A 121,896-nucleotide genomic window follows, 5' to 3' on the forward strand; every position below is an offset into this window, starting at 1 on the left:
AGTTAGCCTGCCTTTCCAGACATTCATCAGTCTCCTCCTGCCGATCCCCTGTACTTCATCTGCCTCCGAAAAGGCTTCTTGGTACCTTTGCAGTTTATGTCTGTAACACAGGCAATACCTTCTCATCTCACTTCCTGTTTGTCCCTGCTCCCACCCCCTCTTCCTCTAAACCCTGCTGGGCTCTCCCTCTCTGCATAAGCTTGGACCACTTGCCAAGCTCTCCTGGTCCTCAGCTTTCTCCTCTCAAAGATGGATAACAACATTGATCATGCGGCACTTTTTGAGGAGGTAGAGAAGATACTTCAGGTAAAGAGCTCAACGCTATACTCAGAGCAGTAAATACTCAAGTGTTAACTCCTTTTCTACGCAGCCTCCCTCTCCACCAAACCAACTGGATCCAGAGATGGGAGCAAAATAATGAAAAATAGGAGGAAGGTTGAAATGCTGTTTGGTGGGGATGGATCCAGGCTCCTCTTGCAACATCATGATATGAAAGTTAACTCATGGAGACCCATTCCATTCTCTTGGCTGGAAAGAGATCATAGGTTCCTTGGAGGAGAGGTTCTCAAGGGAAGCTATTAGAGAAGAAATTTCAGAGAGGTTTTAAAATCCCAGTGCTCTGGCACACGCCCCAGGATCTGACTCAGTTGGCCCGGGATGGGCCAAGTGTTGACAGATGTTTAGAATATTGTGGAATATTGTAAAGGTTTGGAATATTGTGTTAAATGGGGAATGGAAGGGACAGAGGCAGGGAAGGTCTTATCCTACGTAGCAGGGGCCCCTTCTAAGAGTTCAGTTACTTTGCTCTGATGGTCCTCTGTAGGCCTCTTCCTGTGGTCACTGCAGTTGTTCCAGGGGAAAATCCAGTGCCCCCCCAGTGGTCCCGATAAAGCCCAGGTGGCAGGTGGGTAAGTTGGGGAGTGAAGCACTGGTCTCTCATGTCCCTTAGTTCCCCAAGTCCTTCCCGTCCTTCAAAGAGGAGAGCTGGGACAGTGCTGTATCCAATACAGACTTGCAGTTGTCTCTTACAGACTCAAACAGCCAAGCGCTGATTTTCCAGTATGTACAAACTTTGAAACACCCACTCCCACTGATATCACAACCCTCAAATCCTCATGCATACATACAAATGTGGTCAAAGGCAGGTTCACCGAAACATACGTATTTTCAAATATGTCAAGAACTGTGAATAGTCTGAGATTTTCTCCTACTTGCCAGCAAGAGATTTCCCTGCCACAGTGTCATGGATGCTGGTAGAAAACAAAATTCCTGGATTAGGCATGAAGGACGGTTTATTTCTAACAGCAATCTCAGTCGCCAGAGTATCGGCATTTTGGTGCCAGGTCTCTGAGTTGTCATTTCTATAGGGTGACATGAGAAGAACTCAGTGACACCTGCATCACCAACCCCTTACGATGGCAGTGTTTTCCTTAGTCACAGGACCGGGGCTGCTTGAACAAGACGCGAAGCCTGGATCAGAGGGATGTAGGGATGCTCTTACCTGACACGCATCAGTTTCTCGGACCAGTCAGCCACTGCATTGCAGTTGGCCACATATGTATTTGCACCAAGACTTCTTGACTAGCTTTTCTTTTTCCTGACTGCCTCTTTTTTCCCCATTCTGCCTTTTCCCCCCTCATTCAAAAAAGAAACAAACTCTTCCTCTTCTTTTCCATAGCCTTCCAAAAACCCCCCAGATTTTTAATCACACCATTTACCAGAAGTTTCTATATCATACCATCAGCTTTCTGGTGCGTTCCCCGGCCGAGATTTCTTTTTAGGTCATCATGCTGGGCTAGTTCCACTCTTTCTCCCACCCCACACCTTCCTCTTTTGTAGATTCCTTTTTCATTTTGCTTGTAGAACACCCTCAAACAACCTTTTCTGAAAGGCTATTTAGTTGACAGTCTCTGTAGTTACAAGATAAAAGGCTCAAAATCACTTTCCCTATGAACCCTTTGGCTTCTAACTGTCTGAGCTGTTGCTATGAATTCTGTGGATAATCTGATCCTCTTTCTTGGCAAGTGATCTGTTTTCCCCTCTCTGGAAGATAAGATCTTATCATCAGCCTTCTCAAATTTCATAAGGATATTCCAGGACATTCTGCCTTTCAGACCAAATACCTATGTCTTCAAACTAGGTCATTTTTTCCTGACCTCAAAACCTGCACGATTGGTTTTCTCTTTCTGGAATTCTCATAGAAGAGGGTGGATCCCTGGCAGACCTCTGATGGAGAGTGGCTGCTGACCTCCTCTGAGCCACTCTTAGGTTGTGGCTTCCTTGCTCTGGCTTATCTTTCAGTTCAGTATAACCTTCTTCCCATTTTCCAGAAAGTCAGTACAGTCTCTTGCCACTGATGAACTCTTGGCCATGTGGCCGGGGATGTCCACGGTTGTATGTTTCTACAGGAATTTCAGGGGATGGAAAGGGAGGGATAAAGCTGTATTTGGTCTAACATCTGGAATGGGAAGTTCTTCTCTGGAAGGCTTCAGGTCCCTCTGAGCAAGGCTGAGAAGGATCAGGGGAGGCAGGGAGAGTGCTGGGCATGATTCCCAGGCCTGACTAGCTTTCTGTGACTGAGGGAGTGGCCATGGGCTCTCACTCAGCTCAAGAATGTAGAACATACCTGGGGCCAGATGCCAAGATGGTGATAGGAAGGAAGGAGGGTCCATGAGAATGGGAGGAAAGAGAGCTACCTAGGTGGGCTGGAGAAGCCTTGAGAGGGGCAAGTGGGGCCCCAGGCCTTTGTGGGCAGCCTTGGGGTGACCTGGCTCTGTTTCTGCCTTACCCTCAGGTCTGCAAGACTGAGGCCACCAAGCAGCTAGCTGGCAACTCACAGAGCATCTTCCTCTCCCTTCTAGACTCAGAACATCCCCTGGACTGAGGTTAACTTTTGAGGGTCCACTTGGACCTCAGTTGATGTGTCTGCATCCATGTGGTTTAGTTTAGCCGGTTAGTTTCCTCTGGACACTAGGCATCAGTGGCAGGGCGGGGCGGGATGTGGTAGGGTTGGCAGTGTGTGTGGAGGGGAGACTAGGAGATCATTCTGAAGTGTGGGACCCTTTGTGAGGGAGACAAATAGGAGAAGGAATGGAAATGGAGGACTCTGGGCAGTGAAGGTCAAGGGGAGATGGGGCAAGACAATGGAAGAGGCCACCAAGTGGAGAAAAGACAGCTTGGGGTTCCCAGGAGGCTGCACCTGCTGGTACCGCCTGCCCCTCCTGTCTGACCACCTGGTGGCTTTGTGCCTCAGTTTCCCATCTATTTGCTCCTTACTGAGTTTCTTTGAGGTCAGTGGGCATCCATCAGTCCCAGCTCAGGTGAGAGGCAGGTGACTGCCTGGGACCAGAGACTCAGAACTGCCCAGCTGTCCAGAAGCACTGAGTAAGGGGACGCAGCAGGCCCTGGGCTGGCACTACGGGGGTAGGGGAAATAGAGGACCCTGCATCCTGCCTTCGGGGAGCCAATAGCAAGTGGGGAGGAACAGAGCCCAGTTGAGAAACTTGGTTGACTTCCAACTTGAAAGAACATTGCCCTGACCAACAAGGGAGCTGGAGCCAGGCAGCCCCAGGGATGGGCCCCTTGGGCTTGGTAGGAAGAGGAAGTCAGGGGACTCAGAGGCCACAGGTGAGTGGGTGGCTGATGAGCCTGCATTACAGCCTGAGTTCCAAGGGCAGCCCCAGGGCTTGTGACAAGTATGAGAGAGCTGAGGCATGCATGGGCTGCAGAAAGGCTCAAGTTCATGGCATTGAACCACGACCCTGCTTCAGCACAAACCCAGCTGGAAGCATGACATAGGATGGGTCTGGATGCTTGGGGACTCTCACTTGCATCCACTCGCACGTGAAGAAAGGAGCCAGGAGCACCGGAAGCAGACTTGTTAGCTCCCTAAGTCTCAGTTGGAGCCCCGGAGCTCCTCTAGTCTGACCTGCTTGTTCAACCAACGTGGGAACCAGAGCCCAAAGGCGGAGGCCAGGTCTTTCCTCCACAGAGCACCCTGGGCATCTGGTAAAACCCCAGTTCCCCTCAGGGTCAGGTCAGAAATCTTTCCCTTTGGGATCCAACCTAATCCTCTAGGCAGGTCAGAGTCGTACCCCCTCAATCCCCCAGCTCCAAAAGTCCAGAGCAAAACCCCACTATCAGCTTCTAAGCTTCTCCAGCTGGGCCTGGGGTCCTGTTCTCCTGGTCTCTTGGGGCTCAGGAGGCTCAGAGGTCTAGTGGGGGAAGAGAAGAAGGAATGGCGTTGTCCCCGGGCCCCTCTAGTTCTAGGCCCCACCCAGGCCCCCTCATCAGCCCTCAGCCTTTCTCGTCCTGCCTAGGGGTACCCATTCCTGGCCTCCCCGTCGCCTGAGCTGTGCAATATTTCCTATTTTTAAACTGCAAAAATGTTCCTAAAATGTTCCAAGACATCCTGGAGGTTGTTCTGGGGAAGGAGAAATGTCAGACTCCGAGTCTGAATTCACAATGGTGTGGGCACTGGGGTGACTTGCCAACTTGCCCTTGAAGCGGCACTGTACCTGTTCCCACCTGGTAGCTTGAAGGCCAGATCCCACATGTTTGGCATCTTAAGTTGACGCAGCCAGATTGGCCCTGGGGGTCAGTTTTGTAAACTCTAAGCATGGTCCAGAAAGATTAAATGGGAAAGGTGGCTCCAGGGCCCCCAGAAGCTCCCAGAGTTTAGGCCCACCCAGCTATATGGTGGTTAATTTTATATGTCAACTGGAGAGGTGTTTTAGGATGAGATTAACATTTGAATAGGCTTTTGAGAAAAGCCAATAGCCCTCTGTAATGCGGGTGGGCCTTATGCAATCATTGGAAGGCCTGAATAGAACAAAAAGCCCAGCCTCCCCTGAGTAAGGCGGAATTCTGCCAGGAGGTCTTCTGGGCATTAGCTTTGCTGGATCTTCAGCCTGCTGACCTGTTAGAGAGAAACAATGACTGAAACTGCCCATCCTGCCTGGCCAGGCTCCATGGTAACCGCTTGCATGAGTTCTTTTATGACAGCAGGTCCTGGTAAGGAATATGCAACTATTCCAACAAGAATTCAGGAAAGGTCAAAAGGAGACGCCAGGTATCCTACCACCTCTCCAAATCCTCCTCGCTGGAATCTATTTTGACTGAGCAATGCTTGCGCCACCTGGAAGGACCAAGAGTCAGAATGATTGGCCAGACAACCCAGAAACTAATCCATCACTATAAAACCCAAGAGCAGTCCTCGGTTCCCTTACCCCTCTGCTCCCCGCCCAGGCGTCCCTTCCCAATAACGTCTCTTCCCTTGTCAACATGTGTGTCTCCTCAGACAATTCATTTCCGAGTGTTAGACAAGAGGCCTCTCTTGGACCCTGGAAGAGGTTTCCCTTCCTTCAGCCAGACCCACACTGCAGATTGGGATTTTCCAGTCTCTGTAATTTTGTGAGACAATTCTTTGCAATAAATCTCTCCACATACATGTTTATTGCAGACCAAATGTGTCCCCCCAAATCCACATGTTGAAACCCGAACTCCCCAGTGTGATGGTATTAGGAGGTAGGACTTTGGGAGGTTAACTGGGGTTAATCAGGCCTTGAGGACAGGGCTGTCCCCAGCCTTTGACTCTGCTGGCCTGCTGATCTTGGACAGCCAGACTCCAGAACCATGAGACGCAAATTTTTGTTGTTCAACCCATCCAGTCTGTGGTTTTTTCCTATGACGTCCTGAGCTAACATAACATCTTCTCAGTTCTGTTTCTCTGGAGAACCCTGATGAATTCAATCCCATTGGTGGGCAGCAAGTGGCAGAACCTGGGGTGGCCCCTAGGCCTGGGGAGCAGCCTTCTCCACCTTGGCCCAGCGTGGGGTCTGCTGGCGCAACCCACTTCCTTCCTCACTCCAGCCAAGAGCCCTGTGGGAAAGGGCAGGCCAGAAGCAGCTGGTGGGGGGGGGGGGGGGTCCTCCAAGAGGGCTGTGAGGTGGGGAGGGGCCTGGATGCTGTGGGAATAACAAGAATAGTGTGTTTTGATGTTAATCAAATGCCTTGACCTCCATTGTGTTTACTGTGAGGCAGGCAGGAAAGAAACTACACCACACCCATTTGTCAGAGGAGAAAACCAAGGCTCAGAGAGGGGAAGAGACTCGTTTAAGGTCACAGAGCAGAGTATACTGAAGTCAGAATGAGAGCCTGGCCTCTGGGCCAGCACAGAGCAGGCACTGGCTCCATGAGTACACAGCTTTGCACAGTGGCAGTATCATAGCTAATGAGGTGTATCCAAAGCGTGATTATTGCTCATTGAAAACTTTATCTGATACACTTGCACAGAGTAAATGCACAATGGACAAAAAAGCAATAAATAAATGGGCCTCACAGCTCAGGGCATGACTACAGTAGGAGGTCAGCAAATATGTATTGAAATCAGCAAAAGAGGCCCTGAAGCCTAGTCCATGATGTCACAATGTCCCCACTGACTTCCTCCATCACACACACACATAGGAGCATCTCTCTAGAACACTTACAAAGCTTTGAAGAGGTTCTGTTTTGTCCTGGTCAAATAGCCCTGCCCTGGGCACCAAGTCCCTCACTCAAAATGGATACTCCCAGGACCCTTGCCCACTCCCTGCAACACCTCACTCCCCTCCACTCTCTAATCACCTCCCTGCAACACACACAGCTCTGGCTAGAAACACCAGGACTCTCCCCTTCTCCTCACAGCCGCACTATGGAACCTTCTCAACTTCCCACTGCCGTTTCAAAAAGTGCTGATCCTTGTCAGCTGTATTAATGAATCACAGCCCAGGAGGCGCCAACCCTCCTAAAAATATCTGAGAACCCTCAGTGCAGAGAGAGTCTGTGAAGGCGGGTGCGCCCTGATGGAGCCACCCTGCCTGTCCCTGTCCCCTGGCCACCCCTCACACCTATATCTCCCCACAGCCCCATCCCCACCTGCTCTGAGCTCCCAAATCCTGAATGGGTTGGTGCAGAGCCAGGTATCTCCGAGAGAGCCTTCAGTCCTCTCCGACATTATAGATGGGGAAATTGAGGCTCAGAAGTGGGAAAGGCAAGAGACCCCCTGGTTCCCGGTGAGGGGGTTCTCTGCAGATTCTGCGTCTGTGTCAGCAGCAAGCTAAGGGAAGGCAGGAAGGAGGCTTTCTGTCCAGAGCTCTGGCTGAGCTGGGCTGGCCCTGAACGAGCCCTGGTCTGATGGGACCACAGCTGCCCACCCCATAGATACAATAAAAAGCTCCTTCAGGTAAAAGCAGTTTCCCAGGGACAGGAGAGCGAGAGGGGAGGTCATACAGGGTGCCCAGGCTGTGGTGGAGTTGCCCTCTTACAGCAGATTTATGCTTTTCAAGCAGGGAGACTGGGAATGACTCCGAAGACGGAGAGCATCTTCATCTGGAGAGCATCTTTCTGGAGAGCAAGCTCCAGAAAGAAGTGAGTCCAGTCCTTTGAAATTCCTGCACAGGAGCCTTCCTGGTGTTCACTTCCACCCCCACCCATCTTAGAATCCTCCAGGTCTCCCCAGCCACCTCAGCTTCGTTTTCGCCAAGGGTGGTCGCAGCAGCACCTGGGAGGCTGTTGGAAGGCAGACCCCCAGGCCCCAGGCCAGATCAGCTGGATCAGATCCCCAAGTGGCTCCTAGGCTCCTCGGAGTGTGAGAAGCACTGGCCTGTGAACCACTTAGCATCAGGTCACATCCCTCGGTGACACCTGTGATTAGTTGCACATAAACAATATTAGTTAGCTGCTGGGAGGGAGGCAGGGAGGACTTTAATAGAAGAGGGAGGATGCCTGAGATAGCAAATCCATGTGAAAAGTGGAAACTGCTAGGACTTCCCTGGTGGTTCAGTGGCTAATACTCTGGGCTTCCAGTGCTGGCGTTCCGGGTTTGATCCCTGGTCAGGGAACTAAATCCCACACGTGGCAACTAAGACTCAGTGCAGCTAAGTAAATAAATAGATTAAAAAACAAAAGTGGAGATTGCTGTTCAGCTCCTTTGGAGGAACAAGATTCATGGAATGACTGAATCTGGGAAAATAAAGGATGAGAGGCTTTTGCCCTCTTCCTAAGGCCAGAGCTCCTCTGCAGTCTCCCCAGCGGCTGCTTTCCAGTCCCAGCCTGAGCTCCTACCATGATGGGGAGCTCACCACCTCTTAGGCAGGCCGTTGCGGGGTGGACATGGAGCCGACTCACCTCCATGGCCCCAGCTGGCCTGCTCTCCAGACCTTGGTCCCCTCAGGGCTGTCAGTAACTAGGTCTGTCCCTCCTTTGATCCTCGACACCCTACCACTTTATTCTCTTGTTCCAGAAATAGTCTTTCTATTTGTGGTGGAGAGTCACTTTATGGGTCTCTTTTCACTGAGTGCAGAGGTGTTGAGGAGGCCTCTATCCAGGCAGAACTTCTGCTGTAAGGATTCGCTGAGGTAGCCTCACTTCACGCCTGACACTAGCCATCAGACGAGGGAGGGGGCAGCAGGCAGGATTGGTGGAGTCAGGGGCCTAGGGAGGTGTCGCCTCCAAGGGCCTTTCTAAGCCGCAGACACTGGTGCTGCTCGGTGAGGAGAGAGGTTCTCAGGACGCTGAGTGGTTGCCGAACATCACCCCTTATACTGGCAGGGCCATGGGAACCTCAGGGCACCGGAGGAGGGAGTCCCAAGGAGCCTGGTGGGGGACAGCGGGTGTGCACTCGAGGGGGGCCCACCACTCTGGCTCCTCCCTGCTTTTCCATGGGGCTCCAGCCTGGCATCCTGGTCTCAGCCACCTTCTAGGCTGAGTTTATTCTCCCCTTCATCAGCACCGAGGCCTAGTATCTCATCAAGTGATGCTCTTGTTAGGATCCAAGCTACAAACGGGGTCACCGTCAGTTCTAGCCCCCTCCTCCCTCCCTCTCGTCTCCTCTGTGCCACTCATGGATTTCTGTGAATCCTGGAATTCTGGCGGCAGTGAAACTGCTGGTACAGAGCCCAGGTCATTGTTCTGGTCCTACCTTGTGGGTGACTCACTTTGGGAACTCAGGCAGGTTCGGATTCCCCCCTGAACCTTTGCCCCATCTACAATGACAACCTCTACACACAGCGGTCCCCAACCTTTCTGTCAGCAGGGCCAGGTTCGTGGCAGACAAGTGTTTCATGGATGAGAGGTGGGGGGGGGGGGGGGGGGGATGGTTTCGGGATGATTCAAGTGCATAGCATTTATTGTGCAATTTATTTCTAATCTAATGCCACTGCTGATATGACAGCGGGTACCGATCTGTGGCCCAGAGGCTGGGGTCCTCTGCTCTACAGGCCCTCAGAACTGGATTACTCTAGACCTGTGTTGACAAACAGAAGTCACTAGGCATGTTTGGCTATTTATATTTAAGTTGATGAGAGTTAAATAGAATAAAAAACTCAGCTCCTCAATCACATGAGCCACGTTTCAAACACTCAGTCGTCACCAGTGGCAGTTCTATTGGACAGTACAGGTTTAGAATGTCTCCGTCTTCACAGAAAGTTCTCACAGACAGCGCTGTTCCACCATTGAGTGAATCGGAATGAGTCTGGGAACCAACTGGGCTCTGGTTACAGTGCAAAGTCTGACTCAGGCTGGTGGTGGGACAGGCTCTATGCCTCTCACAAGCTCCCCAGTGCTGCTGCTGCTGCTGCTACTCTGAGGCTGTGAGCCATACTTGGAGGAGCAGAGATCTAAACTGCTTAGCCTGGATATGGGGCCAGCATCACTTGGCAGCATCTTAGTAATACAGAATTTTGGGCCCGGCCCCAAACCTCCTGAATCAGAAGCTCTGGGGTGGGGGTGCGAGGGGGAGAGGTGCCGGGCCCAAGAGTCAGCATTTTCACGGGCCGTCCAGTTGGCTCACACGCACATTTGAGTCTGAGACTCCTGAGTCCATCTGGGTTCCACAAAATAGTTGCTGTAGTGCGTTATCACTTCTCTCTTGAAGCACGTCCTGCTAGGTCCAAACTTGCTACCCCATGCAAAGACAGGGAGCCTGGGATCACTTGCATCAAAGCTGTACCCTGCTCGTTGGGGGCTCAGGTGGAGAGGAACAGCAGCAGCAGGCCCAGCCTCAGACCGTGGCCTTGTCCTGAGGTCACTTGGCAACTGAACTCCAGGGAGCCGTCCACTCTCACATCTTCCCACCAGCAGACCCAGCGTTCCCTGTGGGAAGATACACGGGCACAGTATCTGGTCAATGACAGGCACTCACTTCTGAGCCTGCACGCCAGGCGGAGGGCAGGCCTTTCCCCAGACCTGGGTCTCCTAGAGGCCTAAGACAGTGAGGCCCAGTGCAGAGGCAGCTGCAGCTGCCTGCTCGGTGTCAGCTGTGACCAGGGATTAAAGCAGGGGCAGGGCTATGCCCAGCTCAGGATTCCAAACCTGGCAGCCTGCAAATACTGCCTGCGTGCCCACTTGTGGCCCACTACTCTGTGGAGTCCTCCCCTGGCCTGCAGCCTGCTTTCACCCCCACCATGGCGGCTCCTCCACCGGACTGACTAGACATTTCCAAGGCCACTACTTCCTGCCACTCCTGTCTACTCGCCATAGGGTTGGGGGATGCTCCGAGCACCCTGGCCCCTCCCCAAAATTACTGATCTTGACTAAGTGGGCCTCCCTGCCACATACCACAGCTTGAACCATGGGTGCCGAGGAGACTCCGTCTGGGGCTTGATCCTGGTAGATATTGCAGCCTGAAACACACCTGAAAAGGGCAACCGTGGACACCTGTCCCCTTCCCCAGGGGACCCACCATGCTCCAGAGGACCTCCCCACCCCTAGCACAGGGGCACGTCTAATACAAGCGGGGGTTGTCCCACTGGAAGGTGAATGCGGAACCTTGGAGCCGGCCCCACCTCCATGGAGCAGGACCTTCTGGGGACAAGGCATGGCCACCAAGCAGGCCAAGACAGGAAGGGCTTTGTCACTCCTCTCAGGATATAAAGGGAGAAGTGCAGTCAGAGAGAGCCAGAGACCTGCTGGAGGCCTCACACAGTGAGCCTTGCCGAGCCAGGGCTTTTGGCCTGAGGCGCCCTCTGCCCTGCTGGCCAAGGCTTCTGCGGAAACACTCGGGCCGGCCTTCTGTGATGGAGGCTCTGAGCTGGCTCCTTCGCTGGCAATGCTGCTGGGGGTGGTGGTTCTGAGAATCCTCTTTTATTACTGAAGGAAGTGTAACTCGCTGAGGTCAGGTAGCTAGCAAATGCTTCTGTTGCCCCTCCAGGATCCCCCCAGGGCTGGACGTGGCCAGCTTTTTTCCCAGGACAGGGGCCCTCGGCATCTTCCAGTCCACGCTCAGCAGCTCTGCCCCATGCTGCCACTGACTGGGAGCACCCTCCTCAGGGAGGCCTTCCCGTGGTGGCCAGAGTCATGCTCCCAGGGACTGGCTGCAGCTGTTTTCCTGTGACGGTCACGCGCCCCCTCCACCTCTGTGGTCCCCCGCTTCCCCCTGCACCTGTGCGGGGCTCTCAGAGTCACAGACAGCGCCCTGGCTGACCTCCTTGCCTGAACCCCCTCCTCCCTCTCCCGGCCTCTGAACTGCCCACGTGGGCCAGGGCAGGAGAGCCCCCAGCTCTCTGCGTATCTGTCCCTGCTGCCTGAGAGCTCTCTGAGTCATGAGGAGCCACCCGACTGCAGCCCTTGGTCCAGGAAGAGGAGATGGTTGGACCCCCCAAGCATACCAGTGCCAGGTAGGGGCACCCCTCCCAGGTCTCCCTTTCCTCCTCCTGGGGCGGGGGGTCCTCTCCTCACTGCCCATCCACCCCATGAGCCCTCAAGGATAGGGACTGAGTTTCTCCTGCTCTGTCCCCTTCTTGGAATCTCCTGACTCCATGGAATTCACATTTGTTGGGTGCTTGCTTGTGCCAAAAACCATCCAGGCACCGTCACATAGATTCACTTCATTCTTTCAATGGCTGTCTGGTGAGTGTTATTGGGTTTCCCCAGTGGCTCAGCTGGTAAAGAACCTGCCCGCCAGTGCAGGAGATGCAAGAGATGTGGGTTCGATTCCTGGGTCAGGAAGATCCCCTGGAGAAGGAAATGGCAACCCACTCCAGTATTCTTGCCTGGAAAATTGCATGGGCAAAAGGCGCCTGGCAGGCTATAGTCTAAGGCACGACTGAGCACACAGACACAAGTACAGGTGAGTGTTATTAGCCCATTTACAGTTGACAAAACTAAGATTGGAGAGCTGACATCACTGGGAGAAGGCCACCACCTTAGTAAATGCCGGCACTAGGATTCAGACCAATGTGGGCCATCCCTGGGCTCAAGTTCTCTCCACAGGCCAAGCTGCAGGCCATGTAAGCTGCAGTTTCTGGGCCCTGTGAAGAAAGGCCTGTCAGGGACTGCATGCCTGCGGAGCGACAGGAGGGCTCCAGCCCCAGGGACCTCTCCCCCACCCCCCACCCTCTCCCCAGCTGGTCCATCAGGCCAGACAGTGGGGCCTGAGGATGTCAGGCAGTGCTGGCAGCCAAACAAGGGGTCGCAGTCAGTCAGACACTTCCTCACTGCACAAAGCCCCACTTCCCTCCAGACAGAGGACCCCAGAGAATGCTTGGAATGTCGCTGGGGCCAGACAGCCTCCTGCAGATGCCGAGAGGCTGGCTTTGTGCTCAGTTTGCCAGGGCAACTGACCCCAAGTTAGAAAGGTCACTCCCTGACCTGTGACCCTGCCCTCTCACCTCACAGCAGGGGGAGGTAGTGGAGAGAGGGAGGGGTGAGCTGGGCCTCCTTCCAGTGGCTCTTCCACACCACTGGGATGGTGTCTCAAGTTTGCAGTAGCTTCAGGAAAGAGACCCAAGAGGCCTCCTCCAAGAGGCCTTCTTGGCTGCTCTAAAGCTTAGGCCACAGTCTAGCCTGAGACTTGAGGACCCCAGGGCCACCTTGCACAGGCACAGGCAGAGCTGGGCCCGTGGCTGGGAAACAGTGGGCCTTCGCTATGGTAAGTGGAGTTAGGAGACTGGTGGTCAGCAGTGGCATGGCTGGTGGGGTTCTTGGTAGGCTTGGAGTCAGGGCCCAGCCCGGGGCAGCCGAATGAGTAGATATGAGAAGGAGGGAAGCGGGGACTATGTCCACCCAACCCCAAAATCCAGAGAAACATTTTCAGCTTGCTTGTGACTCACTCTTCCTCAGCAGAAAACTGTTTTTTCCTTCAAAATCACAGACTTCCACCTTCAGACAGTAACGTGTTCTCAGGAAGTTACATATGTTATTTTTCTGTGCAGGCTGCTGGGGGTAGTATTTGTTTTACAAACGGTTTACTGTAATAAGGCCTGGGAGCCACACTTCCCCTCAGACCAGGCTGATCTCTAAATAAGGTGATCAGATTGGCCAAATAAAAATACGGGACACCCAGGCAAATCAGAAGAAGAACAAATCATTGTTTTAATCTAAGTACATCTCACACAATAGTTGGGACAGACTTACACTTTAAAAAATAAAATTTTTATATGTCTGAAATGTAGATTTAACCTGTATTTTGTTGGTGATGGACAGGGAGGCCTGGTGTGCTGCGATTCATGGGGTCGCAAAGAGTCAGACACGACTGAGCGACTGAACTGAACTGAACCCTGTCCTCAAGTTCATGGACCAGGCCACTCCTGGCTACCATCCCCAAGGGCTCCTGAGGTCCCTCCTGACTCCATTGGCGCTAGAAAGGGTCTGCTGTCTCCTGATCACTGACCCTGCTCTGGCTGTGTCTCTGGAAAAGGGCACTGGGCCCTCAAGTCACAAGCCAGACTGTGACTCAGCTTTAGAGCAGCCAAGAGGCCAAACCCCATTCAGGCCTTAAACCTTGTTCCACATCTGCCCCTCCTTCCATCAAATTCCTGGGAAGACTGACAGGTGCAGGGAGTTCTCCGGACCTCTCTGAGGTCAGGACCCTCAATCTGGTCTTGGAGGAGATCTCACCAGGCCACAACACCTGCTCAGGGCTTTTTGGCCTCAACCTGAGGGGAGGCAAGCTGAAAGTTGGCCCTTTACAAGAGTGCCTGCCCCGGAACCCCACCCTGGATCCATCCCTCACCCACCTTCCCTGGCTACCAACTCCTCCAGGAGTTTGACACTCCAGGACCTGACCTCTCACCCCAGCTCCTGCAGTGTGTGAAGGGGGAGTTTTCTCCCTCCTTTTCTGGCTGAGACACCTGAACCTGGAGTCCTGCTTCCATTTTAAAGCATTGCATCATGACCCCTGAGAAAGAAAGTATTCTTTCCAACTTTATGGGTCCCTAGGGGCTTTCCTGGCGGCTCAGACAGTAAAGAATCTGCCTACAATGCGGGAGACCTGGGTTTGATCCTTGAATTGGGAAGATCCCCTGGAGGAGGGCATGGCAGCCTACTCTAGCATTGTTGCCTGGAGAATCCCCATGGACAGAGAAGCCTGGCAGGCTACAGTCCATTGGGCTGCATAGAGTTGGACACGACTGAGCAACTAAGCATAGCACAGCATAGCACAGGGGCTTCCCAGGTGGTGTAGGGGTAAAGAATCCACCTGCAATGCAGGAGAGGCAGGTTCTGTCCCTGGGCAGGGAAGATACTCTGGAGAAGGAAAAGAAGGAAATGGCAACTCACTTCAGCATTCTTGCCTGGGCAATCCCGTGGACATAGGAGCCTGGTGGGCTATGGCCTATGGGGTTGAAAAGAGTCAGACACAACTTATCTACTAAACAGCAACAACAACATGGAGCCCTAGAGCAGGTGAGACATGCTTCTTCCATTCACCACCTCTGAAAGATCCCATGCTAGGTTCACTCATTGAGAAACATTCCCAAGGCACCTACTCTCAGCCTGGCCTAGCTCGGTCTGGATAGGTGAAAACACAGAAGTTCCACTGATCCTCAGAAGCTTGGGATGGTGGGAGAGAGATGGGTACATGTCTCATCACCTTGCAGTGTTTCTAGGCTTGAGGGGAGTGGGGTGTGGGGTGTGGGGACTGCCCAGGCTGAGAGAGCAGGGCAGGCTTCTCAGAGGAGGCAGTGCTGAACTGAGTCCCAAGAGTGGGAAGATTCTGCTGGGAAGGAGAAGAGAAATGAAGTTTCAGAAAGACGAGCAGATGGACAAAGGCCTAGAGGCTTGGAAGCCATGTGGGTCTTTGAGCTGGAGCGGTTCATGGGAAGTCAGGCCAAGGAGGGCAGTAGAGCAGGTGATGTAAGGCCTCTGGTGCCAGCTGGAGCTTGGATTTCATCCGACAGAGACCCAGGAGGGCGGAATTCCGGGGAGACCAGAGCTCACCCGTGCTCACAGGGGCAGGGAGGCCACTGGGGAAGATCCAGATTCCTTCTCCTTCTCCCCTTCTGCAGCCCAGCCTGCATGCGACAGGAGCTCCGTGTCTGCTAAGTCAACATGGATCAGGACAGATGGGAATCTCAGCCCCTTAGCAAAGAAAGTGACGAAAAACTAAGGCCTGACTTGAGATAGCGGTTCCTCAGCCCTTCACACCGGACGCCCCTTCTACGGGCTGTGCCCCTGGTCTCAGGCCTTCCCTTTCCCCTGCTCCCTCAGTGTTTGTCCACCTCTGGGCCTGGACCCCTCCCCTCCTGGAGCCCTGGATCACCCTGCACTTCCAGACGCCAGGAGCCTGAGGTCTGCCCAGCAGCCCGGCTCCAGTTCGCCTCTTTTCCTGCCGAGCGCTCCCCGCATTGTTCACCTTTGTGTCCTTTTTCCTGTGCTTGAGCGTTCCAACTTTATTGCCCTGGTTCTCTCCAGGGGTCATTCTGCTAAACTGAAACTGGTGCCATGGATTAGAAGAAACAGAGCCCCTCGGCCCCCTAGGACCTCCTCCTGGTGGAGGAGACAGGCCAGCAGAGACCCTTGTGCCCTGTTTCCTCCCCTCCCGGGCCCTCGTTCTGGCCCACAAGGACACCACGATCCTGCCCTGGGTCCACGTTCACCACGGCTTCCTGAGGGAGTCTTTTTTTCGGAAGCCAGTCCGCACGGAGGGGGTTGTGGGGGGGACCTCCCTGGGGGGTCTGGGACCGATCTGTTCGTCTTCTCCTCAGGCAGGCCAGGGCAGCTGAGAACAGGATCTCAGGTCCCAGTGTGCCTGCCCTGTGACCTTCTCATCTTACCAGCAAGGAATCAGGGCTCTGAGGGGTTAAGCCATCTCCCGAAGTCACAGAGCTGATAAGAGCCAGGCCTGGGACTCGGGACTTCCAGTTTCACACCAGTGCTCTTTCTTCTCTCTGCCAATTGGTCCTGAGCCCGTTTCTTGAAGCGGGGGCACACAGGCCCCGGAGGGAGAGGCCTGGGAAGCCTGGCTCAGGCCTGGCTCTGCAACCAGCTTATTATGTGGTTCCCGTCAGGCCCTTTCCCCCGTCAGGCCCTTTCCCAGCTCAGCGACCTCCTTCCAGCTCAGCACTCCAAGGTTTCCCGGTTGGGGCCACTTTCTTCTGATAAGTCTTTCTTTGGCCAAACTCTAGTCAGGTTCTTCTGGACTCCCCTCTCAACTAGGTCCTGGCTTTTGGGCTTCCATGTTCACCCAATTTTAGTAAGAATCTTGCTAAGTCAGTTTAGCCAGCATCTGTCATCCTCGATGTCTGATCACCCTCAATATCTGATGGGGTTCCTCATCTCTCGACAGCCCACAGCTGGTGTGTGGTCACCCAGATCTGCCTCCAACAAGCATCCTGTTAGGTAAGTTTAGCCAGAACCCCATTATCCCTGATGCTTTCTCTTAGGAATTTTCTACCCCCTGTCACCTCTTGCTTCTTAGCTATAAATTCCTGCTTTTCCTTATATTTGCAGTTGAGCTCAATCTCTCTCTCCCATCACAAAACCCCACCTCAGTGAAGGTCCCCTGAGTAAAATCTGCCTTGCATGCATGCGTGCCAAGTTGCTTCAGTTGTGTCTGACTCTGTGTGACTCTACGGACTATAACCTGCCAGGCTCCTCTGTCCACAGATTTCTCCAGGCAAGAAGACTGGAGTGGGCTGCGTGCCCTCCTCCAGTGGATCTTCCTGACCCAGGGGTAGAATCAAAGTCTCCTACATTGGCAGAAAGGTTCTTTACCACTAGCACCGTCTGGGAAGCCCAAAGTCTGTCTTATCATTTTTGAACAAGTGTTGCAGTAATTGTTTCTTTAACATCTCTGTTCCCATCAAAACCCCCTCCCACGGCTCCCTGCCATCCCTGACTCATGCCATAAGGCTACATAAACTCCTGATTCAGTTCTTGGTATAGCCCTAAGAGTTTGAAATTATCTCCCCAACCGTCTTCCACCGCAGGCCTGTAATTTATAATTCTTAAGTTTATTACAAAGATGGGCAGTATGAAGTTGAGGGAAAAAAAATCAAGGACCTTGTCCTCCCCCAACCTGAGTTCTGATTTTGATTCCATCCTTAACAGCTGTGAGATCTGGGTCAGGTCACTAAAGCTCTTGGAGCCTCAGTGTCCTCATCTGTAAAATGGTCAGCATTCTTGAGGATTAAATGAAACAATGAGGATAAGTACCTGGAGCATAGAAGATTTTCAATAAATGGCACAAATGATTATAACCTTCACAAGCTCTCTCCCTCCCATTTCCAGTGGGGAAACTAGAGCCCCGGGATCAGTTCCCAGGCTGCCCTACTCAGGGGACATGGGCCCTGCCCAGGAGTCTGTGGACAGGCACAGGTAGCCACTGCTCTGAGACTGTAGCACTGCCCCCTGCACTTCTAACTGCTCCCTGCCATGCCCAAGAAGAAATATGTGCCTATGCAGCCAGCCTGTCACTCAACATATCCATGACCCTCCAGCCCTCAGGGCTAGGACCCACTAGTAGCCAACCTAGCATAAGGAAAGTGGTAGGCAAAATATGTTCCCCCAAAGATATCAGGTCCTAGAACCTGGGTCACCATAGTGGGTTGAACAGTATCTCAAAAAGATGTATTCAAGCCCTAACCCCTGGTACCTGGGAATGTGACCTTATATGGAAATCATTTATTTGCAGACGTAGTTAAAGATCTCAAGATGAGATCGTCCTGGATGTAGGGTCGGAAAAGGAAATGGCAACCCACTCAAGTTTTCTTGCCTAGGAAATCCCATGGATAGAGGAACCTGGTGAGCTACAGTCCATGGGGTCGCAAAGAGTTGGACACGACTGAGCCACTGAACGCTCAAGCACACACGTAGGGTGGACGCAAGTCCAAGGACTGGTGTCATAAGAAAAAGGAGGAAATTGCACAGGGGAGAAGCCCATGTGAAAACAGGCAGAGGTTAGAGAGATGCTGCCACCAGCCAAGGAACACTAGGAGCCACAGAAGCTGGAAGAGGCAAGGAGGGGGTCTCCTCTAGAACCCCTGCAGGGAGTATGGCCTGGTTGACACCTTGATGTTGGAGTTCTGACCTTGAACTGCAGGAGAATAACTTTCCATTAACTTTAGCTACCATGTGTCTGGTAATTTGCTGTGGCAGCCCTAGGAAGCTAATGCAGTTACCTAGTTTGGAAAGAAGGTCTGGCAGGTGGGATTGAGTCAAGGATCTTGAGGTGGAGAGATGACCCTGGATTGCCATGCAAGCCCTCAACACAGTTGCGTGTAGGTGGAGAAAGAGGGAGGCCTGACACAGAGGAGAAGGTGATGTGAAGATGGAGCAGAGAGAGTTTTGAGGGTGACTGGCCTGGAAGATTCGAGGCATGCAGCTGCCCCCAGAAGCTGGGAGAGGAAAGGAATAGATTCTCCCCCAGAGCATCCAGAGAACGTAGGAGCCTGATAGCCAGCTTAATACCCAGTGACACTGAGACTTCTGGTCCTCAGAACTCTGAGAGAGTAAATTTCTATTGTTTTTTTAATATTCATTTATTATTTTATTTTATTTGCTGCATCATTTGGGATCTTAGTTCCCTGACCAGGGATGGAATCCGTGTCCCTGCAGTGGTAGCGAGGAACCTTAACCAATAGTCCACCAGAGAAGTCCCAAATTTCTATTGTTTTAAACCATCCAGTTTGTGGTAATTGGTTCAGTTGCTCAGTCATGTCCGACTCTTTGCAACCGCTATGGACTGTTGCCCACCAGGCTCCTCTGTCCATGAGGTTCTCCAGGCAAGAATACTGGAGTAGGTAGCCATTCCCTTCTCCAGGGGATCTTCCCGACCCAAGGATTGAACCTGTGTCTCCTGCACTGGTGGGTGGATTCTTTACCACGGAACCACCTGGGAAGACCTCGTGATTGGTCAGAGTGAGCATAAGAGACGAATACTGAGCAGCACAGCAGAGGCCCCATCGGGTTCCTCTCCTCAGGGCCTTATCCCATTCAGGCCTGTCTCAGAGGCAGCAGCAACTCGTTTGCCTTTCTCTAATCCCTCCCCTCCCAAACCCCAAACAGAAGACGGGCCCCATCCCAAAGCCTCCCTCCTCTGGGGCTGGATTCCTAGTGTTTATAGGTGAACATGCGAATCCCTCTCTCCAACCCCAGTTCCTGAAGTTTAGTGGGAAACTGGGAGGTCAGGCCCCTGAGGTGGGGCTACGATATGTGGCAAGGGGCAGTTTGCCAGCTTAGACACTTGCAAGAGAGGAAACCCTCCCTCAGGTGCGGCCAGCCTTTGCCCCTGGACTTCTGCCAGCCCGGGTACAACAGGAGCCAGGCCCTGGGGTCCCGAGAAGAAGAGTCCCAGGGTGTCCGGGGTCCTGTCTGGTCTCCCACTGGGGGAAGCACCAACCTCATCCTTCCCACCGAAAAACTCTCCTCTTCAGCCTTGGGACTCCCCACCCCCACCCAACGCACCTTGGGTCTCTCTAGGAAGTGTGCTTTGTAATTGCTCTTCTCAGCTGGTGCGCTGGTGCCTGCATGCTCAGTCATGTCTGACTCTTTGCGACCCCCTGGACTGTCGCCCACCAGTCTCCACTGTCCATGCAATTTCCCAGGCAAGAATACTGCAATGGGTGGTCATTTCTTTCTCCAGGGAATCTTCCCGACCCAGGGATCGAAATCACATCTCCTGCATTGGCAGGTGGATTCTTTACCACTGAGCCACCAGGGAAGCCAGGGTGACCCCAAACCCCAGAATCATTCATTTTAATCCTGAGACCCACATCACTAAGAAAGTTTTGAACTGCCATTTTATAGATTGGAAACCTAAGGTTTAGAGGTTCCCTCAAGAGGACTAGGGCCAGGTAGACCTTCTGAGCCCTTGTTTCCCGAAGCTCAACCAGTTCAACAACTCCGTGTTGTCAAGTCCTAAGGAGCTAATGGGTTCCCCTTCCTGTTCTGTTCTTGGCTTGAGTTATTTTCCCTTTTCTGGTCTGCAAGGAACAAAAACAAGTAATTTTCTCATAAAAATAATAAAGAACAAAACCCAGATTCCAGAGAGCCTCCAGTTAGAGCCAGTAACTTCAGGCTTCTCAGGGGACCCAGTGCTCCTGCCCGGGTCAGCACAAGCTGAGCCAAGGCTCTGTTGCTGCGTGTCAGCCTGGCTCATGGCTGAGTTTTCCAGGAGATGAAATGCAAGCAGGAAGACCAAGGCCAGAAATCAAAGCATGTTGGACGTCTGATGCTCTCTTGAATGCCACGGAGAATGCAAAGCCAGCTCCTTCCTGCGCATGTTGCCCTCAAAAATCCAGAGAAATACCATGTTCACAGCAGGAAAAACAATTGCACTGATGAATTGTGCTTCTGCTCATGCCTCAGTTCTCCAGACTTCTGCGTGCCTTCCCGCGACACCACCTGCCAGATGGAAGTGCGGTCACACACAGTTCCTCCATGCAAACTGCAAGGCTTGTGAAACTCCAGCAAGTCTGTTAGAATCCCATTTCCTAAATGGCCATAATCAAAGAACAAGCTCTTAGTTTTCTAGCAGTGAGCTTTGGAAATAGATGAGTATGCAAAAATCACAGTTTATGAGTTCAGCCAGATTTTTCTTTTTCTGCTAAAAATATCAGTCTGCTTAAAGCTTACAGTGTTGGAAGAGACAGAACCCACTGCTAATTATCTATGAGCAATTCATCTGTTGCTACCTTCTTCTCCCCAGCCCTGCAAAGGGCCCTAGGCTGGGTGAGTAGGGCTGAATTGGCCTTGGAGATGAACTATGAGAGGCCTCATTCCCGGGGTACCAGCAGGAAGATATGTGAGTACTGCCCAGCTAAGAAATACGTGGCTACTGAGAAGGAGCATGGCCAATCTGGGTGCATGGAGGATGATGGCCTGGCCAGCTCCCTTCAGCTGGCTCTTGCCTTCATGTAGTGGTACTTGAGGACAGGCAGTGTCTGGCAGGGCGGGCCTCCTGGTCACCTCACAGAAGAATCTACTTCCTAATTCAGTGTACTCCACATTGGGAAGCTCAAGGGAACCAGGTAAGACCCTTTAGTCAGTGCTGCCCCTGGTACCCCCAAGATGGACTGAAAAGAAGCTGTGACATTGGGTTCAAGTCCCAGCTCAGTGTTTATTAACCCCGGTGAAGTCACGGGGCCCCTTGGAATCTCGATCCCCTCATCTCTGAAATGGGATGTTCGGGTCGTGCTGGCCTTGCTTGGGTTTTGGCCAGAGTTAAAGGAGAACACGGAGGGGTTGGTGGTTGTTATTACTGGCATGAAAGGAGCTATCTCCCAGCTCATTAATGTGGAAAATGAAAACGTCCGCATGCCTAAGGACAAAGGCCCCGCCGGCCCTTTCCGCATTCCCTCCCCACCCCCATATTGTTGGGAGTTTGTTTTGGTTTTTCTGGAACTTCCAGAACAATGGGTTCTGGGGGTTGGTTCTGCAGCTATTCACACTCCCAGGGGATGCATTTATGGAGCTGAGGCCACATTCCAAGGATAAGGGGTCTGCAGGGATGTTTACCCAGCTCAGTCTTACAGCCTGGAGAGGCTGTGCTGGGGGCAGGAAACCCAGAGACACTCCCATGTCAGCCCCACAGCTGCGGGCCCGAGTCCAGAGCCTCGTGGGCCGATTTGATCCATCAGCTGGCTGGAAGGCAGAAAGGCCAAGAGGTGACCTCTTCTCCTCCTCCTCCAGGTCTAACATCCGGGAAGCTGTTTGGCTTCAACACACAGGCTCCCCTGCTCCTCAGCCACACTCTGCTCCCACCTCGAAGTTCCCCAAAGGTTGTGAGATCCTATTTCAGTATCCCTGGATGCCCCATGCCAGTGCCAGGTGAGGAGTGGTGCATGGAGGGAAAAAACAAGGTGTGCCTCCTCCTTCTGCTGCTCTTCAGACCTGAGTTTCCAGATAACTACATGATTTGTCCAGAGTCCTGGAGTCCACAGGCCCTTGTTCTTCCACATGGTGCCTTGGTCCGTGACTCCTCTGTATCCTGAATGCCACCTCCTCCCTCACTCAGGGAGCACAGGAACAGCTGAGGATTTAATTTAAGGTGTGAGTGGCTGTCAGGCCCCTGATACTCAAGCCCAAGGAGAGGCTGCTCAGATAGATAACTGTTTCCAAAAAGGGATGCCCAAGAATTCCTGACGAGCTGCTTGGGAGGGGACCGAAACCCATCTTTTACCATCTTCTTTCTGGCCAGGCTTCTCTCCCTCCATCTTTGCTCATGTTTTTCCTTCTACTGGACTCTGCTGGTTCCTCACCTCTTCTTCTGTCTCAGAGAGACAGCCAGAGCCTCACCTCCTCCAGGAAGACCTCCCAATGAAGACCCTTCTGCTGCTGGAATCACACACAGGCATCCCACTTTCCATGCTTCATATGGGACCTCCCTGAGCCCCAGGCCTGTTTCTAGAGACTCTGATACTTCTCGAGTGTATTTTCTCAAGATAAGAAGTCTTATCATAAGACTTCTCAAGTCTTATCACCTTGTCTCTAAAGTGGGGACACAACTTTGTAGTGTTGTCAAATGCCCAGAACATAAGAGGTGCCAGCAATTATTGCCCTTCCCAGATATTCTGCAGGAGAGGGAGGCTTGAACAGGGTCCTCAGTGTGAGCCCAGTGCAGTTCAGTTCAGTTGCTGAGTTGTGTCTGACTCTTTGCGACCCCATGAACCGCAGCACACCAGGCCTCCCTGTCCATCACCAACTCCCAGAGTCCACCCAAACCCATGTCCATTGAGTCAGTGATGCCATCCAACCATCTCATCCTCTGTCGTCCCCTTCTCCTCCTGCCCTCAATCTTTCCCTGCATCAGGGTCTTTTCAAATGAGTCAGCTCTTCATATCAGGTGGCCAAAAGTATTGGAGTTTCAGCTTCAACATTAATTCTTCCAATGAACACCTAGGACCAACCTCCTTTAGGATGAACTGGTTGAATCTCCTTGCAGTCCAAGGGACTCTCAAGAGTCTTCTCCAACACCACAGTTCAAAAGCATCAATTCTTCAATGTTTGGCTTTCTTTATAGTTCAACTCTCACATCCATACATGACTACTGGAAAAACCATAGCCTTGACTAGACAGAGCTTTGTTGACAAAGTAATGTCTCTGCTTTTAAATATGCTGTTTAGGTTGGTCATAAATTTCCTTCCAAGGAGTAAGCATCTTTTAATTTCATGGCTGCAATCACCATCCACAGTGATTTTGGAGCCCCCCAAAATAAAGTCTGCCACTGTTTCCCCATCTATTTGCCTTGAAGTGAAGGGACCAGATGGCATGATCTTAGTTTTCTGAATGTTGAGCTTTAAGCCAACCTTTTCACTTTCCTTTTTCACTTTCATCAAGATGCTCTTTAGTTCGTCTTCACTTTCTGCCATAAGGGTGGTGTGAGCCCAGGGCACACGTCATAATTCAGGCATTTTCTATTCTATGGTAGAATGGATACTGGCCCCATCACCGAGTCTATACTGTTTCTTGGACCTTTCCTGCCTTCTGGGAAGCAGGACTCATCACCAGTAGGACAAAGCAGGCTGAAGTTTCTGTTTCTGTTCTGTGTAAAACAGCTGCTCTCTAAGAACCAAAAAACATCCGGTCACATCATTTTGTCCAGTGGAAAACATAGCCTGGGGTCGGAATTTCCACCACGAAAATTTCCCCTCAGGATGTAGAGAATGGGTGACTCCCGGGAATCCCCTACACCAGTTTGTTCGGGGTCCACAGTCTCTTGACACCCTCTTTGGCCTGAAGCTCTGTCTCCAGATCTGGACAGTCCTGGGGAAGTCCAGGCCTGGACTCATGCATCATGCAAGGGTCCCCAGAGGTCCCAGTCCTGTGCAACACCAGTGCCAGAGAATGTTACACCCAGAGTCCATGTCCAGCCAGGCTGTGATCAGTCTGACTGTGGGGGCCTGTTTAGACAAACGAGAGTGCTGCCTACAGGAGGTGCTCATAGTGATGTGAGTTAGACCACGGCCCTAAAGACCCTAAGGAATAATCAAACCCACAGGAGTACCGACAAGGGCAAAATCATGGAGGCTATGTTGACCAGAGAGGGTTACACGGGGGTGGCTGAGAGCTGAGCCAGGCTGTGGAGGTGGCGGAGATTCGGAGGGCCAGGCAGGAGGGGAGGAAAGACCGGACAGGCGGAGAGTCAGCTGAGGAGGCCCAGATGTGGAATTGAGCTGGGAGGGGGTTGGGGGCACACAGAGGCTCAGAGCGAGGGAGTTAGGGAGGCCAGATGGGCAAAATGGGACTGCAAGTGGGCAGCAGGGGCTAGGAGGGGGTCTGGGGCTCCTTCTGAAAGTGGAATGGCATCTGGAAGAAAGCTGGGCTTGGGGACTGCTGTCCTGACTGTTCGTGAGGCCAGCTGACAGGGTGAGGCTGCAGAGAGGGCAGGGTATCCTGAGCAGAGAGGGCAGGAACCCCACAAATCGCAGGTGGGATGAAGCAGGTTTGCTGACCGACTCCAAAGGGACTGAGCTGGGCTGAGAAGCCACTGGGGCCCAACAGGAGCAGGGACTTCAGAAAGGGGAACACGTCTGGCACAGGAGAGAATGTCAGCCCGGTATGAGACCTCTGAGGTCATTGCACGCATTCCTCCCCTGAATGCTCGCCTAAGGGAATGCCCTCTTGGCCAATCGAGGGTGTCACAAAGTGCCCACTGCCAACCCAGGTGAGAGGCCCTGCGGTCATCCACAAACATTCTGGAGCACACACCGTGTGCCAAGAGCTGTGATAAGTATTAGAGAAAGAACAAAAGCAGCATTCCTTTAGAGTTGTTGTACACTCAGCTTTCGGAAGGAAAGAGCCACTGAGGGGGTCTGCAGGGGGTCCTCCACTGGGACATGGGTGGCCCAGTGTGGCTAAGGATATGGCCTCTGGGGAAATGAAGAATTGAGGACACTGTAAATTGATGCTTTTTAAATATTGGTTCAATATGTGTGTGGTGGGGAGGGGCTGAGAGCAGAGTGGGAGGAAGGAAGAAAGGGAAGCAGAGCAGAGAGACCAGAGGCCTGAGGAATCTACCCCTGTCACCTGCCAGGGCCAAGCATGATTCATGGGGGCTTCCCCAGGCGTCTTGTCCAAGGCTTCCTCCAAACCACAGGCAGGGATTACCCTAAGAGAAGTTCTCATCTGGGCAGTCTTCTCGTCTTGCATATTTCCTGTAACATATCAGCAGTTTTACTATTATTATTATTTGGTCATGCCGCACAGCTTATGAGATCTTAGTTCCCTGACTGGGAATTGAACCCGGGCGCTAGGCAGTGAAAGCGCTGAGTCCTAACCTCTGGACCACCAGGGAATTCCCCTATCAGTGGTTTTAATACAGCAGCCATGGACAGAGGAGGCCTGGGGAGGAAGGCCCTTCAGGCTGAAGGAGGGCCCCCCTGGAAGTGTCAAGGCACCTCTCCATGGCGGGGTGGTAGATGGAGAAGCAGAGACAGGCGGGAGATGAAGGTCGGTGGAGGCCTGTGCGGAGGCTGATTTCAGACTGTGCTTTTTGACCTTATAGAGCATGCAAGCAGAAGAGGGCAGTGAGAAGGGTATTGTCAAAGCAACAGTCCCCAGCACTGGGGCTGAAGAGGGTATAACACAGGCCAGTAACATTCATGCTGACCACGTCAGAACCGCCAACAGGGCCTCTCTCGTCAAATCCCTCCCATGTGACTCTTCACCTCTCCTCACAGGTGGGTGTTTTTGCGGCTGGAGGTGATCGTGGGTTTGAACGGCCATGGTAATGTGCCCAGTTTCTCATGATGATCTACCAGGCTGGGAGCCTCTGACACGGAACCGTCAGTGCTGTGTCACTTCCCCTTAGGTAACTTGCTGGTCCCTGGCCAGGGGCACAGGAAGCAGGCTCAGGCACAGTGCTCCCGGATCTGGGACTGCAGGGCAGGGCGGAGGCGGAGGCGGCCCACTGAGAACCGCTCCTGGTGCCCAGTGCCTGCAGGCCCACCTGTGGCCCCTCGACGGCTCCGGGGCTTGACGGGTGCAGAGGGGCCTCTGCCTCCGAGGTTCCTGGGCTCCGCACACCTCTCCCCTGGGCTCTGCAGGCCTGGACTTCCCATCCCTACAGTGTTTCTCTCTGGGCTGGGCTCTGAGCAACTGCTCACCATGGTAACCAACCAGATGTGGAACCCGCAATGACATCATTCTTGGGCCTTGGACTGGCTGGGACGGTTCTTTCCCTGGAGGCCTGGCAGGTGCCACCCACCACCTGCACCTGGAGAGAAGAGGTGAGTGTTCCAGGGAACCCGTTGAGGCCCTGAACCTCTGGGAAGCGAACCAGAAGACGAACCAAACCAGAGTAACAAGCCTCTTCAAGGCTGTGAGGAAATGAAGGTTAGAAAGGATACCACATCTCTGAGGGCAGCCATGAGCCAGGTGGCTGGGCCAGGTAAACTCAAGTGTGCCCTCCATAGCCTACAGGCTGTACCACCATCCCCACCTGAGGAGGAATCAGAGGCTTATAAAGGTAGAGTAACTCCTTCCAGGCCACAGTCAGTGGGCGTGTGGATGTGTGATCCTGGAGCCATGCTTTGTACAACTAGTGGGGTGTACTTTAAACAACAATGTCAAAGTTCCAATCACTGAAATGGCCTCAGTCTCACACGGCTTTTTGTTTTGGAAATCTCTGTCGAATGCAGCCAAGTGGAAAGTCCAGGCCTTGTCCCCTCCAGAGCCTCGCAGGCTAAGCCAGGTTTGGTGATCACCCCAGCCCAGGGCTTCCTGCCGGGCCCAGGTCAGCCATAACCGGAATGTTCCTAACGCATTTGTCTGGACCCTATTCCTGGAGTCCAGGAAACTCCACAGGACACAGCTGAGCCTGGGCAGCTCCAAACATGTATTGCGTTGGAGAGAACCAAACGGGGGTTTCCCTGGGCTCCGTGAGCACAGGGTGCTGGCTGGCTCCCTCAGCTCAGCACGCACCCCCACCTCAGGAACCCCTCAAGGCCGGGGACCTGGGCTCAGAGCCATTAGTGGGCGGCGAGCTTCCAGGGACTGTCCAGTGACAGGGCTTCCCCAGAATGTGATCTTCCTCGATGACATCATCTGCCATTTCAGGCAGGGTCAGGGCACCTCTGGAACAACAAAGCTAGCGCAGGACGCATCCCGCGTGACTCATCGGAGGGCCACCCCCCAGGGGGCTTCCGGCCCTCAGGAGAAACCAGACACACAGGGCCATTGTTTGCTTCCAAAGCACCCCCGCTGGCCCTGCAGTCTCAATGGGGTCATTTATGTTTGCCCCCCGGTTCTCTGTGACTGTAGTTTCTTCTGGCGGTTGGGGGTCCACCGGGCTGCCTGGGCCCCCGCAAGAGGAGAAAACTCTGTATCTAGTCACCCACCTACCATCCCATAAAAATGCTTCTGTTACAGGACCGGGGCTAGGCCTGGAAGGCAGACCTCCTCTCTCTCCTTTCTGGCTTAACAAAAGCAAGTAAAAAGGGTGTGGACCAAGCAGGAGAGACAGCTAAAGATCTGTTTCTATTCTAATCCCTCCAGATCCTCATCTAGGGCAGAAACACCCTGATTCCACACCCACGCTCTACCTGGAATGTGGCCCAGGCTCGGGGAAATAGACCTGGGGGGCTGGAGTAGGAGGTTCAGGGTGTGGTGGCCTGAGCTGGGCAGAGCTGGTGGTGCTGAGCAGCTGCCCCTGGGTTTGGACCCAGCTCCAGGCTCTTACAAACCTCAAGGGGAAAAAAGCAAATTTTTCTCGGATTCCTTTTCTGAGAGGAATCGTGGGATAAAAAAGATAATTCACAGGAAGGGAAACCCAAATGACTAAGAAGTTCACAAAGAGGTTGTTAACCTCACTGGTTGTCAGAGAAATGCAAATTAAAACAGTGAGATGCGATTTTACACCCGGGAGATTGGTGAAAATCACCAGGACAGAGACTGTCAAGTGCTGAGGGTATGGGGAAGAGGGAGCTGCTGGTGGGAGTGAACCCCAGGTGGGTGAGTGGTGGGTTTTTATTGAGAATCGTTATGCAGATTCAATACACACAGACCATGCTAACGGGAACCCTGCTCCTGCTGAGCTCAGCCAAAGTGTACAACCAGGCCCCAGGATGCCACGCCGAGGGCCCATCCCCGGGGAAGTGTCCCCCACATGCACCCATGGCCACACTCTTCCTCTCTGTGCAGGCTTGCTTCAGCCGAACCTGAAAACCAGGCCTTACGGAGAGTCTTCACCCCAGCCCAGCCCAGAGCTGGCTCACTGTCCAGCCACCAATTCTGGCCCAATGGGGGTTTGAAATCAGGACTCTGACCCTCAAGAAGGCAAGACACCCCACTCCCTTTCTGTGCTCCAGTCTGACATCCTAACCATCCCACCTGACTATCAGTATTAGTTTTCTATGGTTGTATAAAAAAATCAGCACAGACTCAGCGACTTGAAACAACACTTCTTTATCATTTCATCTCAGGGGTCTGTGTATGGCTTAGCTGGATCCTTTGCTCAGAGTCTCGTAAGACTGTAATGTTATGAGTGCTGGGCAGTGCTCTCATCTGGAGGCTCAACAGGGGAAGAATCTGTTTCTGAGTTTGTGCACTTGCTGGCTGCTGTGGGATGGGGACCCAGCTCTCTTACTGACAGTCAGCTGGGGGCCACTCCCTGATCACAGCAGCTGCTGGTGGTTCCTTGCCAGGGAAACTTGATCAACACAGTCACTTACTCCATCTGTCCGGCATGGAGAGGCTCTTGGCACAGGAAGGATCCAGCTCCTCTTTTAAGGGCTTTCGTCTGATTAGCCAGTGAAAGTCACTCAGTTGTGTCTGACTTTTTGCAACCCCATGAACTATATAGTCCATGGAATTCTCCAGGACAGAATACTGGAGTGGGTAGACTTTCCCTCTCTAAGGAATTTTCCCTTTCCAGGGGATCTTCCCAATCCAGGGATCAAACCCAGGTCTCCTGCATTGCAGGTAGATTCTTTACCAGCTGAGCCACAAAGGAAGCCAGGGCCATACAGAATGATCTCTGCTTTGGTCTGTCTAGTCAAGGCTATGGTTTTTCCAGTAGTCACATATGGATGTGAGAGTTGGACTATAAAGAAAGCCGAGCGCAGAAGAATTGATGCTTTTGAACTGTGGTGTTGGAGAAGACTCTTGAGAGTCCCTTGGACTGCAAGGAGATCCAACCAGTCCTTCCTAAAGGAGGTTGGTCCTGGGTATTATTGGAAGGACTGATGTTGAAGCTGAAACTCCAATACTTTGGCCACCTGATGCGAAGAGCTGATTCATTTGAAAAGACCCTGATGCAGGGAAAGATTGAGGGCAGGAGGAGAAGGGGACGACAGAGGATGAGATGGTTGGACGGCATCACTGACTCAACGGACATGGGTTTGGATGGACTCCGGGAGTTGGTAATGGACAGGGAGGCCTGGTGTTCTGCAGTTCATGGGGTCGCAAAGAGTCGGACACAGCTCAGCAACTGAACTGACTGATTAACTCAAATTCATCTGATGGGATCTTAATGACACCTGCAAAATCCCTTCACCTTTGCTATATTTTGTGGTTTTTCCAGTAGTCATGTATGGATGTAAGAGCTAGACCGTGAAGAAGGCTGAGCACCAAAGAATTGATGCTCTCTAATTGTGGTGCTAGAGAAGACTCTTGAGAGTTCCTTGGACAGCAGGAAGATCGAACCAGTCAATCCTAAAGGAAATCAACCCCGAATACTCATTGGAAGAACTAATGCTAAGCTGAAACTCCAGTACTTTGGCCACTTGATGTGAAGAGCTGATGCATTGGAAAAGACCCTGATGCTGGGAAAGATTGAGGGCAGGAGGAAAAGGGGGCAACAGAGGATGAGATGGTTGGATGGCATCACCAACTCGATGGACACAAATTTGAGCAAACTCTGGGAGATGGTAAAGGACAGAGAAGCCTGGTGTGCTGCAGTCCATGGGGCTGAGAAGAGTTGGACATGATGTAGCAACTGAACAATGAACAACAGTTTGGTGGACAAACCGTATAGTGAGCCTCATGATTCCCTGCCCTGTGTTCAGGCCACAGTTCCCTGCCCTTGGGTGAAGGTGGGCCCTGTGACTTGCTTCTACCTCATAGAATATGGCAAAGGTGAAGGGATTTTGCAGGTGTCATTATCACCCTGAATCAGCTGAATCTGAGTTAATCAAAGCAGAGATCACCACACAGAACGCCAAACTGGCAGACTGCCTTCTTGAAGGGGGAAGCCTTGGGCAGCACAGAACAGCCTGGGAGACACAGCCTTTCCAGGTGGGTCAGGGAGGGTCCAAACCTTCGGAGGGAGGGCCCAGAGGGATGGTGCCTGGAGAGAGGTCTGGCCTCTCAGGCAGCTTAAATAAGTAGGGTGGGGTGTGGGCCACAGGCAAGGATGTTCTCTTCGGATACCCTGGAATGGTCCCTAAATTTCTCCACTTTCAGCTGAGAGGGTCCCAGAGGTGGGCCCCTCTGCCCTTCACATGTCAGCCTCTTACATCATAGCTTCTTTTTCTGTTCCTGCCATCTTTGCCATCAGGGGATGCCCACCCACTGCTCTACTCAGCTTTTGCAGGAGGAGGAGGTCAGTTAAGGGGTGATTAGGAGGGCACTGTGTGTCCCCACAGAGGGACAGTGGGAAGGCTGTCACTGGGCAGACGTGACCTCAGTCTGCCGGCTCAGCTCTTTCTGCCCCAGGGAGGAACTCTGTCCAACAGAAACAAACCCCCACCATGCAGGGTCTCTCCTCCCTCTGCTGGGTCCAGGCCAGGCAGAAACCCTCTCTGCAGGGTCACAATCTCCAGCACCTCTGCCCTGGCCTGGGAGCTCATGCTTGGGGCATCTGTGCCCTCTTGAGAGACCAGGCACAAGGAACTAGTGGCCTGGCAGAGTCTGAGTCCTGAATCTGATCCTGCCCTGTTCTTCCACCCACCTCCTTGTCCAGTCCTTGAGAACCTCCGCTTGCCCTGCTTCTGCACCCTGGCTACCTTTGATCCCTCTGTGCCTGCCAAGCTATGGGCTGCATAGGGTTACCTGCTCACTCCAACCAGACTGGGGAAGGGGGGCCCAGCCTTGTGCAGCTCACCAGACCCTGGGCCTGGGCCTGGGCCTGGGCCTGGGCCTGCCTCAATGCCCTCTCACATTCTGGCCTGCCTATTACCCTCAGCCTCACCTGAAAGTTCCCAGGGCCAGCTCCTCTCCCCAAAACCAAGACCCTCAGTCACCCCCAGCCTCTGCTCATTCCCTAAGCAAGCAAGATTTTTAGAGCAAGGCTTATGCAGTCTTGTGGATACTCTCTGAGCTATTCTGAGCCCTGCCCTCTCACACCCCAGGCCTTGGCACAGGCTAATTCATTGCATTTAACCTTTATACACAAACCGTAGAAGCCCAGCTCTGGCTAGCTTACCGAGAAAATGGTGTTATGGAAGGATATTAGACAGCTCGGCTTCCCAGGTAGCTCAGGGGTAAAGAATTCAGCTGACAAGCAGGAGACTGGGTCCCATCTTGTGTTGGGAAGATCCCCTGGAGAAGGAAATGGCAACCCACTCCAGTATTCTTGCCTGGGAAATCTCAGAGCAGCCTGGCGGGCTACAGTCCATGGGGTCACAAAGAATCAGACATGAATCAATAGTAGTAGCAGCATTAGATGGCTCACTGGATTATCAGGAAGGCTGGAGAACCAGGCTGGGGACAGGCAGGGACCAGGGGGTGAGCACAGCTCGGGAGTGCAGGGCCTCTCATCCTGGACAGACACTGCTGGAGCCTCCTGTCCTTCCAGCCTCTCTCTGAAGCCTTGCATCACTCCCTCCAGAGTCAGAACCCCAGGGAGAAGCATTAACTGGTCAAGCAGGAGTCCCAACCATTACTCTGGCCAAAGGATGAGGAGCAGACGGCAGCCTTCCATCATCTTCCGTGCTGGGAGGAGGCTGAGCCCGCGGGAGCCCACCCCCCCAGAGGAAGGATGTGGGCGACACAGCCTTGGGTTAGCTCCCCATTCTGGGGGTCACGACCTGGGGGCCCTGTGGTGGCAGCACGCACTAGACCATTCCTTAGCGATCAGCAGCCCCCTGACCTGTTTCAGGACAGCTAGAAGGCAGGTCCCTCTTTGGAACTGGGAGGGCATTTTCCCACTTTTCCATTTATGGTGGTGGTGAGTGACTTTGCCTTGTGTTGTCCCAGAACAATACCACCAACCCCCCCCTCAAGTTGCCCAGGTCTCTGCTTCAGGCGAAAGGTGCTGTGTCTCTGATCTGTGTTCCATTACTTGGGATTTCTGACTTTTTCTATATTTGGTACCTGGCTCACAGACTTAGGCTTAACCAGTGTTTAGCTCCTCCAACAAATGGCCACGCTCAGACCACTACAGGAGGGATTTCTTCTGTGATTTTAGGAACTTCCCCGGGACTTCCCTGGTGGTCCAGTGGTTACTCTGCGCTCTCAGTGTCAGGGGGCCCAGGTCGGGGAACTGGATCCCACATGCCACAGCTGAGATGGGGTGCAGCAAAATAAATAAATGTGTGGGTTTTTTTTTTTTTTTAAAGAGAGCGATTCCCCAGTAACTTGCTTGATGGCACTGAATAAGGGCACAGAATTGTGTCCCCAGAGAAGCCCGGCCGCAGGAGGGGTCAGGCTGGGGTTGAGTAACCTAGAGCTGCACCTCCTGGTTGTCGTGCTTGATAGTGGCCAGCATCTCGGAAGGCCGTGCTGGGATGGTGAGGACTCTCCCAGCCCAAGAGAGACTGTCCTCTGAGTCCTAGACCTAGAGGGATCTCTTCTCTTCCACAGGTCAAGGGATGCACCTGGGAAGGACTGGGGTGCCTGTCCTTGCCTCTCACTGCTGCTGACTCAGCCTGTTTGCTCCAGCCGTCTGAGCCCTGAACCTGAAGATGCTATGGGGTCCCTGAGCACTCCTTCCACCCCTGCGTCACCACTCCCAACACCACAAGGCTCTGGGGTTGAAGCAGGGATGAGGTGGAGAGCAGAGCCGGGAAGCTGCAGCTGTAAGGGCTTGTTCCCTTAGAGCCTGTCCAGCTCAGAAGACTCGGAGGAGCAGAGACCCTCCAGGGCTTCTTTGCTTAGCCAGTTAGCTGCCCACCTTAGGATGAGGAATTTGCACCCCCTAGAGAGGGGATCAGATTGCACATTCCTGAGTCCTGAGTCACGGCTGCTCTGGTTCAGGAATGCGTTTACGCGGAGGGCCTAAGAGGGACTGCACAGGCCAGTGTGTCTGTTCACTCCATATCCGGCTGGCCTGGGGACGGGGGCTGAGGGGTCTCTCAGGGATGAAGGGGGCAAGGCTGTGACCTCCGGAGCCACTGTGATGACGCTCTTCGTGGGCCCCAGAGGCCCAGAGGCGGGGAGGGCTGGACTCGGGCTGGAGCTGAAGCCTTTGCCTTGTCCAGCACTGGCTTCAACTTGATCCCATGGGACGAGAGCGGAGAGGGCCCAGTCCAAGCAGAGCCTCCCCTGCGGTGACACTGGGAAAGGAACTTGCTCCCCCCACTGCCCACCCCCACCCCCACCCCCATCTCCTTCCGCAAAGGACACCCTCTCAGAGGGTGCTGAGGGCTTGGTGAGACCCTGGCTTCCGCCTCAGAGGAGTGGCTGTGAGTCTCTGCCCCTCACCCTTTGCCTCCTCCCCACCCAGGGCTCTCTTTTTCTGCCTCTGACGTGTGCGAGAGCCCCCCACACACTTCAGCATCACTGCTGTTACTGAACTTGTCTGGTGTCTTTCAGGGGGACTCTGAAGACCTCCTGGTCCTTTATGTCTCAGTGCAGAAAGAATTCAGTGAGGGACAAAGTGATAGACAAGAAGTGATTTATTAGAATAGGATGTTTGCGGGGCTTACAAGTGAGTGGGCGAGGGGGTGCCATGCCCCCTAGAATTTACTGGGCTATAGTTTTATAATCAAAGGAAAAGTAGGGGGTGGGGAGAAAAGATCTTTGTCTTTCTTGAGTAGATGTCATGCTTCCATCCTCAGCTCCTCCTCCAGGTTGAGCAGGGGAGTTTTCTTATCCCTACAGGGTAAAGCTAGGTTCACAAACTATTCTTTTGTGTGTGTGAATGAATGAGTGTGTGTGCAGAGAGCATGTCCTAGGGATCATTAACTTACTGAGCTCACTGGGCAGGATATGGGTCTCATGCCACCATTGATTTATTGTTTGGGGGGGCATGTCTCGTGCTTCTGTTTAGTGGTTTTGTTGCTAAGCAAGCCTACTTGGTTAGAGAAGGAAATAGCAACCCACTCCAGAATTCTTGCCTGGAGAATCCCATGGACAGAGGAGCCTGGCGGGCTACAGTCTACAGGGTCGCAAGAGTTGGGCATGACAGAGTGACTAAGCACACACGTACACATAAAAACCTACTTGGTATTGTGGTTAAGCAAACTTGCTTCTTGGGTAATCATTAACTTACAGGGGCCTCCCATATTTTTTCTACTTACAGTTCACTAGTGGGATTAGCTATTTAATCACTTACTTTGTCCCTTTACCCTGTCCCTATCACCATCATATGCAAGCAAGCCCTGTGCTACGCTCTTTACAGTGTGGCCATATGCCCTAGTTTGCCTGGGGCTGTCCTGGGACACTCCACAATTATTTATAATGGCTCCTTTCACTCTCAGAGGTAATCTAGTCTAGAAGATAACTACATGTTTGCCCTAACTTTATAGGTATTTTATTTAATTCCCCAAATGCCCTACAAAGTGGGGAGCTGCTAATAGCCCCATATTACGATGCAGAATCTAAAGGCTCAGAGAAGATAAGTAACCTGTCCAAGGTCACACAGTTAGAAGTGGCAGACCCAGAAACTGTTAGCAACTCACCTCTTGACTTCAAAGCCCTCTGCTTAGCCACCACACCGAACTTCCTTTCCTAAAATCTATTGATGCTTTGAGCGACTGACAATCTGGTATCTCTGAATAGCAGAGAAATAACAGTGAAGCCCTGGAGTTTATCTCGACTCTCTTCCCAGCCCCACACTTTGGCCATCTCTGCCACATTGTTCCCTTTTGACAAGGTCTTGTGGACAGATCTGGTTTGCTCCTTGATAGTGGCAGCTTCATTATCATCAGATGAGCAAGCATCATTGAGCCACCTGTGCCCCGACGATGCACAAGGTACAATCAGCTAATCTTCACACCGACCCTGCAAGTTGAATGTCACAGATTTCCTTCCGCAGAAGGAAAACTCCTCAAGGTGATACAGCTGGGAGGAGCCAGAGCAGGGGCTAGAATTTGGGATCCTGGCTTTGAGCTGAGGGAACTCTCCATGGTATGCCATTTGGGTGCTCACACTGCAGAAGCAAGCAGTAGGTTGCCGTTTGGCTACATGGGCATATGGTTCCAGTGGGTCCATGGCAGAGAGATGGTTAAGCTACGTGTTGGGACCCACAGACCGTCAAGGTCCCGAGGCGTCTGGCTGCCAAGAAGCCAGGACCATCTTGCCCAAAAGCACAGGAATAAGTCCTTTGAATTCGTCTGACCATACACAGTTGGTCTTTGCTTGTAGAGGAATTGATGCCTTCGAACTATGGTGCTGGAGAAGACTCTTGAGAGTCTCTTGGACTGCAAGGAGATCAGATCAGTCCATCCTAAAAGAAATCAGCCCTGAATATTCATTGGAAGGACTGATGCTGAAGCTGAAACCTCAATGCTTTGGCCATCTGATTCAAAGAACTCATTGGAAAAGACCCTGATGTTGGGAAAGATTGAAGGCAGGAGGAGAAGGGGATGACAGAGGATGATGGCTGGATGGCATCACTGACTCAATGGACATGAGTTTGAGCAGAATCCACCTGCAATTCAGGACACCTGGGTTCGATTCCTGGGTTCAGGATATCCCCTGGAGAAGGGAAAGGCTACCCAGTCCAGTATTCTGGCCAGGAGAATTCCATGGACTGTATAGTCCATGGGGTCACAAAGAGTCAGACACGACAGAGATTTTCACTTCACTTCACAGGAGATGGTGAAGGACAGGGAAGCCTGGTGTGCTGCAGTCCACGGGGTGGCAAAGAGTCAGACTTGAATGAGCAACTGAACAACAACCTTACATTTAAGAGGTATATATATATGTGTGTGTGTGTATCTGTGTGTATATATATAATTTTATTTATTTATTTATTTCTGGCTGTGCTGGCTCTTTGTTGCTGTGTGGGCTTTTCTCTAGTTGAGGCAAGCAGGGGCTACTCTAGGTGAAGTGTGTGGGTTTCTCATTGTGGTGGCTTCTCTTGTTGCCGAGCACAGGCTCTGGGGTGCTAGGGCGTCAGTAGTTGTGGTTCCAGAACCCTGGAGCACAGGCTCCGCAGTCACGGCACATGGGCTTCGTTGCTCTGTGGCACGTGGGATCTTCCTGGAACAGGGATCGAACCTGCGTCTCTTGCATCTTCTGCACTGGCGGGCAGATTCTTTACCCCTGAGCCATCAAGGAAGCCCATATTCAAGAGTTTTTGAACAGCATTTTCCTTTCTTTGGCGGGAAAGATCAGACAGTTTTTAGAACAGAGCACAGCCACCTTGAAGATGGAAGGCAAACCATTTCTGGAGCCCCAACCTCCCCACTCCAGTTTCTCCAGGAAGAGATCATCACACCACGTCATGTGGTCTATTGCCGCCCCAACCCGCTGGCCTCAAGGGGAGGAAGAAATAAAAGCAAGCACATTCCAGACGCTGCAGGGAAAATGGGATTTGGGAAAAGGATGTTTGTTCAAAATCAACCAAAAATAGAGAAGCAAGAAGAGGAAGAGGCAACCTCTTGACCCATTTAAAAAGCTATTTCCCAAGAAGGATTTTCTAAGCAATGAACAATGTCACAAAAGGAAACGCCAATGTAAAAACATAAAGCTTTGGTATGTTAAAAACTATGGAAAACAAACATGAAAGTAATCAACACACTCATAAACCACACACACCACAAATGTCACAATGACAGTGGATAGAGAACTCATAAAATGATTTTTAAGTAAGTCCATCAATTTGTTGTTGTTTAGTCGCTAAGTCTTGTCCAACTCTTTTGTGACCCCATGGACTCTAGCCCGCCGGGCTCCTCTGTCCATGAGATGTCCCAGGCAACAATACTGGAATGGGTTGCCATTTTCCTCTCCAAGAGATCTTCCCAACCCAGGGATCAAACCCACATCTGCAATGGCAGGTGGATTCTTTATTGCTGAGCCGCCAGGGAAGTCCCAAATCCATCAATACTTGTTAGAAAAACAGGGAACAGAAGCAGATAGTTGATCCCCCCAAATTAAAAATTGTTTAGTAATTATGAATGCTTTTGTTTTGTGGATAATCATGTAAGTTATCATTCTGAAATACCATTATTTGCTTTTTGATGCTAAGATTTGCTTTACTGGTGTTACTATAAGCTGTAAGAAACCCATAACACTGGCCCTCTCAGATCTGGGCTGGTGCTGGCATAAAAATAAGCCAGGTGTACCTCTCTTGAAACACTCTCACAGAACATATCAAGGATATTTTAAAATACTAGAAAAGTTAAATGTCTTGGAATTTTCTCACAGAAAATAATTAGAAATTCAAACAAAAAATTATGGACAAAGCTGATCAGTAAACAGAATGCTGAATAGCAATACTTGGAAGCTCAGATGCTCCAATATATTACAATATAGCTATTCAATGACACAACCCTTCAAAATGGTATTTTTGAAGAATGTTTATATTTATACAAAGGAAAAATAACTATAAGATAGTAGGTTGTTGTTTTTTTTTAAGTGAAAAAAGTAGGCTGCAAAGCAATTTGCAATTTTAAAAGACTTATGTACATGGAGGCATGGCATGGCCATATGTGAACAACCATCAACCATGTACAACTATGGCAGGGAGAGGGAGTCATGATGCTTTGCAGTCAGATACAGTCTCTAAAGCATGAAGGCTGGCCCTATCTCTTGCCCTCCTGAGGATGGCAAGCATGTCATGAAACCACTGAATGTTTCAGAGGATGGAGGTGGGGCTGGGGAGCGGGGAAGAGCTTGAGGAAATTTCCAGGGCCAGAGAGGGCCTCAAAAGCAAGATGTTTGGGTATCATCAGTGATGGTGATCTTGGTCCCATGGTAGGTCAGAAAATGTCAGGGACGGTGGACCAAGGGCTGGTGGATCAAGAGTAGGACCATTTTGAGGGGCATGATCCAGGAGGCCAAGAGCCATGGGGAGGCTGACCACTGAGCCCAGAACAGGCCTGGTCACCCCAGGGTGTCCCCACCCCAATGCCCAGGAAATAGGACACCTCAGGGTGGGAGGCACTCTCGCATCAGTCCTTGGGGGCTAGACTGAACATGAGGGTACCCCAAGCTGGTGACCAATGGAAATGGACATGTCTCTCCAACATGTTTAAAGAGAGACCAAAATATAGCTATAATAGGTGATAGGATGAAAAGTGAGATTAGTTTTCTATGTGCTTTTCCATTTTTTCAAAAATTTCTAGATCAAGTACTTCTATAATCAGAAAAATGATAAAGGCTACTTTAAAAATACTTTTAAAAAACCTTGTAATTTTATTATGTATTCTATTTTTTGACTGCACTGCACAGCATGTGGGATCTTAGTTGCCCAACCAGGGATCGAACCCACGTCCCCTGCAGTGGAAGCACGGTGTCTTGACCACTGGGTGGTTAGAGAAGTTCTTTAAAAACACTGTTTAAATAATATGCTCTCTTTTATTTTTTTGCCAAAGGAAAATACTGCCAGAGTTATTCCAAATCAACTTTTCTACTGCCAGCTGGCAAGGCCCAAGGGTCCCAGCTCCCTCCTGAGAGTGCAGCGCCACCACATGGGGGCTCAGCCCTTCTGCCCCTCCTCTCTGGTGGGTCTGCTAGCCCTCCAAAGATGGGCACATGGGCGAGGACACAGACCTCTCTCCTAAGAGGGTCTGCCCGGGGTTCTCTTGGCGCTGGTGCCCCCTTCCCCAAGGTTTCAGGTCCCAGCAGGCCCTACATTCTGAGAACCTGACTTCTCTAATGTGAGGGCTGCCAGATGGAAAGACGCCAGGATGTCCATCGTGTGACCTCCCTCTGGGACCAGATGCTGTCAACCAAGGCAAGGGAACTGAGACTAAAGCCACTGTGACCCAGTGCCCTTCTCTCCACCCACCAGGCTCTAAGCGCTCTCCTTATGGCTCCCGCTCCAGCTCTAACTCCATCCTGAGGCCACAGAATAAGACCCCTGCCCTTCCAGAAGGAGTCGTCATTTGCAGACACTGAGCACAATTAGAGCCTTCTCTTATCTAGCCAACACATCCAGTACCTCCAGCCCTTCTTCAGCAGCCCCTGAGGGTCTTCATCATCCTGCTTGCTCTCATCAGAACACACTGCAAGGTCTGACCTGTGGGATAGATGTCCCACATGGCAGCTCAAACCATCCCCTGAGGAGGCTTGAGTCCACAATAGTCTCTGGAGCTTAACTGATCCTGGTGCCTCCACCCACCTGGACACCCTCGAGCTGGGGGTTTGGTGGACAGTAGGCTCATCAGAGGGAATGCACAAGAGGCCTCTGGGAATGCTCACTATTTAGGTCCTACTCAGTTGGTGGTTTGCTTTTATTTTTGTTTTTTTTTTGTTGTTGTTGTTGTTGTGGTTGGGATATATTTGCTTTGCAATGTTGTGTTAGTTTCTGCCGTACAACAGCATGAATCAGCTATATGTATACATATATCCTCTCTCGGACCTCCCCCCACTCCCATCCTACCCCTCTAGGTCACCAACAAAGCATCGTGTTGAGCTCCTACACAGCAGCTTCTCATTAGCTATCTATTTTACAATGGATGTTTAATGTCCAGGACAAGGAGGATAGAGCCTGGCTCTACCCTACCAGTCAGAATTTGAAGTTTGGGGGTCTGGAAGAGATCTTCGAGACAACATACATGGCACTAGGAATTAGGAGAGAAGTCGGTCCTTGTATTTGCCTCCATGTCACCATGCAATCCTGCAGAGACCCTGAGCTTCTCTGGCCTCCACCTGCTCATCTCTAACATGGGGCATTAGTTCTCCACCTGCCTGTCTGTGGTGAGGACCTTAAGCAGGCTGTGTAGATAGGTTCAGGGGTCTATAGGATCCAGGAGAGATTCTGAGCTGATCTCAGGCCTTAATAACCAGGGGCTCCTCCCAAGCCGGCTGTTCCCTGAGCCCCAGGCTGTCTCTTCTGGACCCACCACAGGGCTCCTAACACTCTTCTTGGGTCCTCAGCTGTTTCATGTGAAAAGCTTGCCTTTCCAATTATATTATTGCATAAATGACTGCTAATTACATCTCCCTTCTCTATGGCCCGAGTTCTGTGTGGGGGTCACGGGGAACAGGGAAACATTTCAGAAGGCTCTTTTTTTGGAGGGTGTGAGAGCCTCTCTTGAGGGTGACCTGGCAGGGTCTCATGCAATTGTCTGGTTACTCTGCTCTAGCGCCCCCTGGAGGTAATGGCGAGCACTGCCACAGGCTATCAATGGGTCTGTCTAGGTTTTTCCAGTAGTCATGTATGGATGTGAGAGTTGGACTATAAAGAATGCTGAGCGCCAAAGAATTGATGCTTTTGAACTGTGGTGTTGGGGAAGACTCTTGAGAGTCCCTTGGACTGCAAGGAGATCCAACCAGTCCATCCTAAAGGAAATCAGTCCTGAATATTCATTGGAAGGACTGACGCTGAAGCTGAAACTCCAAGACTTTGGCCACCTGATGTGAAGAATTGACTCATTTGAAGATTCTGATGCTGGGAAAGATTGAGGGCAGGAGGAGAAGGGGACAACAGAGGATGAGATGGTTGGATGGCATCACCAACTTGAGGGACATGAGTTTGAATAAGCTTTAGGTGTTGGTGATGGACAGGGAAGCTTGGCGTGCTTCAGTCCATGGGGTCTCAAAGAGTTGGACATGACTGAGCAGCTGAACTGAACTGAAGAGACCAGACCTGGCATCAGGAGACCCTGGACACCAACTGAGGAAGAGAGGCCTTTGACTGCAGGGAGCGGGTGGGGGAATGTGTTCAGAAGCCAGCAAGTGAGGCTGTTCAATTTCCAGGTGCCACAGTGGGCCATATATGTTGTCTCGAAGACCTCTTCCAAATCCCAAAGCATCAAGTTCTAGGATCACAAGCACCCTTGAGATTTAAAACATGGAGAATTCTAAGTGCTGTAAACCCTGAGTTTCAGAGACATTATTCTCCGAGGCAACATTCACCCTCCACAGAAAACATAGTCCATTCAAATCCAGGAGGACCCTGCTTCCCTTTGACTGAAGCCAGCCACTTCTACCCCAAGGGGTACAAAGCAGCTCTGTCACCATGAGACCAGGGTGGATCCTCCAAAGGAGGAGTGAAGATTAGTCACCCCAAACCAGGGCCTGTGCCCACTATACACAAGGCCGGAGAGCCTCGGCAGTTCTATTTGGAGCAGCCCTATCCAGGCAGGATGTCTCAGACATTTGCTGCCCTTGGGCAGGGTTGCTGGGAAGACTGGAAGCTGAAGTCGGCCTTGCCCTGGGGTCAGGCCCTGTTTTTGTGAAGGAGACACTTCTTTGGGTCCCAGAGTTTTAACTGCCTTTGTCATGATGCTGAGAAGGACAAGGAAGGCCACCAGGTGTGTCCCTGCATCTCTGTAGCTGAGTTGGTGGCAGCCTCTGTGGGGAGGCTCAGGTTCACCCTGGTGGAGGGGCTTTGGGCCTGGGGGTGGGAGAGAGAGCCCTGCATGCTCTGCCTAGCCTCTGGAAGGTGTGGCCGCTGGAAGGATGAAGGTCCAGCCTAACCGCAGCCCAGGCTCTGGACATGGCGGGAGGTGGCTCCTGGCCCTGGTGGACATTGCCGCCTGACTGATGGGCAACCCAGAACATTTCCAAAGTTGCAGAGCCCTCAGGCCCATCCCTCCATCCCCACCCCTTCCTGGTACAGCAGCTCAGAGCTGCCTGGAGAAGGGCTCTATCTGCAGAGTGTGGGGCGAGGGGCGGGAGAACCAGAATGGGGAGTTGTCTTCACTATGAGGTTAACATGAATGTGAAACTCTCTGAGCTCAGCATTCAAGGATCTACAGGTGACTCTACCACCTTCTCCAAATTAACCTTCCACTGCCCTGGACCCCTCATCGAGCCCCATCCAAGTCCAGATGCTTCTACTTAACCCCCACAGTTCTGTTCAGCACCAAGCTAGGGGGCAGAAGCTAATCCTCTCCTGCCCTAACACAGATGCCAGCTGCCAGGAAGCAGTCCTGAGGCTAAACTCCACTGCAGACGGGGAGGAACACCCCTGGGTCCGGGAGGTCTGGATGTGATCGCTGCGGGGCCAGGGGCAATGGCTGCTCTTCTATGAGCAGAGAGCCCAATGTGAAGCTGGATCCAGCCTCACACACCTAATCCCTTCGCTGCTGGAGACCAGGGCCCCAGAGCTGGATGCTTGGGTCCCATCAGTGAAAAGGGTCCTGTGATGGGCCCAGAGGAGGACAACTGGGGGGTGCTGGGGGACCAGAGAGCTGGTGACCAAGTGCTGCAACAGGCTCTGTCCCGAGAGGAAGAAGGGACTTGCTTGAGCCGAAGGCGCTCCCTCCAGCCACGTGGTCACTGTGCAAGGGGGCTCATGTTAGGCTCACCCAGAGTCTTCCCATCAGATCACTCACCTACCCAGTAAATGTGCCCAATTGCTCAGTCTGACTCTCTGCGGCCGCATGGACAGTAGCCCACCAGGCTCCTCTGCCCATGGAATTTTCTAGGCAAGAATATCAGAGTGGGTTGCCAATTCCTTCTCCAACCCAGTACATGGCCTCCTTGCAGGACAGGAGGAGTTCTGACAGCTGGGCACTTGGGGCCTCTGCCAGCCTTCAGATTCATGCTCTTCACAGCTGGGAGGGGGAATTAAGGGGGTGAAGGCTTTTGTGGATTTCACACCCCGGCTATATTGAGAGAAAGATGACTGAGGGTCCTGTGGATGCTGGAGCCCTCAACAGCTCCAACTGGATCAGTGGGTCCCAGGGACTCAGTTCACTGCTGTGTCCCAGGTGCCTGGTACAGAGCTGACACTCGGCGGATGAATGAAGGAATGAATGAGGAGAAGGCATCAGAGGCTATCATGGCCTCAGCCATTCTGAGGATGCTCTTACATGAACCCTTCCACTTTCCTGCAGGATACCATGCTCAACCTGTGACAGAGAGCCAGAGAGCTGGCAAGCGTGGCAGCTCCTAGCAGGGGTGAGCCCGAGGCAGGATGGTCATGCTGGGGCCTGGAGCCAATCAGTCAGGCTCTGATAGTTTACTGTTCTCCCAATGCAGGGGGCAGAATTCAAGCCCGCCCCCGCCACTGAAGAGAGACATCTCCATCTGTCCCTGAGTCCGTGCGATGCCACCAATCCCTCCCTCCAAGGGAGCTGCCAAGGGAAGAGAAAGCTTCGTCATCTTCCCAGGAAGAGACACAGCCCTCCTGTGGCACACTCTCTCCTGCTTGATGGAAAAAGGGCCGAGTCTGGCTTGTAGCCACCCACCACCAGGTTACAGAGAGCCTCAAAGGCGATGGTGGCCACTGGCCCCCAGAGAGCCACAGCCACTCAGAATCTGGGAGCCCCGAGAACCAGAAGCTGCCCCACGATTTAAGGCCAGAGTGTCTGTTGTCAGACTTCTGCCGGGCCACACATGCAGCCTGCTGCCATCTGGCCCCTTGGAGCCTCACACGGTCCAAGGGCAGCAGAATCTTGGCACAGAAGCCGCACTCCCTCTGGAGGCTCCAGGGGAGACCTCCTTCCCCACTTCTGTGGCTCCTGGTGTTCCTTGGCTTGTGACAGCATCACTCCAGTCTCCACCTCTGTGTTCCCATGGCCTTCGCCTCTGTGTCTGTCCTCAGTGTCTGTCTCTTAAAAGGAGACATTGAATGTAGAGCCCTCTTAGGTAATCTTGAACGATCTTATCTCAAAATACTTAATTATCTCTGTAAAGACCCCATTTCCAAATAAGGTCACATCCACAGGTTCTGGGGATCTGGGGGTTAGGATGTAGACTGTCTTCTGTGGGAGCACAACTCAACCCATGAGCCAGTAATAACACACCCCGAGTCTTCACACTGACAAGCGACGCTCTACAGCATCTGACCCCCGCATCCAGCCTCGGCATCTCCCATCTCATTCTGCAGCTCTCAGGCTTCAGCCCACCATGCTCCACCCTTTGGCCCTCTCTCCTCCCACCCCAGGGCTCCTGCCCCTTCTCTAGCACACTAGCCTCATGCCTGCCCGGGCTTCACAGATGCTGGTCCCTCCATCTAGGAAGTTCTTTCCCCAGATCTTTCCACAGGGCTTTCTCCATCACTTTCTGCAGGTTCAGTCAATGGTCTGTTACTGACAGGGCCTTCCCTGGCCACCTGGTCCGAACGGTGACCCTCTCTGGAACACTTCCTGTCTCTCTCCTGCTTTTTCTTTGCCAACTTGTCACCATTAAACACACAGGCATTTCACTCATTGGTTGTCTGATGCCTTCACTAGATGGGGTCTTCACTGGACCCCTCTGACTCATCTCAAATCCTGGGCACTCAGCACATCAGAGGGGGCTAAAATAGTTGCCTCTTATCTACAAACTCCAATAGCTCTGTTGTGACTGCCTAGAGCACTGTGTTGAGGAGGGTTCAGAGATTCAGTACAGGCTTAAAAGGTAAAGAGCATGATTAATCAGTGATGTCTGCCATGGAGGCAAGGGAGAAGAGTGAGTGCCAAGGCGTGCAAAAGCTCAATGAGATGATTTGGGAGGATGCTCCGTGCTCAGATCTATGCGTGTCTAAGGAGGTCTGTGTACAGAGGAAACCCTGGAGAGGTAAATGGGCCAGAAAAGAACAGCTGGTGGCACCAACGCTTGCTGAACGCAGATGGTGACTAGGAGGCAGCTGGTGTGGGCTTCCTGCCTGGAAGGCTTGACGACCCTGCGGAGAGACAGCTTCTTCCCTAGGCAGGGCTGGGTCAGCTGAGAGCCATGCTTTTCAAGGCGCTTCCTATGTGGCCATGGTGCTTGGCGGCAGAGGCTGGTCTCTGGCTCGGCACTTGGATCAACAAGGCTGGGGAAGGGGGGGTACTTCCCTGTTAGTCCAATGGCTAATACTCCTCACTCCCAACGCAAGGGGCCTGGGTTGGGGAGCTGGATTCCACATTTTGCAACTAAGAGTTGCTATAACTGAAAAAGATCCTGTATGCTGCAACTAAGACCCAGTACAGACAAATAAATAAATAGATATGTATATGTATATAAGATCTGGGGCACTGGCTGGGCCTGGCTGTCCATAGCTGCTGGGAATGAGGCTTCCCCAGGACAGCAGTGGACCCCAGCACGACCCTTTGCACAGCATAATGAGCCATAGTTTCCCACCCTTGAGGTAGAGATCATACTGGCCATCGACTTTTCAGGCAGACACCTGTGGCTGTGCTTTGCAGTAAGACAGTGACTGAGAGAGCAAGTAGGGGTCACTCACCCTGGGACAGAGCTGTACACTTCCAGAGAAAGGGGTGCCTTTTTCTAATTTTCACAAAAGTGCCCCATGAGCCAGTGACAGCTCTGGAGTTCCACATCACGCAGAACCATCCTCATCATCATTACAATTACTCATGCAGGTAGGTCCAGTAAGAGAGGGTTGTTCCCATACCACACCAGGAGGGCTGCCTGGAGGAGGTGGGATTTGAGCTTTGCCTCACAGGGCCTGTAACAGCCGGGGATCACATCCGCAGCCTGTGTCTGGCAACTGATCCAACCAAAGGATCCTGATCTGCTCTGTACTGTTAACCTTCCCAGCGTGACTGTTTTCTCTCCTGTATCTATTTTTTGGTTCCCGCTGACTTCTGTGACATAAATGCAAATGAGACAACAGGCACACCAGCTTCAAAGCAAAGGGAGGAGCAGCTGAAGCCACTTCCGCATGACCCTGCTGCGCAGGGAGGGTGGGTGGGGCAATGGTAGCCTCTGTTCATCTTGCCCAGCCTCCAGGGCTCGGCCAGGTGAGGAGGCGGGGCCCTGAGTCCTCTGAGCGGCCACCTGGAAACGGTGGCCAGGAGGCAGAGCCCTGGACTAATCGACAGGAGCTTCTAGCATGGCTTGCAACTGATACCTGGGGTTGTGTTTTTAATCACTGGGATCTCAGTTCAGAGCTTTTCCTGTGTGGAGGTCCACAGTAAAAAGTAGAAGAGGAAATGACCCAGGTCTTCCCTATCCACTGCGTCAGGGCCCCAGAGCACTCCCACCAAACCCAGGGCTCCAGGGGTTTGATGAGACCTAAACGTCCACAGTTCTTGACTTTCCTCTCCATCCTGCAACACCCCTCGAACCCCACCCCTGGCCATAGTGGATTCTCCCTGTTCCTGTCCTGGCCCTCACATGTTTTGAAACTCTCTGCTTTGTCATCTTGGAATGCCCAGTCTCTCTCCTCTCCTTCCCCTCTTCCCTCTCTTTCTCCTCCTGGAAAACTCCTAGTCATCCTTCAGGGCCTCCGCTCCTCTGAGAAGCTTGCCTCAATCTCCCTCCTCCCTGCGGCCCACACACAGGCAAAGTGGTCTGGTCTTCCTCTTTCTCTACTCCATTGTGTCCTTTCACAATGTCCCTAGCCAGGGAGCTAGGCCCTCAAGGTACCCCTCTGGTGACTGTTTATTGTAGACCAGAGGCAGCCACCAGGAACCTCAGCAAACTGGACGGACCCTGGGTGGGATTTGGGCCACTTGCGTGTGTCTGGGGTCCAGCTAAGGGGCCCCCTCATAGCCATAGAAAGTGGCTGAGCCTGCATCACTGCTAATCCCACCTGAAGGGGGAAGCCCAGAAGAGCTTCGAGAACATGACACTCAGAGGTGCCTCATCGCCCATCCCAGGGCCCCTGGTCTCCCCCCATGTTCATGGTGTGGCCTAGAAACATGGGATTCACAGGCCACAGGCAGCACGAGGCCCTCAGCCTTATCCCTGGCCATTTTCCCCAGTCCAGCAGGAAATACGCATCGGTTCTAGGAGTCTGGAGCAAAGGGTCACTGCCTGGGCCAGGGTAACCACAGCAACGTCATCTCTCCCTACCCCTCCTCCCCCAGCCCTTCTCCAGCAGCCTTGGACTAGTGAAGGGTCCTCCTAAGCTCGGATTTTGTCCGCATTACTTTCCTTCCTTCAGGCTGAGGAAGGTCTCGTGCTGGTGTTTTGAGTGCTGGATCTGCCGCTGCTTTGCTGGGAGCTCCAGCGAGGCCCTGAGTGTCTTTTCTCCATTTTCTCAGCTGCAAGAGGAGGAAGTTGGTTCTGATGAGTGGTAATCAAAACTGGACTATGGGAACATTAGGGATCCCCCCAGACATGAGAGCACTTTGGCCAAGCAAAATACTTTGCCTGGAGGAAATTTCTCTGACTGATTTTTTTTATGGGCAAGATTTTTTTCGCTTGAGAAAAAAAAAAAATAAAGATTTTCATTGATTAAAAAAAAAATTCCTGAGGACCTCCCTAACGGTCCAGGGGTTAAGAAATCCACCTTGCAACGCATGGGATGAGGATTCAGCCCCTGGTTGAGGAGCTAAGGTCGCACGTGCAGCAGAGGAACTAAGTCTGGTCCCTGCGACTAAGACCTGACACAGGCAGATAAAGCAATATTTTTTCTATTTTATTTTAAAAATTCCTGGAAACTACTGGATTTGATTCTATGAGACATGGTTTGGATCCTTGAGTCGCGAAGATCCCCTGGAAAAGGAAACGGCACCCTGCTCCAGCATTCTTGCCTGGAGAATCCCATGGACAGAGGAGGCTGGTGGGCTACTGCTCATGGGGTTGCAAAGAGTCGGACGCAACTGAAGTGACTTGGCCTGCACTCACGCATTTAGAAATCTAAACAGTAAGCACCGTGGTAGGTTCTCAAGGACTTGGACTGAGAGAATTCAAGGGAAGAGAGAGGCTTTCTGTTTTCCATCCCGCAAACTAGGTGTTGTTTTCATTCTTATTATCTTTTCCACGTGTGGCTAGAGGTACTGGCACCCTCCTTATCAGCGGCTTCATTGCCTCGATGCCTGGAGCAAGGCTCAGCCCCAGGTGGTTAAGGAGACAAAAATGGGGACCTCCAAGGTCCCCCCACTTGGTGTGAGGTAGCTATGCCAGGAAGGCCTCCTTCCACCCTGAACTTGTCTTCAGTGTTGCAGTTTCTCTCATATGAGTCTAACTTCTTTGAGTATGTGCGTTTGTGCTGAGTGGCTTCAGTCGTGTCTGACTCTTTGAGACCCCATGGACTGTAGCCCACCAGTCTCTGCTGTCCATGGGATTCTCCAGGCAAGAATACTGGAGTGGGTTGCCATTTCCTCCTCCATGGGATCGTCCTGACCCAGGGACTGAACCCTCATCTCCTGCATTGCCGGCGGATTCTTCACCGCTGAGTCACTGGGGATGTCCCCAACTTCTTTGAATATATCTCTGTGCAATTTAAATTCTTCTTTTAAACTTCTTCTTCCTTATCCAGGGGGCACTGAGAGGGTCAGCTGAGCTTCTCCCTGGCAGGAGGTCCCGAACGCCTGGGAGGGAGGGGACTGATGCTGGGGAGGTTGGGTGGGGGGTAGGGATTGACGGGAAAGGGTAGAGGGTGGAAATCTGAGACAGACACAGGAACCCAAAGTCTGAGCTCTGTCCCCTGGGATGAGCAGCCTGCTGGCGAGATTGCTAAATGCTGGTGGAAAACTTTCTATTTTTCAGTTTAGACTTCTGGCATCCAGTCCAGGCCAGTAGCAGAGGCTGTCGGGATTCCGAAGCAGGAAGCAGGGCAAGAAGATGGAGGAGCTGTCACAGCCCAGGGCCGAGTGAGGACACCACGGTGCCAGCATGTGGCACACTCGCTGCTGCCCTGGGGCCAAGGAAGTGCATCCTGTGTGGGCAGTCCTGCCAGCCACTGCGAGCCACCTGGATTCATGCCCAGTTGGGGACATGGGTCTGGATCACCCCAGCTGTCCTGGCCACCCAAGTCAAGTAAATGAGATTTGGGTAATTTAAAATCAGATTTGGATGCCTACTAACCCAGGACTCTGTCTCAGGGGGTAGAACTGGGGCTGGAGGCAAGAGACCAAATGAGGCTTTGTGTCTCCTCTGCAATGTCCCATTTTATTTTTTATTTTCTCAAGAAAAATGTATTCATGGGTAAGAATGAATACATTGGATATGTATTCGTACCCAACTACTTCGGTAATAATAAAAAGAAACTTAAAAAAAAAAGGATCAGACCTTAAAAACGTACTATAAAAATATTAATTGTCTAAGAAGGGATTCCAGGGTTCCTTTTCAGAGCTAGAGGTGGGCACTGCCTGGTTGAGACAGTGCTCCTGATTTGCTGAATGGTTTGGCATCAGATCTGGTCCTTGGGCTTCAGTTTCCCCATCTGTACCAAGGGGAGGTGGACCCAATAGTCTCTGAGAGTCTTCAGCCCTGACATCAGGTAACGAGAAGCTTCACTGTCTGGTTGGGTTATGTGGGGCCTTCTCTGCACTGTGAGGATTCCCTTCAGAAGCAGAGGCTTGGGCCTTTGGGAGTGGGTGCCACCCACCCAGGTCTGTGGGTGACAGCAGAGCAGCCCTGGCTCTGTGGGCAGACCAGCTGAGCTGTCCTCCTGGGGTGCGGGGGGAGCTCTGCCAGGCCCCTGAAAGCCTTCAGAATCCCCAGGCCTCGGGACAGTCAGGACAAATGCTGGCATTGCAGCGGGGTTGATTGTGTCTCTCTCTGGGTTTGGGATTGAACAGCCGTGACCTATGTGTGTCATTAAGACAGAGGTGGTCTGGTTAGGGACATTGGCCCAGTGACCCTGCCCCCCAGCACCGATCACTATGACAACAGCTCAATAGGGTCCCAAGGGCCCAAGAATCCAGCTTCTACTGAGAGCGAGGTTGGCTGAGGTCAGACAAAGAGGGATTAATAGAGCCCTGTTCTCATTAAGCCACAAAGCACCATTATTACTAGTCGCAATGGTCCTACCAGGAGATGCATCAAGCTTTCAAGTCACAGAGAGCCCAGTACACTGAAGAGAATGGTTCCAGCCTCAGCCTCAAAATCACCCCACTCCCAGAATCAGAGGAAGAGGAGAAAAACCAGAAAGAAACCCAAACATCTAACAGTGACATAAAGCACAGACAGGCGGATGACAGCACAGATTGCACTCATTCAGATGGCGGTGCCAGTTATACTTATTACATTAAAGTCCCTGTGATTCACAGAAACAAGGTCACAAGACTGTCGATAAGATGTTATTTTTGTAAAAAAACAAAAAAGGATACGTATGTATCCAGTAAAAATATAGAAGAAAATATTTCAAAATGTTATCAGTGATTACCTTTGGAAAGTGAGATCATGGGTAATTTTCTTTAGTCTATCTGCGTTTTCTCTAACGAACATTCAGTTCTCTTGCACTTCTGAAAACTTTATTTTTAAAAAAAAATTGGTTCAGAGAATTAGAGGGTGCTTGACCTTTCCCTTTGTAATCAAACTTCAGTTAGTAAAAGTCAGGAGAGGGCTTTGTTTTGGAGAACCAAGTTTTCTTTATAACTAATAATTTATTAATTCAAGAACAAATATTTTTAAAATGTATATAAAAATGTATATAAGAAAATCATTCTGAACAACACCATATCCTCATGCCTTCTTACAACAGAGTACCCTGAAAAGAATTTATCATTAACTTTATCATTGCGAAGGGTCCGAATTCCAACTTTTTATATAATAGGCTAATCTTCAGGGCTGTTGGATGAGCAGAAATATTTGTGCCTGCATTAAATGGCTTTAGATTAGTCAGTTTATTGTGTATTTAAATTTGCCTTCTATAATTTATCAGTCTCTTCCACTGTTGATAAACTGACAATCTATGTCCCACCTGTAAAAACTCTTGTACACTGTTTTAGATTTGGTGCTTTTAATCTACTGTCATCTTGGGAAATAAAGCATACACTTGTCAGAAGTGTGAGTAAACTAAGAGAATGTTGGTCTGAGTGGGGGCTTCAGGGTGGAGGCACTGATAAGCTGAGACCCAGAATGGGGAAGGGTTCACAATTCATGACTCTTATATGCTGGGGTTAAATCATATCCTATCACATAAGTCATGTTAAAGAATTTGAGCTTTATCCTGAAGGCAATCAGGAGCTACTGAAGGATTTCAAGAAGGGAAGTGAGATTCTCATTCTCATTCTCATGTGAGAGTCTCATTAGACTACAACAGGGACAGTTTCATGCGTGGGAAAGCTGTCAGAGGAAGAGATGTGGATCTGGAAGCAGAAAGGGAAGGGACTTGGGCTGGGAAGAGATAGCTTATCGGGGACGTTATACATGTGCTCTCTTCTGGCCAATAAACCCAAACATATCCTCCCTTTAAGAGAGCCCTAGGCCTCTGTGCCAGGAAATGCAATGCCTCCCCTAAGATACAGACATAGTTTTTAATCTCTTGGGCCTGTGACTCTTATAAATAATCACAGTTTCTCTTTGCTTTGGTCACTAGGAAGCTCTACTGTATATAATTCAACACTGACTTTCTCCTTGGCTTCATTGCAGATATACAGTTTCCTTTTGCCTAGAATTTTTAATTTATGGTACACTTTTTGTATCATTTGAATTTTCATAAGTGGCATACATTTTTTTTTTACATGTATACACACTGCTTTATTTGTTAACATTTATTTTTGGCTGCCCTGGGTTTTTGTTGTGGCATGTGGGCTTTCTCTAGCTGCGGCGCATGGGCGTCTCATGGGCGGGCCCTCTTGCTGTGGAGCACAGGCTCTAGGCACACAGGCTTCAGTGGCTGCGGCTCGGGGTCTCATCAGGTGTGGCTCGCAGGCCCTAGAGAGCGCAGACTTTGATAGTCACAGCATGTGGGCCCAGCAGTTGTGGCTCAAGGCTTCCAGAGCACAGGCTCAGTTGCTCCACAGCATGTGGGATCTTCCCGGATTAGGGATCAAACCCATGCCCCCTGCATTGGCAGTGGATTCTTATCTACTGTGCCACCAGAGAAGTTCTGGCATCATATTATTTTTGGAATGGAGTATAATAAATAAGCATTCTTTAAAAGTGTGAGCTTGAAAAAAACAGAAAAAGAATCAATACTGCTTGCTATTTTGTTACGGGCGTATTTCTCTGTACTAAACCTTGCTTTAAAAAATTTGTAAGTCTGTGACACCAAAAGCATAAACTGCCAAAGAGGAGCTAGATAAGTTGAATTTCTTAAAATTTAACATTTTTATGCTTCAAAGGACATCATCAAGGAAAAGTTAGCCTACAAAATGAAAGAAAATATTTGCAAATCATATATCTAGTAATGGGCTTATATCTAGAATACATAAAGAAATCTTAGAACTTGATAATAAAAAATGTAACCTCATAAAAATGGGCAAGTGATCTGAATAGATATGTATTGAAAGAAGATATGAAATGATTAATAATCACATGAAAAGATGCTTGGTGTCATTAGTCATCAGCAAAATATAACTCAAAGCTATAATGAGGTATCACTTCATATTCCAGCATTTGCTAGAAGCAAAAAGACATATTAATAAATATTGGGGAGGCTATGGAGAAATCAGACCCTTCATATACCACCAGTGAGATTGTAAAATGGTGTGTCTACTTTGGAAAACAGACTTGGTAGTTCCTCAAAAAATTAAATATGGAACTATCCAATGATCCAGCAATTCTACTCCCAAAAGAAGTATCTACCAAAGAAGTATACTCCCAAGGTACATACCCAAGAGAAATAAAAGCATATGTCTGCATAAAAACTTGTACATGAATATTCATAACAACGTTATTCAGAATGGGCTTCCCTGATGGCACAGTTGATAAAGAATCCACCTACAATGCAGGAGACCTGCATTCTGTTCCTGGGTTGGGAAGATCCCCTGGAGAAGGAAAAGGCTACCCACTCCAGTATTCTGGCCTGGAGAAGTCAATGGACCAGATAGTTCATGGGGCTGCAAAGAGTCAGACATGACTGAGCAACTTTCACTTTCACTTTTCAATTTCATTATTCAGAATAGCCAAAAGGTAGAAACAACTCAAATGTCCATTAACTGGTGAATGGGAGATGAAATGTGGTCTAAACACACAATGGATTATTATTTGGCCATTAAAATGAGTGAAGTACTGATATATGCTATAACCTGCTGAGAATTGAGAACAGCATGCTAGCTGAAAGAAGCAAGAAATAAAAAGTGGTATACATTCATCCCACTTGTATTAAAAGCCCAGAATAGGCAAATATCAAGAAAGAAAATGGATTAATGACTGCTTAGGGCTGAAGGAGCTGGGGGAATCAGCTAAGGGTTGTGGGTTTCTTAGATGAAGAAAATGTTCTAAAATAGATTGTGGTGGTGATTAAGCCACTTTGTGAATATGACAAAACCCACTGAATTGTACTCTTTAAATGGGCGAATTGTACAGTGTGTGAATTATATCTCAATAAAGCTGTTTTTTTTAAAAAAAACTGTGAAGTCACCACGCTTGGCCCAATCTGTAGGCTGGGTGTTAATGGGAACCCAAGTCTACATGGCAGCACCGAGGTGGGTTCCAACTCCAGCTTAGCCACTTCCCAGCCATGCAACCTCCTCAGAGAAATAGTTTTATCTTCCTAAAATGGAAACAGTGGTATGTGGTTCAAGGTGGGCTTGCTGGGTTTCCTGGGTGGAAGGGTCCTGGCGACTCAGTAGGAACTGAATACACTGCTCCCTAGAGGGCCTTCCAAGGCAGTTGCCCTCGAAAAGTGCAAAACTTCCTAAATGGGTGGGACCTGCAGACTGTCTATATGAGAACTGACTACTATCGGCCTTGTGGATGTTTCAATATTTAAATGATTCATCAGGCTTTACAGCTCCGAGAAACTCAGGGAGGGTGCTAGAAGGCAGGAATGTAGCTGGGACCATCTTTTCTATCTCTGTTCCCTGGGAACCTGGTCCAGAGTGGGACTGGGTTTTGTTGTCTTGGGAATGGTCTGAGAGGCAGCCTACTGCCCTCAGTGGTCATTTCGCTGTTTGACTCTCAGCTTTTCAGTCAATACCCTGCACTCTGCTTCTCTCAGCTCATGTACAAGCCACCCTCCTTTTAAACAATCCCCAGGGACAGCCCTGGATCGGGAGTTCTCAGTCATAAAAGTAATGGTCAGTTCCAGGCCCCTCGTGCTCATTTGGGAGACTGGGCACAGAGATGACTCTCCAGCCCAGTTCTCTGGAGGATTTGGAAGCATTTTTCTAGACCCTCCAGTGTGCCCCACTCTGCGTCGCCTCACTTAATCCCAACAACCAACCTGTGATGTAGATATTACTTCTCCCTTATACAGATGTGAACACAGAGAGTAAAGTCAAGGTCACATAGAGAGTAAACAAGCTGGATTCAAGCCCAGCTAGTCTGATGCCAAAAACCCTGCTTGTTCTCCTAGACTACTTCCCCAATCTCTCCATTTCAGAAGTTAGGAAGGTCACAGGGAAGAGGGGTCTCCTCGCTTCCCCCACTCCAAGGGGGAGTCTGCTCCCAGACTCCAGATTCTCAGGATCTTCTGGGGCCTCACCTGCTTGTGCTGCCTGCCCTCATTTGCTCATTTCTCTCCCCTAACACTAGATTCTCTGTAGCTCAGCCTCCTCTGGTCTGACCCTCTCTAAACACGAGCTTGGGAACTTCCACTGAAACTCCCATGGGAGAAAAGGAGAAAGAACTATGGATGCTCCCAGTTGCAAGCCTGGGTCTATCTCTCAGGATGCCTTTTGTTGCCAAGGAAAATGAAACAGATGTCTTAGAAATAGTTTCAAATGTTTCCTGCCAAACCAGGGGAGAGCCTGTCTTCAGTTTAGATGCAGCCAAGAAAGACAAGTCCCAGCCCTTAGCATTCCCAGGAAACAAGCAAACACACAAAACCTGGGAGGCCTATACTCCCAATGGCCTTTCTTACCAGGATTCAGCATCGGCTGTAAAAACATGCTGCCTTCCTCTGCCTTTACTGGCTTTACAGCTTCCATCCTCCATAGCCCTCCAGATTTCACATCACCCCCCGGCCCCCATCATCAGATGACTCCTGGGCCTCATGGCCAGGCAGGGCAAGGCTACCTTCCTCACTGGGCTTGTTCCTCCATCAGGTCCTAGAAACACGTACGTGTGTCTGTGTTAAAATATACATGACATAAAGTTTACCACTTGAACCGTTTTAAAGTGTACCATTCTGTGGTATTTAATACTTTCACAATGCTGTATAATTATTACACCATCTACTTCCAGAACATTTCATCACCCCAAAAGGAAAGCCTACACTCATTAAGAGAAAGTTTTCAGTCTTCCACAAAGTACTCTCTTATTGGCTCACCTCCCCACCCTGTTCAGGCTGCCTGTCTCCTTCCCTCACCCACTGCTCCCCCAAGGAAAACCACTCTTCAGTCTTGGCCACATCCTCCACTACCCACCTCTTGCCCTCTGCAATCCCATGAAGTTCCCCATCCTTCAAATCTAGAGCTTTGAACCTTAGCCCCATGGCCCCAAATAGGCAGTGTCTCTCCTAGTGGAGAAGGAAATGGCAACCCACTCCAGTCTTCTTGCCTGGAGAATCCCAGGGACTGCGGAGCCTGGTGGGCTACCGTCTGTGGGGTCGCACAGAGTCGGAGACGACTGAAGTGACTTAGCAGCAGCAGCAGCTCCTCCCTAGTACTCTCATTTGGTCCTGACCACAAAGGGGACAGGAATGAATCGCGTAAATGCTGAAGTCTTGAAAAGCACCTGTTTTTCGGGAGCCTGAGAGGTCAGGCTTGCTGAAAAGAACTATGTTGGGACTTGTCTGACCACAGGAAAAACAAATCACCAGTTCTTGCTGGCCTGATTGGCAGGAGCCCAGAGAGAACCAATTGCCATCCAAGAGACACAGGTGTTCCAGGACACCTGTTCCATGGCAGGTGGAGCCTGGCAACTTGGCATGGAAAGCTTGCGGGCTGGACCCTTTGCTGTTTTCCCTCCTGGTTGAAGGGGAATACTATCAGTGCCCACCCTGATACCGATGCCTCTGAGGCCAGGGACCTCTGTGAAGACAATGGCTTGAACCACACACACAGCAGGCTTGGAGCCTAAGTCCTGAGACAAGAGCCAGGTGAGCCTAGGACCATGAGCTCCTTCGGTTAATGTGAGGTCATCTCCTCATGGGAGCCCTCAGCATCTCTCTGAGGCCACAACCAACGTTGTGCCTCAACCACTGCTGATGCTGACCAATTCCCAGGAGGACTGGAGAAAGCCGTCCTGACAGCGGGATGGTTACAATCCCCACCTCAGGGCTGAGTGCACCCAGAGGAAACAAGGATACGGAACTCTAAGAAATGTAATCCATACTTTCAAGATTATATATATGTATATATGTTCTACAAATAGAATATATATATATATATAAATATCTACAGAACATTTGAAATTTGGCTACAATCTAGATCCCAAAAATGATTTTTTTTTTTTGGTGGCTGTGCTGCATGGCATGTGGGATCTTATTTCCCTGATCAGGGATGGAACTCTCATCCCCTGCATTGGAAGCACAGAGACTTAACCATTGGACTGGAAGTCCTAAGAAAGATTTTTGAATTGCAGAAAGTCGCAGTCATACAGATTTGCATTCTGAGGCCATAAAGCAATAAGGCTAGAAATGAATTACAAAGAGATAATAAAAATTGTGCTAAAACCTTGGAAACAAAAGTACAAACATACCAACACTACTAGTATTTAAAATGGCTTTTCAGTTTTAAATAGGAACTAAAAACTACACATAAAAACTTCTTGGAAATTAATGAAAACAAGAACATTATGTGATAAAATCTATGGGATGGAGCCAAAACTCTGACAGAGGAAATTTTGTACCCTTGTTTTAAAAATTAACAACAAAAAAGGAAAATAAAATGTGACTAAAAAAACTAAAAGGAGAAAAAGATAAAGCTAAAACAGAAATGAACGAATTAGATGGGGAAAAAAGTAGTAAAGCAGATCTTTAAAACCCAAGACTGGTTCTCTGAAAAAATGAAAAGGATAAATTTCAGATGAATATAACCAATTAGAAAAAGAGAGAGAACACCACTAGAAATGAAAATTGGACCATAACCACAAACATGATGATAATTTTTAGAGTTAAAAGAGAGTATGTTATGTATGTGAAATCTGGATGAAGTATACAATTTTCTAGGAAAATATAAAGGATCAAAATTAACTTGAAAAAAATTAGAAAAATTTGAGCAGATTAATGTTCATGGAAAAAACAGAAATAATTATCAGTGAAGTAAGTCCCTCCTAAGACCAGGCCCAGGAAGGATTACCTTTGAATGGCAGGTGAAGATGAAGCCCCAGTGGGGGAGGAGAGGAAGGGGTCGGCTTGGGGCTCTGGATGGAAAGTTTAAGCCCCAGCTCTGTCTTTTTTAACTCTTGGTCTGCTGTCCTGTTCTCCACCTGAGCCTGGAGACTCCACTCTTGGATTCAGTCTCTGTTGCCCTTCCCTGGTGGCTCAGAATCTGCCAGCAATGCAAGAGACCAGGGTTTGATCCCTGGGTCAGGAAGATCCCTGGAGGAGGGCATGGCAACCCACTCCAGTATTCTTGCCTGGAGAAGTCCATGGACAGAGGAGCCTGGTGGGCTGCAGTCCACAGGGTTGCAAGTGACTAACACAGACACACACACACACACATACACACGCTTCACTCTTCTCCCTCAACTAAACTTGGAACCTTTGAGCCTCAGGTCTAAAGGGGTCCTCCTCAAGCTGAGCCCAAAGGCACCAATGTCAAGAGAAAAAATGACTTCAAGAACAGGCAGGTGCATCAGCCGGACTGCTTCTCACTAATTAGTAATAATAACGCTTTCAGCTTAGATTAAGGGAAAATGAGGCGCTGTGTGTCAAGCTGCTGGCCTGTAACCATGCAGCGTGTCCATGCTCATGTGACCATGGGACAGCACACACCTTCCCCTCTCTGATCAAAGCCTGCAGCAGGAAGAGCCACCCCACCCCCAGGACCTACCTACTGCTCTATGAGAGGCTCGGTGAGCAGTCTTCTCCTCTCTGGCCCTTGAGAACTCTGCCAAAGCACTTCCTTGACCCCAGCAAACAAGGTTCCGTGCATTTTCCAATCCGAAGGGAGAGCTGGTGGGCACCTCTGGCAGCACTGAGACCTGAAAACTGCTCCAGGGGTCCAGGTGGACCACTAGGTCTTCTCCCAGGAAGGCTCATTCTCATCAAGGCCCTTGCAGTCCAAGCACCTGGGGCTTGATGAGGCCCTTGGGAGCAGCCTGGGCGTGTTTTTCCGATCCTGAGGCCCTCAGCCTCATTCCACGAGGGGAGGGAATCCACGGATTTGCTCAGGCCATCTCACCTACCTCCGAAAGTTGGTGAACTGCCTTGTAATAAGTTCGCCACATCTGCCTGCCCCAGACAACATAGGGCTGCAGGAAAGAAAAAGGAAAGTTGGAGGAGGAGAGAGAGCCTTTGATGAACTATGCCAGTCAGCGCCCAGGGCTTCCAGGCCTCGAGGATTTGGGCCTCTCATTTCCTCAGAGGACTCTGGGGGCAGGGCCTCCCCTTCATCACGTGCCCCCAGCTTCTTCCCTCCATTTTGCACGTCTGCTGAACCACAAGCCCCTTCCACCACCAAATGTTCACTGAGCCTCAGCTGGAGCCCAAGGCACCTGGAGGCTGTGGAGAAGCTCACTAAAAGTAGGGCATGGTCTGGGGGGACAGAGCTGGTCTCCGAGACTGCTGAGTGTCTTCTGGACTAAAGAACTTTCTCACCGTGGCTCTTTTTTAAAAAAACAAAAATCTATTTTTATATTTATATGTTATAAAAACAGTAAAATTGAACAGAAAATGCGGAGTCCCATGTTTTGAGGTCCATCTGCATCATTATATTATATCTACTAGTAGTCTCTTCCCCATTGCTGAGTAGTGTTGTACCGTAGGGGGCTTCCAGGGCGGTGCTATCGGTAAAGAACTCCTGTGCCAGTGCAAGAGATAAAAGAGACTTGGGTTCGATCCCTGGGTCAGGAAGATCCCTTGGAGGAGGGCATGGCAACCCACTCCAGTATTCTTGCCTGGAGAATCCCATGGACAGAGGAGCCTGGCAGACTACAGTCCATAGGGTCACAAAGAGTTGGGCACAACTAAAGCGACTTAGCAGGCACACACACACATTACACTGTATGGATGTACCTGCTAAGTCTATGTATTGCCTTGTGATGGATATTTGGGTTGTTTCTGTTGGTTGTGGGTGGGGTTGTTTTGAGTAACTGCTGCCATGGACATCTATGTGTAAGCCTTTGCGGGTGTGGCTTTTCAAAGGGGTTGCTGAACACCCTCTGCCCAACGGTTGCCCTGAGTGAACCAGGGATGATGAGGAAGTTGGCAGCGTAGGCTCCAGGCAAAAAGAGGAAGGGGTGTCAGTGCTGAGGCCCCTCACGCCCTCCTCACAGTCCAATCAGGCCACAGGGCTGCCAGAAAACTCTCCTTGACCTTCCCTTTCTAGTCCTGCTCTGAACAATAGGTCAGGGGCCGGGAGAGGAAAGTGTGGTGTTTATTTCCTTGTCTCCGTGGTGACGGGAGGGCTGCACCAGGTCTGGAGTGTGGGGGTTGTAGGGATGAGCTCCTGGGGTTATTAGGACTCTGCATCGGAATGACATCTTCTAGCAGCTCACTTCCAGCATGTTCAATCTACTGTGCTTCCTTGGCCTTCCAAGGCCTATCCGGATCTAGGCTCCTGCTTACCTCCCAGAGCCTCCAGACACCAGGCACCTCAGCACCAAGGCCCCTTAGCGGGTCTCTGATGACATCACCGACTCAACGGACATGAGTTTGAGCAAACTCCAGGAGAGAGTAAAGAACACGGAAGCCTGGCGTGCTGTAATTCACAGTGCCGCAAAGAATCGGACACGACTTAGCAACTGAACAACAACAAATAGTTTTGCGTTCTCTCATGATCCCTACCCTGTGAGACAGCAGGAGGAGACTGTCTCAGCCCTCTAGGCAGATGGGCAGATAGTGGTTCAGAGAAGCTGAGAGGTTGCCATAGATTGACCCAGCCTCTCCTCTCTCTTACACCCATCCTAGTACAGAAGCCCCCGACGGCGTCCCTTTCTACCCAAATGTCTGGCTCTCATTCCAAATTCCTTATAGCACAAAAAACAACCAACAACTCGATGTAATTTTGACTATCAGTTCACATAAAATGTGTACTGATCAAAGCGAAAAGTGAAGTTGCTCAGTCGTGTCCAACTCTTTGCAACCCCATGGACTGTAGCCTACCAGGTTCTTCCATCCATGGGATTTTCCAGGCAAGAATACTGGAGTGGGTTGCCATTTCCTTCTCTAAGAGACCTTCCCGACCCAGGGATTGAACCTGGGTCTCCCACATTGTAGGCAGACACTTTACCGTCTGAGCCACTGATCAAAGAAGTGCACAAATATTAACTTTCTCCCTAAAACTACCCTAATGAAGCAGGTACAATTATTATCCCCATTTTACAGGTGAAGAAACTGAGGCACAGAAAGAGTAACTAACTGACCCAGTACCACACAGCGAGGTGGCTGGAGAACCAGAAGCTGGCCCACACTTTCAGCCACTGCCCTCTGCTGCCCATGGATTTTTTTTTCTTGTTTGTTTCATTTTCCAGTCATTAATTTTCTTAACGGTGTTACTGACATAGAAATTACTGGTATAATTTAAAATTCACTCCCTTAGAGTGTACAATTATAGGATTTCAATTAATTTAGAAAATTGTGTAACTATTACAACAAACCAATTTTAAACATTTCCCAATCCCCTCCCCAGCCCCCAAAAAGATCCTTTGTGTCCATTGGTCACTGTTTCAACCCCTAGTCAACGGCAACTACTAATCTTCTTTCTGTTTCTATAGATTTGTCATCTGGGAATTTCTCATGCGATATATGGTCTTTTGAGCATGACTTCTTTGCCTCGGGGTAATGTTACTGAGGCTGATCCGAGTTGTAGCGCGTCGTCATTCCTTTTTGTTGCTGAGTAATATTCCGTTGTGTGCCTGTTCCATATTCCATTTATCCATTCACTAGCTGATGGACTTGGAGTGGTTCCACTCTGGCCGTGATGAACAAAGCTGCTGTATTTGTGCACAAGTCTTTGTGTGGACGTATATTTCCCTTTCTCTTTGGGTATATTCCTAGAAGGGGGGATGATGGGCTTTGTTGTAAATCTATGCTCAGCTTTTTAAAAACCTGCCAAACGTCTCCCCCATCCCCGCCAAGGTGGTGCAACATTTTCCATCCTCATGTCTGTAGATTTTATATAGTCTATGAGGCCAGGGTTCCAATCCTATGCCCACCCTAGGGTCACCCATGCAACCTGACCGAGCCTCATTAGAGCCTCAGGCAGGAGAAGGAGGCCCTCAGGCCAGAGGTCGAGTTGAGCCTCCGCTGCTCCTGGTGGTCCAAGAGACAGGTGGACAAGAAGTTAGCTGTTCTGAGCTTATGGCTGCAGGCGGGAATGTTGGGGGGGAGGGATAGTTAGGGAGTCTGGGATGCACATGTACACACTGCTATGTTTAAAATGGATAACCAACAAGGACCCACTGTATAGCACAGGGAACTCTGCTCAATGTTATGTGGCAGCCTGGATGGGAAGGGGATTTGGGGGAGAATGGATGCATGTATATGTATAGCTGAGTCCCTTTGCTGTTCACCTGAAACTATCAGAACATTGTTAACCCCAATACAAAATAAAAAGTTAAAAAAAAAACCTAGCTGTTACACTCAAAAAAAAATTGTCCTCTGGGACTGAGAACCCTTCTTAGAGAGAAAAGAGCCAAGTGGCTATTAGACTGAAAGGAAAAACAGAAACATACACGTGGAGAAGCCAAGAGCAACCTCGTCAAGGAAAGAAAACCAGCTTGAGAAACCGAGGCCGAGGCAGACCACTCGGGTGCCCGCGAGTTGGCCAGCAGCAGCTCTCAGGCTCTGGAAGCTGGTCCAGCTACCTGCTTTGTCGAGACTCTTCCATCTTCCTCAAGGGCCCAGAGGGAGGATGATGGGTGCTGAGGGGAGGGCAGACGCCCAGGAAAGCCATCAGGAGGCTCTGGAGCCAGTGCTCCAAGCAGGAGGCACAGCGGGTCCCCAGGAAAGGCCCTCAGAGCCGGGCAACCCTCCGGGGAGCAAGTCCCAGCCCGCGGTGAGCCAGGACGACGGCTCTGAGCGCTGCGCCGTCTCCATGTTGTCTCACACGGTGCTCTAGAGTCATTCTTGCTAAGATTTGAAGAAGTTTCGACATTTCTGGTGGCAGCCACAAATGAGAGAAATCTAACCCTGGCGCCAGGAGCGTGTGCAACAGAGGTTCCTCCCTTCCGGCTCCCTCCCTGACCAGCCCATCCCCTCCTCAGACAGAGTGGGAGGTGGGAGAGGGGTGGGAGTGATACTGGGCACTGCTGAAATGCAGCGCCAACAGGGCCATCACAGAGGCCCCGGCCTGGACAGGACAAGGTGGGACGCCACCTGTCTCAGCTCGCTCCTGAAAGGCATCCACTCAGAGAAGAGGTCATCAGACCCACTGGGGGCCTGCCGTTGCCCTGGAGGAGGAGCATGATGGCCCAGGGGGTCAGGCCCTGGGCTCCACAAGTCACATCCTCAGTGCATCCTGCTCCCACCACTGGACACAAGAGAGGTACACAGACCCAGGACTGTTGTTAGTGGTGGGGAGATTTCCCCAAATTTGGTGTAATATAAAGGCTTCAAGCCCACATGGTATCAGATAGGACCCCATAAGCCTGGAAGCTGATACAGGAGATAAGAATGTCCTCACTTCTGCACTCAGGTAACTCAGCCTCCTGAAAGGTACCAGACCCTTTGGGACTGAAATGGGTGGAAGAGTGTTCCCCTTAAAACTCCTGTCCACACGGAACCTTGTGAATGCGAACTTATTTGGAAATGGGGTCTTTGCAGAGGTAACTAAGGGGAAATGAGGTAATGCTGGATTCGGTGGTCCTGATCCACCGAATCCTTATCCACCGGTGACTGACTTACAAGAACAGGGAAAATTTGGACACAGACACAGACAGGATGAGGAGGAGACCACGATGTGAAGACAGAGACACACAGGGAGGAGGCCATGTGAAGACAGGGACCACAATAATGGAGCTACAAGCCAAGGATTGCCAGCAACCTCCAGAAGCTGGAAGAAGCAAGGAAGGATTCTCCCTAGATAGCATGGCCCTGCCGACATCTTGATTTTAGACTTCTGGCCTCCAGAACTGAGAGGGAATAAATTGCTGCTGTTTAAAGCCACCCAGTTGGTGGTACTGGCCACAGCCACCCTAGGAAATGAACACAGGGACCAAGGACTGGGGTCATGTGGCATGTAAAACGGCATGTGCTAGATCAGCAGGGGGTGGGGGGCCGGGCAAAGAGGGCTGCACGGGAGGAAGCGAGTTGCAGTTGTGTCTGCTGTTTGGGCAGGTGGCCCAGAGAACAGAACAGAACCTACGGCTCAACGTGGCTCATGGTGGATTTGCCTTTGATGGCTCATGTTTTCCCCTTTCTGCATCCTCCACCGTGCCTGGAGCAGGTACTGCAGGAAACGTTCACTCTCTTGCCCTGCGTCCCTGGAGCACCAAGGTCTCCACAGCCTTTGCCTCCTGCTGCTTCGTGCTGCATCGTTTCGTGCACTTTTCTCGCTTTCTGCATTTGCTTATTCACCAAACTGACTGGTGCCCGGCATGATGGGGAGCTTCTAGACTGGAAGGGCTGACCTGCATCTCCCCCGTCCCTCAACCCATCTGATTCCCCGGGTGCCACAGGTTACAGTGCCTGCACACAGTAGGTGCCATTAAATGCTTAGTGTTTTTGGATGAAACTTGGCATGTGAGGAAACAGATGTGACTGGCTAGCTGCACTGGGAAAGCTAACCCAGCTTTCCTTAAAAAGGAATCTGGAGGCTGCTGCTACAAACATTTGCTGAATTAGCAAAGAAGCATCGGCACCTCTGAAAGTTGTCACCAGGAATTCTTGCTTACCGAGGCTATGTGCTGAGCCCATAATCCCCGCTCCAGAAGTGCAGCTCTATCTTGAGTGCGACCTGAGCAATGAACCCCCTTGACTCTCACTGGGGGCCAGAGCTGTGTTAAACCAGAGCAGAGGCATGAGCACTGTGTTCCATGGTGTACGCACCAGGCTGCACACCTGGGTCCCCTTCACCACAGCATACACAGCAAGATGCCTGGACGTCCACGTCGGTGCCCGCGGCTGGAGGCAAGGCTGAGCTGAGGCTTGTCAGTGCCTCTGACCACCCTGTCATGTCCACTACACCCATCTCGTCCTGGGCAGGGGGCCCTCTGGGATGAACTGGAGTGACCAGACATTAGGACGTTACAGGACCAAATAGGACGTTACAGTCTACCTGGCCCAAGGAAGTCTCTTTACTCGGCACTGCGTGGCGAGGGGACATCATATAGCCGAGCTGAACGTACATCCCTCCAGGCCCACGAAGCCTGGCCCTTTGGTCAGCTGGCCCCAACTGTGAGGCCTCAGGGAAGGGTTTGGAGCGATCACAGTTTGCAATGAACAGCACCACCCATAACTTAACACCAAGAGGTCAATCACTCAAGGGGGCTCTGGGCGTTGACCACGTCTGCTCTGGGTGGCTGTCAGCCCACACAGAGACGCAGCAGCGCTGGGAGGCGCCTGCTCCAGCCAGGGCCACTGGCCAGAAGGCAGCTCTGCTTCCCTTCTCTGGTTCGCAGGTGATGCTCCGCTGGGCAGCTGGGGAACTGGAGAGCCGAGCGTGACTTTCACACAAGGTTTCCCTGGAGACAAAGCCTAACACCGAAGGTTGACGCCACCGCACGGAATGTATCAACACCACCAAACTGGCCATTGGGCACGAGGGCCACGGAGCCCTGAGAGGCACCTGGACTTCTGCTGGCTCCTCTGAGTCTCGTGGGAGAGCTCAAGCCTTGGGGCCACCCCAGGGCACACAGAGGTGGGCTCCAGGGTGTTACCGGAGTCTGTTGTGCCCCCGTGGAGCTTGACTCGCGGCCCAGTGGGGTCAGGCATTACGATGGGGACTTTCCAGAAGAACAGGCCGGAGTTCCCAGCTTCCTGAGAGGAACAATGGGGGACAGGAGCGGGGGGGCCCCCGCAGCAGCCGGTACATCCTGTCTACAGGGCTCACATGGATTCTAAACAAACGCTGCCCTCCATGGTGTTCCCTTTCCTTCTGTGGTGAGCTCTCCGCTGCAGGCTTGTGGGCTCTGCAGTCCTTCTCAGAACAGCCCCTCTGCTGGTCCCTCAGAACCACGACATCCCCACTCAGAGCTTAGCTGCAAGATCCAAAGCCAAGTAGTTGGGGGAGGCCAGGTGGGCTCATGGACTGCCCTGTGTGGAGCTCCCTGGCTCCCGGGGACCCATTTCTAGGTCTCCAGAGGGCTGTCTGCTCAGAACCTCTGGATCCCGGGCAGGAAATGGCATGTCAGAATCTGACTCCAGGAGGAGAGCAGAGTCCAGGGCAGGTCTGGATATGGAGGGATATGTGTATTTGGCAGGGCTGTCTGGTGTCAGAGCCGAAAGCGCCTCAGAACGGCCTGGTCAAGCCCAGACCAGTCCCCACACTGAGGAGAGGGGTATGACGTCTGGAGAAGGGAAAAGTCCTCTTTCCAAGCCAGTGTTGGCTGAGCAGTTACTGACTGATGACCCCACCCAGCCTGGGGCTCTGGCCCCTCTGCCTACGTTTATACATGGGAATCCTCGCTCTGCCTGCCCCCTCCCTGTCCAGCAGCAGTCTGGAAGCCTCTACATACCCCAGGTCCTTCTGGGGCAGCTCCCCTTGTTGAGCCCACTGTTGTAACGATAGCCCCCACGTGGTCCTCCGTCAGCCTGGGCACAGAAAAGATCACCACTAACAAACAGGGGATGAGCCTCGACATGGACTTTTTATTGGATGACCGGGTCCTAGGTTGGCTGGTGGGTCACAGAGCATCAGTATCCTGAGGCACGCATCTCTGCTGAGGGGGTCCCAGTGGCCGGCCCCCTGGGAGGAGGCCAGGCTCACAGTGGACAAAGCCACCCCAGAGTGGTGGGTTCTGCCTGTGACCCCCACTGGAGGACCCCGCCCTGGGCTCCTGCCAGCAACATCCTCTGTTCCTATGTCACATGGGGGAGTGAGGTGCAGTGGAGGGGAGGGGGCCAGGGAGGGACAGGCCCAGAGGAGAGAACAGGGAGGGGAAAGAGCCTGAGGCGGCCCCTCACTGTGCCTTCCTTTGGGGGCCCTCCTGCAGTCAGACAGGTGCAGACCCCAGGGCAGGGTGGGGGTGTCCACCTGTGCTTGAGGGTTGGGGGTGTGAAGGCCTGGCAGTGAGAGGGAAGAGGAGTGGCACGTGCTGGGGGTCCCCGGGGAGAGCACCCTCGGGACAAGGTAAGGCGGGGAGAAGGGGCCCCCAGAGCCACCTGTTTCTTCTCACCCTGGCACACGCTGGGGGAGCCGATGGCCTTTTCATGAGGGTGCATGAGACGCAGGACAGATTGAGTGCTCCCACCTGCCTGTGGGTCCTGGCACAGGGCGGTGGGTGCTACAGACAGAGACTAACACCAGCCCTGGTCGGTGGGGGGACTCCCTCAGGGTTGGCTGTTGGTCCCGATCAGGAAGGGCCTGGGGTCCTAGCCCCAAACCCCACCTTCCAATCCTCTTGTCAAACAGCACAACCCCAGGGACGAGAATGGTTGCATTTCCTTAAAAACCTGTGTTTTGTTAAAAACTAATTCTGAAAGTGGAGAATATATCAAAAAAGGCATTCTTTTCTCCATTAAGCATCACTCATTCACGGAGGATTTCCTGAGCACCGCAGCATGCCCTGACCCCTGTGCTGGGGTGTGGGCCTCGGGGAGAGGTCTAAGGCACTGACTGGTTCTGCCGGGCCCAGGGCTCCTGCTTCTGGGAAGGGGCTCCCACGGCGGGAAGGCCAGAGAGCAAGTCCAGACCCCGAGGACGGGGGGAGGCCTGACAGACAAATCCACCGCCGGACAGAGGGAGCCTGCAAGAGCAGCCCGAGAGCAGCCAGCCCAGGCCTGCCGTGAAAGGGAGGGGCAGCTGGGCTGCAGGTGGACCCGGAGGACGTGGGGCCCACTCTGCTAGAAGCCACGAGGGCGGACACTGGTTCTACGGCTGGAGGCCCAAGAAGGCTGTGGTCTGGCCAGGCCTGCCCTAGGAAAGGAAGGGGGAGGAGACGGAGAGATTTGTCAGGCCGTCCACACTCCGGGGGCAGAGCCAGACCTGATGTCTCCCTCGAGCTTTGGCACACGGGAAGGAAGGCACCCTGCTCAGCGCACTGGTAAGCAGAGGCGGCTCAGGGCCAGCCATCCCAGCCAGGCCCTTCCAGGCCCCCACTCAGCATCGCTCTCCTGGGGACCTCCCCATGGCCTGCAGGCCTCCGGGGGCTGTGCTGACCGGAAATTGCAGGTGCCTTGGCGTGCAGACTCCTACCCAACCCCAAGTTGGCCAGGGTACCCCGCTCCCGTGCTAGGGCTGCCAGACTCGGTGGGCACGAGTGGGCAGAAAAGTTTCCCTGCCCTGAGCGGAGCCTCCCTGCCCCTCCCCCACAGTCCCATGATATCCTGGGGGTTTGGGCTCCTGGTGAACAAGCCTGCCCCGTGTCGCCCCCTCCCATCCACGCGTCTGAGACAACTGAGGCTCCAGTTCCTCTGGTGACCTTGCTCTCTGCATTGTGCAGGTTCTATGACCCCGCAGGCCCTGAGAACAAGGAAGAAGGCAGTACAGGGGTCCTCTGATCCGGGCTTCCACCCTCCCTCCCTTGGGAATAGGTTGGTTCTGGCCCTGCAGGGCAAAGCCTGCTCCTCACCAGGCGCCCCTCTACGGGAGAGGGTCTGTTGGCCCAGGAACAGCCTGGGGGCTGGGGGTTGGTCAGAAGAGGCTGGGGGCAGCCTGGCCAGGCGCGTCATGGTCCCGGATGTACTGCAAGATGTCCATCTCATCCATGGCTTGGATCTGCTGCTGCTGCTTCCGCTGCTGCGTGGCCGCAGCCTCAGGTGGACCCGCTCTGGGGGGCATGGCTGGCTTTCTGGGCAGCGCTGGCTTGGCGGCCACTGGAGGCTTGGGCTTGGGCCGGGGCTTGGGCTGAGGTTTGGGCTCAGCCCCCAGGTTCAGAATCTGGTCCAAGTCCTCTTCAACTCTAGAGAAGCAGTGGGAGAAGTCCTTGGGCAGAGCCTGCTGCAATAGGAACAAGGTTCCCCGGCCACTGCAGGACCCCGCAGGGCACTGTCCCCCCTCCCTCCTGCCACACGCCACCCCCCTAGCCTGGCCCTCCCGCTCGCCCCGCCCCGCCCTGCCCCTGGGGAGGAACGGAAGGGCAGGCCTCTCCTTCCATGTAGCCCCACAGCCTGGGATAAGGAGAGCTGGCCCCTCAGTATCCTCTGCAGAATGGCTTCTCAGGGGACCCCACCCTAGACAAGCCAGCTTCCTCAGGTGACTTTTCCTCAGCCCCTCAAGAAGTTAATAGCTGCCACATTCGGAGCTCCTGCTCTGGGCCAAGGAGCTTGTTTCATCCCCTGACGACCCCTGGGGATGTTCAGCCCCATCTTCGCCCAGCAGAGGTGGATGCTCAAGTCCCAGGAAGCTGAGCCACCTGCCTGAGGTGACAGCATGTGATGGGCCCCAAGTTGGAACCAGAAGCGCTGACGTCAGGAGCTGAGCTCTCATCCAGACCCAAGTTTGGCAAGAGAAAGAATGAATGAGGGGCTCTGAGCAGTGGTGGGGTGGGGTCTGCCTGCCCATGGTGTCGCCCGGTGGGCCACCTGTGCACTGGACAGGCCACCCCCCACCCCGGAGGGCTGGAGCTGGCCATGCCCTGGACCGGGTAGCCCATCAGTGAGTGGGACTGAAGGTCAAGGCAGGGTGACAGTCACACGGGACCAGCTCAAGTCCTGAACGGCTGGAAAGAAAGTCACCTTGCTCTGCACTCTGTCCAAGGGAGCGCCCACTCTCAGCGCTACCACATATCACAGCCATCTCCCATCCATTAATTCATCTAGTAATCAAAGACCCTGATGCTGGGAAAGATTGAAGGCAAAAGGAAAAGAGGGCAGCAGAGAGGATGATATGGTTCGGTTCGGTTCAGTTCAGTCGCTCAGTCGTGTCTGACTCTTTGTGACCCCAAGAATCGCAGCACGCCAGGCCTCCCTGTCCATCACCAACTCCTGGAGTCTACTCAAACTCATGTCCATCGAGTCAGTGATGCCATCCAGCCATCTCATCCTCTGTCATCCCCTTCTCCTCCTGCCCTCAATCCCTCCCAGCATCAGGGTCTTTTCCAATGAGTCGGCTCTTCACATGAGATGGACAAAGTATTGGAGTTTCAGCTTCAACATCAGTCCTTCCAACGAAATCCCAGGACTGGTCTCCTTTAGGATGGACTGATTGGACCTCCTTGCAGTCCAAGGGACTCTAAAGAGTCGTCTCCAACACCACAGTTCAAACGCACCAATTCTTCGGCGCTCAGCTTTCTTCACAGTCCAACTCTCACATCCATACCATGCATGACCACAGGAAAAACCACAGCCTTGACTAGACGCACCTCTGTTGGCAAAGTAATGTCTCTGCTTTTGAATATGCTATCTATGTTGGTCATAACTTTTCCGATGGTTAGACAGCATCAATAGCATCAGTGGTTAGATGACTCAGTGGACAGGAATTTGAGCAAACTCTGGGAGACAGTGAAGAGCGGGGAGCTGGCCATGCTGCAGTCCACAAAGGCAGCAAAGGAGCAAATACGACTCAGCAATCGAACATCAACAATCCCGAGACACTGCCTGGTAGCAGGTAACAGCTCCGTTTTGCAGATGTGAAAATCAGGGGCACAGGAAGGTGAAGGGCCCGGCCGGGGGCCCACAGCCAGCTGGGGACGAGGGAGGGAGGGCATAGGCACTCGAGGCAGGAGACCAGGGGGCCTCACACAGGCCACATGGCCTCTCCAAGCTTTGGTTCCCCATCTGCCAAATGGGAACAAGCAGCATCACCCCCACAGGGCTGTAATTCCATATGCAAGACACACAGTCCAGCAGGCAGAGTGCAGTTACCTTCCTCATCCTGCCACTCCCCCCTGCCTGGCCCTACATCTCCCCACCTGTGAACTGGATCCAGCTCAGACACCGGCTGGGCCGAGTAAAGGCAGCAGCAGAGGGGCGGGGCCTCTGGTCAGAACAACTCCTGGCCACACAGGACCTGACAGAGGCCTGCATGAGGGTGGAGGTGCCCTACCTGGGAGGGGCTGACTGCCAGGTACCAGCTACTGAAGGAGCTGTCACCTGCCTGCTTCCCGGGTCAACCTCCCATGACCAGGAGAGTGCAGAGCTTGCTATGGAGGGCAGAGAAGTGAGCAAAAAGGGGTCCTTCAGACCCAGAGCGACTGGCCCATGCCAGGCCTTGAAGGAGTGACTTCCAGGCAACCCCTGAAGGCATTACTGGGAGACAGGCTGCTCCTGGCGAGCTCAGCTCAGCTGTCCCGGCTCCCTCCAAGTGGCTGCCCTTCCTCAAGCTCCCCTGGACAGGTGCTGGCACATCCCATGTCCTCCACTGGAGGCTGGGTGCCCAGGAAAAGCTCTGAGAGGCTGAATTACTTTCAAACAAGGAAACAGAGTGGCAGCTAAAAGCTTGCATCAGAATTCAGGATTTACACTGCTTGGCATAGCAGTGATGCTCTATAGCTAACCAGAAGCTGGATTTGCTGAGTTGGGAGGTGGGGCAGCTGCACTGGGGATCCAGGTGGCCACCCAGCACCCCTCACCAAGCACCCCATTTCCAACTGGGCTCCCTGAAAGTGAAAGTGTTAATCGCTCAGTCATGTCCAACTCTTTGTGACCCCATGGACTGTAACCCACCAGGCTCCTCTGTCCATGGGATTTTCCAGGCAAGAATACTGGAGTGGGTTGCCATTTCCTTCTCCAGGGGATCTTCCTGACCCAAGGATCGAACCCAGATCTCTCTCACTGCAGGCAGTTTCTTTACCACTGAGCCACCAGGGAAGCCTGGGTTCCCTGAGTCACGGCTAGAAACAGCTCCCACTGATGCAAGGTTCAGCTCCTCTCTCTTCCAGGCCCTGAAGGCATGAGGCCAATCACTGAGGGGCTGGAGAGAGGTCTGAAGACCCCTGGCCCACTCCTCCTCCCCAGGTCCCTGCAGAGGACAGAGCTCGACTGAATACCAAAGCTGGGGCCCCATGGCAAGAAGGAATGGGGGTGTCTCAGACTCCAAACCCTATTCAAATGCTCCCCCCGCCAATACTGTTTGGGAGGGCTGATGCCAGCTGTGGAATGAACGGGTGAGGAAAGCATTGGAGGATGAAAGAATATGAGAAAGTTCATCATAAAGACACCTGATCACCACCTGGAGAGTCCCAGGACACACACAAAGAAAAACAAAATATGGTTCCTGCTCTCAAGAGGGTAATTCCTTCTTCACCAGATGTCTGACAGAGTGAAGGCAGGGCCATAGACTCACATTCTCTAAAGCAGTGACTCCCAGAGTGGCCTGGGGGATGTAGGAGGCATTACTCACGAGAGGGTCCCAGGGACCAACTGGAACGTGAAATGCCATGTGGTCTTCCCCTCGAGCCACGTGTGCCCACACAGTACAGGTGCAGAAAGCCCTGCTTAACCCTGGTGTTGCCCCAGCCCTCTGGCCACAGGAAGCCTTTGAAGGTGATACCTTTCAACACCCCCAACCCAGCGTTCTACAGAATGCGGCCTGAAAGAGTGTGTGTGTTGGTGTGCTAAGGTCTCACTCTGGTATGTCTGTGTGTGTGTGTGTGTGTGTGCGCGCATGTACGCTGAGGTCACATTGGGATGTGTCTGTGTGTGCATGCGTGTCTGTGTGCTGAGGTCACACTGCGGGGTGTGGGTGTGTGTATCTGTATGCATGCTGAGGTCACACTGGGATGTGTGTGTGTGTGTATGTGTGTCTGTGTGCTGAGGTCGCACTGTGGTATGTGTCTGTGTGTGTGCATGCTGAGGTCACACTGGGATGTGTGTGTGTGTGTGTGTGTGTGTATGTGCACGCTGAGGTCACACTGGGATGTATGTGTGTCTGGGTTTATGTGCTGAGGTCACACTGCGGTATGTGTCTGTGTGTTTGTGCTGAGGTCACACTGGGATGTGTGTGTCTGTGTGTGTATCTGTGTGTGTGTGTCTGTGTGCTGAGGTTGCATGGCGGTGTGTGTCTGTGTGCTTGTGCTGAGGTCACACTGGGATGTGTGTGTCTGTGTGCTGAGGTCACACTGGGATGTGTGTGTGGGTGAGTGCACGCTGATTTCACACTGGGATGTATGTGTGTCTGTGTGTGTGTGTTTGTGCTGAGGTCACACAGGGATGTGTGTGTGTGGGTGTGTGCATGCTGAGGTCACACTGGGATGTATGTATGTGTGTGTGTGTGTGTCTGTATGCTGAGGTCGCACTGCGTGGGGTATGTGTCTGTGTGTGTGTTTGTGCTGAGGTCACACTGGGATGTATGTGTAATGGATTTAATATTGATACAAACGAGGCCCAAAGGTCCCACTGGCTCTGCCCCTGTAGGACACGCTGCATCCTCAGGACAGCAGAGGCTCCCAGGGCTGACCTTCCCTGGGCCTCAGAGTCAGCTGAAACGCAGAACAACAGTCCCAGTTTCTCCCAGGGAGGACCACTGCCAGGACGTCCGCGGTGAGGACGCAAGGATGAGAGCGAACAGCTGCCCGGGGCCTCAGGGACGTGTAATGACAAGGAGCCGTCGCAGTGACTCAGGCCCGGCGGGCACTCAGGGGGGCTAACAGCCCATGGCTGCTAACGAGGGTGTGGATGACAGTCTCCTGGGACCTCCGGCCAGCACCACGTAACTGTTCCTGGAAAGAGATGGCTCGGCGTCCTGTAATCGCCAGGCTCAGTCTGCATCCCGGGGACGTGGATGACGTGACGATGGGAAGCAGGGACACACGGTGCCGCGGGTGCTGAGAAGGCAGCCCCATGAGCCCAGGGAGAGCCTGCTGGGCCCGAGGCGGCAGGCAGTCTGCCAGCCTCTCCTCCTCTGAGCGCTCAGGGTCCCGGCAAGGTGGGAGGACCGGACTCAGGCAGGCTGACCCAGTTCCTCATCCTGTTACTTGGGACCTATGGCCTTGGGCCAGTTACCTCTCCCACCCTCCACTTTCTGTAAAAAGGAGATAACAGCACCTACGTGAGGGGGTGGGGGATGGGGGTGGGGAGAGGATGCTCTTATGAGGATCAAGTAAGATAACACGTAAAGAGCCTGGCACACTTGTCTGAGGCACAGCATGTACCCTGTGGCAATCAGTCTTGCACATTTTGTCAATCAACCTCCCTCTAACAGATTAAGTCTCATTCTCCCTTCTGTAAGATCCCCCGGAGAAGGAAATGGCAACCCACTCCAGTATTCCTGCCTGGAGAATCCCATGGACAGAGGAGCCTGGCAGGCTACAGTCCATGGGGTCGCAAACAGTTGGACATGACTGAGTGACTAACACGTTCCCCACTGTAAAATCTGCTGACGGGCCCCTGCTGCTGTCCAGAACATCAGGACTTTGCTCCCTACGGGTGAGCTGTATGCTACCACGAGTCATTTTTGTTTTCAAACCTATTTATGCCAGTTATACTTGCTCTTGGAATTACATAATTTAATTATTTTTTATATAAACTGCTTGCATAAATGAAGTTCTTTCTAGAACTTGCTAAGCGGCTAACACTCCCTTGACCCCTCCCTCCAGCCTTTCCACTGAATCCCCTTCACTGCCTCCCAATCAATCAGCTCTCATCCACAGGCTCCCACCTTTTAAAAAAAAATATTTATTTATTTAGCTGCATCAGGTCTTAGTTGCAGCATGTGAGATCTAGCTCCCTAACCAGGTAACAAACCTCGGTTCCTTGCATTGGGAGCTTGGAGTCTTAGCCACCGGGCCACCAGGGAAGTCCTGGGCTCTCACCTTTGATGGGTCAGGATTCCCTCCCTCAGAGCCCAAGGATGCTAAAGTGCTACCACCCGGGGAAGACTGTGGTTCCGTGGTACACACCCTGACCTGGGGAAGCATCACTGGAGACAAGCGGTACCTGAACAGCTCCTCGGAGGCCTCCCTGTGGCCTTCACGGGGTGTGGCTCCGCCACTTTGGGGAGCAGCTGGCAGCAGTAAGGGGTCATCCAGGGGGACAGCTCCACCGAGGTCAGGATCGTCAAACAGCTTCAGGGCTGCAGAGGAGGGAGCGGCAGAGTGGTCAGAGGACGTGCTAGCCTGTCCTTGGCTGCCTGGGGGGTGCAGTGTGGAGACTGGCCCAACCTCCTGGCCCAGCCGAGAGAAAGGGAGTAAGGTTGCCACTTTGGTCTGCAAGGCAGAGTGTAGAAGAACCAGGCACCTGTGGGGGCCTGGTGCACCTGTGTGCCTAGCCCCGACCCCACCTCCCTGCATGCTAGGCCAAAAGCCACGTGGAGGCACCTCCCTGGTTTCAAGCCCTCAAGGCCTCCTCACTGCTTTGAGGAAGAACCTGACTCCTCAGCTCACTGCCCCCGGCTGCCCAAGCACCCCTCCATCTCTTAGCTCAGCCCCCAGGGCTTGGCCCTGTCTTTCTACAAGCACTCACTGAGTGCCAACCACCAGCTCTGGCAGTCGAGGTCTGCTCCCCATCCCCTCCCAGTCTCAATGCTCAGCGCTGCCCTTTGTGACAGGCGACTGCAGCCTCTTTGCCTGGAATTGGCTTTGTCAGCAGCCGTGGCAAACTCCGCCAACCCCTTGGGATCCAGTTCCTCTATCCATCCCTTACTCAAGAAGCCCCTCAGCCTGGGGGTCCCCACAGGCACTGACATTCTTCTCGGACCTGTTACAGGCTGAGACCACCTCGTAATGGTCAGGAGATGTCCTGTCTATCCCATGAGAGACCCCGAGGCCGGGACTGCGTCTCTCTTCAGGCTTTCCTGGGCCCCCACACAGAGCCTGGCCCTCACCAGGTGCCCGGTACCAACTGAATTAATGGGTGACATCAACTCCCTGCCCTGGATGCAGACCTGGGAGCTGGGGGGACAGGTCAGACCCAGGAGTGAGTGCAGAAGTGCCAGGCCTTCCCAGCTCCAGCTCCACACTGGACCCTCTCATGGGGTCTCTGCAGGGAACACGGAGTCTCCTGTTACAATCCAAGCCATGCAGAGTCCCAGCACCCCCTCTCTATCTGATGCCCACATCTGGCTGTGGAGGTAATAAAGATAATTTTACACCAGTCACAACCCACACTTTTCAAAGCAACAAAGAAAACTACCCTTTGCTTCTGAGGGATGACTAGCATTAACACAGCCCTGGAATGTTCTGGGCTGTGGGGACACAAGGTGCAAGACTAGATTTCTCCAGCAGAAAATCCCCACCAGCTGAATCTGTATCGTGTCAAGACTGGCATCCTGCTCGTGTGTAGTGGGCCTGACGCCCTTTACAGAGGTTGGTGGGTCACCTGGGAGACACTGAGAGCGAAGGGACACCCTGGAAATCTACTTACGGTCCCCGGGGGGTGAGTCCTCTGCGTGGCCCCGGGGAGAGGGCTTCCTGCCCGGGCCGAAGAGCCCCTCATCAGGATCAACCTCCTCATCAAAGATGGTGAGCCGGGGCGTGGCTTTGGGCTTCACGGCCACTTCAGGACGTTTCTTGGGCTTCTTGGAGCTGGAGAATCACAGACAGAACTTGAGGTAGGGACCTCTCACAAGAGCCCTGCTGGCCAGGGGCACCCTAGTCAGACCCATACAGGCACGGGGCAGGCTGGCGCTTGTGTCAAGAAGGACCTTGCCAAGAACCTGACAGTGAGAGGGTGAGACGCTGCTGCGGAAGCAGCACAGTCCTGTGCCCAGGGAACGGCTGCGGTGGAGATGCATGCAGAGATCGGGGGGCATCTGGACTGCACTACCAGCTGCAGACAACTCCCAGCCCGGAAGGGCCAGCAGGACGGGTCACAGGTCAAAGTACATGGCCTCCTTGCGGGGTGCCCAACCTCGGCACTCCCTGGAGCCAAACTCAGAATCACTGCACAGACGCTCGGACACGGGGCTGAGTACACGGAGGCTACCAACCTTAGGGCCTGGGCCCAGGGGAGAACAGAAGGCAGCCTTGGTCAGTGCTGTTTTCCCCGCACAAATCCACCTCTTTGGTGCAACCTCCATTATTCTAGAAAACATTTCAGTTTCACTGAGCAACACTCCACCCCTTTCTTCAGCAAACCCCTCTGGCTCCTCAGAATCGCAATCGGCTCTGCACCCCTCAGGTCCTTTTATGTCTCATGCATCGGCTGGCCGAGGTCTTGCTCTGGGCTGGACACTGCTGCGGGGAACCAGGAGGGGGCTCGAGGGAAGTTTCTGGGCCCTGGGAGGGCTTTACTTCCTGCTCGGGTGGACACGTCAACCTTCAGGGACCCAAAAGCTGCAGACCTACACACATCACTGGAAGTTATTCTGCCAGTAAATAAACAAACTTGGTTTTATTTTAACAAGATGATCCAGTCCCTGTTGGTGATGCCTAAATTAGCCATTTTAAGGTTCCTGCAAAGAACAGAAATAAGCTTTTAACTGGAAGTGGGATTTCCGTGGGCCAATCTGCCTGCAGGGGAGTTCCACTGGACCGGGGTCACCGTCTGGGTTTATGCTGGTGATAACTATGCGGTTGAACTGCGCTGATAGCACCGTAAACAAGGGTACAGATTAACCAGCAGCAGATAAAAATAGCAGCAGGGCGGCCCTGGGTGCTGGAAGGCAGGGCGTTCAGAGGCGGCCATTCCCATGGTCTGGATTTAGATGTCTGGGAGAATTTGGGGGTCCTGGCAGAGACGGGGAGAAGCTGGGAAAGGTGGAATGTACCTGCTTGAGGCCGCAGGACCCACACACCTCCACGCTCAGGGCCGAGACCCCAGTGGGAAGGTTTCTGTGGGTAGATGAAGAAACGGTTCAGAGAAGCTGGATGTCGGCTCAAAGCTACACAGCAGGGAGGGCCAGAGACTCTCCAGCTACACCCAGTCTCTGCTCTTTCTTCATCCCGGACACAAGGCAGACAGGCTCCAGCCCCAGGCCATGCCTCTGCCACGAGGCCAGCCCCGGGCCCTGTCCGTGATGCTAGGTGAGGTGAAAGGGGCCTGGGCTCCTCCAGAAACCTCACATCCCCTTCCTCACTCACCTTAAGGAGTCGGGGTATCCTACTCTTCCTGGGATGCTTTCCCCTTCTGTTTCACACTCCCGGCAGAGCCAGGGGAGCACGAATGACTCCTGAGAAGTGGGCACCAGGGAGGCCCTGGCCTTTAGCGCAGGCCAGCCGGAGACGGTCACAGCCAGCCGAGACCCACTGAGTCAGAACCCCAGCGGCAGGCCTTAGGCACTGCTTGTGTCCCTGTGGGCTCTAGTGACCAGCTGTATTCGGGAGCCACTGGACCAGGCTTTGCTCCATGGCTGACCCTCAATTACCCATTGCAGCCGCCCTTTTCTTGGCCCTGCTCCTGGATTCAGCAGAGGCTGCAGCAGTGAAGCGCGGAGATCCCTTAGCATCCCCCCAGCTGGGGTGCAGCCCCCAAGGAGGCAGGGTCGGGCTTGGCCACTCCACAGCCACCATCCGCAGATCCTTCTCACTCTGAACCACCAGCTCTGAGACCTCACGTTTGCAGCCTCCCCAGCAGACGGGCCCCCAGGGCAAGAGCTGGGAGCTTCCCACTGACTAGAAACCAGAGGGAGTCCAGAGAGGCAGGAGGGTCTGAAGAACAAAGGAAGAGAGTAAACAGACATGATTGATTATCGCGGGAGAAGCCGCGCAGAGATGGTGATGACTTCCCTTCCTGCACCTATTTCTGGTTCGGAGAGCACAAATGAGGCCTGGCTTTCCCGCCATGTAAGTTTTCCTCTCAAACTGTTCCTGTTTTTCTCCCTGGAGACATTTTTAAATCTTTTGTTGTCTTGAATTGAAATAAGGCGACTCGTAACGGCACATGGGGCTGCTCTGTCAGGCACCATCTGAGCCCCACCCCGTTCCACCTGGGCCGTCCCCGGAGGAGACAAAGAATAGGAAGGGACATGGAGCTCTGACAGGTGAAAGCCCCGGGTCCTGTCCTGGCTGGCCCCAGATTCAGTACCTAGGTGCTCAGTAGTGTGCCTGGTACAGAGGAGATGCTCAATAAATATTAGATGAAGGGATGGATGAATGGAGGGGTGGCGGAAGGATGGACAGATGGACAAACAAATAGGTGGATGGACAAGGTGAGAGTGCACCTCTAATTCAGACTTATTTCTATGTCCTCCCCCCAGGAGGGGGGAATGGGAGGGAAGAGAGAGGGGATGCCAGCAGACAGAGACTCTCTATTCCATAGCTCCTCCTCTCAGGCACCCCAGCTGGTCTCTCCAGCAGCCCCTTGCCCTTCTGTAGGGAGCTCATCCTTTCACTCCCAGTGCCTTCTATGGCCCAGTGCTCAGTGAGTGCCTTCCAAGGGCAAGACCCTGTGCTGGGTGATGAGAGCACGGAGACAAGAGACTTGGCGCTGTGCTTGGAAGCTCAGAGCCGAGCAGAGTCACAGACACATGCCTGTCATCACCACATGGGGCAACTGGACAGCCGGAGCCCAGAGGAAGGAGTCAACCCAGCCTGGGGGCTTCTGAGAGGAGGTGGCGGAGGGGTGAGCTGAGATCTCGGGGGCTAAGAGCAGAAGACTGACCCAGGCAGAGAGGCCCTCAATCTGGGAGGGGCTGCGGCAGGTGTGACTCACGCAAGATCGGGTCCCCCGTGGAAGCTCTGCTCCTGGTCTAGGGAGAAAGGATCAGGCCCCAAATGGGGCAGACAAAAGCAGGGAGAATGTCAGCAGGCAAGCTGCCGGTAAATGTGGACAGCTGAAGTGACCCGAGGGTAGAAGGGACAAGTGAGGATGGTGCTCAATTCTGATTCAACGATAGGATGGGCGTTTCACGTAAGGTGTCACTCCGACTCCAAGCCTGTTCCTGCCCCTCGCTCACAGGTCGTATGAGCATAGACTGAGGCTGCACACATGGGCCACGGTCCTGGCACACCCTCCATTCCCCTCTCAGCTCCACCTGCATCCACCCATCTGTCCACAGGACACACCACCCAGCTCTGCCTAGCCCGCTGCTGGCCATAAAGGGTTTCCCCCCACCGCCCTCTCTCTCCTCTAAAGGAAGGCAGGTAGATCAGGCCAATCACCGGGGATGGGGCAGCTGAGCATCAAACAGAGGGGTCTGCAGTGGACAGAACCGCAGCTCCTGACCCTGGGAGGGTTGTGGGAGGTGGTGGTGGTGGTTGGGGGCAGTCCCTGGATGGGTACAGGCACGTGGAAGCGTGCTCCTGCAATATACTTGTGTATGCACGGACAGATGTCAGCTTTCCTGCCGTGTGTGCCTGATCGAAGACAGATGTCCTGGCCAGGCCGCATCTTGAGCTTGAATGAGAGGTGGCAGGTGCCACGGTTGACAGCTCTAACAGGCCGAGGAACAGCCCTGCTCCACGGGGCTCAGGTGGCCCTGTGACAGTGATTGACACCAGCGCGTCCTCCCCTCCGGCCACCCAGGGGGCTTGTGTCACTGTTCCCGGGCGCACCTGCCCCCGTGGTAGACCCCTGGGGGGAACCAAGAGCCCCAGGACCCGTGGGTACCAAGTGACAGAGGCATCTCTTAGACTAAATGGAAGATGGCGGGTACCTCTAAGCAAAGGATCACACACAACATGACTGTTAACTTTCAAAGTCAGGGTGATGCTAAGCCACACACAGAAATCGACCTCTTTTCCAAGCACGTAAATTTCCTGTTTCAAAATAAGGCACTTTTCATCTTAAATTTATTTTTTGTTTTTTGTTTTCAATTAGAGAAAATTCTCAGCATGCCAATAAATGAACCTGTGAAGTTCATTCCAGGACAATGTTATCCTCAGCAGCACTGGGCAATAGGCTTCCACGGTGATTGGATCACCGTGAAAATCCTGGAGGAAAGGCATTGATGCTATGGACCCACGTGGGCCTCGCTGGGACAGGGGTTCAGGGACACAGTGGACAGAGGGATAGGCAAGAGCCCTGTGAAAACACTGAGGTGGGAAGGGCTTGGCAGGTCCAAGTGCCCAACAGCTGGATGGCAGGTACATGGAGGGAGGAGGAGGAGGGTCTGAAGGGAAGTCAGGGCCGGGAGAGGTGGAGGGGGCTTCTGATTGTTCCTGAGAGAGGACTCCTTGGAAGGGATTCAGAACCTGTGTGTGACCCCAGGTCGGTCATTTCACTCTCTGAATGTTTTCTTATCTGTCTGGTGGGAATAAGGAATGCTCCAGAAACTGCAAAGTGGTGCCCGGATGCCATCTTGCTGGGCAAAGCAGAGGCCTATGATCACAGGAGGACGTCTAGCTCACACTGTGTTTCAACCCAGCAGACTTCGCCCTGGGCCTGAAGGAGTAAGCTGGCTGGATCATGTGGCTACTCTGGACGCCCATCGTTTGCTGTTTTCCCAGAGTCACCCTCTCAGCAGCCCCACCCTGCCTCTCCAGGACCTCAGAGACCTCTCTCTCTTCTCACTCATGGGGGATGCCATTTCTCTTTCTCTGCACAGGGGTCAAACACTGCCCCTCACCTGGCCCAGCAGCAGCACCACCAAGAAACCAGGGCAGCCTGGCTCTGCCACCCCGTTGCTCGAAAGCAAAGCACCCTTCGCTGGTCACCCCCACAACGGTCCTAAGAGACTGAATCCAGATACAAGACAGAACTCAGCGCCCAGCCTGCAGCAACTGGCCCAGGAAGCCTCACTCCAACCTCTGTAGCGAGTGACCCCAGTGGCCAGGTGATTAACAGCTGCCGTCTTCTCCAGTCTTTCCCAGGGCTTCCCTGGTGGCTCAGAAAATAAAGCTTCTCCCTGCAGTGCAGGAGACAGGGTTCGATCCCTGGATCAGGAAGATCCCCTGGGGAAGGAAATGGCAACCCTCTCCAGTACTCTTGCCTGGAAAATTCCATGGACTGAGGAGCCTGGCAGGCTACAGTCCATGGGGGTCACAAAGAGTGGGACACGGCTGAGAGACTTCACTTTATTTCTTTCTTTCTTTCTTTTTCCTAGTCTTTACCCTGCTTATCACTTTCTAGGCCCACGACAAAGCCGAATATGCTCACCTGACCAATCGTACAGGACACCCCACTTCCAGTTAGGCCTCTGGTTTCCCCATGTCAACAGCCTCCAATAGGGCAAACTAGAGTCTTCCCGTTTGCTACCAGCCATCTCTCCCGCTCCCCACCTGTCTATGAGTCTCTGTAAAAGGGTGGCTGAACTCCTCCCTTGCTACGGCCCACCACGAATAAACGGCCTTTGCTGATTCTCATATGGATGGTCTTTGTTTATTCAAACACCCCCCACAACACTCCAGATGCTGGTATGACCAGTGGATGCTGGCAGTCCCTGCAGTGGAGAATACCCACCCCCACATTACCCACCATGGAGATGAAATGGACTGGGTAAAGTCGGCACCCAGCACAGGTTAGGGCTCAGTAGGCAGTGACAGGGTGAGTCCTGGCCAGTAGGCAGGAGGCCGAGGCTCCTGCCTGGATGGTGCCCCAGACTGCGTAATTTTGGAAAGGTTCCTCTGTTGCAACCACAAAGATGCTGGAAATCAATCCTGTATATACACTGGAAGGACTGATGCTGAAGCTGAAGCTCCAATACTGTGGCTACCTGATGTGAAGAGCCAACTCATTGGAAAAGAAGACTCTGGTGCTGGAAAAGATTGAAGGCAGAAGGAGAAGAGGGAGACAGAGGATGAGATGGTTGGATGGCATCACTGATTCAATGGATATGAACTTGAGGAAACTCTGGGAGATGGTGAGGGACAGGGAGGCCTGGCGTGCTGCAGTCCATGGGGTCACAAACAGTGGGACAGAACTTGGCGACTCAACAACAACAAAGATACGGAGGAGAAGGCCTTTGTGAGCACAACTCCCAGGGCTGATATTTACATAACAACAGGAAGTGGAAAAGCTGCCTTTTTCATTTTAATTGTTTAAATACCCAAAGGCTTCTGGCTTCTTCAGAGGAAAGGAAACTTGAAGTAGTGATAATATCATACAAAGGAAATTTCCTGTATTTCATCCCATTTTATCTTTACAGCCACTAGGCCTGGACTTTACCTCTAATTCACAAAGAAAGAAACTGGAGGCTCTGGGAAGTCCAGCAACCCTCCCAGTGTCCACCGGCTGCTAACTGACAGAGCTGGAACTTGAACCTAGGACGGTCAGCCTCCAACCCTGCTCTAGAGGGACCGTACACTCTAGGTTTTCCAGCTTCTGAAGTGGCTTTCAAACCACACTCAGGGGCCCTGACCTCCTGCAAAAGTGCCCACGGCCACCAGAGAGGTGGGCCGAGGCTGAGGGGACAGAGATCCAGAGCCCGCTACCCTGTCTCAACCTGGGCCAATTCGACTCCATGTATTTTATCCATCAGGGTTCTGTATGCAATTTCTGTTGCCCCAAAGCATCTGCCACTCGATGAAAGAAGTGGAAGGCGCTGTTTCCTGTGTTGCCCCTGACAGTATTCATTCCGGCCAGACTCTGCACTGCTGCGGATGGAGAAACACAGCTGGTGCAGCATGCCTGGGTGGGGGTGGGGGGTGCTGTGGTCACCCCAACGGCAGCTGTTACTGCAATCACCGTGACGGCTCTAGGGTGAGCCGAGGGTGCCCACTGTGCCCCCGGCACCCTCACTGTTTGGTCCCAGGACAGATCAAGGGTAAGTGCTGTCTGTGGAGATACAGTGAGATGCCACCAGCCCTGGGCCACAGCCCCAGCAGCGATCAGGAAGAACGGACCTCTAGCAGGTGACCAGAGAGGGAAACCTGGGGGCTGAGAGTAACAGGAAGGCCTCCCTGAGCCTGCCTCCTGGAAGCCTCTGAAGGCAGCAGAGCCTGGTGGCTGGCGCGGCTGCTCTCTGCTGCGTGCCCTCCTGCTTCTCCAAGACTTTTGTTAGGCTCAGTTTTGGAGGCCCCTCAGACGTGAATTTGCCTGCAGAGCACATCAGGAGCTTGTGAAAACACAAGTTCTAGGGCTCCACCCAGGTTCCAGGGGGGACCTGTGAACCTGCATTTCTAACCAGCTCCAGGGTGGTGGAGAATTCCCAGCTGGGCTCTGCTATCCTAGGCGGGGCTGGAATACTACAGGGCCCTAAGCCCAAGGGTGAAAGACGCACTATTTAGAAAGAGGCCTCCAAGGAGAAGTGGCCAAGCTCCTGTCCTTAGGGGCTGCCTCACTTATAAATCTTGGAAAAAGTATTAATAGTTGGGTGAGGCGGTAAGTGTCAGCTGACCTTAGCATGGTGATCATTTCGCATTGTAGGTGTATCAACATTGTACCCCTTAACCTTATACAATGCCCTAGGGCAACTTCATCTCAAAAAAGCTGGTGCTATTGGTCATTCAGTCATGTCTGACTCTTGCAACCCCATGGACTGCAGCCCATCAGGCTCGTCTGTCCATGGAAATCTCCAGGCAAGAATACTAGAATGGGTTGCCATTTTTCTTTTCGAGGGGGTCTTCCTGACCCAGGGATTGAATGAGGTCTCCTGCACTGCAGGCAGATTCTTTACCATCTGAGCCACCAGGGAAGCCCCTAATAAACTTGGGGGGTGGGGAGGGTGGTTGGATGAATACACCTTGGTTAGTAGATCTGGAGGTACCTGGCAATGTGCGAGAAGGTTTCAAAACCACACAATCATCCCAGAGCAGAAACTTCATCCAAATATAGGAAGCAAGACATTCTTATGCTAAAACGCATATGGTCACTTTACGAAAGATAAAACAACATTTGGATAAACAATTAGGACAAAACACACGATTCACATTCCAAAGAAATGTCCAGCCTCACCACTTGAGGCCGTGGCCCAGGGCCTGGGTGCTTGTTCCCCATCCTCTGAGCAGACAAGCCTGGACAGCGGGAAGCCCAGTCTCACAGGACAGCATGTTCATGCAGGAACCAGCCTGTCCCTCGGGAAGCTGAGGGTCCTCAGGGACCTGGGACAGGGAGGGGAGCTCCCTGAGCACTGGGGTAAGAGCAGGGGGCAGCGGGTCTTGCATATGGGTAGGCTTTGGAAAAGCAGAGAGGATATCCCAACACAGGGGAAATTAAATCCCTAAAGACCCCTTCACTGGAGAGGCACAACCAAGACTCCTCACAGAGCTTTTGGGACCTTGCTCTGGGGCAGGCAGCTGGGGGAAAAGCTCAACAGAATAAACACTCCATACACGAACAAGTTCATCATTGCCCGTAACTGCAAAAACCTACAGAAAACACCACAATGTCCCCAATGCCATTTACAGCACATTAGTTTGATGCATTAGCATCAAGTTAGGAAGGTAGAAGTCTATTTATTGATACGGAAAGACCTAGCTGGAAAAAAAAAGCACATTATGGAATGGTGCACATTAACACAATCCCATTTTGTTAACACAATATGAGGTTCGTGACATTGTATAGGAGGCAGGGTGCAAGAGCATCCCTAAGAAAAAGAAATGCAAAAAGGCAAAATGGCTGTCTGAGGAGGCCTTACAAATAGCTGTGAAAAGAAGAGAAGCAAAAAGCAAAGGAGAAAAGGAAAGATATACCCATTTGAATGGAGAGTTCCAAAGAATAGCAAGGAGAGATAGGAAAGCCTTCCTCAGTGATCATTGCAAAGAAATAGAGGAAAACAATAGAATAGGAAAGACTAGAGATCTCTTCAAGAAAATTAGAGATACCAAGGGAATATTTCATGCAAGAATGGGCTCAATAAAGGACAGAAATGGTATGGACCTAACAGAAGCAGAAGATATTAAGAAGAGGTGGCAAGAATACACAGAAGAACTGTACAAAAAAGATCTTCACGACCAAGATAATCATGAAGGTGTGATCACTCACCTAGAGCCAGACATCCTGGAATGTGAAGTCAGGTGGGCCTTAAGCATCACTATGAACAAAGCTAGTGGAGGTGATGGGATTCCAGTGGAGCTGTTTCAAATCCTGAAAGATGATGCTGTGAAAGTGCTGCACTCAATATGCCAGCAAATTTGGAAAGCTCAGCAGTGGCCACAGGACTGGAAAAGGTCAGTTTTCATTCCAATCCCAAAGAAATGCAATGCCAAAGAATGCTCAAACTGCTGCACAATTACACTCATCTCACACACTAGTAAAGTAATGCTCAAAATTCTTCAAGCCAGGCTTCAGCAATATGTGAACTGTGAACTTTCAGATGTTCAAGCTGGGTTTAGAAAAGGCAGAGGAACCAGAGACTGCCAGGAGCCAGCACGGGAGATCCCACCCATGACAAGGTCATGTAGGACTTGAGGGACTCCCTGGGCCGATCCCACCCATGACAAGGAGACCTGACAAACTGCAATTCATGGGGTCGCAAATAGTCGGACACGACTGAGTGACTGAACTGAACTGAACTGAAAATGAATTCTTTTCATAGAAAATTCTGAAAACCTTTTATATGTTAGTAGGAATGTGCCAACTAAAAATGCTTGTGTGGAAAGGCAAGAGTGGCAGAGAAACAAACACTTCATGGCAAATAGATGGGGAAACAGTGGAAACAGTGGCTGACTTTATTTTTGGGGGGTCCAAAATCACTGCGGATGGTGATTGCAGCCATGAAATTAAAAGATGCTTGCTCCTTGGAAGGAAAGTTATGACCAACCTAGACGGCATATTAAAAAGCAGAGACATTACTTTGCCAACAAAGGTCTGTCTAGTCAAGGCTATGTTTTTTCCCAGTAGTCATGTATGGATGTGAGAGTTGGACTATAAAGAAAGCTGAGCACCGAAGAATTGATGCTTTTGAACTGTGATGTTGGAGAAGACTCTTGAGAGTCCCTTGGACTGCAAGGAGGTCCAATCAGTCCATCCTAAAGGAGATCAGTCCTGGGTGTTCATTAGAGGGACTGATGCTGAAGCTGAAACTCCAATACTTTGGCCACCTGATACGGAGAGCTGATTCATTTGAAAAGACCCTGATGCTGGGAAAGACTGAGGGCCGGAAGAGAAGGGGACGACAGAGGATGAGATGGCTGGATGGCATCACCAACTCGATGGACATGAGTTTGGGTAAACTCCGGGAGTTGGTGATGGACAGGGAGGCCTGGCGTGCTGCGGTTCATGGGGTTGCAAAGAGTCGGACATGACTGAGCGACTGAACTGAACTGAACCAGAAGCATATACCTTCATGACAAAAGGGCTTTTAAATGTGCTTTTAATTTTTCTACGCTAATTGTATATTATTTGAGTTACAGTTAAAAATGTTCCTAGCAGAGTATTTCCAGCCAAAGGCAGAACTATTATGGGAGAACTTCACCTTTCTTAGAACTGTGAAATCTCTAAAACAGAAAGTTAAATATGAAAACTGTGTTCCACATGGAAAGCGACGGTGAGGACATTAAGTGAAAAAGCAGAGTATAAAAGGCATGTGTGCTATGTTTGCAGTTATGTGGATCAGCCTGGGACAGGGATGCAAAAAAACAAAAAAAAATCTGCAAACAGCAGAGTGGCTGGGTGGTGAGGTTTTTTTTTTTCCTATCTTGAGGCACTTTCTAATGGTCTAGTAATGCCTCTTTCCCTAATCAAAACCAGGTTTAACAGACAAAGGAAAACCAGGCTTTGTGCCACGGCGCGCACCCTCCCAGCAGCCCTGCAGTGGAGCAACAGCGCCCCACGGTGGCCATGGCAGGAAGGGCCGACACCTGGAAACGGAGCGCCAGAGCCCGGCTCAGATGGGCGCTCAGGGTGGGGTGGCTGGGAAAGCAGAGATGCTGCATCCACAGAGGAACTGAGAGCACAGGATGGAGAAATGAGCACGCAGAGCACATCACTCCTGCAAAGATCAGAGTGTTCCTCACCGCAGGGTGGGGTGGGCCGCACTGCACCAAGAGGGTTAACAGGCCCACCTGGGGGTCCCAGGAGAGGCCTGACTTCAAGGCAGGGCTCTGCTACACCTAAGGCTCTGGCCAAGCGCCCTCTCAGCTCTGTCCTCTATGTTCCCATCTGTGAAAGGGGGGTATAATCCCAGGGCTCTGCTGGAAGACTGGATCGAGGGCCAAGACAGGGAGGTGGCATCAAGTCCTAACTCTGCCATTTGGGGCTGAATGAATGTGAATGAATCACCAGACCCCAAACATCAGGCTCTTCATACACAGAATGGGCCTGATGCCAGGGCCAGCTTCCTAGGGCATCATTTCCCAAGCCAGATCCACAACGGATCCGGAAAGCAATGTGGTGAGTCATGACCTTTAAAAAAAAATAGAAAATATCTATCCATGTGAAGGCTAATCAATTCCTGGCATTTAATACATTCTCCAAAAAAAAGCTAGTTGTTATTATTCCCAATGGAGGCAATAGCACTGACTATTATCACATTGCTTAAGAAAAGACTGACAGAAGGTCAAAAGACTCCGGGATTTCTTTCAGGTGCTCAGCTCTCCTTGGATTCAGGAAGGAGGCCCCTGAGTGCAGAGCTGGGGATGGCACTGGGGGGCCGAAGTGGGGGTGACAGTCAGTACCTTGCCCGACAATCTGCTACTGAAGTAAAAGCAGGAAATTAAAGGCAGCCCTTGCCAACCCCAAAGAGCATTTTCCTACCCCAAAACGGAGCAGTTTTACTAAGCACATCCTTCAGCCAAAGGCTGGCACAAACCACGCAAGCCGATCTCAGTCTGAGGGCGAGCAATATGCAGTTACTCAGAACAACAGACAGGATGAGTTCAAACAAATACAGCCCAACACGGCCCTCGGGCTGCCCAAGGCTGATAATGAACTTCTCCCAACATGATCTCACTGTCGTTCCCTCAGGGACACTGACCTCCTCCCAGGTCAAGGCCAGCATGAGGGGCTGGGAGGAGCCTGACTCCTGGGCACCAAGGAGCTGCAGGGCCTCCGGCTCTTGTCTCCCATCTCCCTGAGCACCTGGGATCTTTCTCAAGTCTGGCTCCTTGGCCCCGCTAGGCTGGCCTCACAGTGACCCTGTGACCACATGTCCCCATGCACCCACCCTCACTGTCACACAGGAGAGGAAGCCCTGCCGGCAGTGGGCAGAGCTCTCTGGGCCGCACTTTTCATGCTGTTCAAGTTGAACTTGCCTCTGCCTCATCTCTCTTCGGCTCTAATTTCTTTCTGGAACAGGACTTGCCAGACGGGCAGAGACAACGTCACCCTGGGTCTGCAGTCCAACTCTGCGGAGGCGGAGAGGCAGAAAGACGGGGCCGTGACATCTAAGCCACTTACCCTACACGAGAGCCCCAAGAGACCGGTTGCCATCACTACCCTGTGCTTCCGCTGCAGAAAACTGGCGGAGAGGGATAAACTGCCAGGACTCCAGCCCAGGCAGTTGGCTCCGAGGTCTCGGACAGGATTCCGAGCTCCATTTGCATCCCAGCACCACTGTTCCCCAGTCCCCTGACCGCGGGCAAGCCATCTGGCCCCTGCAGACGCCAGTCTCTTTAACGTGTCAAGCGACGTGACAATGCCTGCTTGCGGGGCGAGCTGTCAGTGAGATCCGGGAGACAAAGGGCGTGGTACACCACCTGGTGCACAGTAGGTGCTCAAAACCAACAGTTCCCACCTTGCTTCTTGCTCATTTCAGCCAAGAAGTGAGGGTGCTGGGGGAGGTGGTGATGGTGCTGAGTCTGTCTGGCTCCCCTGTCTCCTTCTGGTTGGGAGGTCCTGCCCACCGCCTCAGCCGGTGCCCGCTGGAGGGGCCTGGGAAGCTGAAGTCTTGCTCTCTAGTCTCATCTAGCCTGCAGCCCCTCCCCCACCTCAGGGGGCTCACCATGGGGACTCACGGGCAGCTCACTGATTAGCTGAAGGAAGTCAGAGGGCCAGGAAAGGAGATGGAGCAGGAGGGTGCCAGAATCAGGACAAGGGGCCTTCAAGACCACAGCTAGCTGTCTCTTCTTCCCCAGTGCACGTGCGTGTGCACGTGTGTTCACGCATGTGCACACAGAGGGAACCACAGTCTACACAGGGCTTACTCTACCTCCTTCCATCACTCTCAGCCTTAGGGGTCATCAGTCCCCTCCAGCCTTACCTGGAGGCAGGGTCAAGGTAAACAGCCTCACCTTCAGGGCAGTGGAGCCCCGGCCACGCGAAGCAAGTCACAGGCTCCATGATGAACTGGACAGAGAACCCAGGCCTCCTGGGCTGGGTTCAGGATGCCTGGGCTGCTGAAGTGTCAGGGTTGGGGTGGCAGCCTGCCAGGCCTCTGTAGAATGCTGGGGGCCCACCCTGTGACCAGGGAGGGGCAGGCGATACCTGGGCCCAGCCCCAAAGACCCAGGAGATGTTGAGGATGAACAGAGAGCCAGTCTCCCTGAGTACTCAGCGATGATCTAGGGAGATGGGTTTTCTCCGACCCCCAGGAGAGAGGGAGGAGCCCGGAGCAAGCCAGATGGGGGGCGCCCCACCCAGAAGGGGAGACGTACCGCATGATGCCCAGAGGGTCCAGGGCCTCCTCCTCCTCTGAGGATTTCCCTGCATCCCCATCCTGGTGGCCCAGCGTGGGGAGTCCCTCATCTTCCACTTGATCCTGCTGCTGGAAGAAGTCCAAAGCATCCTCGTCCCCTGCTTGGCTATCTGTGTCCAGTACTGAGACATCCCTGCTGCCGACATCCACGGCCCCGGGGGACCTGGTGCCTGTGGAGGGAGACAGAGATGGTGCCTGGCACCTCCTGGCACTCAAGCTCCTGCACCAGCACCCAGGGCTGGAAGCCTCCTGACGCGTCCTGGGACTAGGATGGCAGGTCTGTGTGGGTGAGTGTAGAGGGGGAGATCAGCAAAGCGTGGGGTGCCGAAGTTACAAGCGGGAGCCTCAGAAGAGAGACAGCAGTTCCTCAACCTCTGTAGCCCGGGGCCTGTCAGGACTACAGACTACAGTCCACAGGCTAATGGGAGACCAGACAGTGTCTGGGGTCCTCACAGAACAGCTCCGGAAACGACGGGCATGTGGTGGGGCATGTCGGGGAGCTCTGCCTAGCCAACCACTGATGAGACCTGCTCCGAGGGTCTGGACTATGAACTCCATGAGGCACAGTGAGCAGGTAGAAGATTCCAGAACAAACTGGGATGGCGTCACCACAAACTAGCTTACGTAAGCACTTCTCAAAGCGTGGTCCACCGGCGGGTGTCCACAATGAGACAACTACAGAAACGGGGAACAAGATCCAGAAACTTCCATAGCACCTTGGAATGCTTGTTGGCGACAGATCGGGAATAAAAAGTTAGCCCTTCCCCCACTGATGGTTTGAGAAGCATGGGTTTAGAATGCTTGTTTAACTCGATCCAGTTACTGAACAGCGTATTTTTGAAAGCAGTGAACTTCTAAGATGTATCACCCTGTGGGTAAAGAACGCATCAGCATGCCACAGAGTGCCTGGCACACAGGATATAACATGTACACTGATATGACATGCGGAACTAAGTGGTATTGATTATGTCATATTACGTTATGCTTTGTTATTTTATTAAGACAAATGTAAAATCCCTTGCAAAATCTCACGACCCTTCCGTTTCATGGGGTAAGCATCACACGAAGAACATTTTTACAGGTAGGCTCAGTTGCTGAGTCGCATCCAACTCTTTGCGACCCCGCGGACTGTAGCCCACCAAGCTCCTCTGTTCATGGAATTTTACGGCAAGAATACTGGAGTGGGTTGCCGTTTGATAGGTATAAATCATTTAAATATTGCAAAAATCTCATGTGAGAGATCCTAATTGTAGCTTCATTTTAGAGATAAGGAAACCGAGGCACAGAGAGGCTGTGCCTCTCTCAGACCACCTGATCCTGCTTCTCCATAAGTGTGTGTGTGCATGTGCAAGTGTGTCTGTGTGTGTACGTGTGAAGGGGAGCTCTGGAGGAGGCTGACCAGGAGGGGAACGGGAGGGGTCAGACTATGGGGAAGGCCCCTGGGTGAGCCCCGTCCAGCACCCAAGCAGTCTGTCCTCCAGGGCTGGGTCCCAGGCCCCTTCCACCCACCACCACGACCTCGGCCCAAGCATGGCAGTGAATGAGGCCCACATGCCTCAACAGCCTGGCCGAGGTCTCTGGGCTGCACAGGGTGCTGTGGACCCCCCCAAGCCAGGGCAGCGAGGCCTAGTTCTGGGCCAGGGGCCCGGAGGGATTTGGGACAGGGCCTCAGGTACCTAAGAATTCCAGCAGCTCTGGGCTGCCTGCCAGCTCGGCATCCTTGGAGATGCAGCGCAGAATCTCGTCGAACAGGGCCCTCCGCTCCCGGATGTCACCCTCCCCAACAAACAGGACCTTCCTGGGGAGTGGGGGCAGGCTGGCTGTCGGGTAACGACTGCAAAGTTTCTGGTAAAACTCCTCAATGTCGCTGTACTTTTTGGAGACCTGGAATGAGAGGAGCAGGTGGTTTCCTGAGGGAAGAGGGAAAGCAGAGAGGGCTGCACCCTGCCCCTCAACCGCAACAGAGATCCCCATGAGGGCTGGGCTCCTCGGTGGACCCTCCTCCGGGACCAGATGCAGGTGCCTCCCACCCGACCCTCTGCCCCACGCCCTAAGCCTCCTGATCAACACTGGGCACAAGCCGCGAAGTCCCAGTGGCCCAAAGGAAGGACGCAATTGTGGTGGATTCAGGGCCCTGTCACTGCTCTGGGTAGAGACACTTGATACAGGGACTTGGCCCGCAGGTGACTATGACCTACACCTCCATTCTGGGCTTCTGTGCATTAGCAGGGTGACCTCACGGTCTGGCCAGCTGTTAGGTCCTCTTCCAGCAACGAGTCACCTTTTCTCTGGGTCATTCTCCTGTGAGCTAGCAAGAGCCTTCAACAAAGCCGGTCCTTACAGTGCTTAGATGGTGGAGAACAGATATTGTAAGGCTGGTTTCTGGTCCTGGGGCCAGCCAGGACCCCTCTGCACACCGGAACCTCAGGGAGGCAGGCCGGGGCTCCTCCTGGTTGTTAGAAGGTGGTCCTCGGCTGTCAGAGTCACCCCAGGTCACTCGGCTTTCTGCGGAGCTGGGGAGTGACTGCTATGGCCTCTTGGCCTCTCCCTGGAACTCCCCCTACAGCTAAGGGCTCGTCCAGTCATCAAGATCTTGCTGTGTGTTTACTCCGTACGGGGACATCCAGGGTGGTCTCTGTCCCTGAAGGCTCCAGGTTTCCAGTTCAGGGAGCAGCTGTAGGACTGGGGATCAGCGCCATCACTGTGGTCTGTGTAAGCCAATGCAGGCACTCAGAGAAGTCATCCTGTCCATGCCACACCCCACAACAGCCCAGTGTCCTCCCTTGTCCTGGACTCCTCTGTGCTCTCCCCACACGTTGGGCCTGTCCCCTCAATTCCTTGGGAGCATTAGGGATGAACACAGATATTCCCATTTCTGCTCCCAGACCAGGGCTGTGCGCCCAGCACACACTGAAACGCTGCCGTGGCTGATGGGCTGTGGGGAGTTTGGATGCATTCAGACAAGGGACACCCAGCATTCCGGTTGCTCAGCTCTGTTGGAGCACACAGCCCTGGCTGTCGAGCATGGGCATCAGAGCCCCCAGGCTGGGAGAGTTCCAGATGCTGGCATGTGGCTGGAGCACTGGGAGACTTCAGGAACCCCAGCAGGGAGTCATCTGAGACAGGGGACTGTGGCCTGCAGTTGTCATCACAGAGCTTGACTCGGGAGCTTTGCTGAGAACAGCTTTCAAGGAAGGCTTTCAAGGAAAGGTAAGAGCATACTTTCACAAAAGTGACACAGGCTCCAACTCCTGGTGGTTCCCAAAACCTGACTCCACCAGGTTGGGGGGAAGAGTGCCCTCTGCAGGCCTGACTGCTCCATGCAGGCCAGGCTACCAGGCCCACCAGGATCCAGGTTCTGGGAGCCAGCTGTGGGTCTCCAGGGCGCTGGTAGTACGGACAGCCTAGGGTACCACCCCATCTCGGGCCCACACTCATAAGTGCTCCAAAGCAAGGGCTGCCACTCCTTTTGAGGAACAGAAAGCAAAATGCTCATTGTTTTTTAAAGCTAAATCATGAAACTTCAAAGAAAGTTCAGGTTTTGGGTTACACCCCCAGATCTCATAGGGTGTAAATGCAAGCTTGGCTCCCACAGGTGGTTCAAAATGTTTGAGAGGCAACTCCCTGCACGGGCACCCTTGCACACAGCTACCCACAGGGCAAAGGTATCACTGGTCAGGACAAAGTGGCACAGGTGTGACCGTGGAGGTGTCAGAGGTGTCCCCACACACCCTGGCTGGGAAGGCCAGCCAGGACCCAGAGTGTCGGCCGGGCCTTTCACGGGCCCCCGAGTGCTGCCTCTCCATCTTGCCCAGGGACTTGGGCCTCAGATATCTCTTCTTTGCTCCCATCTCTGAAAAACATGGGTGCACTAAGCTCCACTGGGGTCAAATCAGATTTGAACCCACCCAGTGGAACAAAGCTGCAAACCACCCCGTGGAACAAAGCTGCAAACCACCCCGTGGAACAAAGCAGTTCCTACCTGCTATCACGTTGCACCTTGGTTCTCACCAAGAGCCTGTTTAAGAAGCAAATGAAAAAATCACACTCTTCGGGCACTTTCCAGGATGTGCTGAATGTCTCTTAATCAAAAAAACTGTGCCATAACTTATCTCTTAGAATTTCGCACGTGAAGTGTTAGTCGCCCAGTCGTGCCTAACTCTTTGCAGCCCCACGGACTATATAGCCTTCCAGGCTCCTCTGCCCTTGGCATTTTCCAGGCAAGAATACTGGAGTAGGGTGTCATTTCCTCCTCCAGGGGATCTTCCAGACCCAGGGATCAAATCCGCATCTCTTGCGTCTCCTGCGTTGGCAGGCAGATTCTTTACCACTAGCAACACCTTTTTGCGCTGAGGCAATCGGGTATTCTCTTGGCTTCATGGACTTGTACACGTAATTCCTTTCCCCGGTTTGAGAGATGTTCTCCACTATCATTTCTTTAAATAAACTCTCTGCTCACTTCTCTCTCTCTCCTGCTTCTGGGACACCCAATATCCTAAGGTTGCCTTTCCTAAGAGATTTGGATAGTTCTTGTAGAATTTTCTCTCTGTTATTTTGAATCTTAATTCCCTTTCCTCTTCTAACTGTATCATTTCTAGATTTTTATCTTTAAACTGGCTAATTCTCGCTTCCATATGGTCTTCTCTACTTCTAATCCTTTTCTAAAGTACATATTCTTCATCTCACTTCCGGGGTCCTGCAGATCCAGAATTTGTGTTTGGTTCCTTTTTAGAGTTTCAGTCTCTTTGGGAAAGTATATCTTCTGCTCATTAACTTCATCCCTGAGTTTTCTTATTGCTTGTTGAGCTTCTTCATGACAGTCATTTTGAATTCTCTATTAGGCTGCACTGTTCTGGGTCTTTAAATTTGGTTTCTAGAGAATCATCATTTTCTTTTGTGCCAGTGTTACTGTGATTCTTCATGGTGCTTGATGAGTTCTTCCTCTGCTGGGACATTTGAAGCATGAAACACCTTTCTTCTTTAGATAAAGCTTTTTCATTTTTTAAAATTTGATTTCTAACAAGTCAACAGGTGAGAGGCTTTTCTCTTTTTTCCAGCAGGTGGCGCCACAGCACAAGTTTTTGGTTTTCTGGGCTCCCAAAGCACTGCAGATGGTGACTAGGGCCATGAAATTAAGACTCTTGCTCCTTGAAAGAAAAGCTATGAGAAACATAGACAGCATATTAAAAAGCAGAGACATTACTTTTCTGAAAGGTCCATCTGGTCAAAGCTATGGTTTTTCCAATAGTCATGTATGGATGTGAGAGTTGAACCATAAAGAAGCCAGAGCGCTGAAGAACTGATGCTTTTGAACTGCGGTGTTGGAGAAGACTCCTGAGAGTCCCTTGGACTGCAAGGAGATCCAACCAGTGCATTCTGAAGGAGATCAGTCCTGGGTGTTCATTGGAAGGACTGATGCTGAAGCTGAAGCTCCAATACTTTGGCCACCTGATGCGAAGAACTGACTCACTGGAAAAGACTGTGATGCTGGGAGGGATTGGGGGCAGGAGAAGGGGACGACCGAGGATGAGATGGCTGGATGGCATCACTGACTTGATGGACATGAGTCTGAGTGAACTCCGGGAGTTGGTGATGGACAGGGAGGCCTGGCGTGCTGCAGTCCATGGGGTCACAAAGAGTCGGACACGACTGAGCGACTGGACTGCACTGCCTCTAGTTACACTAGAAGACTGGCACTTTCCAGGCTCCAATGCCCCTGGTGGAGGCGGGCCTGGTGCCCCTGTTGTGCCTCCATGGTTGCTGGTGCCCTGCTGCCATCACTGCCTAGGACACGGAGGTGATGGGCCCTTCCGCTGTGCCACAGGCTCGGCCTCCCATGGGAGCGGGTTGGGCTGAGGTCACCTGCACTTACGCCATGTCTGGGGTTGTCAGGTTTAGGGATGTCCCCACTGTGGTTGCGGGGTAGGGAGGCTGGAGCTGTGGGCCAGCCCTGCACCTGGAGGGATGGGGCTGCAGGCCCTGCTGCCCAGTTCCTGGGGCTGCAGGCGGCTGATGAGGCCAGGAGGCTGGAGGTGTGTGTGCCGCCTCCCTGATGCCACTGGGTTCCGGGGGCTGTGGGCTTGGCCCCCAGGGCTGGGGATCCATGACTACATGCACCGCGTCTACTATGCCCCCAGCTCCACCTCCTCTGTGTGTTCCGAGCGGCCCACTCTAGATGGACAGATGTGCGGGACTGCTGCGGGTGTTTACTGGCTCTAGACTGATGGAGAGAGACCAAGGGAGTGTCGCATCCGCCCTAACGCTAATGGCTCCACCCGCTCTTCACACCACAGGTCAGCTCTGACCTCTCTCCGAACCCTTCCCCTAGGATGGCTTAGGTGCCCCCCTCAACACCCCCACAGCCCCTGCCCCCGTCTCCTGGGCTCCCGTCTCTTCACAGATCTGTCTCCCCACAGATGGTCAGCATCTGATTCACTGGTGTCCTTACTGCCAACGCACTCTGGCATCCTCCGATTGAGGGCTGGCTAGAGCATTGCTTGCACCCTGCTGCTACCTGAACCCTAGTGGGAGGCGTGTGTGTCTCCTTGGACCTCTGGACCCTGGGGAGCACCCTGCCAGAGCGCCTAGCTCACCAAGAACTGGACGACGTCCTCCGGCCTGTGCTTGGCCGACTTGAACGCACCCAGCCGGGTGACCACCAGGATCTGGTACTCCACGTGCCCTGACATCATCTTGCCCCGCACCTCCTGGTGCTGCGGCACGCTCAGGTCCAGGCCTGTGTGGACATTCTGAACTCGCCTGCCAGAAGGAGAGAAGGCAGAGAAAGGTCAGGTTCAAGTCAGCAGGCTTCTCGAGCGAAATGCTGGTATGTCCTCAGGGGGTCCTGCAGGCCTGGGTGCAAGGCTGCTTCACTGGGCAAGTCCTCAGGGGTCCAACTCCAGGCTACCCACCCCACCACATGCCAGCCCCTCCGGAAGCCTGGCTCCCCAGGCCAGGGCCCTGCCTGTGGGTCCCTCAAGAACGAAGGCCTGTTCTCAGCAAGAAAACAGGTGACAGTAGAGAAGATGGGGCTGTGGAAACAGCAAATTCTTTGCTCTGATGGTAAAGAATCTGCCTGCAATGCGGGAGACCTGAGTTTGATCCCTGGATCGGGAAGATGCCCTGGAGAAGGAAATGGCAACCCACTCCAGTATTCTTGCCTTTGAAATCCCATGGACAGAGGGGTCTGGCAGGCATTCGTCCATGGGGTTGCGAAGATTCAGACAGGACTGAATGACTAACGCAGGCTTCGAGTGGATACTTGGCAAAACGTTACAGCTCTTTGAGAATTTTTAAATGCTACACAAATGCAATGGATTGCCCAGTGAGCAAAGAAGTGATGAAATGTTTCCCCTGAGGTAAGAAAAAAGGCTAAATGTATTCCTCTTTCTGGGTGAGGGTATCATGGAGACCTGAGCACATAAACATAACCCACATAAACACCTAAGACAGGATGCGCTGGGCACACTGTTATCAGGGTTCAGACCCACCCTCTGCAGGGCAGGGCTTTCAGAAGACAAGAAAGGGGAGGGCCCAAAGGGTTGGGCTGCCAGGGCAACAGCTGGGACACGGCCCTTTCCTGCCCCGAACTCTGTCCCAATCCGACACGTGACACCCTGCCCCCTGCACCCCTTCCACACAGGTCCCCCACTTTCCACACCGGGCAAGTGACACCATACCACGATGCCATTTGTCACCAGCTGGGAGGACAACCCACCACACAGCCATTTACTACCAAATGTAGCAACCTCTACACCCACGAACATTTTCACAGGGTGGAAGGCAGGAGTCCCCAACCCTGGACCACAGATGGTTACTGGTCCAGGTTAGAGACCTGCCCGCACAACAGGAGGTGAGCAGCCTGCAAGCAAGGGAAGCTTCGATTGTGTTTACAGCTGTGTTTACGCATTACTGCCTGAGCTCTGCCTCCTGTTGGATCGGGGGCAACATAATAAATGTAATAAGTGTAATGAGAGACCGAATCATCCCCAAACGATCCCCACCCACCCCCACCCCGCATCCCTGGAAAAACTGTCTTCCACAAAACCAGTCCCCGGTGCCAAAAAGGCTGGGGACTGCTGGTATAGCGAAAGAAAGTGAAAGCACGAATCGCTGAGGAAGGCCCGGGCGAACCTCCCTTCGGGTGAGTGTTAAGTAAGTTCAGCATTCACGTGCCACTTGGAAAAACAAATGATCAGCCCTCCTTTCCTTTCAGCAATGACCAGATGAGTGTCCTGGCCTTCCCACTGGGCGCTAAGACCCTCCGCTCCTGGCGCTGTGTGTGGTGTCCCTGTGAGACAGTGTGACGGGCACAGGATGGCAGAGGGGACGAAAGGCAAGAGGCACCCCCGCAGGCTCTGCTGTGGGGACCTCGCCTGTCTAAGGTGCTCCCGCAGCCCTACAGAGGGACACCACCGCTGAGACCCGCTTCAAGTCACGGAGTGTTCTGATCACTCAGTCATGTCCGACTCTTTGCGACCCCATGGACCATACAGTCCATGGAATTCTCCAGGCCAGAATACTGGAGTGGGTAGCCTTTCCCTTCTCCGGGGGATCTTCCCAACCCAGGGATCGAACCCGGGTCTCCCACACTGCAGGCAGATTCTTTACCAGCTGAGTTATCAGGGAAGCCCAAAGTCAGGGAGTGTGTTAGTTGCTCAGTCGTGTCTGACTTTTTGCAACCCCATGGGCTGCAGCCTGCCAGGCTCCTCTGTCCATGGGATTCTCCAGGCAAGAATACTGGAGTAGATTGCCATTTCCTTCTCCAGAGGATCTTCCCAACCCAGGGACTGAACCCTGGTCTTCTGCATTGCAGGCAGATTCTTTACCGTTTGAGCTACAGAAAATCAGACACAAAAAGGGAGTCACCTGTACTTGGGCTCAGTGGGTCAGAGGCGGAGCCAGGGTTCACTGCAGGCTGCCCGCCGCCTTCCCGCTGACCTGCACCTCCTAACAGTCCCGCTTACTGCTCCGTTTCAGAACACCACACCCGACAGGTTCTCCAGGGCTTCTATCTGTGGACACCACCCCCCCCCCCCATCTCCATTGTATCCCTCGTCCTGTCATGCCACCCCAGTTGAGAGGTCCTGCCCCACGGCTGGGATCACAGACTCAGCCTGTTCCCCTAAACCCGCCAGTTCTCCAGGTCCTGGGCACCAGAGTCCGGCAGTGGCAGGCCACTGGGATAAACGCACAGACACGCTGACTAAAGCGTTAGTGGCTCAGTTGTGTCCGACTCCTTGTGACCCCCATGGACTGTAGCCCGCTAGGCTCCTCTGTCCATGGGATTCTCCAGGCAGGAATACTGGAGGGGGTTGCCACTCCCTTCTCTAGGGGATCTTCCTGACCCCAGGAACGAACCCCAAGTCTCCTGTACTGTGGTTAGACGTGTTGACTGGTCCCACTTGAAATTCATGGCCACAACCGGCAACCTGCGGTGCTCGGCCGGGCAAGCCCAGTTTGAGCTCAGTCTAGGGGGTTCTCCAAGTGTGGTCCTCGCCGCATGAGCCCTACATGGGAGCTTGTGACAAAGGCAGATCCAGGCTCTGCTGAATCACTCCTCACGTTAACAAGCCCCCCAGGGGACTCTCACGCCCCTGAGCCTAATCCACTCTGTGTCCCATTCTCCTCAGGCCCCCAGGGAAACTTTTTTGTGAAGGGCCAGATAGCAAATATGTTAGGTTTTGCAGGCCACAGGGTCTCCATTACCACCATACCCAACTCAGCCACTGTAGAGCAAAAGTGGCCACAGACAATACCTTCAGTTCAGTTCAGTTCAGTCGTTCAGTCGTGTCCAACTCTTTGTGACCCCATGAACTGCAGCACACCAGGCCTCCCTGTCCATCACTAACTCCCGGAGTCCACCCAAACCCATGTCCACTGAGTCTGTGATGCCATCCAACCATCTCATCCTCTGTCATCCCCTTCTCCTCCTGCCCTCAATCTTTCCCAGCATCAAGGTCTTTTCAAATACTTAGACCACCGCATCAGGTGGTCTAAGTATTGCAGTTTCAGCTTCAACATCAGTCCCTCCAATGAACACCTAAGACTGATCTCCTTTAGGATGGACTGGTTGGATCTCCTTGCAGTCCAAGGGACTCTCAAGGGACTCTCTTCTCCAAGGGACTCTCTTCACCAACACCACAGTTCAAAAGCATCAGTTCTTCGGTGCTCAGCCTTCTTTATAGTCCAACTCTCACATCCATACATGACCACTGGAAAAACCATAGCCTTGACTAGACGGACATTTGTTGGCAAAGTAATATCTCTGCTTTTTAATATGCTGTCTAGGTTGGTACATAAACTTGATTTAAAAAGTGAGTGGGGGGCAGGCTTTGGCCTATGGGTGTAGTCTGCCCACCTATACCCCAGATCAAACTTCCTGAACTGTGATGTACCTTCCTAGTCATGTCCGACTCTTTGTGATCCCATGGACTGCAGCACCGCAGGCATCCTTGTCTATCACCAACTCCTGAAGCTTACTCAAACTCATGCCCATTGAGTCGGTGATGCCATCCAACCATCTCATCCTCTGTCGTCCCCTTCTCCTCCAGCCTTCAATCTTTCCCAGCATCAGGGTCTTTTCCAATGAGTCAGTTCTTCACATCAGGTGGCCAAAGTTTTGGAGTTTCAGCTTCAGCATCAGTCCTTCCAACGAATATTCACGACTGATCTGCTTTAGGATGGACTGGTTGGATCTCTTTGATGATGTCCAAAGGCTAACTCTCCCTCTCCTCTTACTCCCATGGTATCTCATGGCCCCTCTCTGCTCCTCGAGGCTCTGGGACCCCTGCTCTCTCTCTCTCTCGGTTCTCCAACCTCCCTGGCCACTCCTACTCAGCTTCCCTGGATGGTCTGCAATTCTGCCCCAAGTGCCCACCTTAGACCTCTTCTCTCACTCACCTTCCCCAAGGAGCTCAAATATGTTCAAGGTTTTAAATCCCACCTATGGGCCAGTGGTCCCTCATTCCTCTCTGATCCGGACTCTCCCCTCAAAGCCACCACACTCCTCCCAGCTGCCTGACCGATGTCTTCACCTGGCTGTCAGAAAGCTTCTTAATGAACATGTCCAGACCAATGGTGATTTCACCTTCCTAAACCTGCTCCATCCATAGTCTCCTGGGCTGGTCCACTGCAATACCCCTCTTTCAGGAACTCAAGAGAAGTCTTGTAGTCAATCTTGACTCCTCTTTCTTGCTCTAATGGCCTACATCTAATCATCAGCAACCCCTGAAAGCTCAATCTTCAAAATAGACCTAGAACCCAAACATTTCTAAGCTCTTCTGCCAGCATCAGCTCTCACGTGGATGACTGCCAGAGTCTCCTGAATGGTCTCCTCACTGCACCCTGCTCGCCTCCCTTCTGCTCAGCACAGCGGCCAAAGGACCTTTCTGAACTCCAGAGCAGGTCCCACCACGCCCAGAGCCTCACTCCAGCCTGGGGAGCCTGTCCTGACTGTCCCCTGCCTCCAAGCCCCCAGATGTGGTAAAACTCTGCACCACATCACCCAACTCTCTGCTGGCTCACTGCACTGCAGTCACACTGGCCTCCTGGCTGGTGCGCAAACATCTCTCTGCCCCAGGATATTGGTTCCTGCTGTCCCCCCTGCCTGGTACCCTGTTTCTTAAGATTTCTCTTTCACTTGTCAGGGATCTACCCAGCTGCCACTCTCTATCAGAAAGACACTCCTGGACCACACCATATAAAACAGCATTCACTCCTCCTAGCACCCCATTTCCCTACCACTTTATTTTCCTTTATACCATTTATCATCCCTGGTGCACTATACATTTACCCATCTGCCCCACGAAAGCTCGCAGGAGGGACTGTGTGTGGTTCACTATCCTAGAACCGCTCACCTGGCCTTCACCAATAGCACCTGCATTTGTTAAAAAACCCTGTTCAGGTGGGGCAGAGAGGGAACCCCCTCACTCCCTTCCCAGGCTCCCAGCACCAAGCTCACACCCCCACTGGTCTGCCGCCGGCCCTGCTCACACCTGCCAACCTCAAACCTCCTATCCGCACAAAAGGGAACAGGCTCAGCGAAAGGAGGTGATTCACGTGGCACGAGGGAAACCTCTTCTGCCAGCAAGGACAGGACCAGCCACCACGGAGAGACCAAGCAGGTTCTGACATCAGAACCTTAAAGAATCATACTTTTCTAGACCTGAAGCCATAAGCATGTTCAAATTACAGCCGGAAAAGTTTACATTCATTTATGTAAGAGACTGATGTCTTAGCCTAAGATTTTGTGTAGGGGGAACAAGGGTAGAGTGTGTGGAAACACTTGCAGTGAGTCACTTGACAAATGTGACTAACGGGGAGACGGTAAAACCACGCCCACCGCAGCCTTCAGCATCCCTCTTGTACTGAATCCCCCAGGCCTGGGTCAGGGACCCTTTGGAGGCCTCTGCGGTAACTGCACTTTTCCTGGGCGACCTGTTAGGCAGCTGCCACCTGTCCCCTCCCCTTCCCCTGGAGGACCTGGCTTCACGCACCCCCACCTCGCAGAAGCCGGGTCACACCCTGCCCTGTGTTCCCATGGCAACCTAAAGCCGCGCCCCCCCCCCGCCCCCCACCCCACCCCGGCTCAACAGCTGTGCTCCGCCCGTTTCCCCTGACGGGCCGAGCCTGGTCTGATTCACCCAGTCCCCAGTGCCGTGCCCCGGACCTGGCACACAGTCAGCGCTGCCAGGATGCATAACTAGATCTTGGAAAAGAAAGGAAGGCAGGTCAGCGGGAAAGGGGTGAGGAGAACCCCCTCTTTGACCACCGTGCAGGATCGGCCAATCCAGGCCTTCCACTAGTCTTGGATGAGTTCGTTACCCTCTAGGGACCACAGTTTCCCCATGTGTAAAACCGGGAAGGGAGGCGGGCGGCCTCTCCCGCAGGGCCGGGGAGCGGCCGAGCCCAGGTCCACGGCCAGCGGCGCTGGGGACGCTGGGCGCCGGGCGGGATCCTCAGGACCCGCCGCCTCCTCCGCCCGGGACACCTAGGGCCGCGGCTCCGGGCCCTCCCGACTCTACGCGGCCCGAGATGCGGCCGGGGCGCGGGGTCTGGCTCACCTGGAGGTGACGAGCACCGCCGGGGACTGCATGACGGCGAGGGGCTCCGGGCGGGGCGTGCGATCACGCGACCGCGGGCGCCGGCGTCGCCGCGTCCCTGCCCCGCCCGCCCCGGCTTGGGCTCGGGCTCGGGCTCCTGCCTGGCCCGCCGCCTAGTGGCCGCGGCGCTCGGCCGGACGCGGCCGTGATTTCCAGGCCTTTCTGGAATTCTGGGCGGAGATTCAGGGCTGAGGACCGTGCGCGGGTCGGCGCTGCTGGAGGCTCCGGCCGCGCCGAGCGCACTCCCGTCCCGAGCCATCCCGAGGCGCGCGCGAGCTGGTTTGGGTCTGATGGCCCGGCGTTGTTAGAGACAGCGCCCCGTTCACTTTTAGGAGTGCCCCAAGCGTCCCGCTTCCGGATGATAAATCATTCGGTTCTGCTTCCTTGGGGAGAGTTTTGGGGAAACAACCCAACCGTGCACAGGGTCCCAAGGCTGCTCTGAGAGATGTTTCCAGCGTCAAACGAGGTCAGAGAACCCATCAAACAAAACGAAACACTCTGTGCGGGGTGATCTAAAGAAACAGCAGTCTGACACCCCACCCCCCACCCCGGAGGACTTCCAGGGGCTTTCCTTAAAGGGGCCAACAGGCCCTTCCCAGCAAAAGCTTCTGAGAACTGGGTTTCTTCTTCCTCACTGAAGAAATGTTCTGAACCTTGTTAAAACTGTAAGGAAGACTTTATTCAAGGCTGTTGCAACAGGAGTCAAGACTTTCCCAATGGGGAGAGTTCAGGCGCAGCCCTGAATACAGCAAGGACAGTGGGACTGGAGCCAGGGGCAGGGGGAGGTCAGTGATGGAGGTACAGGTAGCCAACGGTGAGGATCCTTGCTGAATCCTAGCCTGAAGGCAGGCTAGGGGCTTAGAAGACACAAACGGGTGGGAGGGGAGGAACTTGATCAGATACCAAGGCTGATCAGATATCAAAGGGAGAGAGCCTTTCTCAACTGACTTAGCAGGATTCTTGCTGAGACTGCGCTGGGCAGGCCAGAGACAGGGCAGGCACCAAGGTCAAAGGCCCAGTTGAGAAGAGGGCTCAGAGGAGCCTACACTTTGGTCAAGAAGAGGGTCTCTGTCTCCCAAAGTTTCCGTCTCAGAGAGCTGCTAAAATTACCCCCACTCCCCGCTCTCCAGGCACCATCCCCTCCTTTCCTCCTTTCCTAATAACACCCCCTTCCCCATACTGCTTCCTGCCCCCCAGCTCTAAGAATGCTTCTGCTGGACTGCATTCTCCCAAAATGCCAGCCTCCCGCCCCTCCTGTACCACCCTGGAACTCTAATCACCAGTGTCCCAGCTCTTTGCAACCACCTGTAAAACACTTGGCTCAGGGCCTGGCTCACAGTGACATCAGAGCCATGTGAGTGTTTGTGTTGCTAAGTGCTAAGTTACTTCAGTCGGGTCCGACTCTTTGTGACCCCATGGGCTGTAGCCCACCAGGTTCCTCTGTCCGTGGGATTTTCCAGGCAAGGATACTGGAATGGGTTGCCTTTTTCTACTCCAGGGGATCTTCGCGACACAGGGATGGAACCCATGTCTCTTTTGCCTCCTGCATCGGTAGGTGGGTTCCTTACCAGAAGTGCCACCTGGGAAGCCTCCGTTGCTCTAACGTTGAGCAACTAAAATGACAGGTCTCTCTGCTTCTGCTACTAGTCAGAGTTCCTCACAAAGCCACTCTCCTCTCTCCCTCATGACCTTTTCATTCATTCATTCAACAGCTATCTCCTGGACTGGGCCTCTGTTTGGGGGCCTGTGGAGGCTCCTGAGCTATTGGTGGCAAGGACACCATGGCCCAGGGCTCCGTCTGTGGACTTGCTGCCTCCAGCTTCCCCTTTCCTGTCCTCTCTTCAAGGTTCTAGCTCCTTCCTACTGTCTGCTTACTCCCCTTTGTCCACTGAGGGTCTTCGGGGAGCCACAGCTTGGTGGGTGATGGGTGTCCCTGTCCTGGCTCCCATGGCCGCCTTTGGGTCCACAGCTGGAAATCCTAACAGGTGAGGTCACAAAACTGTTGGAGCTGAGAGTTATGCTGAGCCTGCGGAGGGTGCAGACTTGAAGCACACACGTCCCAGGGCAAGCACAGGTGGGAGCTGCAAAGAATGGGACCCTGCACCCCCAGCGGAGCTGGTGGCATGTCGGTCACCTGTGCCTTGCAGGCAAATGAACCTCACCCCTGGCCCTACGCTTCCCTAGTGTGCACTGAGGGGGGACTTGGCACACCTGGCGCCTGCTGAGAACCACTGGTTCCCCATGAAAGAGTGAGGCCATCCGGAGAGCAATCCCGTTTTCTGCCTCTGTGGGTCCCACACGCCCCTCTGTGGCTCCAGCGGATAATTGCATACAATGCATGGAATGTGGAATCTAAATCTGATATTTTCTGCTTCCTGCCTGACTCAAGGAGCCCTTTCCATGGCTGAAGCCGCAGTAACGCGAACCACATTGCAGGGAAGCTGACAGTCCCCCTTCCCACTGCCCGGGGCCTCAGTCACCCCCTGCCCCAGGGAAGTCGCTGCACCTCAGGGCCAGTAGGATAAGTTAGAGGCACCACAGCCCACAAGGAGTCTTATCTGAGCTCTGGTCAACCTTGCCCTGGTTTCTGGTGGGGTGGGACTTCTGAGGACCTGCTGATTTGTCTCTGTTCTCTATAGTGATGCTTTAGCGCTCCAGCAGGTAGCTGGGGATCCCAAGTCGAGCAAGGCCACCACCTCATCTGTCCCTCAGCAAATGCTCCTGGGCACCGCTCTGGGGCTGGGACTTTATACCAGGCCCAGAGGATGCAGAAGACACAGGCCTCCCTGGCAGGGCTCACACGCCAGTCAGGGACCCTTGGAGATGCCAGTGCAAGTGCAGGCCCACAAAGCATAGAGAAGGGCACATAGCCAACTCATCTAGGGGTTGGAGCATACAGGAGCTCTTCCAAGAGGAGGCGGTGCCAGACTCAGGACATGAAAAAGTCGGTTTTGTCTCTTTGAGCCTTGGTTTTCTCATTGGTGAAATGGGCATGATGGAAATCTTTAATCCACAGCACTGCTGTTACTTAAATGAGCTCACCTGTGACTGAAATGAGAGGCGATGTATGGCAGACCCTGTAGGTGAGCTAGCCCAAAGCCAGTCATTCCTGTTTGCCTTTTACTACCATAGAGGCTGCAGTCCATGGGGTCACAAACAGTCGGACACGACTGAGTGACTGAACAACAACCGTGAAGGCTAGACAGGTACAGCATGCATGCTGCTAAGGAACCGCAGTCAGAAGATGCTTTGTGACATAATTCTGGCCATATACAGGCAAGTTCTGTATGCATATGGGTAAAGGAAAACAAAGAAAACAAAGTAGGTAAGAGCTTTACCATAGTGCCTGGCTCAGTAAATGCTGGCTTTTACAGCTTTCTGATTAAGTCAGTCCTGGTTTAACCCATCCAAAGACTGATCAAACCTGTCCATCCAGTCTCTCCTATGGAGAGGGTTTACCTTGCTGCAAGAAAGCTCTTTGTACCTTTCCAGTACTGAGTTAAAGAATTTCCTGCCTTAAAGTGTTGCGTCTGTCTGGAACTTCCCTGATGGTCTAGTAGCCAAGATTCCATGCTCCCAATGCAAGGGACCCAGGGTTCTATCCCTGATCAGGGATCTAGATCTTGCATACCTCAACTAAGACCTGGTGCAGCCAAATAAAATAAATAAATAAATAAATTTTTAAAAAGTGTTGCCGCTGTCACAGTGCTCTTGGAAAATTTCCCTGAACTTGCATTCCCACCAAGGGTATATATTAGAATGCCTACTTGTATCTCCTTTCACCAAGAATGCATTTTACATTCTTCAGTTTTACTAACCTGAGAAGTAAATAAAAATGGTATTGTTTTAATTTGCAATGATTTGCTGGTGACTTTGGGGATTTTGATGTTGTCACCCTATATTTTTCTAACTCTTTGTGTCCTCAGCGATCAGGATAAGCACTTTGACTGCTGCTGCTGTTGCTAAGTTGCTTCAATCGTGTCTGACTCTGTGTGACCCCATAGAGGGCAGCCTACCAGGCTCCCCGCTCCCTGGGATTCTCCAGGCAAGAACAGTGAGTGGGCTGCCATTTCCTTCTCCAATGCATGAAAGTGAAAAGTGAAAGTGAAGTCGCTCAGTCGTGTCCGACTCTTCGGGACCCCATGGACTGCAGCCCACCAGGCTCCTCCGTCCATGGGATTTTCCAGGCAAGAGTACTGCAGTGGGGTGCCATTGCCTTCCCCGAAGCACTTAGACTAGAGCTCTCCAACTCTTTATTCAAGCCAGAAAAAAATGTCTGGGAGGACAGGACCCAGCTGGGGCTCTGCCCTAAATTAAAGTATTATTCAGAAGTGGATCAGCTACCTAGGAAAGTGGGAAACAAAGGGGTTGCCGTGGCCTAAGGCCAAATCCCCAGTTTTGTAGGCAGCCTCAACACTTTGCAGCCTTCGAGCTCAGCCTCCTGAAGGTCTCACAGATGTGTTTGCCACGTGGACCAGAGAACCTGAGACAGGCCATCCAAGGTGAGGATACCAGGTCCCCAGGTCAGCTGTGTGGTGTTCAACACTCTGCTATGGGAACATGAGACATTCTGGTCCCAGGGTCCTCATCCTCTGGAGTGTCTGCAAGATCTCACATTCTAGACTTTGGGACACATCTTCTGGGTCCTCCAAGCCTGTTCTTGACCTCTGTTAACCCCTATTTTCCCAGGGAAAGAAGACAGTTTGGTTCTCTGTTCATTATGTGACTAGACTAGAAACCCAGGGCTCCTACCTGACAAATTGGAGGACCCAGCATTCCGAATCACTGCACATTCTAAGTGTCACCAGTTTTTATTCTAAAAGGAGTTTGTTTTGTTTCAATCTCATGTGTCAACAAAGGTCTCCAAGAAAATCTAATGGAGGCATAGCTTCAGACTATTAATGTTCACAAGATGGGCAAGTCGACAGAGGGGAAATGCCTGGAAGACCACATAGAAGAGACTGGATGGACAGGTTTGATCAGTCTTTGGACGGGTTAAACCAGGACTGACTTAACCAGTTGACTTTACAGCTAAACCAGGAAAAGCTGTAAAAGCCAGGATTTACTGAGCCAGGCACTAAGGTAAAGCTCTTACCTACTTTGTTTCCTTTATCCTTAGGTACACCTGACAGGCAGGAATCTCTGTCTCCATTGAAAGGTGGAGGATAACAAGTTAATTAACTTAAGGTCACAAAACTAGGGCACTATAAAGGTGGTTTGGAAGCCAGTGTTTATCATGACTCCACCCTCTGGTTTCTCTCGTGACCTCAGTGGAGACGTGTGGTCCTTGTCCCCTCAACTCCCAGGATACCTTAGAGCTCCAGGTAAGCTGGTTCAACCTCAGGGTCCGTGCAGAGCTTCCTGAGTCTTCTCCCAGACTGGCCTTTGTAAATCTGAGCAGGATGGGGTTCAGCCACACTGTGGTGCTGTTATAACCAGTGACCAGCAGGTGGCAGTATCCACCAGCCCGCTGCCATTTGTCCCAACCCCAAAGGAAGGGCCCTGAGAAACCCTTGTGAAACTTCTAGAAAAGAAACTATTCCACTCCCTTCTTCTCAGCCCAACTCCTCCCCTCACTTAAGGGTGGGGCCACGCCAGTGGCTGGCGACGGGCTGCAGCCCACCCCGGCGTGGATGCCAGAGCTGTTGCCTGGGGTAACCTGGGGGCAGACAAGACTTGCATGGAGCATGGGAAATGCATTGCAGCCGGAGGAAGCCCAGACCTGGGCATCAGACGGGGCTGAGCTAGAGGCCTGTGGGGATCGTCCCACATGCACAGCCCCATCCCTGGTCTTTCCGGGGGGAGGTGGCTACAGCACATCTCTGGCTGAACGGGAAGCAACAGCTCGGATGCGGTGGCTGGGGTTGTCACCATCCCCAGCCCTCCCAGGGACACCTTCTTTGGGGACACAGCCCCAGGCTGATGCTGCCTCCTCAAAGCTAACCCTCTCCAGCTCTGAATACATTCCAGACCGGGGGGCTGGCCCCTGCCTTGGTCCTTAGCACTGGCCCCCATCCTCACCCGCTTCCCACCTCTCACAGGTGGACCCTTGGTGGACGTTTGATTATTAGCCTCATTGGGGATCGTTATCAGAGTCTGGGGATCAAAAGCCAGGAAGGGCCAAGGGACTTGGGGTCCAAGGTTAGAGGCCAGATTTGAATTCTGGTCTCTTGACTCTCGGGAACCATCAACATTATAGCCCAGGGGGGCATCTGTTTTACTTCCAATATAGTGCTGGGCTGCAAGGGCCCACAACCCCTAAGGATGGGTAGGGCAGGGGCTGAGCCCTCAACCATCCTCTTCCTCTCCTCCAGGGTACCCAGGGCAGAGCTGGGCTGGGACCTTCCAAGACACACAGAGAGCAAAGACACAGGATCACAGAGGGGCCCCCATTCCCTGGCAGCTGTGATGCCAAATGCCAGGGTGCTGATACTTTTCCCTCCTTGGGGACTTGGCTGCCCTGCATGGACAATGCAAGGCACAGGGCAAGGAACCTTCTCTTGTCATCAGGGGCTCCAGGCTGCAGCAGAGTGGGTCCAATTTACAGTGGCTCTAGCTGGTAGAATCCAAGACTGACTTCCCAAGTGGCATCAACCCTAGTGTGCCAGTTCATGTTCCCAGGTGACTCATGAACTTCTGTCAGCAGAGGTGCCTTTGAGAGGTGTAGTGGCTCTCCCAGGCACTGGGTACAGACTGCCTCACCTTCAGAGCTGTCAGGAGACTACCTGGGACCAGGAGGGAGCTCCCGTTCTGCAGGTACGCAAACAGAGCCTTGGTAGCAGTTTGTGAAGAGTCAGGCATCATATGAAAAGTTGGCCCAAAGAATCCCAAATATTCTTTTAGACATCCTGGAGTGTAAAGTCAAGTGGGCCTTAGGAACCATTACTATGAACAAAGCTAGTGGAGGTGATGGAATCCCCTTTGAGCTACTTCAAATCCTAAAAGATGATGCTGTGAAAGTGCTGCTCTCAATATGTCAGCAAATTTGGAAAACTCAGCAGAGGCCACAGGACTGGAAAAGGTCGGTTTTTATTTCAATCCCAAAGAAGGGCAGCGCCAAAGAATGTTCAAACTACCACACAATTGTACTCATTTCACATGCTAGCAAGGTAATACTCAAGATCTTTCAAGTTAGCCTTCAACAGTACATGAACTGAGAACTTTCAAATGTACAAGCTAGGTTTAGAAAAGGCACAGTAACCAGAGATCAAATTGCCAACTTTTGTTGGATCATAGAGAAAGCACAGAAATTAAAAAAAAAATCTACTACTGCTTATTTGACTATGCTAAAGTCTTTGACTGTGTGGATCACGACAAACTGTGGAAATTTCTTAGAGATGGGAATACCAAATCACCTTACCTGTCTCCTGAGAAACCAGTATGCAGGTCAAGAAGCAACAGTTAGAACTGGACATGGAACAACTGACTGGTTCAAAATTGGGAAAGAACTATATAAAGGTTGTATATTGTCACTCTGCTTATTTAATTTATATGCAGAGTACGTCATGTGAAATGCCAGGCTGAATGAATCACAAGCTGGAATCAAGATTGCTTAGAGAAATATCAACAACCTCAGATATGCAGATCACACCACCCAGGAAGAGGAACTAAAGAGCCTCTTGAAGGTGAAAGAGGAGAGTGAAAAACTTGGCTTAAAATTCAACATTCAAACAAACTAAAATTATGGCATCTGGACCCATCACTTCATGGTAAATTGAAGGGGAAAAAGTGGAAACAGTGGCGGATTTTATTTTCTTGGGCTCCAAAATCACTGCAGATGATGACTGCATGCACAAAATTAAGACGCTTGCTCTTGGAAGGAAGGCTATGACAAACCTAGACAGCATATTAAAAACTAGAGACATTATTTTGCTGACAAAGGTTCATATAGTCAAAGCTATGGGTTTTTTTCCAGTAGTCATGTATGAATGTGAGAGTTGAACCATAAAGAAGCCTGAGCACCAAAGAACTGATGCTTTTTAAAAAAAAATTTTAAATTTATTTATTTTAATTGGAGGCTAACTACTGTACAATATTGTATTGGTTTTGCCATACATCAACATGAATTGTGGTGCTAGAGAAGACTCTTGAGAGTCCCTTGGACAGCAAGGAGATCCAACCAGTCAATCCTAAACGAAATCAGTCCTGAATATTCATTGGAAGGACTGATGCTGAAGCTGAAGCTCCAATACTTTGGCCACCTGATGCAAAGAACTGATTCGTTGGGAAACATCCTGATGCTGGGAAAGATCGACAGCAGGAGGAGAAAGGGACGACAGAGGATGAGATGGTTGGATGGCATCACCAACTCAAGGAACATGAATCTGAGCAAACTCTGGGAGATAATGAAGGACAGGGAAGCCTGGCGTGCTTCAGTCATGGGGTCATAAAGAGTCAGATACAGCTTAGCTACTGAGCAACAACAGCAAATTCTTTCAAATCCTTGAATTCTAGGACCTGAGTCAGAAACGTGGTGGCCAGAGGAAGCAAACAGCTTCTGCAGAGGACACGTGGGTGGCCAGGTGCTCGCCAAGGCAAGGATCTGGGGGTGAGAGTGTGGGGACCGCTTCTCCCCACCCCAGCTAAGAAACACCCACCCCCCAACCAGGCTGCCTCTCTGTCCTCCCCCTGTTGGAGCCAGTCTCACCTCTGCTCTCTGAGGAGGTAACAGCTAAAGTCTGGAGTTCTTGGGACACTGGGGGGTGGTCTTCAGACTAATAAAGAACAGAAGTTGGAACTTGCAGCCCCTGGTTTTATCCCAGCTGTCTCTAAGTTTCCTGAACCAGCTGCCCTCTGACTGCTGGATACCATGGGGGACTAGGAGGCCATCTTCAAAGTGTGCCGCGCAGCAGGTAGGGCACAACACCTCCAGGCCAGGAGAGAGCACTCCCACCTGCCTGGCCCACCTACCAAAGGCCCCTGTGACCCTGGAGGAAGCCCCAAGTGAGCCCGGGGTTGGCCTGGCCCTGTGGGCCCCAGGAGGCCAGCCACCCACTCAGCAGAAGGCCTGATGGGGGGCCAGGATCTCCTGGTGTCACGTTCCCCTGTCCTCAGGGAGGGAGCCGTCTTCACTCCAGACGGATGCTCAGTCATGGCTCCCAGGGAAGCCCTGAACAGGGCATGGGAGACCTGGTCCAAGTCAAGCCCTCGCTGTGGGCCTGGCTTGCTGACAGGTCACTTCATGTAAACTTAGCTGTCAGACCACATGCTCCTACCAGCTCATCCTGCTCTGAGCTCTGTGGCTTCTCCAGCCACGGGCAGGCCCTGCTGCTGCCGATGACAGACTATGTTCGGTTGGCGAGCTCCCAGCTGATGCCAGAGGCAGGAGGGAGTCCTCAAGACGATGCTTTCATAAGCCTCACCTGGACCTGAGAGTTTTTTTTCTGCCAAGAATTTTCCAAAGAGCTTGCAGGGCAAGGCAGGACCCTCTGCCTCTCCACTGGAGCTGAGCAGAGTATTGCAGGTCACACCCCTACAATCCCATCTCCGCTGTGAGCAGCCAAGGGTTGGGTACAGACAGGATGACTCCAGGCTCTGCCATTCACCAGGTTACCTGCGGAAGGTGTTACATTTCTCTGTGACTCAACCTTCTCTGTTGGTAAAATGGGTACCCTAATGTCTGACGGGCTTTCCAGGTGGCTCAGTGGGTAAAGAATCCGCCTGTAATGCGGGAGACACAGGAGATGCAGGTTTGACCCCTGGGTCGAGAAGATCCCCTGCAGAAGGAAATGGGAACCCACTCCAGTATTCTTGCTTGGGAAATCCCATAGACAGAAGAGCCTGGCAGGCTACAGTCCATGGAGTTGCAAAGAGTTGGATACACTGTAGCAATTGAGCATGCACGCACGCACCTCACAGGACAGAGCAGTGGTGAGACGTAAGTGCCATGAGGTCATTTAAGCAGTTAGCAACATGCCTGGTACTTGCTGGAGAGGGAAACGGCAACCCATTCCAGTATTCTTGCCTGGAGAATCCCATGGACAGAGAAGCCTGGTGGGCTACAGTCCATGGGGTCACAAAGAGTCGGACAGGACTGAAGTGACTTAGCAGTAGCAGCTGGTACTTGGAGAACCATAATTATCATTTAGTTAACGGTAACCATTGGTTACCATCATTATTTGAGAGGAAGGAGAGGGAGCCAGGCATGACCCAAGCTTCCTTCTGCCTCTCTCCTTTCTGGGCTCTGCTTCAATGTGGCCACTGCTGGTCAAAAAGACCCCCAGGCCCTGCTTCCCATCAGTTTACTTTTTTTATTTTTGCCAGCATCAGGGCTTAGTTGTGGCACTTGGGTTAGCTGCTCTGCTGCATGTAAGACCCTAGTTCCCCAACCAGGGATCAGACTGGTGTCCTCTGCACTGCAAGGCAAATTCTTAGCCACTGGACCGCCAGGGAAGTCCCCCAACACTTTACTTTGAACCACCTAACAGTGCACCATATATTCAGGTGCATTTATGCATGTAAGTGTTTACCATCTCTTCTACCCTTACGAGAGCTCCATGCATTTGTCCTGTGTGTTGCTGAATTCACAATATATGGAAAGCCACTCATGGTTAAGTATTTACAGGAAAGAAGAGATGAATAGAGGAATGGCTAAATGATGAAGAAATGCACTGTTGTCTGACTTGACAGACCAAGAAACACAGGCGACAGTGGCTAAGGCCTGGCTCAAGCACACACATGATGGGTGGGGCTCCAGCAGCAGCAGCCTGCCCCCAGCACTCTCCTCCAGAGCCCTCCAGTGCCTAGAAGCTGCTTCTTCCTCAGCCGTCATCACCCTAGGGATCCGGAACAGACTGGGAGGGGCGAGGCTCCGAGCCCCCTCTGTGCCCACCTGTTATCCTGGATCCGCACCAACTTCCTGAATTGAGAATCTCCCCATTTTACAGATGAGGACATTCTGTCTCAAAGGAGCTTGCTGTCCCTGTTCCCCTAGGGACAGCAGGGGCCCAGGGATTCCAACCAACTCCTCATTCCTAAGCCCCCGAGTGATCTCAAGGTGGAGGTATCATGCAATCAACAAAGTTTATTTGGCACCTGCTCTGCCAGGCCAGTGCCAGGACCCTTCAGGTTCTTGCCTTCACACAATTAGAGGAACTAAAGCCCAGACGATGCAATGGGGTCTGGTTGTTAACAGCAAAACCAGGACAAGAACCAAGACTACTGGACTCCAGCTCAGAGATGCCAGAGTGTTTGCACAAATCAGGGTCTTGATGATATGCAAAACATCTAAAGACTGTTCACCGTGGTTGCACCCAGCCAGGAAAGGAGTTCAAGAAAGACACCAGGGATCCAGTCGTGGCCTTCACAGAGACAGCTGTGGCTGAGGGGCCACTACTTTGACTGATCAGTGTCTCTCTCTAGGGGGTCGGTTCTGCCAGGCAGCCTGCCTGGATTCCTGCAGGGCCCCTCTGTACCCGCACCAGCGAGAGAGGAAGATCCCTGACCACGGCCTTGTCGAAGCTTTGGGTCCTTGGCCCCCAAATCCAGTTGGGTTAATGCAGCCCCAGTAATCCCAGCCCCCCCACTGCCCTTCCTGCCCAGACATTCCCACGCGAACCTCGGGCTTCCCCGCCCCCCGCCCCCGTCCACCGGATCCGCTTGGGGTCTGACCCCTTGCCAGGTCTCTCCTGCCCCCCTAAATCTCGAGTGGCGAGTGACCCAAAGTCCCACGCTGAGCGGGCCCTGCATCTTCGCAGTGGTCGGCAGGATGACGACTGGTAAGTTGACTTGGGACGAAGCAGCGGGTACAGAGGAGCTCGGGAGCCTGGGGCCGCCGTCGGCCCAGGAGCTCCACGAGGCCGGCATCCTCCGTGGGTCATAGCGCGCGGCGGCGGAGCGAGAGCGAAACTCCTGCGACTTTGGGTCCCAAGGCGTCGCATTGACGCTGATCACCTACTCAAAGAAACCGTGACTCGCTGCCCCCGTCTAGATTTAGAGCTCGGTAGCAAATACAATGTTAAAAGAAAAAGATGCGCCTGCCCTGCTATGGGGATCCGTCAGCTTCCGGCCCTCTGTCCGCCCACCAGCAGATCGTCCATCCGCTGAGCTTTCCGGCCCTCTACGGACCGATGTCCCGGCTGCTGGTGGAGCTGAGCCAACACCCAGACCTCTCTCCTCGGCGCATCTCCCTGAGTTGGCGGCCTCTGAACCTACCTCTGCCGGCTGCTCACTCAAGCGCCCCGCCGCCCTTGCGGCGGCGGTCTTGGGCGCCCGCTCCATCCTCCTTGCTACCCACCAACTCAACTCGAGAACCGCGGCCCGGGAAGGCATTACAGAGGCGCTCCCTGAGGCTCCTCGCCGCCCGCCCTCCCGGCTCCAGGCTCTCTCCAACATACCCAAGAGCCCGTTTCCGTCCGCCGGGGCTCCCCGGGAGGCGGGCGGGCGGAAGGGGTCCTTCCTGTCCACTCGCAGATGAAGTTGAGCCGCTCCCGCGCGGGAACCCCCTCATTACCCCGAAGTTGCCTTCGTAGTTCCGGAACTCCTTTAAGATCCTGGCGCCCGTCTAAGCACGCGTTCCGCACCCCTACCTTTGCTGGTTCGACCGTCGGTCCTCGTCCAGCTGTCTTTCCGGCCTGTCCTTTCAGGCCCCTAACTCTCTCTTCCCTACCGGTCCTCTTTCCTGCTCCCGCCTCCCGCTCCGATCTTTGAAGGCTGTGCCAGGGTGGGGAACCGCGGGACCCGTGAGCAAAAATACGCTTTGGCGACGACCCCAGGCGCCCTGTGGCCTCTGTGCGCCCTCGTGGCCTCTTTGTGCGCCCTGGCCACGGAATCGTGGCACTGACCGGCGGGGCGAGCCCTCCGCCGCCCCACCTCCGGCGTCTCGGGCAGAATAGGAGCGGGGAGGGGGCGGGTGGTTCTCCGCAGGGGAGTTGGGAAGGAGCTGGGCGGGTACGCGCGGGGCCTCGGAGCCTCTGACTCCCGAGGGCGCATCTGGCCCCGGGCGCAGCGTGGGCGGAGGTGGGGTGGTCGCCTGGCCCCGGGGAAGCGAGGCGGGGCCCAGGTGGGTGGCGGGAGCCTCGGGTCGGTGACACTCGCCTGGCGAGAGTGGGGACGAAGAGCTCGGGTGGGACGAGGAGGCTCCGGCCCGGGGCTCGGCTTTAGGCCGGAGTAGGGGGCGCGGCGCTGAGGCTCGAGTGTTCAGCAGGGGGCGCTGCTCCGGGCGTTGACGGGGGTGGGGTGGGGTGGGGTGGAGTGGGAGAGGAGGGGGGCCGCAGCTTGCAGCGCACACTTCCCCCATTATTAAACATTATGTTCAAAAGGCGCCGGGGGACTTCCCGAAGCCACGGAGCCCGCGCCGCCCGCCCGCCTGGCCCTCGGAGCCCATGGACCTGAGCGCGGCTGCCGCGCTGTGCCTCTGGGTGCTGAGCGCCTGCCGCCCCCGCGACGGGCTAGAAGCAGCCGCCGTGCTGCGGGCGGCGGGGGCAGGGCCGGCCGAAAGTCCTGGGGGCGGCGGCGGCGGCGGCGGCGGGACAACCCTCGCTGCGGCTGCGGGCGCCTCAGCTGCCCTGGCCGCCGCGTCTCCCGAGCCCCGCGGTGCGCGCCGCGCCACGGGCTCCGGCTTCAGGAACGGCTCGGTGGTGCCGCACCAGTTCATGATGTCGCTTTACAGGAGCCTGGCCGGGAGGACTCCGGCCGGGCCAGTCGCCGCCTCCACCTCGGGATCTGGCCGCCACGGCCGCGCGGACACAGTCACCGGCTTCGCGGACCAGGCGACCCCAGGTACTCTGCCGTTACCGCGCCCGTCCATCCTGTCTTGCGCCCCAGCACCATTCCCCTCGGTGTGGCTCGGGGGGCCTCGGTCCCAGGCTCAGGTGTTAGAAAGTTCTCCGAGGCCCACGCACCCGACCTCGCAGCGCCTGGACTCTGGCTAGAGCCGCGGCAGCTGGCGGGGGCCCGCGGCCCCAGAGGGCTATGCCCATCCTCTGCCCGGGGTGCCCTGGCCCTGCCAGCCCCGCGGGTCCCTTCGAGGAGGCAGGCTGAGTTGGAGATCCGGAGAAGCAAGGAGGGGATTCGGCGCAGAGGGACTGAGCAGAGGTGGCGGCGTTGGCTGCTTGATTGCTCTGCTGCTCTCAATCTTGCGGGGAGGGCCGTACAAACGGGGAAACAGAGGCGAACGCAGGACAGAGCGGGCATCAGACTAAAGTACAGGGCTCCGGAGAGGCTGGTGGCATCACCAGGTGCGAGGAGGGCCCTTCTCAGCAGGCTGATCTCGGTGTAGGCGGGTGCCTGCCTGGGGCTGGATCCCTGGGGAGGTAGAGGAGAGGAAGGAGGCTATGCAGAGAGGAGAGGAGGGCCCGCCAACCTGCAGGAATTCAGGCCTCTCTGGGACCAAGCACCCCACCTTGCTCCACCCTGAGCCCTCCAAAGGTAGGACTTGGGTGAGGCAGTGGTGGTTGGGGAGTGTCATCTGGATTTTATTAATCTCTATTGAAGCCATTAGAGCAGACAGATAGGGAAAATTTAACTAATTTCAGGCGGAAATGCAAGTAATTTCGGCCTTAATTCTATCCAGCCAGAGACCCAGCCTGGAAGGCAGGAGGGAAAGAAAGGCAATAGGGCTGGGAAGTAAGTGCTGCTGCCACCCAGGCCCTGCTGGGAGCCAGTGGAGGGTTCTGTATACCCACTGCTAGCCCGCGGAGGCAGGCAGAGGGGGTGCAGCAATCAGGCCTCTTATTCCCTCCAGCATACACACAGGGTCTACACAGGCCGCTTTATTTGCGAATGCAGGGACCGTCTGGGCCCAAATGGCCCTAAAGTCTGGTGGAAATTTTCAAGCATTCTCTGAGAGCCTGGGGTGCCCCCTGGATGGGATGCTAGGGTACTTGTAGGGAGCCTGAGTCCTGGTGTGCAGACCCTGGGGAGGGGGTCTCCCAGCTGTGGGAGAGGTGAGATTTGTATGGCCCTGAGCTTGTAGAGAGGCACCAGATGCTCTTTCTTAGATCGAGTTAGGCCTGCAGTGGCCTCAGCCTGAGCTAAATCACAGGAAATTTCGGAGAGGATGCAGCAGCAGAATCTCAAACCAGGGAGAGGCTTGCAGGGGAAGCTCAGAGAGAGTGCTGCCGCTCCCAAAGCCCCGGGAGAAAGTATGGGGCGACCGAAGGAGCACTTAGCCTAGTGCCTCTCCTGCTTGCCTTCTGCCCTGAGCCTCCACTCAGAGCAGGGCTGCCTGCGGTCTCCAGAGGCCGGGGCAGCACCCACACTTCGGTCCCCAGGAGGCGATGGCTTGGCGTCCAGTGGTTGGTGAGCAACACTCCAACAGTGGGGGGAGTCTGCACAGTCTCTTCGCGTTTGGGGCAAAACGAAACCATATGACCTTCTTCAAAGGGAGCTCCTTATCTGCTGCTTGGTGGAATTTCAGCTCTTTTTTTCCTTTCTGAGCCCCCAAAGAAAAAAAGTGTCTACGATGAGAAGTAAAATCCCAGAGGCCGAGTTGAGTCCTAACGGAGGGAAAGGCTAGGTCTGCGAGGGGACCAGCGGGGCCCTGGCGGGAAAGCCAGTCGGTCCTCTGCCTTCCCTGCAGCAAGGCGTCCCGGCCGCTTTAACCCCTTCGCAGAAAGTGGCTTGCGCTCCTTTAACGCCTTTCCCTTCCGTCGGAGGTGGCGGAAACACTGGAAGTTTGAGCCTGTAGTTCCCATTGCGACCAGGGGCTGACCCGGGCCCCTATTTGGGCCTCAGTTCCCCTCCGGCAGAGCAAGGAGCCTGGATGCGGGAAAGGGGGTCTGCAGCCCTGCGGACACGTGCCTCTTCTGGACGAATCTTGGAGGCCCAGCCTGCCCGGGAGATCGTGTCCGGCTGGAATGTCCAGGCAGGGCTAGGGAAGAGAAGCCGCAGCAGCAGTTTTCAGGGGACAAGAACTTTCGGTTTTCGCCCAACCGAGACTCTGAGACTCTCCTGGCGGGTAAGGAGGGCCATAACGAGCAGTCCCCAGACCGTGCCTGGCCTGGCCTCCAGGTCTTTAAGAGGTGCACGACTCCTGATGCGCCCATCAGGCCTCTTTTTCTGCCACCGGCCGAAAGTCTGGCCTCCGCCTTAGTCTTCGAAAACCCATGGCTCTGGGGCAGACAGCCGAACTGTAGGAGCCCTAAGGCTTGGGTCTCGGGTGCCCACGAGGCGCGCTAAGTTCGTTGGGTTGTTGGACATCATTTAGCTCGAATCAAAGCTCACATCCCGATAACCTGAGCGACGGCTCCCTCTCTTTTCGGCCAGGCTGACGGCTTTTGGACTGGAGCCGAGACGTGCGAGTGGGCGCCGGCCACAGCGAACCTTGCTCCCACATCCAGGGCAGTTGGGACTGTTTGCAGTTAGAGGGTGCACGCTTCGCTCTCACTCCCGTTCTTTCTCTGTCTCTGCCCGTCCCCTGCAGACGAATCGGCAGCCGAGACGGGCCTGAACTTCCTGTTCGACGTGTCCAGCCTTCCCGACGCAGACGAGGTGTTGGGCGCGGAGCTGCGCGTGCTGCGCCGCGAGTCCGGGGCGCGGGGCCCCGGCAGCGCGAGTCTCGCGTTGCTGCTGCTGTCCACGTGCCCCAACGCCGCGCGCGCCCCGCGCCTGCTGCACTCCCGGGCCGCCGAGTCCCTGGACACCGCGCGCTGGGAGGTGTTCGACGTGGCAGACGCCTTACGGCGCCACCGCCGGGAACCGCGCCCCAGCCGCGCTTTCTGCCTCTCGCTGCGTGGAGTGGTGGGTTCGGCGCGGGTCCCGCTGGCACTTCGGCTGCTGGGCTTCGGTTTGCGGGGCGGCGGCGGCGGCGCGGCGGCGGAGGAACGCGCGCTGCTGGTGGTTTCCTCCCGCACGCAGAGGAAGGAGAGCCTGTTCCGAGAGATACGCTCCCAGGCGCGCGCGCTCGGGGCCGCGCTAGCCGCGGAGTCGCGGCCGGATCCGGGACCCGGCGTGGGCTCGCCGACCGCGGTCATCGGCGGGCGCAGGCGGCGGCGGACGGCGTTGGCCGGGGCGCGGGCAGCTCAGGGCAGCGGCGGGGGCGCGGGCCGGGGCCAGGGGCGCAGGGGCCGGAGCCGCTGTAGCCGCAAGCCCTTGCACGTGGACTTCAAGGAGCTGGGTTGGGACGACTGGATCATCGCGCCCCTGGACTACGAGGCATACCACTGCGAGGGCGTGTGCGACTTCCCGCTGCGCTCGCACCTAGAGCCCACCAACCACGCCATCATTCAGACGCTGCTGAACTCCATGGCCCCGGATGCGGCGCCAGCCTCCTGCTGCGTGCCCGCGCGCCTCAGCCCGATCAGCATCCTCTACATCGACGCCGCCAACAACGTGGTCTACAAGCAGTACGAGGACATGGTGGTGGAGGCGTGCGGCTGCAGGTAGCATGCGGGCCGGCTGGGCCAGGGCGGGGGCAGCCGCGCCACCCAGGGACTCCCCGCTGAAAAGCAGCTTGGGGTAGAGCCTGTCGCCTCGCGGGGGTGCGCGTCCGAGTCTGGCCCGGCGCCCTCGCGGAGGAGGGAGCGCGCACGTTCACGTACCAGCACGCACAGCCGCACACTCCTCACTCGTGCACATGTGCACGGTGGACACATTGGAAGGCCTTGGGAAGAGAGGATCTGACGCTACGGAATGTCACAGGTCATGTGTATTTTGCAAATAGATATCTATTTTTGCGCCCACTGCCCCCTTTTGGGGAGAGAGGGGTTGCGTTGCCGTGACAGTAACCGGCACTAAATCGAGTAGAATCAGGTTAGGGAATTAGGGGCTTCAGAGTAGGGGGAACTAACGGGATACTCCAGTAAGTCTCATTTCACCCCCTTTTTGTTTCTGGCCAAGTGTGGGGCACAGCTGGCTGGGAGGGAGGGGGGCAGAGTTCCCGGTGTTGCTCCTGGGGCAACACCCCAGAAGGTTTTTCTTAGGAGCTGGGAGGAGGCTTCTAGGGTTGGAAAGAGGCACAGAGGTGGGTGGGGTGGGCAGGCTCCTGCCAAGGACGGAGGACTGGGGCTTGTCTGCCAGGTAATGCCCTTTCTGAAAGTTTGCGTTGCATCTGCATCCGCGTCATTAACTCTGGAGAGGAACCGCTGCAAAAGGCCTCATCTTTTTCCTTTAACTTCCAAAAGTCTAACATTTCCCAGTTTTGAAAGGGGAGTTTGTCAGAAAGACTGCATTGTGGAGCTTCCCAGATCTCTGCAAAGGTCAGCACCGGTTTTTTGTTGTTGTTGTTGTTTGTTTTAATCAATTCAAATTGGGAATTATCTAGAAAGTGGAAAAAACAATTTAGGAGGGGATAAGTGAGATGGGGGATAGGCTTTTAACTGCGGGACTGATCTGACTTGTCATGGGGTAGAGTGGTGTCTTCCAGGTCCTGCAGCTCCTAAGCTGGGTAGACCAAGGTGGTCCTAGGGCCTTGGGGGGACGCAGGAGGAAGCTGGTGCAATGTCGGGATTGGGAAAGGGGGTTGCTATGACTTTCCCTAAAGACCTGCCAGGAGGTTTTTCTAAGGAGCTGGGAGGAGGCCTCTAGGGTTGGAAAGAGGCACAGAGGTGGGTGGGGTGGGCAGGCTCCTGCCAAGGAGGGAGGACTGGGGCTTGTCTGCCAGGTAGGCACAGCCCCCTCCAAATGGCACCCTCCGAGTGGCCCACATGTGCTTGTGCTTAGCTATCAAGTCTGTGTCGGCTTTTGCACGCTTTCACTGTGTTGTTGCTGTAGTTTTTGGCAGTGTGATAGTAACGGGAAGTGAAGCCACACAAAAGTGCTTTTGTGAGATTTCAGTTCCCCACAGCCCAGTGGTTCGGAGCAGGAGGAAGGTCGGTCCCTCCCCTCCTTGCTCCGTGGAGGGGCATCTGCAGTTTCGCTGCTGTGGTCCCTTCAGAAGGACCATGGTGTGGGGGCCAGAAGTGGAAGACTATCCCCGGTCTCTCTGTTTTGCCCCAAGAAGTCTTGCTGATAGTAGGATTGTCTGTCCCTGTAAAAGGGAGGCAGGACATGCCAGCCTTCATTGTTTTATTTGGTTCATTTCTGCCTGGGGGCCCTCTGTGGCCTGTGTAAATGATTGGGAGAAGGGAAAGAAACAGGTTGGATTCCACCTGCCTGGGGCTCCAAGGGCTTTCTTGAGAAACCCTGCAGCCCTCCTGGTCCTCCTGCTTAAGGCTATGCTGGTCTTTCTCCTTTAGGGTCCCTGAGAGGCCTTCTTCGCTACTCTTCTTGTCTTGGATGCTAAGATCCAGGGCGATTTATACAAATCTTCATTCTCAGAGAGAATTCTCTTAAAGAGAGATTTGAAAGATTTAGATATGACTC

The 121,896-nt window shown here is 53.1% G+C and overlaps 2 protein-coding genes, 1 long non-coding RNA gene and 1 pseudogene across 4 annotated transcripts; 2 read left to right on the top strand and 2 right to left on the bottom strand.

The window, feature by feature from the left end:
* Positions 1 to 6,203: 6,203 nt before the first annotated feature.
* Positions 6,204 to 6,332, top strand: LOC138438533 (U4 spliceosomal RNA; annotated as a pseudogene).
* Positions 6,333 to 56,520: 50,188 nt separating this feature from the next.
* LOC138436693 (uncharacterized) lies at positions 56,521 to 62,536 on the bottom strand. 2 transcript variants are annotated; one of them, XR_011255531.1, is made up of 3 exons: positions 62,050 to 62,536; positions 60,441 to 61,236; positions 56,521 to 57,602 (listed from the first exon to the last, which is right to left on the bottom strand). It is a non-coding gene; the product is annotated as an uncharacterized lncRNA (long non-coding RNA). The 2 variants fall into 2 exon arrangements; XR_011255532.1 differs by lacking the exon at positions 56,521 to 57,602 and adding an exon at positions 58,849 to 59,083.
* A 3,436-nt stretch (positions 62,537 to 65,972) lies between these two features.
* On the bottom strand, positions 65,973 to 102,974 carry HS1BP3 (HCLS1 binding protein 3). The gene is made up of 7 exons (XM_069582640.1): positions 102,616 to 102,974; positions 96,145 to 96,310; positions 91,228 to 91,435; positions 89,511 to 89,721; positions 75,584 to 75,744; positions 74,159 to 74,294; positions 65,973 to 68,244 (listed from the first exon to the last, which is right to left on the bottom strand). The coding sequence occupies exons 1-7, from the start codon at positions 102,645 to 102,647 to the stop codon at positions 67,977 to 67,979; spliced, it is 1,182 nt and encodes a 393-aa protein (XP_069438741.1). The 5' UTR covers positions 102,648 to 102,974; the 3' UTR covers positions 65,973 to 67,976.
* Positions 102,975 to 115,976: 13,002 nt separating this feature from the next.
* GDF7 (growth differentiation factor 7) lies at positions 115,977 to 120,271 on the top strand. Its single transcript, XM_069582641.1, has 2 exons — positions 115,977 to 116,373; positions 119,018 to 120,271. Exons 1-2 carry the CDS (start codon positions 115,977 to 115,979, stop codon positions 119,977 to 119,979), a joined length of 1,359 nt encoding a protein of 452 aa, XP_069438742.1. The 3' UTR covers positions 119,980 to 120,271.
* Positions 120,272 to 121,896: the final 1,625 nt, after the last annotated feature.

Source organism: Ovis canadensis, chromosome 3 (assembly GCF_042477335.2).
Source record: "Ovis canadensis isolate MfBH-ARS-UI-01 breed Bighorn chromosome 3, ARS-UI_OviCan_v2, whole genome shotgun sequence".
Lineage (NCBI taxonomy): Eukaryota > Metazoa > Chordata > Mammalia > Artiodactyla > Bovidae > Ovis > Ovis canadensis.

Bases quoted from the DNA above. Each gene is read 5' to 3' on its own strand.
- HS1BP3 (XM_069582640.1), bottom strand. From the start codon at position 102,647: ATGCAGTCCCCGGCGGTGCTCGTCACCTCCAG. The intron at 96,311-102,615 runs GTGAGCCAGACC...TCCTTCTGGCAG, and splicing joins GCGGTGCTCGTCACCTCCAG to GCGAGTTCAGAATGTCCACA. The intron at 74,295-75,583 runs GTAAGTAGATTT...CCTCCTCTGCAG, and splicing joins GGACTCACCCCCCGGGGACC to CCCTGAAGCTGTTTGACGAT.
- GDF7 (XM_069582641.1), top strand. From the start codon at position 115,977: ATGGACCTGAGCGCGGCTGCCGCGCTGTGCCTCTGGGTGCTGAGCGCC. The intron at 116,374-119,017 runs GTACTCTGCCGT...CGTCCCCTGCAG, and splicing joins CGCGGACCAGGCGACCCCAG to ACGAATCGGCAGCCGAGACG.